At 46.6% G+C, this 143,824-nt stretch overlaps 3 protein-coding genes and 1 pseudogene across 7 annotated transcripts; 2 read left to right on the top strand and 2 right to left on the bottom strand.

The window, feature by feature from the left end:
* Window positions 1-100: 100 nt before the first annotated feature.
* LOC136656516 (5S ribosomal RNA) lies at window positions 101-219 on the bottom strand (annotated as a pseudogene).
* A 5,898-nt stretch (window positions 220-6,117) lies between these two features.
* Window positions 6,118-7,959, top strand: SOWAHB (sosondowah ankyrin repeat domain family member B). The gene has a single exon (XM_066632275.1). The coding sequence runs from the start codon at window positions 6,118-6,120 to the stop codon at window positions 7,957-7,959; it is 1,842 nt and encodes a 613-aa protein (XP_066488372.1).
* Window positions 7,960-35,473: 27,514 nt separating this feature from the next.
* On the top strand, window positions 35,474-41,638 carry LOC136655866 (16 kDa beta-galactoside-binding lectin-like). Its single transcript, XM_066632560.1, has 4 exons — window positions 35,474-35,583; window positions 39,199-39,275; window positions 40,800-40,971; window positions 41,436-41,638. Exons 1-4 carry the CDS (start codon window positions 35,575-35,577, stop codon window positions 41,580-41,582), a joined length of 405 nt encoding a protein of 134 aa, XP_066488657.1. The 5' UTR covers window positions 35,474-35,574; the 3' UTR covers window positions 41,583-41,638.
* Window positions 41,639-43,075: 1,437 nt separating this feature from the next.
* Window positions 43,076-115,082, bottom strand: SHROOM3 (shroom family member 3). 5 transcript variants are annotated; one of them, XR_010794652.1, is made up of 11 exons: window positions 115,001-115,082; window positions 88,046-88,180; window positions 70,691-70,822; window positions 62,766-66,093; window positions 58,329-58,405; window positions 53,103-53,978; window positions 52,059-52,538; window positions 49,683-49,839; window positions 48,344-48,616; window positions 46,670-47,388; window positions 43,076-46,535 (listed from the first exon to the last, which is right to left on the bottom strand). XR_010794652.1 is itself a non-coding variant. In XM_066631808.1 (10 exons), the coding sequence occupies exons 1-10, from the start codon at window positions 115,030-115,032 to the stop codon at window positions 47,047-47,049; spliced, it is 5,832 nt and encodes a 1,943-aa protein (XP_066487905.1). In that variant the 5' UTR covers window positions 115,033-115,082; the 3' UTR covers window positions 43,076-47,046. The 5 variants fall into 5 exon arrangements, 4 of the variants coding, with proteins under 4 accessions (XP_066487905.1, XP_066487908.1, XP_066487907.1 ...); XM_066631808.1 differs by having other exon boundaries at window positions 43,076-47,388; XM_066631811.1 differs by lacking the exon at window positions 115,001-115,082 and adding an exon at window positions 114,325-114,453 and having other exon boundaries at window positions 43,076-47,388.
* Window positions 115,083-143,824: the final 28,742 nt, after the last annotated feature.

The raw sequence follows: 143,824 nt of genomic DNA, 5'->3' as shown, positions 1-143,824 counted from the left end.
CTTACAGCACCTGGTATTCCCAGGCGGTCTCCCATCCAAGTACGAACCAGGCCTGACCCTGCTTAGCTTCCGAGATCAGGCATGGAAATACTATGGTAGAAGCCTACAGCACCCGGTATTCCCAGGCGGTCTCCCATCCAAGTACTAACCAGGCCTGACCCTGCTTAGCTTCCGAGATCAGACAAGATCGGGCATGTGCAGGGTGAATAGGCAGGAAGGTGGGATGCTGGTAAGAGGGGAGAGCTGTGTGGTTGGAGAAGGAACCAACTCTGTACTGCGTTGACTTCTGAGCTGGAATGTTTGAATTCGGAGGCACGCAAAATAACAGCATGAGTACGCTGAGTAAAGGGACATTTGGCTGATCGTGGTTTAGGTTTGAAGTCCAAATTGATGTCACTTCCGGCCATGACGTCACTTCCAGGTTAGTGACATCACTTGTCATGGATCCCAAAAGATTGTCATTCTAAAGAGCGGGTACCAGGGCTAAAAAGTTTGAGAACCAATGACATAGTTTCTAGGATTCATAGCATAAAAGCATAAAGCATAAAAGATTGGATGGAATACGCTGAATGGACAAGTTGCATTCTCTTCTACTCCTGGCTCTCAGCAAGTCAGAAGAGGATCAGAGTGGAGGAGATGGTTGGAAAGGGCAATGGACAGGTGCTCTGGGGGCTCCTCTGTTCACTGCCCCCCTCCCTGATCATTTCAGCATGGCAAGGCCAGCACTGAATGAAGGTTAGAGATCTGGCAATCCAACAAGGCTGAATGATATGTAGTTCTAGCTACTGAGCTGTTTACCAAAGAGAAACATTCAGGATAAACCATGGGCTATACATGAAACAGCTGACAGTATCAGTGGTCAGAAAATGCGTGTGCTGTAGGGTTGACATCTACCCAGAAGAAGAAATGGCTCGGCTTGTTCCATGCCTTGAACATCCAAATAGCCTGTAGAAATCAACGGGTGACACTTCTTGGGGCATGGAGATAATCACAAGCACTTGCTAATGTCTGCAGAGTTGGCAACTGATGTTGGGGAAGACTAGAAGCAGGGTTTCCAACTTTTTAGATGGCCCTGTTTCTGCATATTTAAGCAGCTTGACCCAAAGAAATTGAGCAGTGAGCTGTCCACTGGATTTGCTCACTGGAGCAGTGAGCAAGCCAGTCAATAACATCTACCTGATTGTGCGAAAATCTCATAATAATAATTTCTTTTTAAAATTGTGACAAGTCTTTCTTTGCCACTGACAAATACCCAATTTTATATATAAACACACCATTCACAATTAATGGAGGGTTCCCATACTTGGGGACCTAAACTGGTTGACAAAACTAATTCATAAGCAGGTCAGCTGACTGACAACCAGTCTCACTGGCTGTTGTACATAAGAGCAGCTTAAATCAGTTAAGTGGCACTTAACACAGCACAGAGATAATCAGAGACACTGGTTAAAAAGTTGGAGCCCCAATGATCCGACTCTACAGTAATTAATGTTAGTGGGAAATGAATTCTACTGAAAGCACGAGGGCTTCTAAGTAATGTGTAAGACAAATTTGATTACTCTAGGAGAAACAAGAACCTACACCAGTAATTCCAGCAGGAAGCCAGTGGTCCAAATAAAGCAACAGACTTCCCTTTAAGGGCTGCTGGAGCAAACCAGGATTGTTTAAAAAAACACGCTTCAGCATTTCTGTGCTCCAATCTGCAGTGCATCCTACCTGGGTGAACACCTGCATGTCTGATGAACATCACCGACTTCCTGAGTCTTTGCAAAAGCTCAGCAGACTGTCTGCAATACATCATCAATTGCAGAACTTGAGACGCGGACAACAACATCTGTAGCCTCCGTTAAAGAGACAGCCTTCAAAGGGAGCATGCCATTTACAGGTAACCTCACTGGTCCATCTCTCCTTGTTTGTGCTGCCATAAGACTCTCGGGTGGCTCTCCACAAGTCACTTATGATGCAAACTCAGCAGTGGACTTAAATTTCAGCTGAGCACTATATACAAAGAAAGAAAATAGACAGGGCATATTCAGCTTTTCTGAACCAGGTGAGCAAAAATCAGCCATTTTCAACCACTGTGCCGCAAATGGTCCTCAAGTGTGCCACAGGAATTTGGGAGAGGGTCATTTATCAATAGGACCATTAGGAGATGTGAGTCCCCATTGATAGCACAGTGTGCCTTGTCAATTGTCAAAAAGTCGATGGTGTGCCTTGACCATTTTAGTGCCTTGCCAATGTGCCGCGAGATGAAAAAGATTGAAAATCACTGAGCTAGATCATGCTCTGCTGGTACATCTCTGGATGACTGGCAATAGTTTTGCCAGTTTTTCCAATTGCCAATGGTTTAAAAAGAGCAATAACAAAGGAATTCTGCTTTTTCATAAATTAGGCTGCTTAAATGAAGTTTGGAGGAAAACCAGGAGCGGATTTTGGTGTGAAAGGACAATGAGTTCTGGCACTAAAACAAATACCTGGGCTGAGCATATGCTGAAAGGTTTCCTAGTCCTTACTTCTATGTCTTCCTGGGCCACTACTTTGTACTAAGCCTGGGCTGTTAGACCTCAAGAATTGGAGCGGAAAACAAAGCAAAACTCACAATTTAGAAGACTTCTCTCCTCTAAAGAGTTAGGTAAATTAAATGCTCCTGATTATACACTCTTGCTTACCCCATTTTTGCCCAGTCACAGGTGTACACACTTGGTCCCTGTTGTGTACATGCAATGTTGGGCAGAACTGGCTTAAGAACGTAAGAGACTTGCTAGAACTGACCAAGTTCCACCTAGGTCACCAAGGTTCACCTATTTTTTTTGCAAGAAACTCAGTTACAGGTGATTCAGAAGAACCTGGGTAGTCCAGGAGGCTAAGATCTACCTCCTTCCCATTCCTGAGATAAATGGAGATGATGATGATAACAATACAGGTATTTCATACCGCCTTTCTTGGTCCTCAGATTTCTCCTCGGACTTTATTCAAGGCGGTTTACATAGGCAGGCAATTTTTAAATCCCTGTAGGGATTTTTACAATTTGAAAGGTTCTATCTTTCAAGAAACCACAACATTCAGATGTTTCTTTCATTGACCTGGTCGCACATTCTGGCCTCCATCCTCCCACGCTCAGAACAGATGGAATAGCTCGGCTCAGCTTGTCAGCTGCTTCAAGGTTGCACGGTGCCGGTGGGCTCGAACTGGCGACCTTCGGATGTTATCTTCAGGCAAATGGAGGCTCAACCCTCTAGACCAGACCTGCTGCCCATGATTCTCTGTGGAATCAACCTAGCAACCTTCCAGATACTCTGGGCTCTGGAAAGTCAGGTCGGTTCTATGCAGTGGCATAGCTAGATGGGTGCAAATCATTAAGCCATGGTGAGCCTCATGGCAGTGTGCAAGCTCCCCACAGAACTTAGTGCTTCGACCCCCTCCAGCTACACCACTGGTTCTATGCACCAGCTGCCATGTGCCGAGAGCAGTTTTTTGGCACCATATGGTTAACCTACCCCTGCAGATTGGTCCTAAGCAGTTTACCTAGAATTACCCCCACTGGATATCCATGGGGTTTGTTCTCATGTATGTATGCACAGGACAGCAGACACACAGCCAGTTCTATGCACATTTACTCAAGGGGCAAATTCCATTGCACTCCAGATAGTGTACTCTCAAATGTGCATAGGATTTCAGGTTTAGGGTCATTTGCACACCAGACAGTTAATCTAGCCTACAACACTGGCTGCATGTGACAGTTTTGCTATTGGCAGAAGCATCTGGAAGTCAAGAACAGCTAGCAATGAAGGCAAAGTCCAGCAGGCAAAGAGACAAAGGTAATAAAGGATAAGCCTACGTATGTTGAGCTGAGATGAGCAGAGCTACCTGGAGAGAAGGCAGAGGCTACAGATGTGACCAATGCTGGAACCCACAGCAGCTATTCTCCAGCAATCTCCCACCCATGCACTGACCAGGTTGACACAAGACACAGAACCACTGACTCCCACATTCCTAGAGCATGGAAGAGACGTCAGCTCAATGGCAGAGCACCTGCTTGGCACACAGATGGTCCCATGTTCAATCCCCCACATCTCCAAGTAGGACAGGCCCACTGCATGAAGTGACTCAGGAAAAGGCAGCTTCACTGGGTCCTCTGACATCATTGCTGGGGCCCCAGAATCCATTTGGATTCTCCCAAGAACCTCCCAGGATTTTGGAGTCCTCCCAGGCTGCAAATCGTTTTCATGCAGCCCCCATGTGCTGCGATCCCATACATGTTTATTCAGATGCAAGTCCGCCTGCTTTCATTGGAGCTTATCAGGAAAGCACGCATAGGCAGGGTGACCAGATACAATGGAGGACAAAGTGCTTGTACCTTTCACCATTACATAGAAGAGGGAATGTTGGCAGGTGCAGCTTTTTAAACCCTTCCATGTTGAGCTGCACCTGACAACATTCCCTCTTCTGTACAATGGTTAAAGGTACAGGAACTCTGTCCTCCATTGTATCTGGTCACCCTGTACACAGAACTGCAGCCTTAAACCCAGACAGCAGTTTCCTGCATGTGTTTACTCAGAAGTAGTGGGAATTAGCCTGACACCTGCATCTAAATCCCAAGTTACTTACCTAGGAGGGAGCCCCATTGAACACACAGTGGGACTACTGACTAAACACACTGAGGATCAGCACCAGGCTGTTAATGTGTAACTTCCCCTGCCAGCTTTGGCCAAGGACTTTCCTCTTTCAGCCTTTCTTTTGTCAACAGTTTCTTTACATTCCGTGCTCCTTCGCCTCTTTCCTCTGGAAGGGTGGAGGCAGTGGTGTAACTGGAAGCCCCAGCTCTCAGGGTAGTGATGTCATGACAGCACATGACATTATGATGTCACTTTTGGGTTTTCCCCAGAGGCTGGTGGCTTTGTGCCCCGTTCCCATTCTTTCTCCTGTGGAGACTCTCCTATGGGGAGGCAGAGGCTTAACTAGAAGCCCCAGCACCAGAGGCAGTGATGTCACATCCTCAGAGGAGGTGGTGCTGGCAGCTTCATGCCCCCATTCCATCTCCTGTGGAGGTAAAAAAGGTTAAAAAAAGGGAGAAGGAATGGGGGGGGGGTGAAGCCACCAGCACCTCCTTCTCTGGGGAGAGCCCAGAAGTGACTGCCTTGCACATTGTGCCTGCCTGGCCTAGAACCCAGGGCAGGTGCCCCTCAGGCTCCACCTCTGGGGGAGGGGAGAAAGGATCACCATTTCTCTCCAAAATATGGGTCACTAAGTAAAGGCATTTACTTTCCACAAGCAAAGCCATTCACACACACTTTACACAAGCCAAGCTGTTCACACACATGCTTTGCACAAGAAAGCCATTCATACACACTTTATGTAAGCCATTCTCTCACACACTTTGCACAGGAAAGCCATTCACACACACTTTATGTAAGCCTCACACACACTTTGCACAAGTAAAGGCATTCACACACTTTACACAAGTCATTCACACACACGCTTTGCGCAAGCCAAGCCATTCACACTTTGCACAAGCCAAGCTGTTCACACACACGCTTTGCACAAGAAAGCCATTCACACACACTTTATGTAAGCCATTCTCACACACACTTTGCACAAGTAAAGGCATTCACACACTTTACACAAGTCATTCATGCACACACTTTGCGCAAGCCAAGCCATTCACACTTTGCACAAGCCAAGCTGTTCACACACACGCTTTGCACAAGAAAGCCATTCACACACACTTTATGTAAGCCATTCTCACACACACTTTGCACAAGTAAAGGCATTCACACACTTTACACAAGTCATTCACGCACACGCTTTGCACAAGCCAAGCCATTCACACTTTGCACAGGCCAAGCTGTTCACACACATGCTTTGCACAAGAAAGCCATTCACACACACTTTGCACCAGTAAAGGCATTCACATACGTTGCACGTAAAGCCACTCATGCACGCTCTGCACAAGCCGTCCTCTCTCTCGCACTCACACACTTTGCACAAGCGAAGGACGCTCTCCAGGAAGGCGGCGCGAGCGGCTGCCGGCGGAGGGCGTGTCGCTCTCACCTGGGGGCGGAGCCGGGGCGGCGCAGGTGAGCCGGAGCTGGCCGGGGCGCAGAGGAGCCGGGCGGGATGGCGCGCGAGCTGAGCCAGGCGGAGCTGCTGGACTTCCTGTGCGCGGCGGGCGGGCGCGTGAGCAACGCGGCGCTGCTGGGCCACTTCGCGCGCCTGCTGCGGGACCCCGCCGCGCCCCCCGCCGAGCTGCGGCGCCGCCGCGAGCGCTTCAAGGGCTTCGTCAACGCCGTGGCCACCGTGCGCCAGGACGCGCCCGCCGCGCCCAAGTTCGTGGTGCTCCGCAGGCGCTTCCGCGAGCTGGTGGGCGAGGACGCCGCCCCGGGGCCGCCCCCGGAGCCCCGGCCCCGGCAGCAGGGCGCGCCCAGGGGGGGCGGGCGCGCCACCTGCCCGGCCGACGCCCCTGCTGGCCCCAGGCCAAGCAGCTGCCCGCCCCGGGAGCCCACATGGGGGCTGGGCGCGCCGCCTCCGGCCAGGAGCTGCCACGCCCGCCCCTCGGAGGCATGCCTCCCGCGGGACCCTCGGCTGCCCCTCTGGGCACGGGCCCCGCCGCCCTCCAATGGGCCATGCTTCCTCTCCAGGGCGCCCCCCAGCCCCCACCAGAGGATCCACGAGTGGCTGGAGAAGGCGCACCCCAGCCTGGACCCCCCGGCCCCCCTCCCGGACCACGGCGACCAGGACCCCTGGCCAGGCCAGCCCCCGCCCCCCAGCTCCTCCTGGAGCACCTGCCTGTCGCCCTCCCTCGACTCCCACCTGGGACGCTTCCCTGCCCAGGTGTCCGTCTTCCGCAGCATCCGTTGCCAGCTCTCCCTGCAGGACCTGGAGGACTTCGTGGAGCAGGAGAGCCCCACCAGCGAGAGCAGCAGTGGCAGTGGGGGCAGCGACTCTTGCAGGGGACCCGGGGCCCCCCACCCCATATCCGTCCTACAGCACGGCCCCCATGGCAGGAACTCCGTCCAGGGCACCTGGTCCAGGCCCGAGGGGACCCGCCACAAACCCCGGGCGAATGGGCAGGTGGTACCGCCTGCCAGGAAGAGTGTGCCCCACAGGAATGGGGCAGCCCTGGAGTGCTTCGTCTTGCTCAGCCAGGAGGCTCGGGGGTCCTCGTCTTCAGAAGAGCAGTTGGACAAGGACTCCAGGAGCCAAAGAAGGCCGCTCAGGAAGGTGGCCAGGTTGCCTCCTCCCCGCATGGATGCCCCCTTAAGCCCAGGGCCAGTGCCAAGGCAAGGGCACCTGGCCACCGTCCCAGACGTTGAAGGGCTGGGCCCAGAGCACAGGGCTTCCTCAGTCCCCCTGGAGTCCCGAGAGCACACCTGGTTGGTCAAAGTGGCCATGGGGTCCTGGCTGCAGGTCCGGGCACTGCTCCACGAGGATCCCCATCTTGCCACACGTAAGGACTTTGTTTCTGGCTACACGGTGCTTCACTGGCTGGCCAAGCATGGGAATGCTCAGGTGCTTCTGGAGGTGGTCACCAGTGTCAGGAAAGCTGGGGTTGCCCTGGATGTGAACGCCAAGTCCGGCTGTGGATACACCCCACTTCACCTGGCCGCCATCCACGGGCACCAGCTGGTCATCAAGGTGCTAGTGCAGAAGCTGCGGTGTCTTATCCAGGTGAGGGACAGCAGTGGCAAGAAGCCTTGGCAGTACCTGAGCAGCGCCACCTCTGGGGAAGTGTGGCAGCTCTTGGGAGCACCCAGGGACAAAACCATCTTCCCAGCCCGTCCGATCACCAGGACTGCCTCAGCTTCCTCCAATCTTGCTAGAAATGGCAAGAGCCCTCAGCTGGCAAGGAAAATTAGCAGGAAAGCTTCCTTGGCAGCCTACTTGAAACCTCAGCACATTAAATGGAAAACGGCAAACAAGTACCCACCACTGCAGGAGAAAGAGGAGTACAGTGACTGAGGACTGCAGGAGTGGCCCTTGACCGGGTGGGATCCCTGACATGGTGGGGTTACTAAGGACTCTTTGCCCAGCCTGTCTCTGTGTCCTGTGGCTCTGATGTGGGACTAGGGGAGAAAGAACACTTTATATGCAGTGAACAGTATTTTCCCCCCCTGTATTTATTTAAATGGAAATCCTTTAATTCTGAATGCGTGTTTGTAAGGAGAATTCAGTCCATGGAGGCATCTCAGCTGTTTGATTCCCACCACAGGGGAGCTAAGTTGTTAGTATTCTCCCATAGCAATATCCAGGACCCTCTTGCTTGCCCAGTCTGTGTGCTGGTGAGGTCAGCCTTGGGGCTTCTGCAGAGGAGAGTGCTTCTGTTAGGTGCTTGGGAAAGAGGGTAGCAGCTCATCACCAAAGAGAGAGCAGTATTCAAAATTTAGGGGGAAAGATGGCCAAGTTTCTGTAGCAGAATGTCATTTGCACTACCAGTTTTCAAGTACGATTCATTTGTCTTTGGAAACATGGGGGAGGGGAGACTTTCTGACTGGGATATTTTAATTAGGAGGAGTTTTTAACCCCAAGATAAAGAGTGAAATAACTTGAGAGAATGAAATGTATCCATCTGCCTCTTCCCAACAAAAGGCTGAAAAACTATCAGCAGAACTTGATCTTACGTACTACTGATAATAAAGGTCTATATATTTCTGTACATATTAGATGTATTTTCTTTACAATTATTCAAGTAGTAGGTACCTTCTGGGGGGGTCTTTGGACACGCTTCTAATGAATGATAAAGTGAGCTTTTGGTTGAAGATTTGGCAAAGTGGTTTTGAAACCTGGGGAGCCGATTCTGCATGAGCCTCTTCTATTTGAATTGTCTGTGTACTGCAGAGGACTCAGAGTGAGGGAAATTCTGAATTACTCAAATGGTGCTGTTTGCTAATCCTCTTTGATTCTATCTTTTTAGAACTAACTCAGATCTAAAAGTTAAGGGTAGTAGGAGACAGAGGGCCCAATCCTATCCAATTTGCCAGTGCCAGTGCAGCCATTCCAATGGGGCGTGCACTGTATCTTGTGGTGAGGCAGCAGTCACAGAGGCCTACTTAAGGTATGGGAACATTTGTTCCTTTACCTTGAGGCTGCATTGTGGCTGCACAGGTGCTGGAAAATTGGATAGGATTGGGCCCAAAGTGTCTTGTGACTAACTTGTCAAAAGCATGTTTGTTCACCTGGATTAGTTTCAAGCTTGATTTGAAGACTAAACTTGGTACAAGGCTCTGCTCCCAACCCTGCACACCTGAAGCACTTGCCCACCTCCTGCCTTGTTAGCTTTCAAGCAATAATCTGTTCCTGAAATGTGAGTTTACTGCTGTCATGCCTAATTTGGGACTTAGGTTGGCTTATGTTCTCTCAGGCTTTCTGCAATATAGGCAGAAATATTGGCTTCCCTTACAGATTGTGCTAAAGATAAATGAGTGTGTGTAAAGCACCCAGAATGCTAAGAAAGTGCCTTTTAAGGGCCCCCATTTATGTGAATGATTCGGTTACAGCTGTCCATGACACTCTCCTGTCTTTCTCCCTACGGTCATGGATTTGATCCGGTCCAGCCTGCTTTGCACATCAGAGTAATGTCTTGTACAACCCAGTACAATCTACCATAATTTACTGGCTCACAGGAAGGAGGAAGGGTGCCTACTAAGAAGTTACTCTCATCAACCTATTTTTATCCTTCATGATTGTGTTTTGAGCAAAGAGCTAGGCTGTATATGGATGCCTGGAATTTCTTTTCCTTCTCAGTCTTCTGAGGTTTGGTTGCTTGCCGCCTTAAGGGCTAGAAACTTGTGTGTGTGTATACACAGCATGGTTTATATTTTCCAACCCAGCAATCAAGCACCTGTTCTGGGCTTGGAACTATTTATGCTGGGAGGGGCTCAAATCTTTTTCTTCCCCCAGGGTTGCTCACTGTGGCAAAACTTGCTCTAAAAACAAGTTCTGCTGACTTCTGCAAGGCTTCCTAGAAGAAGGTGACTTTACGATTGCAGCCTCACCTGCCCCTTTGCACCTGTTTTGCACTCTTTTGTTCCTTTTTGAGGTGAAAGATTTTTGCAATCAGTGCTAGTGTAGAGTCTTACTATTTGCATGCACAGATGATGTAGTTGTAGATGTCCGAACAGCCTATTGCTAGCATAACAAGTGACTTTTTAACTCTATAAGGTCTCCCACTAGCTTTGCTGATTTCCAAGATTGTTATAGGGAGCTGTTCCAAAATACAACTGCAGGTGTGAAATTGGGTATTGCTTTTGGGGGGGGGGGAAATCTCTTTTACAGTGAATCCACATCTGTTAAAATCAGTGCAGTATTTGCCACTGACTTAAACTGAATGTAAAACTGCACCTATAACCACTCAAAAATTCAGGCTGCGCATGTGACTGGGTGGAAGGGTGGAAATGCAGGTAATTGCACAGAACCATACCTGCATCTACTGAGATGTGAATGCATGCTGGGCCTGGGTGAATGGCTTGAGGGGGAGATGCTTAACCCCTCCCATGCTTGGTAGTTCTGCTAATGCTCCTAGTCAGGTTTACTTCTGGTTTCAGAGCATAGCTGGGAAAAATAAGCCTTTGAAGATGAATAGAGAAGGGATTTACCCAGGAAAATCAGTGGTGGGCAATAGTTTTGTTTTGCTCTGCCCTAGGGCCCACAGGACGCAATGGAACTAATTTCATTGTAAACAAATAGAACTGAGCTGCAATTGGGGATGTGGGGAGAGATAGTGAGTACTAATACTGTATGTAAAACTCAGTGATATACGTAACACCTAAACTGTGCTTGGCTGCGTGCTCTGTTTTTTTCCTTGTTGTTTGCATTTCTTGCTGGGGAAACAAGCAAGGATAATCAGTTTCTGGATTGGACTTCATTGTGTTCTTCTTTGATGTCAGCTGTTAACTGCGTGGAAGACTTTATGGCATGGAATTGAATCAGGCTTCCTCACGTCAAAATATTTTTAAAAGACAAGATCCCGTGAGCCCTTGAACTTGGTGAATAAAGGTGTGTGCTCTAAGATGCTGATTAATTACTCCTTTGGCTCAGTTCAGCACCCAGCAGTATACATGGGATATAGTAAGAGATCTAACACTATTTTCCTGGAATGTGGATGTTTTTACTGGGCTTGTTCAACAGGTGCCTGCAGATAACTTCAAAGAGTCTGGGTTCAAGTGTGTGAGCTTGTCATGTTTAGTAATGGCCCTCTTGGATCATGGAGGATTTTAATGTAATGTAGCTCAGCATTTCTCCAGAGGCATCAACGCTGCCAAGGGCAGAAGCTGGCAGAATGGCTTTGCATGTGCTTGAGGGGTGCACAAATGAATGCTTCAGCGAGTAACACAGTCACACATGCTCGTTTCCAGGCTGCCATGTGATTCTCTCCAACCTACGCATCTGTTTGCTGCTAATGTTGAGACTGGAACTGTTACTAGTGGATAGCCTGTTAGCCTTTTGGATCAGATAGAAATGAGTACATGACCCTTCTTTCCTGAAACTGTGGGCCAAGTGTCTGTTGATACAGGTAGAAATCTGGGAGGGCATTTGCAACATGTCTGGAGTGGTTAGCACAACACTGAAAGTTCTTCCGGCAAAATAAAAAAATAAACAGCCTAACAAGCAGGGACTGGTATCACAAACTATAACTAAGAATTATTAAAACCAAGGCTTGGGGGGTGCCAGAAGTCCTGCCTACTGGACAATTTAGATTAGAGACGTAAAGCATATCGCAAAAGCCCTATAGGGCTATTTATAGGCTTCTCTGTGATCCAATCACACTAGAGGTTTAAATCATCTGAGCATGAGGTGTCAATAGCTATAAGGCTTGGGCAGTTGTGGGAATTCTGAACCTGCGATGGGGTTGACCTCCTACTATGTACTATTCAGAGCCAACTGAAGGGTCCTGGCCAAATCTGTAGGCAACCTTCAGTCCCGAAAGACTCTGGTATCGTGCTCTGAATGGTGGTTCTGGAACAGCGTCTAGTGTGGCTGAAAAGGCCAATTCAGGAGTGACAATCCCTTCCACACTGGGAGCAAGTGCAGTCTGTCCCTGGTCTGTCTCCCTGGCTATGGGCCTTCCTTCTTTGCCTCTTAGCCTCAGACTGTTGGCCAAGTGTCTCTTCAAACTGGGAAAGGCCATGCTGCACAGCCTGCCTCCAAGCGGGACGCTCAGGCCAGGGTTTCCCACCTGTTGAGGTCCACTCCTAAGGCCTTCAGATCCCTCTTGCAGATGTCCTTGTATCGCAGCTGTGGTCTACCTGTAGGGCGCTTTCCTTGCACGAGTTCTCTGTAGAGGAGATCCTTTGGGATCCGGCCATCATCCATTCTCACGACATGACCGAGCCAACGCAGGCGTCTCTGTTTCAGCAGTGCATACATGCTAGGGATTCCAGCACGTTCCAGGACTGTGTTGTTTGGAACTTTGTCCTGCCAGGTGATGCCGAGAATGTGTCGGAGGCAGTGCATGTGGAAAGCGTTCAGTTTCCTCTCCTGTTGTGAGCAAAGAGTCCATGACTGCTGGCCAAATGAAATCTTGAAATCCTGGACATGAGCACAGTTAGTTCAGCCTGCAGTCAGACAGGATTCTTTGTGTCTTCTCTTTCTGTGGTACCACTTTGGCAGAGATCAACAGCCCTTATCTATGTCCCTTTCTATTTCAGACTGCTGATTTAAGCCATTTCTGCCCAACGTTGTATATACGCAACAGGAACCAAATGTGTACACCTGTGGGCCAGGCAGAAATGGGTCAATTCTATGTCTGTTCCTCCAGGTCATAAATCTACTTTGCAACTCCACACCTGGAACACACAATGCTTTTTGATATGACGCTTGGAATTGTTTGACCAAATGTTTGCATCCCTCCATGCTCCCCTATCAGTACCAACTGGTTGATAACCAAACTGATCAGTGGCAGCAGGAACATTTAGTGGACTTGGAAGAGGACTCGCAAGACCATCTGGCTCCAGGACACTGTGTTGCTGCCGCCACCACCTTCAAGGTGCCACATAGTACCACTGTCTAATACCACCCACAACATCTGCTATTCAGTCATTATGTGCCCAGGTCAGTCATTTCCCTATTAATTTGATTTTATTATTGGAACCGTTATGGCTGAAAAGCTGTAAGGAAATATTGTAAGATAACTATTATGGGAGGATAAATATTACTGTAATATTGTAAGATAAATATTACAGGGTAGGAGGTCTGGTCTAGAGGGTAGAGCCTCCATTTGCCCGAAGATAACATCAGAAGGTCGCCAGTTCAAGACTACCAGCAGCTCCCTGAATGGTGAGACCTTGAAGCAGCTGACATTCCATCTACTCTGAGCGAAGAAGCGTCTTGGCTGCCCTCCATGTGAGAGATGAAGGAGCTGCTTGTCAGCCTGCATGGGAGGCACTGGAGGCCAGAGGTGAGATCAGACCAGGAAGATCCATCTGAAATGTTGTGTGGTTCTTGAAAGAGAGAACCATCTATGATTGAAAAAATCCCCCTTGAGGGATTTAGAAACGCCTGCCTATGTAAACCGCCTTGAATAAAGTCAGAGGAGTAATCCGATGACCAGAAAGGCAGTATATAAATACCTAGTTATTATTAGTTGTTATAAAGCAGGGGTGCCCAAACCCCGGCCCTGGGGCCACTCGTGGCCCTCAAGTTCTCTCAATGTGGCCCTCAGGGAGCCCCCAGTCTCCAATGAGCCTCTGGCCCTCCAGAGATTTGTTGGAGCCCGCACTGGCCTGATGCAACTGCTGTCAGCATAAGGGCAACTGTTTGACCTCTTGCTTGAGCTGTGGGATGAGGGCTTCCTCCACGGCTTGCTATTTCACGTCTGTGATGCAGTAGCAGCAGCAGCAAAGGAAAGGCCAGCCTTAATTTGTGCAAGGCCTTTTATAGGACTTGAGCTATTGCAAGACCTTCATTCATTCATATAAGTTCATCTTTAATATATTCATTTGTTTACTTATGTAAATTTATTCAAATTTTAAATGTAAATTAATCCCCCCCCCCGACACAGTGTCAGAGAGACAATGTGGCCCTCCTGCCAAAAACTTTGGACACCCCTGTTATAAAGACAAAATAACTAGACACTCATAAATCAGTAGCCTAAGTTCTTGTTCTAAATATAAAAAAAGCAGCCCATCCATTCTCATTACTCAAACTGAACTGAAACCTAAAACCAAGTGGTCAAGAGAGGCATATTCGTCTTTACACATTCTTTCACTTTGCATTAATGTAAGATTTTCTCGGTGAAAGGGGGAACAGTGATTGATTTTTTGCTTGGTCTCCTCCAGTGCCTTAGGACCAGGAGTTTAAACTAGGAGAAGTGGAGGAGTACATCAGTTTACTTCTGATAAAATCAAGCAGGATACAGACAGTCGTGCACATTAAACTTCAAGCACCGATTCAAGGAAAGTCTCACAACAACTGTACATGGTAATATCAAAGCTGTACAATGTAATTCACATCCCACTGATGCGGAAGGAAGACCATCCATTTATTTTAATGACGGAATAGCAGCTTTTAGATGTTAAGAAACAGTACTCCAAATGATCTAGAAGTAATTTTACTGGGACATCTGTATTGTATTAGAGGTTGTTCCAAGACTGAAGTTATTTTTTATTTACTGCAAATGGCAAAAGTAGATCATTATTACTGGAAGAAAGACTCTGTCCTGATTACTGATATATAGCTTCCCAATAAAAGGTGAAAAGACACACATAACATTTGTAGAGCAATTTAATAAGCACTTTTCCCCCAGTGTCTATGGTGGGGTGGGGGTGGGGTGAGAAGCTCTGCCCATGATTCTCCTTAATGTTAATAAAATCATGGGCCCATACAACCTTTTAAGGACAGTAGCTAAGGAGGTTGCTTCCTCCTCCTCCATTAATTAAGGGACCAATCCTATCCAACTTTCCAGCATTGATGCAGCTGCAGTTCCCTAAGGTAAGGGAAGCCTCTGTTACTGCCCCCCCCCACTGCATGGTGCAATGCATTGGCACAGCTGCATCAGTGCTGGAAATGGATATAGGATTGGGCCCTAAAGCTCTGCTCTCTAGTGTTGAACTCTGGGAAAAAATGTAGTTCTACAAAGGTTGACCATGGATAAGACCAATTGGCCCATCCCTATGATGTCACAGGCACATGACCTCCTAATCCCCAGAGGTTGCTACTGTTCTTAAAAAATCTTGCTTTCTATTATAAAATATAAAAGGATGGATTTATAAGTGAGAAATGATGCGGCACTGATATTTTTCTTTAATGTGGGTAGCCTGCCTGGTGCATGGGAAGATACCTGACACATCAATGTTTGTTTTGCTGGTATGAATATCTGTCGTGCAGATGTCCCAGCTGTCCTCAGGTGTCTGAAGGCACCTTGTTGTGGCTAAGTAGGTCTGGATCTGATCAGCACCTGGTCAGGTTACTGAGTCATAGTCTCAATCAAGCTGAATGTTTAGGATTTCAGAGAAAATGATATTGACCTAAGAAATACCTGGATGTACATATTCAAGCAGTAGCATACTACAATCACTGATAAAGAATTAGCCATCTTACCAGTCTGTGTACCACACACTAACTGTAATCTAGCTTTAGTTCCACAGGCTACATATTCTAGAGTTCACTCAGAAGCATCAGATTTATGCCTTTGGTTCCTGATCAAGTGAGTGACAAGTGCACAGAAGCCTATTTTCTTTTGCCAAATCAGGGCACCCGAGTATCTTCTCTGACTATTTGATCTGTTTAACCAAAACCTGATCATATAATCTGCTTCCATTGCAAATACTAACTCACAGCTATAATACTAACTCACAGCTATAATATAAATGCTTTACATAAGGTATTAAACATTGCAAAGCGCTTTGTAATCTTTAGTGGCTGGGTTACGATGAATGCTGTGTCTGCCCAAGTGCTTCTGTCTGTGTGCAGAGAAGTTCTTTGGAAGCGACCACTCCACTACTATTGTTTTCATTTTACAAATTTAACTGGATGGTTAAATTTAACTGGATGAATTAGATAGATTTGATGGATGATATTCTCAGGCCCACTGCTAGGCTGATGAAACCAGCTACAAAATTGAAAAAATGTTTCTAATTGTTTTATTATAAGAAAAGGACATATGGAGTAAAACAGGAAATGGAAGGAAAAGCAGGGAATTAGCATTCCATGAACAAAAATGCATTTTAAACCATTATTGCATCTAAGAGGCGTATTTTTCATCAGAATACCCTGTATTTTTCTGGTAAGAGTCTCAGTTTTGGGGGAGGTGTCTTGACATGGCTGGATTTTTGATCCACGGTTCTCTGCCGGCATCTAGGACAGCAATTTTCAACCAATGTGCTATCGCACACATTTGTGTGCCACAGACTGTCCACAGGAGTTTGGGGAGGGTTGTTTATTAGTAGGGCCATTGGGGAATAGAGCCCCCTGTCAGCAGCATGGTATTGTCAATGGTCAAAAAAACTGATGATATGCCTTGACAATTTTAGCACCTTCTCAGTGTGCTGTGAGATGAAAAAGGTTGAGAATGGCTGATCTAGGATGACATCCTGATATTACAATGCATTATTTCAATTTGACATCATTATACTCTAAACGTACTGCTTTGAGGCGGTACAGCAAATAGCTCATGTACCACTGGGCAGCTTTGATGCAAACTCATGACAATGGCAGTTGTTAACACAGTGTCCTTTTCCTTATTAAAATTTTCACAGGCAACCTTTTGACAGAAACACCTTCAAGGTGGCTTACATGCAGCCAGAAGAGAACAGAGAAATCCAAACAGGATAATAAAGTTATGAAAGGCAGTTTATGACAGCATCCCAGAGGCTCTCAGGAAGTGGGCTACATCAGCCTGCCCTTGGAAGACCTATGCTTTCAACTGGGGGTGCTGCTTTTTCATCAAAAACTACAGTAGGGGGGGGAATGAACCTAGTCAGGCATGGAGCACCTGAACCACCTACCAGGCATACTCTCCCTGTGCCCATTTTTGTGCCAAAAATATTCCTTTAAATGTTGGAAGCATCCTGCACCTGAAGTGAAGAACAGACAGTAACTAGCGAGCAAGCCAGGTGGGATGTGAGATTTACCCTCTTACTTTTCCAGTAAGGCAGATTTGATACATAGATTTCTAATTTCCTGCCTTCCTTCTCCTTCCCAGAATCCCTTTTCCAGATAGCAAACAACATGGTCCCTCTCTGTCCCCCTACCCAGTATGGAGTTCTCATAAATAAGAATCTCCATTTTCCTATTACTACACACCTTGCAGAGATCTTCCAATGAGAAGCCTCCCAAACCCCGCTGGGTAAACCAGCTATGCTAACAATGAAGATGTGATGTGCTCCAACATGGCAATTTGAGGAAATTGCTGCTTCGGGACAAATTGCTGCTCCCAGCATTACCAGTGCATCAGAATCTGACTGCAAGCTCTTCCTCCCAACTGACCTTGGCAGAGTTTATTCAGGGATTGAACCTTGCACAGTGGAGGCTCATTAACAAGACAAACAGCTGCTTCTTCCAGACAACCTACCTCAGTCCAGGAGCCTCCCATGCATAGATGGCTTCTCTGCCACTAAGGGTGCAATCCTAACCAACTTTCCAGCACTGACTTAGCTCCAATGCAGCCCCCAAGGTAAGGTAACAAGCATGTCCTTAACTTGAGCAGGCCCCCTTGACTGCCTCCCCACTGCAGGATGCAGCGCACACCACATTGGCACAGCTATGTCAGTGCTGGAAAGTTGGTTAGGCTTGCGCCCAAAGCCTTCTCCCACTGAATAGATCTTTCAAGAAGCTGAACTTTCCATAATATCTGGGATATGCGTGTCAGACACTGTGAACTTCTGATTTTATCAGAGAATGTTTGTGAGAAGCATGCGTTCCGTTTCAGCACCCAGGCATCTGTTAGGGATTTTGCTTAACAGCCGATTACAAGACAAACGGCTACCTGTCTAGTTCGTAAGTTGTCGCTACAAGCATTATTACAAAATAAAGAGATGCTATCCCAGCTTGTTCAAAGACTAGCACATAATCTGCAAAGAAGGAGTAATAGAAAGTTCAACTGATGTCATTTCAATCCTGATGGGCACTTGGCAGCATGAGAGTGCAGCACCTATTTTGCAGCAGGTCCACTGCTGGTCACTGGTTAATTTCCAGGCCCAAGCTAAGGTTTTGGTATTAATCTCTGAAGCAGCGATTTCCAGTCTTTTTTCACCTCACTGAGAAGGTGCTAAAATAGTCAAGGCATACCATCCATTTTTGGACAATAGACAAGGCGCATGGGCAGGGAGCTCACATCCCCCAATGGCCCTACGAATGACCCTCCCCCAAACTCCCACAGCACACAGACCAGGGACAGACTGCACTTGCTCCCGGTGTGGAAGGGATTGTCACTCCCGAATCGGCCTTTTCAGCCACACTAGACGCTGTTCCAGAACCACCTTTCAGAGCGTGATACCAGAGTCTTTCGAGACTGAAGGTTGCCAACATGACCTGTGGACTATTCACAGCACTCCAATGTGCATGGCACACTGATCAATCATTGCTGCTTTAAACTGTTTAGGCCCACATGACCGAGCTTTCATCTATATGAGCCTGTTCAGAGACTGATCAGTCTCACAGTGTCGTCCCCCCACCCCCGGCAACTGATATAAGTTCAAAACAATAGCACAGCTTAAAACAGAGAACATTTAAAAAGAAAATACTTTAAAGCAGTTTAAAAGAGTCAAAACACAAGCAAGATAAAGCTACAAACAGGAGTAGCAAATTATAAGGCAAAAGTTTCTGGATCGGTTTTCACTAAACTTTTAAAAGACCCCAATATCTGGGCCATTTGGGCCTCCCAGGAGAGGGAATCCCACTACATCTTCCAACTGCAATAAAATCAAATGATGTCTGCCAGTACAGAGGATGTGAAATCTAAACCACTTTCAGACCTATTTAACTTTTCTTTTTAAGTCAAAAACAGTGGCTAAAAATTATACTTCCAGCTGAAAACTTGTATTGTTTCCAAAAGCATTTGTGGGTGCTGGCTAATTATGCATGATTTATTATGGTTATTCTGAAGCTAAATCATGGTTTTTATTGAATTGTGGTGATTTTTTTAATTGTGTGGCTTTTTTCTTCATTTGTTTTAATATTGCTGTACACCGCCTTAAGCGCTCGTGGTTTTGTCTTGCTTTGTTGCTGGGAAGGTGACTCAGAAATGTTTTAGGCAAATAAAAAAAAAATTAAAACAGTGAGCAGGCAAGTTGACAACCTTAATCCAACCCACTTCTGTTAAGAGAAAACTGGTAATCTTACAGCAGTGTTGTTCAAAACCCTGTGTTATTTGGGGATTCCGAAACCGCCAGCGGCTTATATATGGCTGTTCCACGACCAGGGCTATTACACATGCCAAATGAACATGTGCAATGTAATGTTCTTGCCTCTGGCTCATCTCTGTAACATTTTTCAAATCCTGACAAAAGAGATTATGAAGCACGTAGAGGCAGAATTTTAATCTTCTGCCCAGCCAAGTTACAACATCAGGGGAGCTGCATACCAGGAACGAGAAAGTCTCTATGGCAGTGGTTGGTTTCCAGCATTTTATTGCAGAGAACCCCAACTCTCAGAATTCCTGTCTTTTGGGGGGGTTTATTTCCAGGGACCGAGAAGGCAGGCACATGATGCAATTTCCTGAAGCTAAGCAAGTCTGGCACTAGCCAGTGCTTGGATGGGAGGATGGCTGGACACCCTACAGCATGCTGCCTTGAGGTCCACCAGAGGAGAGAAGCTGAACCGACATGAAATTCACAACCACTAACTATGGCCAACTAGTTTCAGGAGACTTTAGAAAGTGACGAGACAAATTCTTACAGGACAGACTTGTCACTGATGCCTATGTGGAACCTCCATGCACAGGAGCAGTGTACCACTTATTGAGCAGCAAGCAACAACAGGGAGGATGACTGCTTTCACACCTTACTTGTGGGTTTCTGGTTGGCCAGCATAGGAAAAACATCTTCCCCATATTCCCTGGCACTACACCCCCTTCTCCTGTTGCTTCCTTAGATTGTGAGCCCTTTGGGGCAAACGCCTTCTGTTGTAAACTTCTATGCACAAGGACAACGCTATATATAGTATATAAAGTAAACGCCACTCCTGCTGGGCTACGAGTCTCTGTGTAAGTCCCTTTAGCAGAATCTCGGTGATGCAATCAGTTAGTGCATTCATCTGTCAACCAACAGGTTGGTGGGTTGAGCCTACTCGGGGTAGGTGTCAGCTTTTACTTTCTTCACTACAAAACTTTCATTCACAGTGGAGAGAGGTGAAGGGTGTTGGAGGAAATTAAAAATAGTTTCCTCTTTGGGGGGAAAGCAGAGTAGCTTAAGCAGTGGACCTCCCCTTTGGGTATCACCCCAGGGAACCTCCCTCACCCAGCTGACTGCTATTCAATAAAAAGACAAAAAGGCAATGGCTTGTTAAAGTTGCAAAAAGAAGTTATTGACTTACAGTTCCATTGAGTGTATATTTACAGCATCTGATTAGGATCGGAGGTTCAGCTAACACTTAGAGATAGCAAGGCCCTGGAGCTGCCTCGCCCTGCATGCCTTGTGCTCAAGGGCCTGGGCATCAGAGCCCTGGTGTGCATATCTTAACAGGTCGGTGGTCAGAGGACAAGAGGGAGTGCTCAGAGGAGAAGGGAAGAATTAAGGGTTAGGGCCTTTTCTTCTCTCAAATTTTTCCTTCTCACACAACACCAGAACCAGGGGACACCCATTGAATTGAGTGGCAAGAGAGTTAGAACGGACAAAAGAAAATATTTCTTTACTCAGTGTGTTATTAATCTGTGGAACCTCCTGCCACAGGAGGTTGTGCTAGCACCGGGATGTCTTTAAAAGGCGATTGGACAGATTTCTGGAGGAAAAGTCCCTCCCATGTTACAAGCCATGATGGGCATGAGCAACCTCCTGATTTCAGAAGTAGGCTAACCCAGAAGGCCAGATGCAAGTGAGCGGCAATGAGATGCAGGTGTCTTTTGTAGGCTCCATAAGGCATCAGGTGGGCCACTAAAATACAGGACTATATAGACCCTTGACCTGATCCAGCAGGGCTCTTCTGATGTTCTTATGACAAAAGTTCCATAACACATGGAGCTAAAAGAACCCACGTTTGGGACAGAACATAACTTGCTTCAGTTTTCCTCCCCAACATTAGTCTCTACCCAGGTCTTCTCTCTTTACCAGCATGATTCCCTGCAGTCTCCAGCTGCCATTCATACTACCCTGAAATATTGCATTTTGAGGTCACTGAGCCTCTCAGCTTTCGAAGGATCATCCTCTAGCGACAAGCTCATGCCAGAGATGTGAGACTGGCACAAAGAGCCTGTTCGGGGCAAACCTCAGGACTTCCTGGGCTCTAAGCCGCCTCTGCAGGAGTCAAGGTCCTCCTGTCAGCTCTGGTGCTGGTCAGAGGCAAAGATGCTTCCAGGGGCTTGGCAGCACAGTGTGAAGAAGCTGGGAGGAGGCAGCGCTTTGCTCTCCAGAGCTGCCAGCTCTTATCACCTTTCAGCAGCGCTAAATGCACAGACGCAAAATACTAAATAATAAAACAGGGCAGAACAGAGCAGCAGAAGGTCAAGGGAAAGGAATGGGAGAAAACCCCTCTCTGTTCACTGCTGTGGCATCAAGCATAGTGAGGGAATGGATCTCTTCCTGCGCTGCTGCTTGTAGACAAAACAGAATACTGGGTAGGCCTCACGTTGAGAGGGAGGATGTGCTTTATCTCATTTCTCTTTGAGAAGGAAACAGATTCCTCTAAATGAGGATTTTTTTGCATGACCAAATCCAAATTGCTCCTCCTCCCTCACGCAGAAAAGTCTTGTCCCTCTCACACTGGACCTTGCTAAGGCCAGGCCGAGACTGGCAGCGCCACTGGTAAGCGCCACTGGTAAGTGCCACTTAGGACTGGAAGGGCTTTTTCAGGACACAGCAGTTTTCAGTTTGAAGACCTCTGATGTAGGGCAAGAGCCAGGTGAGCAACCCTGGGGTCATATCACAGAGGAGAAGGCTCTCTGCCCAGTTGACGTCCACCTCACCTCCAAAGGCAGGGCCACCTAGAGCAAGGGTCTCCAAACCGCAGTCCTCTGCGTTCTGAATCAGCTGTCCAGGTATGGTGCTTTCCATTCCGTATCACAGCCACCTTTCTTCTCGCCTGATCATCTCACAGCCATGCTCTGGGCCGTCGCCGCTCCTGGGAAATCAGGACACAGAGGTGTCTGGGACAATAGACATGAGAAGTGGCTGGTCGCCATGAGGCTGTTGGATAATCAGGCAAGAACAAATGTGGCTGTGGCATGGAATGGAAAGCTCGATGCCTGGATGGATTTGGTCCATGGGCCAGGGTTTGAAGATCCCTGACCTAGAGGAACACCACTCAGAAGATGACTCAGGGCAAGGGTAGGGACATGTGGGAGCCCTCTTTGTTCCTTCAGACTCTAAAGATAAGAAGCCAATACTCTGAATTTTGCTCCGAAACAGACTGGCAGCCAATGCACCATTTTCTCAAACTTCCGTAGTCACGGTGGCATTTTTATACTTGTTCTTTATAATGTTTTGTGGAGATTTTAGTTGCGGTGTATTTTATTCAGATAAATAAAGCACATGGACTTGATTGATTGGGAAGCTGCTCAGGGAGGGTGTCTTGTAGCTGGAAAGATAAATAAACTGCAAGAAAGGAACAACTGCCCAATAGAAGCCCATCCATAGGGAGGCCAACATAGAATCCAGCTCTAAGTGGAATGATGGTGCATGGTTTCATTCTGGCTACACAATGCTCTGTTTATTCAGTTTTAGGAAAGCAAGGGTTGTCCTACTTGCACTGGGGGAATGTATTAAATCTCAATAGACTTGGCTCGAAGGCTCTTTATTATCAAATATCATTACCCAGTACATTAAGGAGAGAACATGCATAGCAGAAAAGGGAAAGGGTATTTTATGTTGTGGATTCCCTTTATGGTTTGCCTTGATGAGAATTACCTTGGCAGGCTGCAAACCCACCAGATCCTTGTGGAGCAGAATTATTGCTTGTGAGGAATGCTCTTAGTCAGCAAAACATGCAAAGAATGCTGGTTTTGAGAACTGGGACTACCCAGCAGTATCGGATAGCATCCAGGGAAAGGTCTCCCCTTCCAATGATTCATGACAGAGGCGCGCGCGATGACAGGAATTGCAAGTTCTTTCAGTGTTCAACCTCATTTTGGCCTAGGCATTTTGCCAAATAGACTCCGTTTTCCACCCACTGCTATGCAAAAGGCATCGCATTGGGGAAAAAATTGCTAGACATGTTCTGTAGGCCTGATGCAAGCTTCTGCAACCAACAATAAAGTTATTCCTTATATTCTTTCATTGAAAGCGACCAAGTCACAAATAAAAAAAGCCCAATTTATCAGAGTTTTCTGAGTGGGATAAAGCAGCGCTATAGGAGGAACAGGGCAGTGGCATAGCTAGAGGGGGTGCAAAGTACTAAGTTTTGCAGGGATCCTCACAGTAGCATGCAAGTGGCTCTCCCTTCCCAAGAGATGCCTGAGGGGGGACATGATTGAGACATACAAAATTATGCAGGGGATGGACAGAGTGGATAGGGAGATGCTCTTTACACTCTCACATAATACCAGAACCAGGGGACATCCACTAAAATTGAGTGTTGGGCGGGTTAGGACAGACAAACTGGTTGCTCTGTGGAACTCTTCGCCACAGGATGTGGTGATGGTGACTGGCCTGGGTGCCTTTAAAAGGGGATTGGACAAGTTTCTGGAGGAAAAATCCATTATGGGGTACAAGCCATGATGTGTATGCGCAACCTCCTGATTTTAGAAATGGGCTATGTCAGAACGCCAGATGCAAGGGAGGGCACCAGGATGAGGTCTCTTGTTATCTGGTGTGCTCCCTGGGGCATTTGGTGGGCCGCTGTGAGATACAGAAAGCTGGACTAGATGGGCCTATGGCCTGATCCAGTGGGGCTGTTCTTATGTTCTTAACTACAATTCCCAGGAGGCCTTGCAGGTCTCTTGTTATCTGGTGTGCTCCCTGGGGCATTTGGTGGGCCGCTGTGAGATACAGGAAGCTGGACTAGATGGGCCTATGGCCTGATCCAGTGGGGCTGTTCTTATGTTCTTAACTACAATTCCCAGGAGGCCTTGCAGGTCTCTTGTTATCTGGTGTGCTCCCTGGGGCATTTGGTGGGCCGCTGTGAGATACAGGAAGCTGGACTAGATGGGCCTATGGCCTGATCCAGTGGGGCTGTTCTTATGTTCTTAACTACAATTCCCAGGAGGCCTTGCAGGTCTCTTGTTATCTGGTGTGCTCCCTGGGGCATTTGGTGGGCCGCTGTGAGATACAGGAAGCTGGACTAGATGGGCCTATGGCCTGATCCAGTGGGGCTGTTCTTAGGTTCTTAACTACAATGCCCAGGAAGCCTTGCAGGTCTCTTGTTATCTGGTCTGCTCCCTGGGGCATTTGTTGGGCCGCTGTGAGATACAGGAAGCTGGACTAGATGGGCCTATGGCCTGATCCAGTGGGGCTGTTCTTATGTTCTTGTGTTCTTATGTTCCTTTTGGAGCCATTCCAGCAGGGAAACAAATCAGACGCCTGGGTGCAAAATGGAAGCCTCCATTTTCCTCCCATCACCTGGAATGGCTCCGAAAAGGAGGGACCCTTGCACATCATGGTGAGGCTCCCTGCAAAACTTAGTACTTTGCACTCCCTCTAGCTATGCCACTGGGACAGGGCACTCGCTAGCCCCATCTTACAACAGCCCTTCTTCCATTATCCCTTCTGGGGACATACTTTGAACTGATGGTGGCATTGATGACATTCTTGCCTGGTGGGGCAAAGAGAAAAACTTGGAGGAAGGAGGAGGCAGGAGAGGCAGTAGCAGAAGCTGGCTGGCGCGACCAACCATTTTAACTCTCCCTGGGCTGGGCAGAGGTGGAGGAGAAGGAAAGGAGCTTCCATGGCACCACTCCGCCAACCAATCAGGTCATCACAGCAACAAAAGCAAATGCACTTTTGCAGATTTAAAGATTACAGCAAGAGTCCTCTGCCACCATGAGACCACCCATGTCATGCCAACACTCCAAGCCGTACTTTCATTCTTGCTCCAAAGTAAGGCCCACTGATTTTTCATGGCTCTCACTTCCTTGGACTTGCTAAGACTGCAGCCAAAAACTATCTGTGCATGTTGCACAGTTGTAACCAGCTCCTCCTGCTGCCACAACACTCTTCCCAACAACACAGCTTGGGATCGAGTCACAGCCTCAATGAAGAGATTCAAAGTGACAACCAGCAAGCTCGTAAATGGCCACCAGCCAGACAAGAAAGCAAGAACCTTCATTCTGCCATAAGTATTTCTTCCATAAGTTCAGCACACATCTTGTGCAATTAAGAAAACTAAATGAATAAACACAAAGGATGTGCGAGCACCATGCACCTCACCTTCAAGTGGAAGGCTTGCCCCTTGCCACACAGCCTGGGGTTGAAGGCTTATCAATCTTTCTAGACTGATTCACAGGCATTTTGCCTCCGTTTTGCTCCCAAGGGCTCCGAAGGGGAGAGGGAGGGGCCGCTTGCACAGTGTGGTGAAGTGCCCTGCAAAACTCAGCGCTTTGCACCCCCTCTAGCTACGCCACTAGCAAGCACCCTTCCGTACGGGGGGATTCAGTAATCATGCATAGGACTGCACTGCATATGGCCCAGTGCTGCACAAAGTGCTCTAAGCTAGGGGTGCCCAAACCCTGGCCCTGGGGCCACTTGTGGCCCTCAAGGCCTCTCAGTGCGGCCCTCAGGGAGCCCCCAGTCTCCAATGAGCCTCTGGCTCTCTGGAGATTTGTTGGAGCCCACACTGGCCCGACACAACTGCTCTCAGCATGAGGGCGACTGTTTGACCTCTCGCGTGAGCTGTGGGATGAGGGCTCCCTCCACTGCTTGCTGTTTCACGTCTGTGATGCAGCAGTGGCAGCAAAGGAAAGGCCGGCCTTGCTTTGTGCAAGGCCTTTTACAGGCCATGAGCTATGGCAAGACCTTCATTCATTCATATAAGTTCATCTTTAATATATTCATTTATGCTTGCTTATGTAAATTTATTCAAATTTTAAATGTAAATTCTTTTTTCCCCCCTGGCCCCTGACACAGTGTCAGAGAGACAGTGTGGCCCTCCTGCCAAAAACTTTGGACACCCCTGCTCTAAGCCAACTGGGGAAAGAGCACCCCCCCAACAAAAGCAAACATGAAAATACTCTCTAAGAGCTGCATCTTGACCAGACTGCACAGTTTCCTTATGCCTTCTGCAGTTTGCCCACACTTTGCTGCCTCCTGGATTCCAGTCATGCTAACAGTGCCACCTGCTGGTCAACACAAGGAGCAGGCCTCATTAAAGGGGTGCATCTGCCCATCATTTTAGCCTTGAGTCAACCTATATTCTTTCTTCAATGGCGCAGGGTAGGGTGGGGTGGGATAGGGGGATAGGCAGACCCCAACATGAGGGTTGAGCTCAGAAAAAGTAAGTGAAGATACAACACCGGATCAGTTAGCAAAGTGTGTAAAAACACTTTGAACAAATGTTGGAAATGCAAACATCAAGAAGGAACATTCTACCACCACATCAGCGAGGATACTCTACACTACTGGTTCCCAAACTGTGGGACAGGTCCTGAATTTTGGTGGGTCCCACAGCAGCCAAGCAGAGCTTCCAACAAAACACAGGTGATGAAAGGATCAGATAACTAACCGCCTCAAGGCTTTCCAAAAATCAGATAGCTGCTAACTGCCCTCTGAACAGCTCCTGCAGTTTGCACGCATTTGTAACTATAGGGAGATCAATGTTGGAGTATTTTCTTTCTGGTTATTATTATGTGTAATTACTATGTAAATAAAAAAGATTTTGTCCCCCTGGGGGCTGGAGGATAAGAATAGGCCCTCGGTTTGGTTGTACTTGTCGTAAGAGGCGACTAAACAGCCACCGGGTAGATGGGACTCATCAGCCTGGGAAGGCAGCTCATCTGAGAGAAGGAAAACTCTGATCCGAAACCTCCACTGCCTTTTGGCTACATCCAGTTACGGAAAAGGCTTCAGGAGTCAACCTCGAGGCAAAATCCGGAGCCGGAGTCCCTGAGGCAGTTCTTGGCTGAACACAGTCACGTTCTGGCAACTCCTGCAACACCGCTGGTTCCAACCGTATTGGCTTCTGCCTTTCCAGTGGACCATTTCAGCGACATGGAGAGGGGGGATTTGCTGCATGGGAAACAGTCTATCCTCCATATCTACTCTACCCAGGCTTTGCGCACTGGAGAGGACGCTGTTCCAGAACCACATTCAGAGCGCAATACCATAGTCTTCTGAAACTGAAGGATGTCAACTAAGAAAAAAGATTATTTCTTTATAGATTTTTTTTAAGTCTCGTAAACCTAGGTGGGTCCCGATGGAATGTAAAAAGTGGGTCCTGCTGTGAAAAATTTGAGAACCAGTTCTCTACACGCAGAACTGGAAAACTTTGAAAACACCTACAGCAGAAGAATGGTGGCTAAAGATGTTGGAAGCACAAATGGACAACCTTACTTCTCTTATTAAAAAGATGACATCATTTTTATTGGTCACTGGAAACCCTTAATTGACTTTCTGCACATAAAAGAAAAGCATGAGTTAATGATCTGTGGATTTGAGGAATAAGGAACAAGGATAACTTCAAGTGAATGAGAAAGTTGCTTGGTGAAATGGTGATGATGAAGATGAAGTTTGGGGTGTCACCGCACTTTGGTTAAATGGTTAAGATATGTGTTCTGATGTGTTTTCTTCTTGTTGTGTTGATTGCATATGTTTAAAATTTTTAAAAAGTAAGCAAAGATAAAGCTGGAGTTTGCTATTCAGGGTTGCCGGGGCCAGTCTCTCAGATTTCTCTTGTACTTTTTAGTTTGCGCTTTGTATGCCTACTTTCTTGGGAACAAATGGGGTTACCAAATGCCTTGCAGAAACCAGTCCAGCCTGCTCTCGTGCCCTTAATACCTGGATTTGCAGGCAGTCAACCTGCTAATGTCTGCAGCAGAAGAGGTTGTTAAGCCCAACCAGGAGCACAGGCTGGCCAAAATGTCAAGTAGGCCCCATTCATGTTGATGGGATTTGTCTCTGTCTCAACATGACCAGGGTGAAAGAGTTGCAGAAAAAAATCTCACCAGCTGCTATTTCTTCCATCCCTGGACAAGCCACACCTATTGAAATTCTCATCATTAGTGAACAGGTGTGATGCAAAGACACTGAGCTACCAATTGCTAACTTGCTTGATTTGAATTGTGCCTCTGCCATCAACTTGCAAGCCACTCCTGCTGGCCTCAGTCTTCCCCAACTGAAAAATGGGGTTCATCATACTTACTTTGCAAGGTTGCTGAAGTGTCCCCATTCTAAGACCCTGTGCATGCCCAATCTTGGAAGCTAAGCAGGGTCAGGCCTGGTTAGTCCTTGGATGGGAGACCGCCTGGGAATACCCGGTGCTGTAGGCTTATACCATAGTATTTTGAGACTGAAGGTTGCCAACCATGTAAGTGAAGTGCTTTGCATCATCAGAAGGTGCAATACCAAGGTTAAATAGTATTATCAGGCATCTCATAAAGGTACAGGAGCGTACTGACAGACAGGAATTGACAGCCTTACTATTATCCTTGTACAAAGCCCATCAAGTGTTGGCAACTTTCATCTAGCCTTGCTACTGTGTGTTTAACAGCAGATAATGCACAGAAATTCAGCAGGTGAAGTTTTTCAGCCATGGAAATGAAGTGCATGCCAAGAATAACTTTGGTTGCAATCCTAACCACACTTTCCTGAGAGTTAACCCCATTGAACAAAATAGGACTTACTTGTGAGCAGACCTGGTTAGGGTTGTGTCCTTAGTCTTATGATATTTTTGTGTGTCAGGCCAGTGTAAAACACAGAAGCATGGCCAGTAGAAAAGACTGGCAATCCACAGACTGCGTGTTGAGAGGGGTCTGAAGTGCTCAATAATAAAATGTCACAGATTTAAATCGATGTGGGGTGCACCGAGCTTCCCCAAGTTCCTTTCTCTATAACAAGGCTCTGAAGTCCAGTTGCGAATACGTTGTGATTTTAGAATCAAGCGTTTCAAGCAGTCAAATGCTTTGCACACATCGTCCCACTAACAACCCTTAGACCAGCCCTGTATGGTAGGCCAGTATTTAATATCCCTATATTGCAAATGGAGAGAATGGGAGAGGGATAGCAGTGGCTTGCTAATGACCGGAAGGCTACACTGCAAAAATATTTCCCAGTTTGCATTGGTGCATGCACTGCCTAGCCCCATGTGTGTTTTCCCAGAAGTGTGTCCCATTGTGATCAGTGGAACATTTTTTAAGCCCTCTACTGAGTTCCACTAAACCTTTTTCCCTCCCATGTATCACTGAAGGAAGATCATTTATTTACACATGTCCCACTGTTCTCTTGAGACTCGGTGCCGATGACATTTCCCTCTCCTCTGCACCGCAAGCTTTTGACACAGGCCACTATTATTCCCATTTTACAGAAGAATAACTCAGGCTGAGAGACAGTGAGCAGGCCTGCGCTTCCCAGGAACAGAAGGCAGAGCTGGAATCTAAGCTCCAAAGGTCAAAGCCTACCAACTGATTGGGCCGGATCTCAGTCCCTGCCATATCTGTGATCAGAGCCAGGAAGAACATTCCTTGCTTGTTTCTGCTGGTCACAAGTCTGAGCCGCAAGGCTGGCTCCAAACAGAGTGATTAAATAAACAAAAGAGCAAATGGAAGCTGGTTTTCAAGTGTATTTCTCCTGCTTGGTGAACTCCGGAGGGGACCACAATGTTCCTGTCCTGCCAAAAGATTCCAGTAAAGGCAGCAGGGGGAAGATGCTTGGTTGGAAAATAATCCTTTCCCTCTCTGAAGGCACTTTGTACTGCCAGATATTTTCTTCAGCAAGGAACAATGGGGTGTTTCTTTCACTCCCCCCTGGACTAATCTGCATTCAGAAATAGCAGGACTCCTGCTCTTCCTTTGATGGTTATTGACAAGGGCAGGATCCTAGCACTACACTCTTTAGGGCTATAACATTCAGTCAATCCATCAATCAATCACAGTGTTGGCATCCTTCAGTCTTGGAAGACTATGGTATTGCGCTCTGAATGGTGGCTCTGGAACAGAGTGTCCTCTCCAGTGCGCAAAGCCTGGGTAGAGTAGATATGGAGGATAGACTGTTACCCATGCAGCAAATCCCCCCTCTCCACGTCGCTGAAATGGTCCAATGGAAAGGCAGAGGCCAATACTGTTGGTTCCAGCAGCGTCGCAGGAGTTGCCAGAACGTGACTGTGTTCAGCCAAGAACTGCCTCAGGGACTCCGGCTCCGGATTTTGCCTCGAGGTTGACTCCTGAAGCCTTTTCCATAACTGGATGTAGCCACAAGACAGTGGAGGTTTGGGATCAGAGTTTTCCTTCTCTATTTGGCTAAAAGGTGCCCTTGATTAATTGAACAGCTGATGTGATTTTAAGAGACTAACTTATAAAAAGTACAGATGGCAAGCACAGTTTGCAAAGAGGCAGGGAGTCTTCTTTCTAAGATGTCTCCTGTGCCACACCTGTGCAACATTTAAACACAAAGAAAACATGCTTTTTGCTTCCTAAGTATTTTATTTACTCAGTTGCAAATTTAATGAGCTTAGCTGCATGCAATTAACAGATTACAATGTCTTTGAGTAACAGCCCTAAGAATAATGAGACTTAAGAATATAAGAAGGGTGTTCCTGGATCAGGCCCAGGGCCCAACTAGTCCAGCTTCCTGCATCTCACAGAGGCCCACCAGATGCCTCAGGGAGCACAAAGAACCTGTGTAACCTGTTGCCACTCAGTTTCACCTGGCATTCAGAGATAGATTACCTCTAAAATCTACGGGCTGCATACTTGTAACCTGGGATGGATTTGACATCCATAAATCTATCCAATCGCCCTTTAAGGAGTACCATCTCAACCTCCTGTGGCAAGGAGTTCCACAGATTAATTACATGCTGGGTAAAGAAGTATTTCCTTTGTTCTAATTCTCCCTCCACTCAATGTAATGGATGTCCCCCGATTCTGTCGTGCAAGAGGAAAAACAACATCTTTCTATTAACTCTGCCCATCCCTTGTCCCCCCTCAGGCGCCTTTTTTCTAGACTGAAAAGTCCCAAACGTTGTCATTTTTCCTCATAAGGCACCTCATAAAGCCTTTCCTCTGAATTTGCTCTTCCTGCTGGTTTTACGTTCTAGTTGCCCGTGTGTATATCAGTCTGGAACTCTGTGAGAGTAAAAACCGTTCCAGGGGCTTAGAAAGAGAAAAAGCAACTACCAGGGGAAGAGTTAGCTGCCTTCCCTTTTGCCCTTTCTCTGATCCAAAATGCCCCCCCTCTCAAGGGTTGGTTGGCAACCTTCAGTCTCGAGAGACTATGGTATAAGCCTACAGCACCCGGTATTCCCAGGTGGTCTCCCATCCAAGTACTAACCAGGCCTGACCCTGCTTAGCTTCCGAGATCATGGTATAAGCCTACGGCACCCGGTATTCCCAGGTGGTCTCCCATCCAAGTACTAACCAGGCCTGACCCTGCTTAGCTTCCGAGATCATGGTATAAGCCTACGGCACCCGGTATTCCCAGGCGGTCTCCCATCCAAGTACTAACCAGGCCCGACCCTGCTTAGCTTCCGAGATCATGGTATAAGCCTACAGCACCCGGTATTCCCAGGCGGTCTCCCATCCAAGTACTAACCAGGCCTGACCCTGCTTAGCTTCCGAGATCATGGTATAAGCCTACAGCACCCGGTATTCCCAGGCGGTCTCCCATCCAAGTACTAACCAGGCCTGACCCTGCTTAGCTTCCGAGATCATGGTATAAGCCTACGGCACCCGGTATTCCCTGGTGGTCTCCCATCCAAGTACTAACCAGGCCTGACCCTGCTTAGCTTCCGAGATCATGGTATAAGCCTACAGCACCCGGTATTCCCAGGCGGTCTCCCATCCAAGTACTAACCAGGCCTGACCCTGCTTAGCTTCCGAGATCATGGTATAAGCCTACAGCACCCGGTATTCCCTGGTGGTCTCCCATCCAAGTACTAACCAGGCCTGACCCTGCTTAGCTTCCGAGATCATGGTATAAGCCTACAGCACCCGGTATTCCCAGGTGGTCTCCCATCCAAGTACTAACCAGGCCTGACCCTGCTTAGCTTCCGAGATCATGGTATAAGCCTACGGCACCCGGTATTCCCAGGCGGTCTCCCATCCAAGTACTAACCAGGCCTGACCCTGCTTAGCTTCCGAGATCATGGTATAAGCCTACAGTACCCGGTATTCCCAGGCGGTCTCCCATCCAAGTACTAACCAGGCCTGACCCTGCTTAGCTTCCGAGATCATGGTATAAGCCTACGGCACCCGGTATTCCCTGGTGGTCTCCCATCCAAGTACTAACCAGGCCTGACCCTGCTTAGCTTCCGAGATCATGGTATAAGCCTACAGCACCCGGTATTCCCAGGCGGTCTCCCATCCAAGTACTAACCAGGCCTGACCCTGCTTAGCTTCCGAGATCATGGTATAAGCCTACGGCACCCGGTATTCCCAGGCGGTCTCCCATCCAAGTACTAACCAGGCCTGACCCTGCTTAGCTTCCAAGATCAGATGAGGTCCAGTATGTGCAGGGTTTGCAGTGAAGAAGAGGCCAGTGCGACTTGTTACATGCAATGGATGTGTAACATGCAGTTTGCCCTTTGGCCAGTTTTTGGCCTCCTCGGGCCAGTTCAACCATAGAGGCATCTCTGAGTGCCAGGCTTCTAGGGCCATTTGCCACTGCCATCCCAGTGTCTTGAGAGAGGAGACACTTCCTACAGTTCATCAAGCATACAATATTCCTGCTTTCCAGGTGACCCACCCCAGGAATCTTCTGATCTCTGGCAGCCACTCAAAGAACCAAACCAGTTATGCAGGGGAAGAAATAAAGAAATGACAAGCATTAAAAAGAAATAAAATAAAATCCCAGCTGACTCTTGATCATTCAGGGTGCTGACATGTGCCAGGCAATTTAAAAATAAGACACAAGAGTGGGGTGAGGACAGGGGCAACACTTAAACTCTGATTCTGTAATCTGCGATAGATGGGAAAAAGTAGGTTCACACAGGAATCCCATGCAGTTTAACTCAGACCAAAGCCCCAATGAGGGGAGTAATATCTAGTGGTTAGTACTCAATGCACCTCTTCCTGCTCTCCATTTCCTAGATTTATTGAGTCAGCAACTGAATGTGGGGGTGGGGGACACCAGTAGATCTATCTGCAGCCACCATCCCAGGATAAGGCAACCAGGCAGAGAAGTGGGCCATCTGGGAACCCCCCCCCCCCAAGACAACACAGAACACCACAATTGCTTCAAATCAAGCCACAGTAGTTAGTCCCTGAGAGCAATCAGATGAGACAATCCACTGAATTACTAATGACTATGGACAAGGCAAGTCAAGTTATGGCCACTTTATTAAAAAGCCCAAAAGGAGGAGGAAGCAAACAAAATGGGGGAAGGGATGGAGACAAACACAATAAGAAGGCTAGTGAAAAATGCCTGAACTGGGCTACATGAGCACAGAGCCAGCTTGAATGAATTGGGTGTAGAAACCAGTAATCCCAACAGGAGTCATGGCGCACATCAGTGAGTTTGCAGGTTGGCTTGGAATGAAAAGAGCAAACAAAACAACATTCATTTCCTTAACACTTCCAGCTAGAAATTCAGTTCCAGCTATTACCTACTTATGTTGTCCTGGGAATGCAGGTCTTCTGCATTTTCTGGAGTAGGTGCACAAACCAGCAGCTGGGACCAACAGCAGACTGACAAAACACACCTGAGCGTCCTTGTGCTTGATCCTGAGAAACAGCAGTTTGATGATGTCATGGCTACCTGGTGAGATAGGAGGAGACCACCCGGCCACTTCATCCCACCCCCTTATCTAAACAGGTAGGCTTGCCTACCCAATTGGTGGGCAGGTATCCACCTCAGCGCAAGGCTTGGGGCCCAATCCTACTCAAAAGTAAGTCCCATTATAGTCCATTGGTCTTACTCCCAGGTAAGTGTGTTTAGGATTGCAGCCTTGGTGTGGTTCTCTTGTCTCTGGGGGAAGTCATAAGATCAGCCCTGCTGGATCAGGCCATAGACCCATCTAGTTCAACTTCCTGTATCTCACAATGGCCCACCAAATGCCCCAGGGAGCACACAAGACAACAAGAGCCCTGCATCCTGCTGCATCTGGCATTCTGAGGTAACCCACGTCTAAAATCAGGAGGTTGCACATACACATCATGGCTTGGAACCCGTGATGGACTTTTCCTCCAGAAATTTGTCCCCTTTTAAGGGCATCTAGGCCAGATGACATCACCACATCCTGTGGCAAGGAGTTCCACAGACTAACTACATGCTGAGTAAAGAAATATTTTCTTTTGTCTGTCCTAACTCTCCCAACACATAATTTTAGCTGATGTCCCCTGGTTCTGGACTTATGTGACACACAGACAATAGACATCCAGCCACGTGGCTGTTTGGGAATGGAATTTTAAACCAAGGACAAACTACTGGGGGAGGATGTTCCCACAGCTTTTAGGATGCTGAACCAGCACAGAAGCCTCTGGGAGACTGGAACCGTCAAAAGATAAGTAAAAAAACACAAAGATGGGGGGTGGGACAAGGCAGTCATCACAGGTTTATGCCCAGGCAAGTGTATATATAAGATTGCACCTGTCAATCAGGTGCATGGGCAACTGCAAGCAGAAAAACACCCAGAAATAGAACAGCTGCATCAAAGAAGGCATTGTGCAAGCTAGATGGGGGGAGGGGCTGCAGCTCAGTGCAAGAATGCATCCTTTGCAGGCAAAAAGACCCTGCTATTTCTATGCATGACAGGGCAAGACTCCTCCCTAAAAGCCCTGAGAACCGCTGACAATCCTGAACTAGATTGGCCTGGCACAAAAGATGGCAGTTTTATCAGGGATGGTGGTGCGAGCATAGGTGCTCCTTTGGGATGCCCCTGTGGGAGGGGATGCAACCGCCCCTTCCCCATACACAAAGCAGGACGGTCAGAGCCTTGACTTGGAGATGCCCAAATCTGAGTGAGGGCAGCATGAGTGCGCAGCAGATGCTCTGCCTCTTGGCTCCAGCCATTCCCCACCAAAGGCGACAGAAAGCGATTTCCTTCACTGGTGAGCCTGGCAGCCTGCCTGCTGTTCAAACTCTGCTGGCAACCAGTGTCCCTATCAAAGCCACACTGAACAAATGTTTCAATGAATGCCAGCCAGGAGACTGCTGATATCGGGTGCAAAAACTGGAGCAGCAGCTGCTTGGGCTCATGTGTCCCCATTCATCTGAAACAAGCCTGCTTTGTGATTCTCTCCTTGCCTTCCTGGAGATCTGAGCCCACCCTCCACTCACAGCACACCTCTGTGGTCAGCTGGTCAGCACTTTTCCCGGCTATTTAAGGCAGCTGCTGGGGGCTCTCTGCTGAGTCATTGCTGAGGTTGGCAAGGAGGGAGTCTAGCCTGCTGGGCAGGAGCAGGGCTACAGTATGGAGCATGTGAGTCTTGGGTACCCATTTGTTCTTGTGAATGGGCAAATACTGGTGCTGAATTGGTAAGCAAGCAGTATGGTAGTGGAGTAGGCTACAAACTCCAGAAGCAAGTTAATAGGCTACTTGACCATGTGGGGGAAGAAGGTTTCCTCTGTTCCCTTTACTTGATCATGTTGCTTGTTTGGCTTCTAGTCTCTTATATGTTTTTGTAATGGTGGCTCTTGAAGCTTGGAGGTGGTTCCATTTTCTTAAGACCATGCAGTACCATTCACATGCATGGTGGTGTGTAGTCTCAGTGTCAGCTTATGTCACAAAACTGGAGCATTCTAATGGAAAGTCGGTCTCAAAGTGGGACAGGTCTCTGTCCCAAGGTGCCTGCATGGGAGGGGAGTAAAATGATATCAGCATGTTCAAATGGAGCTTCATATGCTTGGGCTTCAATGGGAATGAAGACTGGTGGCTAACCTAACAACTTCACAGGAGGTGAGTTTGGAGGAGGGCTTTAGCTTGTGTAGTTAAAGTGTGACATGCAAACATTGGCTGGCTAGTGTGCTGTTTAGTTTGAGAACACTACTAAGAACTACTTTTCTGTACTGTACCTTGGTGGCACCTTGCCTAGGTACCTGTAAAAGGGGGATTGGACAGACTTTTGGAGGTAAAGTCCAGCACAGGTTACAAGCTATGATGACTGTATGCAGTCTCTGAGTGTAACAGGCAGCCAATCTTGGAATGGTAGGTGTAAGGGAGTGGCTACAGGTTGTGGGTATTTTGTTGTCTTGTGGGCTGCTGTGAGACACAGGACGTTGGATTAGATAGTCCTTTAGCCTGATCCAGCAGGGCTCTTCTTATTTCTGCTTTTCTTGGAAACTGCTGCTTCTCAATCTCATTGGTCTTCAGAGCCCACTACTAAAAATGATCTTGGGGAGCCTTGGGGCTCAAAGGAGCATACATTGATGCTGCTGTAGGGGACATAATGGCAGAAAAAGTAAGCCTAACAGGAAGTAGACCCTAACAGGAAGAGCTCTTGCCCAGGGGGCTGAACTGAGAGCGGTGGTGCTACATGAGGAGATGTCACAGGACTCCTTTCTGCCTGCAGTGTAACCCTCGGAAGCATAGAGCTACTGGCCATAAGGATCTTTGGGGTCAAAGCTTATCTCATGCACGTGCATGAAATCTCGGCTATCAGCATGATGGTGAACTCCAGGGAAGAAAATGATAGGTGGATACCGGAAAGCCAGAGTGTGGGTTTAAGGTAACTACAAACTTGTCCAACCTGTTGAGGGGTCCCTTACCTGGCTTGGCTTGGATGCTTCCTTGCTCTCTTGCTTGTTCTCGGACTGCCTGCAGGCTCCTGTGCAGCTGATGGAAAGTGCCTCTGTGTGAGGTACCAGTGGACAGAGTTTCGCTACCATAGTGATAAGCACCTTAGCATTACTAGGGATAGTAGTTGGACCTGATCTCCTTGTATGGGTGGGAGACAATGCTAGAAAGGTCTGTTCCAACTGCATGTAGCCAAGGTCATCTTGGCTTGGGTTGCGTTAAGTAGCTTGACTTGTGCCTGGCGTATTGCTGAACTAGAAGTGGGAGGTGCTAAATCTTTGTCTGGTTGTACCATGTCAGTTTGCAGGTAGTTACACAGACAAGATCTTGTACAAAAGAGCCCCTGAAGTGGTACAGCTCCAATTTGAGTTGATCACTGTACAGTGAAGAAGTCTTTCTGTGGGGTTTGACCCCATAATACCTACTTTGACAGCCACCCCACTTGTATTTAGCAGGGCTGCTTTCTGTGCTAGGGATACCTGGAAGGTGAAGCTTTTTCAAACTAGCACCTCCGTGCCAGGCGGGTAGTAGAAGGGGAAGCTTCATCTTCTGTTTATTGCTGTTTAGGGTCAACTTAAAAAATGGGAATTCTTAACCCACCCCCATTTGCCTCTGTAGACAAGCAGCCATCTATCCAGTGTGGTTGGTGGGTGCTTGATGCTCGAACTCTATGGAAGCATGTTGCTGAAACAAGGCTGTTTGGTTTGTTACCAGCTGTTTGTCTTGATGACCATATGGTATGTCAATTGGCAGAACAGGATACTTCAATACACCAGTTGTTGTTGTTGGGGGGGGAACAGCCGGGGAGGGGTCTTGCCTGCTTTCCTGCTATTGACTTTCTGGAGGCACCTCACTAGTCCTTGTAGGGAATTGACTGCTGAGCCAAAGAACAGCCCTGCTGGATCGGGCCATAGGCCTATCTAGTTCAGCTTCCTGCGTCTCACGGTGGCCCACCAAATGCCCCAGGGAGCACACAAGACAACAAGAGACCTGCATCCTGGTGCCCTCCCTTGCATCTGGCATTCTGACGTAGCCCCATTTCTAGAATCAGAATGCCAGATGCAAGGGAGGGCACCAGGATGCAGGTCTCTTGTTGTCTTGATGGACCTGTGGCCTGAAGGACTGTTTTCATGTTAAGGAATGGCAGATCAAGGCAGTTCTTGTGAACTCTGGCAAAGCCGGTTGCTTCCTCCTAGGGATGGACAACCCTATAGGGAACATAGTGGGTGCATGAGACAGGAGTCCCCCAGAAGCTTGGGATGGGGGGAGATGATTAGTTGTCCTATTGTCCTATTGGAGCGTTCTTTAACCAACCCCCCCCCCCCCAGAAAGACAGTGTTTGGAGACTTCTTTACCCTGGCTACTGAAGTGATTAACCCTCTGGGGGCTAGTGGCATTTATCTGCAAGACTGCAAAGCAGCTAGCGACATCTTTAAAACTGTTATGACCTGAGCTCTCGCCCAATAATGAACATGGCTACTAGCTTTCCCCCTGGTGTGTTGGCAACCTTCAGTCTCGAAAGACTATGGTATCGCGCACTGAAAGGTGGTTCTGGAACAGCGTCTAGTGTGGCTGAAAAGGCCAATTTGGGAGTGACAATCCCTTCCACACCGGGAGCAAGTGCAGTCTGTCCCTGGTCTGTCTCCCTGGCTGTGGGCCTTCCTTCTTTGCCTCTTTGCCTCAGACTGTTGGCCAAGTGTCTCTTCCAACTGGGAAAGGCCATGCTGCACAGCCTGCCTCCAAGCGGGCCGCTCAGAGGCCAGGGTTTCCCACCTGTTGAGGTCCACTCCTAAGGCCTTCAGATCCCTCTTGCAGATGTCCTCGTATTGCAGCTGTGGTCTACCTGTAGGGCGCTATCCTTGCATGCTTTCCCCCTGGTATGGGAACAGTAAATAAAGCTTGAATTAAGACACTTGTGGCATTGTAAGGAAAAGTGCTATTTAGATCTGCCCCACCTTGCTAAAGGGAAGTAATGAAATGGTCAGTGTGAGTTTTCACCTGTGAGTAGATGCTCTCTATATGGCTCCATCATGATCAGCTAAAGTTCTTGCCCGCCCTACGTTCTCTTTGCAGCCTGGCTACTGCCTCTAATTTTACTTAGTTGACCCAGGAATGACTGAGACCAAGACCAATGGGCTCTTCCCCCCCACTCAATAGGAATGTAGCAATAGGACTCTGCTGTGCCCAGGGGCTATAAGGGCACTGAAGGTGTGGAAACTTCCCTCCTTCCAAAAATCCCATCATGCCCACCTTGACTGACACTGGCAGACTAACGTGTTTGGTTTGGCTTCCTTTCTCTAGGCACTGATCGCTAAACTGAAAGTTCAGCCTGGTGAATGTATTGAAGTGAAGGGAAAGATCTTTCCAGATGCCAAAGGGTAAGCCGAGATGGGGGTCAAAGAGTGGTCTACAGCAGCTGAACCGGGCCTCCCCATCTCAAATTGCAACAGGTGGCTTCCCGACATTGAATTCATAGTACTTTGAATGGCTGTAGAGTACTATATCGGGGGAACTGGTAGCTTTTCTTCTGGGCCTGTGCTGTCTCTGCTTACATATCTTGCTAGCTGACAAAACTCAATGTCACAATTAAGGACTAGACAAATTGATGCCTAGAGCTCCATAGTTGGTGGTCCCAGTATCTTTTCTTCTTGGTTTAAAAAGCACATGAGAGAAAGGGGCGCAACCCTCTGCCCCAAAACCAATTCCCTGACTTAGATCTCTCTTCTCCCTTCCTTGAACTGTTGGTTATGGGGGAGGTAGAGTTATGGGCACAACTTTTAACTACTTAAATACACATAATCAAATATACTCTTTACCTCCCCCAAAGGGGGGGGGCATTTTCATACCTAGAAGTGAAAGAAAAGTGGGTTGGGTAGGAATGGGCTGGCCCCACTTTGCATGTGCTCCTACAATGGCCAGAACCTTGCACTGCTGTGCCATTTGGAGAACTTCTGATGCAAGGATTTGGTGATGTAGAAACTGGCTCTTTGAGTTGGAGCAAGTGACGCAGAGGAGGTACTCTGATATCCAGCCTTTAAGAGGAGGCAACTTCAACCCCATTGAGATGTTAAGGATATCTAAGGCAGGAAGAAAAGAACACTCGGCAAGTTGGGCCCTGCCCCACTTGTGGTTTGATGTTCTGCCTTTCTAAATGTGTGGTAGCAGAGGCTGCAAGGTGGCTTCTGGTCAAAGGTTGTGAGTGTTAATGGGTCTGGAAGGTTCTTTGGAAAAAAAAACTTGCATGCTGTATGTCCCAATGTTGATTGTGAGTTTGACTGTTGCCACCTCCATTAATGCACACAGATGCCCAGCAGATCCAGTTCAGGCTACCTCCTTGTATATGCAGGCTATTATGTTGCTTTCCTTGTCTGGAACTCATGCTGTGCAAATGTGCACGAAACAAGTAATTTTGGTTGCTGTACTACATAAAAATGCAGAAGTAGTATAGAGGCTGAGTTGAGTAGGAAAGCTCCTGGCTCAAACTTCGCATTTCCAATGAACTTGCAAGGTGCCTTTGAACAAGTTACTATCTCACTGCTCCGACATATGGAGGTAGGTGTGCATTGTGAACTTACAAGCCTGTTGTAAGGACTACTAGGAACACATGCTAAGTGTTTCTTAAAGAACAGGAGGTGGGATGTGCGTTGGGCAACTCAAGAGCCATGGGAGAAGATGTTGCGCAAGGCAGATCTTGGCTTTGATGCCACCCCACCAGTTATCATGCAGTTCAAGGCAGATAATGTCTGCCAGATTATCTACAAGCATGACAGCTTGTTCCTGGCTCTTGAAAATGGGCTCTCCCAAATGGAATGTCTTTGGGCATAGCGCAGAGGTTGCATAGCTGCTCTTGCTGAAGTCCAGTAAAGCTTTGCCATTGTGTATACCTATGGCATTCCTTGCAGTTTTATTGTGAATTTGGGCAAAGACCGTGACAACCTCGTGCTCCATTTCAATCCGCGCTTTGACCATGAAGGAGATGTGAATACCATTGTCTGCAACTCCAAGCAAGATGGAATATGGGGGGAAGAGGAGCGAGACACCTACTTCCCTTTCCAGCAAGGCGAAAAATTTCAGGTAAGTGCCTAGCAGTGAACCAAATGGCCTCTCTGAGTTTCTTGTCTAGCTTGTGGAGGTAGACAAAGCCCTCTTGCATTATACAAGGAAACACTGCAGTTAGTTACTGTTCAGAAGAAATTTTGGTATAGAGGAGAGGGTCTTGATGATGGTTCCAGTGTCATACTTGCTGCCTGTGGATAGCTAGCATATGTGCGTTCTACTCTAGCTGCCTTCCTGAAACATCAGTTTTCTAGTACAGTGTTAGTACACCAGGAACTCTCATGGCTATGACTATTTTGCTCCATATTCTGGAGTACAGCACCCAACTATAGTAGCTGACAAAGTTCCTCTGGCTTTGCCCACTATACTTGGGTCTCATGGCTCATAGGAAGAACTCAAATACAACCTGCTAAAGTTTGTCAAATGATGTTGGGCATGCGGGTGAGTGCTCTTCATCCCATTTCTGTGATTGCTTTTGGCAGGTCTCCTTCACTTTCGATACGTCTGAGCTGAAGGTGAAGCTGGCAGAAGACCATGAGATTTCGTTCCCCAACAGATTGGGCATGGAGACAGTGGAGTTCCTCTCGGTAGAGGGAGATGTCAAAATGAAAGTGCTCAAATTCGCCTGATCTTGACCCTGTGATCTTGCTACGTGGTTTGAATAAACTCAGAAGTGTTATTGAAAGTGGCCTCTTAGCATGTTCCTTAAACCTGCACATTTCTGATAACAAAGGGAAGGTGACCTTTCTCCCTCAAAGGGACCATCTGCGAAGTTTCCAGGGATTTTAATAGGGCGACTTCTCCTTGAGCATGGTTTTGTGATAATAGATATGACCTTTCTATGGATGCCATCCCAAACTCTCTGCTGGTCAGATGGAACAGGGCTAGACAGAGGTATGACTAACCTGGTATACCTTCACAATAGAATGGGAGACAGTTGCTGTTTGGAGAGATTTCTTTACATATATAGTAATGTGAACCAGTGTTTTGGGCAATCTTGCCTTGTTGGTACCACAGGTTAGTAGTAGGTGGTGGAGCAGGACTTGTTAATATTCTCCTGAATACAGTTCCAGGCCCTCAATACATACAGTCACCATGTTGCCTCAGGGTCTGACAAAACTCCAAGTTGCATTAGTTGAAATTCTCTCTCCTAGGAACCAGTAGGATTTAAAAGTGCTTAAGTAGGTCATGCAGCTAATGCTTTTGGCTGCTATTGTCAAAGAGCATCAGGCTCTTATGCGCACTTAAATCTTGGAGAGAGATGCTAGCAGAGATTTTCAGTTCAGATTTTGTGAGCTTTGGACAAGAAGTGGCCAAATCAGTGGGCTTTCCTGTTCCTGGTTTCTCTAGGCAGGGGGTCCAAAACCCTTGAGAACGTACAAAGTGCCAATGCTTGCTCTCAGACAGCCTCCAAGCACCTGACATTAGAGGGATCTTCCAGGCTGAAGACAGACTCTTCTAGGAAGTACCTTTTCATACACATATAAAATCTATGCATGTGGATTGCAGTAGAGTTCTCTGTTCCTGGCACAAAGGAGAGATCAAAGCCCATGTAGATGCTCCAGCAGGGAATCGGTGGCAGGGATCCAAAATTGCTGGGTCCTAGCAAATGGATGGCCTGGCATATGCTGGCATAATCTCATGGATTAGTAATGGGAAGTGGGATACTGTGGGGAAATAATATGGGGGCAGCAGCGAACTTGGTATTGCATCCAGGAGTTGTTTAAGCTACAAGTACAGCAAGTCTTGTTGAGTCCTTGTCATTCCAGCCACAACCACCACTGGTGTTCTACTAATGGAGGGACTAGGAAGGGAAGGAGCCAAAAAAAGACTCTCCAGTAGCATAGCTAGAGGTGGGGCAAAATGGTAAGTATTGCAGGTGCTGCAATGTGCCATGTAAGCAGCCCCCTCCCCACTTGCTGTCAGAGCGCTGCCTGTGTTTCTCAGAATGGCTCCAACAATGGGGAGGGCCTGCTTACTTTCAGTGCCTGCAGTACTTATTGCTTTGCCCTCCCTTCTAGCTATGCTACTGGGACTTCCTCCTCTTCCTTGTAGCACGACCTCTGATGAGCTTCAGGCCTGCTGATGGCAAAATGCCCGGAAGAAAAGCCGAAAGCAACACTTGCACAGAAAATGATTAACCTTTAATGGTTTCCAAGTACACGTTGCCATCCTCTTTCTCAACATTGATCATTCACAAAACTAAACAAACCAAAGCTTCCAAAGCAGGACAATCTTTAGATGAGGCAGTGCAAAAACAAACCACAACATTCCCCCCCCCCCTTTCATTCTTTAGGCAGGTGGTAGCAAGCAATTTATGTAGAAAAGGAGTAAGGGAAGAATAAATTCTCTCCAGAAAGGCTATCCCTTGACTGTCAAACACAGGCTTTTTTTTTTTTTAAAGGCAGCAAAACTGTTACATGATTCTTGCCTGGTCACCTGCAATGTGTCTGAATTACCTCCGGATAACCAGGCTGGCACCAGTTTGCATGCTTGTTCAGGGTTTTTCTCTTCCATGTAGGTGTACCACAAATCATTAATGGTGATATATGTGGGCAAGTATGTTTAATGGGCTGGTGGATTGAGTGTCAAAACTGACCTTTTTTGCCATGAACTGTGAGTTTCATTCTCATTTATACAGGAACACACTCAAGAAGCACCAGCAGCATTTACCAAGTAGCCATTCTTCCCACTGAAGGGAGGAGAACCTCAAGGGAGAAGCACTGACTAGTGCAGCAGTTTTGTACTAGCCCTAATAAGTGCTAACTCCCAGAATGCTGTTTAGACTAGCCGTGGGCAAATGAGTAGCTGTGAGGCTTGCACTTCTCTAGCATACTGACCTTACCAACCAGAAATGCCCTAGAAGGATCATCGTTTAACTAGAAATGCTGCTTTTAGTCTTCAACTGATCAAGCGACATCATTTCAACACTGGTAACTCACAGCCTGCCTATACAACCTAATGTAGCGTATATGGTCCAATACAAACTACTGGATAATTTCTCTTAGGCTACAATCCTATCCATACTTTCCTGGGAGTAAGCCCCATTGACTATAATGAGACTTCTGAGTAGACATGTATAGGATTGGGCTCTAAGGTGCACAGCTTTCAAGGGTAGAGTCTGTTTTTCATTTAAAAAAAGAATCTTAGCACAATTTGATGTATGCTTAATCAGAAGCAAGTCCTACTGAAATCAGTGGGGCTTACTCCCAGGAAAATGTGCCTAGGATTGCAGCTTCAGTCTTTTGTTGTACATGGAAAGCTAACATAGGAAGAGTGTAGACTTTTGTAAAAAAAAAAAAAAATGGTGTATTTCATCTAATGCTGAAATAGATTTCCCTAACGCTGGACTGTGATCTGCAAAGCCTTGGGCTGTTACATGCATGCAGGACCTTGATCATATTTTCAACATAGGGGAGAGCCCAATCATCACACAGGCCACCCTTTCAGCAGGACCATTTCTGCCAGGGTGTAACTTTCTGCAGCTCAGCGGTGGGCTGCGAAGTAACACCTCAGCAGAAGCGGCACTGCTGAAAGGGCGGCCTGTGTGATAATTAGGCTCTCCAAGTGCCTCTGCAGCGTCTCCCCCTCTCATTCCTTTTGGTGTGCCCCTTCCGCCATAGCACCCCTGGTCTTCTGAGGTCTCCGTCCATCTCTCCCTCCCAGAGCCTCAGCAGACATGATGCTGCTGAAAGGGTTGTGCTAAGAGAGCCCAATCATCACATGGGCTAGATAAAGAGTTTCTGTTGGCCGTATTTGGCCCATGGCCTTATGTTTGACTCTGTATGTTCTGAGTTAAGTCACCAGCTCTCAGAGCTATTTTGATCCCACCAACTACAGCTCTTACAACACAACGGGAGGTGTGTGTATACAAAAATCAGCTCCATTCAGGTCATTGGGGCTTCCTCCCCAGTAAGTGTGTACAGGGTTTCAGCCTTAGTGACATCCAAGGTGATGAAATCTGGCTATTGCCTTGGACCAGGGCAGCAATTAGAGACAGCCAGGAGGGAAGAGGCTCTCACAGACTGTCACCCTCACTGTGTTTTAAGCCACAAGTGAATATACCTGGACAGCACTGACATCTTCGGCCAATTCACTTGCCCTTCCCCCTTTAGGGGTCCAAGTGACCATTGTTAGAAATGAATGAAGAGGTGTACTGGAGATGCATTTAAAAAAACTACAGACACAACATTCCTTTGCTTAAAGGAGAGAGAGAGAGAGAGAGAGAGAGAGTTGTTGGTAACATTGCTGTACAGTATGCAAAAGAAAACTGTCCTAAGAAATGTAATTTAAGGGTGGGCAGAACTACATGGCCTAAGGAACAGGCAGGTTAACCATGCATTTCCTTCATAATGCTCTCCAAGGGCAGAGACTTCAACCAAAGATTTGGAGGGTGCTTAACCAACCCTGCCTTTAAAAGACACACCTTCACTAATATAATGTGCAGTTCCACCTTTCGAATGAATGCAGAAGCAGGTGGGGGCTTTCAAACTCGGCTGAGTCCTGCTCCTGCCCACCAACCTCAATTCGAAATAAGAAATCAAGCTTCTTACTAATTGACGGAGAAACCCTACAGATGTCAAGCAGAGCCATGGCAGCAGAATCCTGTCTTAGGAGCAGTACATTTAGTTGCAAGGCTTAAGAGAGACTGTGGGGAGTCAACTCCATTTGCACCAACAGAGAGCTAAGTATCTTGGTTTTGGTGACGGTTTGGTTGGGGAGGATCCGATTCGACGGGATTAGCAAAACAAAGTACCATTGCGTTTACGAGGATAAACCAAGGCGAAAGTGTACAGTCCCGCTGGGAAATTTTACGGTTGCAATCTATAAATAAGGAAATTCAAAGAACCACCTCAAGAAGTCATTCAGATCTGTTCAGGCCGCATGCAGGTCCATGCTTTCTGTTTTCAAATTGTCAGTGAGAGAGGCAAGGGGACATTTCTTTGCTTCGGTTTCGACTCCTGAGTTGTTTGGTTCACACAAGTGCTTGTTCACATTGCAGGTCTGGAAGACGTTACTTTGCTGTACAAACTTTTCTTGGGAAGGTCACTTGCGGGTACATTCAGTGGGGAACTGAAAGAGATAAATGGCCCCATCCAGTGACTGCCTGGTGCACAGCGATTAGGAGCATTAAGTGCACGCAGCCATGCCCACAAATGTGTATTGGATACTGCTGTGCAGAAAAGGAAGGGCAGAGATGGGTCTTCTGTGCGTATAGATCTGCACTGGATGTCACTGAGCACGTGACTCTCCGTCGCGGGAAAGCAGATCCCATGGGATTATAGGCGCACAGCTGTGTTTGTGTGAACACGATCCATAGCACCATGACAGGAGATCCCTGCCCAGGAAAAATGAGGCTGTGCTTTCCATCAGTCTCCTGCTGTATACCCATCTGATGTCTGGGCTGAAGCGCACAACGTGCAAGCTGCACGCAACATCTTTGTATGTGCGAACATCCCTGGATTGGGGCCCAATCTTTTCCTGCTCGTCCTTTGTTAGGCATCAGTATAGCTGCTCCAAGCTATATGATGTGTGACTATCTTTGGGGGGTGGGAGTAGGTGGCTTTCCCCTTTGTTTCCCTCTGTTAGGTACAAAAAGAAAAAAAAATTTAAACATTTTTTTCTACCTACTTATTGAAGTAGAATCAAATAACTGGTTAGCATATGTACAAAATCTTACAGAGTCCTATCATGTAGCTTTAAAAAATATAAATACCGATATTGTTCAGGTCAGCAGGTCTCATTCATACTTTAATTAAGGCTTCATTATTGTATATCCTTCATTATTTAATGCCGGCCAGTGCTCAGAGAGGCCTGAGACACCTTGCGTGGGAACAGCCCAAGTCTGTCTTTGATGAGCCAACCACGTTTGCTCCCAGAAAACGTGGCCTCCTCTGTCTCTCTGGTCGCCCCAAGAATGCAGTCCTTTCTTGAGTGATCCAGGCAGGCTTAACTTGTCATCCCAGGGAGAAAAAACAAAAAGCTTTGCTGCTGTTCCATTTTCTGTATCAATTAAAACTTTTTTTTTTAAACCCACCACGAATTTGAAAGGTAAAAAGTGGTCTCTGATTAAATAAATCCAAGCAGAAAAGGTCAGAGTGAAGATGCTGAGGGTGGCAGTCTGTCCTTGCCGCTGGTCCCTGTGGGTGGCTCTGGTGCCTTTTGGCTCGGAAGGGCAAAGTCCGAGGGGAGGCTCTCCAAAAGGCACTTGTGCTGTTCCTGCCCCAGTTTGATCTTGTCATCCAGTTTGCGCTGTTCTATGAGCAGTGCGGATTTCATCTTCACAAAATGCTGGTAGTCCCGAAGCTGCTCCTCCGAGAGGTAATTGCACAAGATGTCCAAGACCACGCGCTCCCGCCGGTCCAGGTTCTCCTTCAGCTCGCGGGCGTCCTCGTGCTGGCCGGCCAGCATCTTCTGCTTCTCATTCAGGGAGCTCTGTCCAAAGTCGGTAGAGAGGGACAAGGCAGGGGGAAAGAAGAGAGATTTAGCATCACAGCTCTAGAACGTGTGCTTCCAGGTCTGCTCAGCCCCCCCCCCTTGCAATTTTCACACTCTGGAGACGGATCGATTCTTCCAAATCAACATGCATTAAAAAGGCATAAAAAGTCACTTCCGCTTTCCGGGAGCAGCATTTTTTGGGGGCCAAAACGGCCACTCTAAAGCCCACAGAGGCAGCAGTCAGTTGCGCACTGTCTCTGTGGGCTTCAAAAAAAATCCTCTGGATCTGGCTGGAACTTAGCTCCGGTTCAGGTTTGGAGGGTGGGGGACCCCTGAAAACCATGGGTGTCAATACCAGCCATTTTCCTTATCCACAGGGGTTCCGGGATGGAGCCCCCACAGGTAACACGGGACGACTGCATTTCACTGTTAAAATTACTGCTAAAGCAGAGGTTCCCAATCTGTGCATTGCAACACCCTGGAGCATCCAGCGCAACCACTCGCCAGGGTATCGCAGGCCTCCAACTGCCCAGCAGGAAGACCACAGCATAAGCCTTTAGACCACGGCAGGAGGCTCCGCGTAGTGGGCAGGGCTGCAGCGTGTGAAACCTGCACACTGCAAAAATACCTCCTTCCCACCCCGATTCTCTTACTGCTGTTTAGAGGCTCACGTCACACCTTAGAACCAGGAAGTGAACGGCACTGACAGTGACAGGGCTACTGTGGGATACAGGAAGCTGGACTAGATGGGCCTTTGGCCTGATCCAGCGCGGCTCTTTTTACGTTCTTATGTTCACTGTGTGACACATTTTGCATCGTCGTCATTCACTTCCTGATTCCAAAGGGTGTCACAAACCCAGTAAGTTTGGGAACCACTGTGCTAAAGTACGGTCCTTGCAGAGTGAAGGAGAACAAGCCTCAGATTAGACACCAGCTCTTTGACTCTACATACCCGTTCTTGATTATCAGCATCTTCGCCAAGGCTGTTGAGAACGTTCTCTACCCGGGCCAGGCGTCCCGAGAGTGAGAGCAATAGGCTGACCACCTTATCCAGGTCTCCAATGAACATCCTGTATTTTTCAAACTCATTGGGCTTGCACAGGCCACTGATCAAAGCTTCAACTTCCTCTCCTAAGGCGTTGTTGAGCTTGATATCTGCCAGCAGGCTTTCCTTGGCTTCTTTCAGCATCTCCAGCTTGTGGGACAAGCTCTCAATAAGTTCTGCCTGGTGGAACAGAGGTGAGCAGAAATCAGTCTCTGATATGGCCAACAGGATAAAACATGTGCCCAGAGGTTACTTAGGAATTCCTCTCAGGGGATACTAGATATACAGATAAGGTAAGCAGGAAGAGAGGTGATTAGTTCAGCTGCTGATTCTATTGCTATTACAAGCAGTTCTCAGATGTTTGGTTTTCCATCTCATGGTGTCCTCATCAAGATGGAGACAACAATTTACTGGGCACAGCAAGATAAAGCAAAGTTGGTTTTGGCAGAGAGAGAGAGGCAGAGAGAGAGGCAGAGAGAGAGAGAGAGAGAGAGAGAGAGAGAGAGAGGTTGTGTTCTTCATATTGCAGTGCAAGCATCTTGCACCAAAAAACTAGAAGGTACATTTGAATGCAAGCAGGAGAATTTGACCAGTGGTGTAGCTAGAGTGGATGCAAAGCACTATGTTTTGCAGGGAGCCTCACTGCAGCGTGTAAGCGGACCTTCCCCTTCGGAGCCATTCCAGGCAGTGGGAGCAAAACGGAAGCAGGATCTATGGGATGGGAATGATAGGAGAAGGAACCGGGGGGGGGAGGGGAGTGGCAGGTAGTGGGTGAGAGGGGGCAGGGCAGCAGGTGCAATCACACTGCCCACCACCCCTGGTTCCTTCTCCTCTGGAAGGCACAGGGGGCAGTGGGCAGCAAGACTGTGAAGAAACACTTAAGAGGCGGAAGTGGGTGTGAGCTCACTGCGGCCACCACCTTGGGTGGCCTCACGTCTGCACCCCTCATGTGAGGCTTCGAGGTAGAACCTATGGCAGTCTGCCCCCCACCCATCCTGCTTGCCATGCCACTGCCTGAATATCCCTCTCATTAACCTCTCTGCCTTTTGATTTCACCGGTCATTGTGCTTCTGTGTTCAAGTCTCCCTTCATCATCTCAAGGACAAGAGAACTTGTATTTGTATCTTGTTAAAATCTTCATGCAAGCTTGTTCAGCCTGACCCACAGAATCCCGGGATGCCCCTAGCCCTGCCTGCCATCATGGCTGACCTTGGTCCCCTCTGTGCCAGGGATGCTCGGAACTCACCTTCTTCTGATTGATGTCTGCCTGCTCTTCCACCCCTCCCACTTCCTCTGGCAAGTCTTTGATCTTGTTCAGGAGCTCCGCTTTGGGTGCAGACACACTGTAATACGCTGGGCACGGGATCAAACCGGCGGCGGCAGCAGCTTCCCTCTCTTCTCTCCTAAACCATGACACAGAACACAGATTTACATGGCAGTCTGAGAAGAAACGGTCTTGGCATTCTTCCTCCAACCAAGAAACCCACAAAAATTGATGGCAATGTGAAGGAAAGAGTTTTCATTGCTGCTGAGCTCACACTTCCCTTTTAGAGTCAGCCCCCTGGACTATGTGACACTTTTCCTGGGGAACCTGGCCAGGCGCATGAATTGGGGAACGCCACCAGGTGGCGCAAGTCAACTGCTTTAAAAATTGTCCACATTCAACCAGCATCCTCATGATTAGCACATAATATCCTGTCTTCAAGGAGTCCTTTCCACCAACTCATGCTGCACCAATTGCTTCTTAGATATTACACAACCTCTTGCGAGCAAGGCTCCAGCAGCAGCATGGTATCCTGTTTCCACTCACAAGAGAAGAAAACATAAATAGATTTAGTCTGCCCCCCAGGGCAAATGAAGGGATGGGTCATAAGAACATAAGAACAGTCCCACTGGATCAGGCCATAGGCCCATCTAGTCCAGCTTCCTGCATCTCACAGCCCCAGGGAGCACACCAGATAACAAGAGACCTCATTCTGGTGCCCTCTCTTGAGGGTCAGCTTGGATGCAGCTTGCCTCTATACATAAGGAAGAATTGTTGTTGTTGTTGTTGTTGTTATTTTATTAATTTATACCCCGCCTTTTTGCCCAACGGGCACACAAGGCGGTTTACAATTTAAAAGTGCAACATGAAAAACAATTAAAAACAATTTACAATAATTAAAAAATCTAAAAACAAACAAACCCCGTGGATTTTCATATAAAAAGCAAGAACGCCAGCCAGCCTGTCAACAATTAAAAGCTTTTTGAAATAAAAAGGTCTTCAGTCCACACCAAAATGTTAGCAACGAGGGAGCAGTTCTCAGTTCTAAGGGGAGGGTATTCCACAGTTCGGGGGCCACCACCGAGAAGGCCCTCTTCCTGGCCGCCCCCCCTCTCACATCACTTAGTGGCAGCACAGTCAAAAGGGCCCCCCCAGATGATCTAAGAGCACGGGCAGGATTGTAGGAGGTCCCTCAAATACCCCGGAGTTATGGCCCTCATGACATACAGCCCAATCCTCTGCTTGTTTACTCAGAAGAAAGTCACACTGTAGTCAATGGAGCTTACTCCCAGGAAAGTGTGCATAGGATTGAAGCCTTAGGGTCTAATCCTACCCAGTTCCCCATAACCAATGCAGCCGCAATGTAGCTCCAAGGTAAGGAAACAAATGTTCTCTGGTTTGAGGAGGCCTCTGTGACTGCCACTGCAATACATTCTGTAGTAGCAGCTTGAAAGCCAGCTTGGCTTTCCAGCATGGCTGTATCAGCACTGGAAAGTTGGATAGGATTGGGCCCTGAATCTCCCAAAGTTGGGGGATCTCTAACATTAAAATAATTACAGAAATTTCTGCCTGGGCATTTGTTGTCTCCATAGCAAAAGCATCACAGAAGAGCGCGCATAAGCCCAAGGAACATAGTGCAGGGTCCCCAGGATCGTGAACCAGCAGGGTGACCAGATACAGAATGCCTGTACCTTTAACCATTGTATAGAAGAGGGAATTTTGACAGGTGCAGCCTTTTAAACCTTTCCATGCTGAGCTACACCCCCCAAAATTCCCTCTTCCATAAAGGTTAAAGGTACAGGCACTCTGTCTTCCACTGTATCTGGTCACCCTGGGACCCTCTCAGCAAGGCTTAAGCAGCCAACTTCCTGTATCACCACAGCAGCTTCCAGAGAGAGAGAGAGAGAGAGAGAGAGGGTAGCCTCAGTTTGGCAGCAGCAAGGCCTTGCTTAGCTTTCCATACCCTGGTGCTTGGCCACCTGCATACTCTCAATCCTGTTTTCCGCCCCTGTTTTCTTTGTCTACCTGATCCAGCACTCCCCAGCCTGTCTGGACCACTTGTGGCCATTTGGCTTTCATTTGCTTTCATTTCCAACTGCTTTCATTTCCAACTGCTTTCATTGCAGTTGGACCCTGGCTTCAGCCTACCTCTCAGCCAGATCAAGTTCCGACATGCTGCTTCTGATCTCTGGGATTGGGGAAGATATAACATTTAGAGGGGGGGATATAACATCTGGAAAATCTCAAGGTCTCTGAGTTGCTCAGTAACCGGCAGAAGCATCTTGCCCTGTCCTACCCTGCAAGCGGACAGCCAACATATCCACCCTGCTACAGCAAGGAGATGAAAATGGTTCTTACTTATCATCCAGAACAGAACTGCTGGTTCTTTTTTGCATTATCTTCCTCTTCCCTTCAAGCACCCTGGCCCCAGTGGGAAATATTCCTTCCATCAAGTCCATGGTGGTCTTCATCTTGGAGTCAGGATCCAAAATATCAGCCAGAGATTTATCCTTGTGGATAATCTCCTTTGCCAAGGCCTCCTCCTTGATATCCTCTGGAGTCTTGTTCTTGCCTGTGTAACTCTTGGGGCTGACTCTTCCGTTTTCAAGTTCCCAATCTGCAGTGACCGGTTCATTGGGCTGACTGGCAGGAGCTTTGTCTACTGGCCCTTGAACAGCCAATGGCTGCTGTTGTACTAAAGAAGGTGCAGACCCATTCAGTTTGAATCCTGATGCCTCCATGGGTGGAGATGGAGGAGTCCAGCTGCCCTTGGTGACAGTGGTGTTTGATCCCACTTTCTCCCTCTCACTGAAGTTCCAGGGATAACTTTTAAAATTCCTGTAAACAGGCAGAAAAAAACAGCCATTTAAAACCAGGGAGTCTGAACTATTGTCATAGTGCATCTCCCTAAGAAAACAACTTTTAGTGCATCTTATCCCTAAGATAAGAAAACAACTTTTAACCCTCCCTTAGATGTAATCTTACACCCTGGTCTTAACCATCTTTATTTGGAAGCCATCTCACTGATTTCTATGGTAGAGTGTGCAGGATCACAGCTGATGACAAAAGAGAATGCAGACATCTCTGCAGGTAGTGTGCACTCTTGCATTTACATTGGGATACAACTAGAATGTATATTCACTAGTATAGGTGGACCCTTTTAATCTGTGGATTCAGAGCCACTGATTTGATTCACCGTGGGTTCCAAACCAGCAGTGAAGGGCCCACCTGACCTTCTGGATGCATACTCGAAGCACATTCTGGTTGCATTCAGGAGGCTTTCTGAGACCCAGGGAGGCCATGCTCTTCCTTTAGAGTTGTTGTTGGAATCCTAAGAAAAAGTATTTACTAAAAGAGATGCATGTGCAAGGAGAAGGGAACGGCGCCATAGATGTTCCTCACCTTGCTGCAAACCTCTCATCTCCAAGGCTTGTCAGTTTCTCTGCTGTTGGCTGATCGACTTCCAGTATAGCAGGAGGAGGTGGAGGAGGAGGTGGTGGTGGTGGAGGAAGCTCCTCTCTAGAATTAGAATTCCTCAGTGTTGGAGGTGGCAGTGAATGCTGGGGTACAGCACCTGCAGCATGAGGCTGCGTCTCTTTGAAGAAAACGTCATCGTCCTCCTCTTCTCGATGGAAGGGTGGAGGAGTCATCTGTAGGCAGGACTCCGAGATGTGGAGTGAGGGCTTCCCTTGACCAGAAGGAGCCTCAGGCTCAGAAGAAGAGCTGCTCTGAGATGGAAAGGTTTGCCACCTTTGGAAGACCTTCTGCCCAGCAAGAGACATGGAGCTCTTTGGAAGGTTGTCATCCTTGACGGAAGGAACCCATTTCATTTTAGCTGGGAAATGTCTTTGAGGTGGAGTTGCCTTCCATCTCCAAGATGCTTCTTCTGTTGGATCTTTGGGTGGACAGTCACCAGTGTCCAGAACCTGGGTCTGGATGTTATGACTGTCATCTTTGTCAGGTCTTGGCTGCCATTTCATTGCTGGGCCTTCTTCCGCAGTCAGAGAATCAGAGGGAGCTGGTGTGGAGTCAGCAACATTTGATGAAGGCCAGGCAGGTCTTGTGCCTTGCTTAGAATCAGGACGATGACCCTTCGTCTCTGTCGCTGGTGGGGTAAATGCTGATGCTCTGCCGAGATGCCTGAGGAGATCTGGGGCTTTCTGACCCTCGCTCAGAATACAGGAAGTACTGGCACGCTCATTGCTTTGCTGAGGGTGGGGATAACAGTGCTTGAATGCTGGTTTCTCCATCCGATATCGTTCCTTGCAGCCAAACGATCTAGGACAGGGTTAAATGGAAACAGTGAGAATTTTTGAGAAGACAATCAAGATGGTGCACCAGTTTCATGTAAATACAAGATCAAGACTTCTACACATTTAAAAAAAAAAAAAACCTCTTGGAACACAAATGCTACAGATTCAACAATGAAAAAAATCAATGCAAAGAAAGAACATTTGCATACACATAATGTTCTCACTGGATTCCAGCTGCAGTACTGATACCTTGCTAAATTTGGAACTTTTATTTTTATCAGGATTTTGGAGGAGACAAACTGAACATGTTGGGAGGGAAGGGTAGGGGTGTGCGTGAAGGGAAGAGACAGAAGAAGGCATGTACCAGTCTTCTGTGCCAAGTCCAAACTGTGGGAACGCCACATAGGGTCCTCCTGGCCTCAAGAGTTCCTAATCAACATTGCTTATGTTTCAAGCCACTTTGTCCGCTGCAATGAGGACTAGAAGCTTGCTCACTTTAAAAAAAACAAATCTCTGAGAATGCATGGAAAACTCAGCATGGCACTGTAATGATAGCAACTGCAGATGTTGTCACCTCACAACTCACTTTTTTTTTTAACCAGATAACAATAGCCTTCCATTTGCTTCCTTTTAAATAATCCACATTCATTAATACCCTCTCTGTTCCTTGCCCTTCTTCTAGTTTTCTTCCCTAAAAAGACATTTTCTCTTATACCATAACCATTAGCAGTTCTTAGAGCCACTGATGGGGATTTTATCACCAGCATCTTCAATGTCTGTGAACATGCCGTGCACTGATAATTTCATGCACTTCCGAACATGAAGTGACCTGACAGCGAAGAAGTTTCTCTGCATTACCTTCAGCATTCAGACAGTGTTGTGAGCCAGGGCTCCTCTTTAAAAGATCGGTGTTGACTCTCCTTTAATATGTTCTGCTCATTTGCATACTTAACTAACTTGCTGCTAAATATAGTCATTCCAACTCCATCAGTTCCATTTTGGGGAGAAGAAAAAAAAAATTCTGTTCAGTGTTTCCTGAATCAAGAAACTGTCCACCAGAGGAATGTGCTAAAAAAACAGATAAATTTGCAGACACAGTAAAAGTGTCCCAAAGGTTTTAAGACAGTCATAAGCACTCAGGGATGTCAGCCTCAGTAGAAACATACATTACTTAATAACCCATTTCCTGCTCCTGTTGGCTCAATACTATGCAAGTTACTTAAGAAGCTATATGGAAAGGGGGGGGGAATGGCCATGAATAAGGAGTTATGGAGCCCTGATGACTGGGAAAAATGAGAAGAGGGCATTTTCCTGCAATGCCACTGAAAGACTGCTTAGGAACCGTCTGCAAGATTCTCATGCAGGGGTGGCATGATTTCAAAGCTTTTTTTTTTATTTTCAGAAGACTCTCTTGTTAGAAATCAAGCACTGGTTCCAAGGCTGGCTCAGCAGCTGTAACCCCCAGCTACAGTACAATCCGATGCAGTTCTATTCAGAAGTAAGCCCCACTTAACTCCAAGCTAAGAGTGTACAGGCTGGTCCTAGTCCAACAGCAGACAATGCAGTTAGAATCACACCGCCTCCCAGCTGACTGCGAATGAATCAAAAACTAATACGGTTGCGGCTGCTTCTTCCTCCTCCTCCTCTTGGCTCCCACACTGCTCCCAGAAATGTAAATATTTTCTGTCCAACATGCTGATGTTGGAAACGCTCATCGCTAGAAGTTCCGTCACCTGCGTGGTATGTAACCACACAGTCTGTTCTGGTCATGTGGGTGGAAAGAATGCAGTTATCAGGAGCAATTGTGGGAGTAGACATGGAGGGGATGGCAACAATCATGGTTCAAGGCCATGCATGACTTGGACTCTCCATAATTAGTGGGAGCAACCATTTATGCCTCTGCATGCTGACTCATAGCACAGCACCAACTCACACCTCCAGAGTTCATTGTTGGAAGCATATCCAAATGTAAGCTAGATTCCCCTAGGATGCTTCATTGTTAAGAGGTGTAGAGTAGTAGAAGCCAATTCTGGATCTTTAATGCCAGCTAAAATGTAGTTTCTGATTTCAGTCTTGGCTGCCACCTATGGTTGGCAACCTTCAGTCTCGAAAGACTATGGTATAAGCCTACAGCACCAGGTATTCCCAGGCGGTCTCCCGTCCAAGTACTAACCAGGCCTGACCCTGCTTAGCTTCCGAGATCAGGCATCACCACTAGAAACAAATAGCCATGGTTATGGAAACCTGATGAGCAAATTGTCCTGGTGCCATCAACAAAATTGGTTGCAACCCGGCTCTATTTGAGCCAGGTTGCAGGGGCACAGTGTCAACACGTGTGTTTATACATAGATACATCCTCAGCATCACCTGGCAGGACAAAGTTTCAAACAACACAGTCCTGGAACGAGCTGGAATCCCTAGCATGTATGCACTGCTGAAACAGAGACGCCTGCGTTGGCTCGGTCATGTCGTGAGAATGGATGATGGCCGGATCCCAAAGGATCTCCTCTATGGAGAACTCGTGCAAGGAAAGCGCCCTACAGGTAGACCACAGCTGCGATACAAGGACATCTGCAAGAGGGATCTGAAGGCCTTAGGAGTGGACCTCAACAGGTGGGAAACCCTGGCCTCTGAGCGGCCTGCTTGGAGGCAGGCTGTGCAGCATGGCCTTTCCCAGTTTGAAGAGACACTTGGCCAACAGTCTGAGGCTAAGAGGCAAAGAAGGAAGGCCCACAGCCAGGGAGACAGACCAGGGACTGACTGCACTTGCTCCCAGTGTGGAAGGGATTGTCACTCCCGGATTGGCCTTTTCAGCCACACTAGACGCTGTTCCAGAACCACCATTCAGAGCGCGATACCATAGTCTTTCGAGACTGAAGGTTGCCAACTTACTATACATAGATACATCAAATGCTGATAATGGTTAAGAGACTGAGCTGTGAACCAGGATTTCTCAAACTAAAATCTCATCTCTGCCATGAAGCAATCAGCGGAGATATCCGGAAAAACAGTTATTATACTAATGTTAAGATTATAGTATATAAATAGTCAAACGTTTTCAAATAGTTTTAAGGTTGTTTTTATTCTTAGTTATTGTATTCAGAAATATCCTTGTAAGCCACTCTGGACTCTGGGAGTCCTTTCTTGGGACTAAATAACAGATTTAGATTGTGAGCCCTTTTGGGACAGGTAGCCATTAGATATTTGATTTTCTCTGTAAACCGCTTTGTGAATTTTTTTGTTGAAAAGCGGTATATAAATACTGTTGTTGTTGTTGTTATCAAATTTTCTAAACAAAGAAGCAAAAATAAATAAGATTATTCTATCGCCCAAGAGTGAGCAGTAGCTAGATCAGGATCTAATGGTAGATCTCTGGCTGGTTTGCAGGAGATCAGCAAATGTTGCTCAACTTCTAGTTTTTAATAACAAGCTCCCTCCCCCTTTAAGTCAGGCTGCTGAAATGAAGAAAACTTGAGGAAAATGAAGAGAACCCAGAAGTCTGTCTTTGTGTGTGAGGACTGTGAATTCAATCTTGGAACTAAAGGCCAATTCCTAGGTTGAGCATGGGATCAGATACATTCTTTGGATGTCCACCCACAGCCCCAGTTTTGTACCTGAACTTTGGCTGATGGATATTGGGGTTCTAGTAAAACCTAAAGGAGTACTTGCAAGTCTGGTCTATTCGCCAAGAATGGATCTTAAAGCCAGTGGCATAGCTAAGAGAGGGCAGTAGGGATACATTGGCACGGTACCACACCTTGAGGTGGTGTGGCCTCCCCACACCTCAGACCACCTCCTCGATGCCCCTGGAGGATGTTCTGGGCATCTGGCCTGGGGGGTTGGTAGAATTTTTTGTGCCCCTGAGTGCCAGATCTCTTAGCTATGCTACTGCTCAACGCTGCTAAATTTCAGCAGAAATGAAATCTTTTAAGGTTCTAATGATTACATTCTTTTTTTACTCACTCCACAGGCTGCACCTCCAAAGCGATTACAGAGAAATTGCCAATTTGGATTTGATTTAAAGATTTCTGCTTAGTTTCTGACCATCTTTGCAGGTTTACTATCCTATGAACCTGTTTAGCAATCCTCTTGCCCAGGCATGTGCACTGATTATACAACGAAATGAACTGCCAATGATGAACTAAAGAGAAAAATTTTAAAAAATTATTTTCTTCAGTCAGTTTCTGTTGCTGCAAACATATGCAACTTTTCTTGTGCTACACTAAACACTTCAATCAAAAGAGCTGAAAATTTACTACTGGTAATATTCTGCTAGGTTCAGCACAAACTTGCATTTTACTTTAAATGCAAGCTTTGCCAACAGAGAGCGACCAGATCCCGAAATTTTTAGCATATAAAACAAGTATATACTTACCTGGTGCCAGCACCTAATACGTAGAAAGGATCTTTCACAAAATGGCTGAGTTCAGCTTTGTCTCCCATCAGCAGGTCCTTAAAGCAGAAAGAAAAGAAGAATTAAAGGCAAACAGAAAAATAAACATCTACAGAACTTTTGAGAAGAGGTGCTTGTGTGTCCATGTGCATTCAAGATGCGTGAGCTGCCCTGGTGATTCTTTTATTGGAGTAAAAAGGTGGCCTATACACTTTTTAAATCAATAAAACACATTCTGGCACGGCTAGTACTGTATAAATATTTGATCATGATAATGGTGGCGTGTGCGTGTCCTCCTGTCATGATGGCAATCATATACAGAGATTCCCACAATTACTTTTTCCCATACAGTCTCAGCATTTGTCTTATAGCTTAGACCAGCAGTTCCTAAAATGTGGATCTGGGTCCCACCAGTGGGTCGTGACCCAGTTTTGGGTGGTTCGTGAAACTGACATGGCACAATAGGCTATGTGCCTCAAGGGTTAAACAAGCTGCCGGGGGGGGGAAGGGGGAAGCCACACCCCTTATATTATAGCCACACCCCTTGGCATTCATAAATTAGGCAGCAGCTGCTAGGGCCTCTAAAAGTTTGGGAACTTAGAACTTTATGCATAGGAGCAAGACCTAAGAACATAAGATATATAGATACATATCTAGATATTTAGGTACATAAGATACAGATCTATATAGATACCTATCTTATATAATATTATTATTATTATTATTATTAACAGTATTTATATACCGCTTTTCAACTAAAAGTTCACAAAGCGGTTTACAGAGAAAAATCAAATAACTAAATGGCTCCCTGTTCCAAAAGGGCTCACAATCTAAAAAGATGCAAAGGAATACCAGCAGACAGCCATTAGAACAGACAGTGCTGGGGTGAGGTGGGCCAGTTACTCTCCCCCTGCTAAAAAAAAGGAGCACCCACTTGAAAAAGTGCCTCTTACCCAATTAGCAGGGGTATAATATAAGATATATAGACCTATAGATAAATAGGCTTTTATTTGTTCTGTTTATAATTTAAATTGACAAGACATGAAAATGAGTTCAAGTAGTGTCCAGATAAGATTACGTTTGGTTGTCATGGATGCAATCCATTTAGGCTTGCTCAGGTCCCACTGATTTCAATGGGACGTGTGTGCATAGCTGGTTGTGGAGCTCCAGCCTAGACTCACAGCCATTGGGGACTGAATGTTGGACTAGCCTGAACTCAGCCTGGGGACTGCAGTTCTCACAAACCCACTTACAATCCTTCCTGCCAAAGATTTATTTCTACTGCAATTTGCCTTGGTTTGTTGTTAGATTGGGGGGGGGGGACTAGCTGAAGTGCTTCCCCCTATAAGCCAGAGAGCTACAAGGCATGCGGGCTGAGACAAGCTAAAAGGAGACACAGAGGAAGATGGAGAATGTGTGGTTGAAGACAAATGGGCTCGCAATTCCACACCGCTATCAATTTCCTCAGATCTTTAAACAAATTCCTTCAGTGACACTGCACTGTAATTTATAGCCAGTCTGCAGGGAACAGTATATACCTCAAGCAAAGTCGTGAAAAATATATAGTGAGCCAAAGGGCTGGGCATGTCTGTCGCTGAAACAGAAATAAAACGTTTGCAGACCAGATTTTATTTTAATTTTTAAAGTCGGCGATTGTCCTGATTCGCTTTGTCTGTTCTGCTTTCTCTCTCCCTTTTAAAAGTACATTGGGGTTTCTGTTAAAAGCATCGATTTAACTGATTGAACCATGCAACTAACTGACTAGTGCTTGGAGAACCAGTGTACCCCAAGGGACTTTCACTCCCTCCAACCATACCTGGTTTTGTTTATCAGCTACTCGTGCATATTGGATTTTTATGTTTAACAGGGTGGCCAATTTTTCTACTTGGTCCTGTTGTTGTATCTTTAACAACAGTCTGGTAACAGAAATGAAGCTGTGCAAGATTTTCCATGGCTGGAAAGTTTCTGAAATTCTGAAATTCGTACATGCCAAACTGCTGTCTCAAGCACAGAAGCTGGGCCAGTAAAAAGGATGGGGCCCACACAGGGCTCCTTTAGATATATTTTACTGATTCAGCTTAAATCCCCACTGCAACACCCATGTGCAAGTTGACCCTGGGAGTGATTAGAACTGTAAGGGACTGGGAGAATCATGTGATAGGGATGATCAGAGGTAAAGTTCTTTTCTAGCATTTGTGCAATTCCCATAAAAGATGAGATGTCCTGATAGCTCCAAAGCAGAAGCATATGAAACTTTTTGTAAAAAAACCCTGCTAAACTGGCCCTGGAGTGTGGCTTTTCACCCATAATTTGATCCCTGAGCAGGAATGCATGCTGGGAACTGAGACTGGCCACAGCTTTCTAGAATGGTGCCATTTTGGTTGATCAGGGACATTCAGGAATGACATTATCTATGGAGAGACTATTTTAGGAGGTAACCTGTGTGCTCCCACTTTTTCTTCACTCTGTCATGGCTGATTCTGCTACTGGAAGGAACTTCTGATGGACAGTTTTCTGTACAGTGAAGGGAAAGTGAAAACATCCAAGATGGGGCTGTGCATACTGCATAGGTTTAACAGGTTTGGAGATCCTCTTGGGCAAAAATTAAGAGGACATGATATCGATCCCCTATGTATTGTTCCACTCTGCATCCTAACATCCACCCCCAGATTCTAACTGACGAAGAATTTGTTTAAAAGGCATCACAATGAACTCTGCCAGTCTTCAATCACAGAAATAAGAAAAGGCAAGAGTAACACACCATCTGAAGAGCTAGTATTAAAGCTGAAAGCTGCCATTGACTATGATTTTCTATATACAAATAGGGGGTGTATTCTGCCAATGAGGACTACTTAGGACTATACCCCTTGTTATCAACATATGTCTGCAGACAAATCAAAGGAGATGACACAATTATCAGTGATACCACCCAGATAATGCAAGACTGAGGGGCAGCTTAAACGTTTACCTCCAAACCATGAAAGCCAAGCAAGAGATCTGGTGGACTGTTGAAAAATCTGGCAAAGTATTTTGCCTCCCTAATTATCTGCTCTGTTATTTATCCTATCCTGTTCTCAAAACACAGATTCTGCAGCTTCCATCCTGGGGGTGCTTTACACCCTGACTAATTCACCCATGCAAGACCATAAAGAAGCCAACCAGGAAAAGAAAACAAATGAGGGTTCTCGTGGCAGTTCACAGTTTGGGCTCCCGACAAGCTCGACCAAAAGAAATTTAGAACAAATGGTCTTCCAGGTCACCAGCATAAAATGCCTTTGAGCGGTTGTGATGGTGGTTCTTTCTTGGTGTGTTAACTAAGCCCCATTTTCAGACTGCAAGTTTTTTCCAGGAAACAGAAGGGGACCTGCTTCTAAACAGTGTTTTATGAAAAATACCACACAGTTAAAACTGAAATATTTTGAGCAAAGCCCTTTTAGTTCTATTGATACCAGGAGGGCAATTTGAGAGCTGGTGTAGAGGATACAGTCTTGAATTTAAAACTGGGAGACCCAGAATCAAAGTCCTAGAAACAGTCCTGAGAGTGATCTTGGCCAAATATAATATCTCGGCCTCACTTTCTTTACAGGCCTGTTTTGAGATAAACCATATGACTCCTTGACTCGCTGTAAAAGAAGAGTACAATATGTGTGATAAATAATAAAGCCAGGAAGCACAAGATATTTGATTTAAAAAAATCGCTCCAAAGGAACCCTAGACACAATCCACCTTTACTGATCATTTTATGCAAGGCTGGTGGCTAGTTCCTTCATATCTGGACAATAAACCCCTGAATAGAGATAAGTCAGGCAAATATAAAGGCACTTGTCTATGTTTTAAATAATTGTAACAATAGAATAGGCTGCTAGAACCATTTCTTGCTTATTAACTCTTAAGTGAGTGAGCAACTGGGTGGAAAACTGGGGGGTTGTTATGTACGTTTTATTTTGGGATAAGGGGGAATTTCTCTTTTGTAGCTTATGTTTTTTATCATTTCTTTAAAAATTGATAAATGTTAATTTCAAAAATTATTAATGAAAAAAGCAAACAAAATAGAGATATTCAGCAACGTAAAGACGGTCTTGCACAACTGCCCTCGTGGAAATAGGCTTTGGACTGGAAATGCTCACTGTGAAAAGGGCTCATTACAGCAGTGTCTCAAAACCCCTTGCAGGCAGACTGAGGCTTCAAATCCCCTTCTGTGAAAAAAAAATGGCCCAGGCACATATGGGCTTTCCCCAGCACACAGAAGAGAACAGTGTGCTCTTTCTATTCCTATCTTCCTGTGTTGGAGCCCTACGTGCACTTGTCTGTACTCCAGGTACAACCTCAAATAATGGAGGGACTGACCAACAGTCAACAGATTGCAAGGAGGTTATTGCAAGAAGGTATAATCAAAGAGGTTCTATATTTTGAACGTACCTGGCACTTCTTATCTGCTGTGGGAGATGACCTGGATCGGATATGCACAGCGACTGCCTGGTTGTCTGATCGGTCAAGCAAGTCGTCCGTAGATGCTGACTTCCCTGGCTTTTTGGAGGGTGCTGGTTTCCTCCTCAAGGCTTGGCTGTCCTGGTACGGCTGGGTGCGTGTGTCAAACTGTTCCGTCTGAGTGCTTTTAGTGAGCTCTGGATGGGCTCTGGGATCCTGATTCCGATCTGTTTTCAACCAGTTGGGAAAAACGCTGCTGATGTTTGGGTGGGGCTTCTGATTCTCAAAGCCACTGAGATCAAAGAAGCCTGTAAGCCCAGGAGGGAGGGTAGCAAAGCCGCGCCCTTTCCTAGAGACCTGCTCTAGGGATTCTCGACGATGGGACAGGCTTTGATCCTGGAGGGAAATCATGCTGGAAGCGGATGAGAGAGAGTGGTCACCGGGTCCGCTTGCCTGCAGGTACGAGGTCTGACAGCCCTCGTTGAGGAAACCGGAATCTTGCAAAGCAGAAGGACGCTTCCCAGTTTTGCGTTCAATGTAATCCGCTAGCGCTGTTTGTTGCAGCTGCTTCAGCTCCGGCTTGGAAAGATTGACGGTGGAGCAAGCCTTGCTCTCCTTCTCAAAGATCTTGCGGCGGTCAGCCACTGAGTTCTCTGGGAAAACAAAATGGAGGACTTTCTTCTGGAGGGAAAAGGGGGAGAGCTCACTGTCAGACACCCCCACTTCATTCATCTTTTCTGGCTCAGAGTAGGACCTCTTCTTCTGCTCGGCAGTCAGGCGCTTCCTGCCCCTGATACGGGGTACATGCAGGGCCCCGGAAAGGCTCTCCTTATTGAGGTAATTCAGATGGGTTTCTGTAGGTGTGATGCTATGCCTCTCCTTTGGGGTGTGCGGAGATGCTGCTACGCTCCTCATCCCGACATGTGCTGAAGCTGGTCTCTGGACACGCCTACTGTGCTCCTTTTCAAAGGGAGGGCTGATGTTGAGGTCCTTGCGGCTGAAGGAGGTTGCCCTCAAAACCCGTGACTGGGCATCTTTGATGCTGTTCCTGTAAGCCCTGTTGAAGGGGATGTCCAGCTGTGACCCATTCAAGTCCTGGCTAGTACCCTGCCACAAGATTTCCTTCTCGGGCTCCTCAATCAACTGGAAAGCACTTCTGCTGCGTTGTAGCTGCCCCGCCTGTTGCTGTGGTTCGTTTTCAGAGGGCCTACCAAGATAGATGCTCTGCTGTAAAGGCCCTGCTGCTATGGAAGTTGTTGCTGCCTTCTCCGTAGGGTGCCAATCAGCCCTCTCTGGTTTGCCAGCTCCTCTCGCACTTGCTTGCTGCATATAAGGGGTTGATTCTGAACTGTTTGTGCTGGCTAGCCTACCGCGCTCGCCCAGCAACTGGCCGTGCTCTTGAGAGTTACGTCTGTTTTGAACATCCTCCATGTTGTTAAGGCAAGGCTTGTTCGGCCCATAATCCTGGCCAAAACTGCTGGCGCTCAAACTCTGAGGCCTCTGACTTCCTTGTTCACGCTGCTCTATCTTGCTGACCTTCTCCAGAACAGAACATCTGGCCTTTCTAGATTCTAGTTTGCCGTGTGGAGAGTTCTGGACGTTCTGGGTGCTGCTAGAACTCAGTCGGCGAATGACAAAATCCGATATCTTTGGGGGCAACGGAGAAGCCTGGGGTTCCTTGAGCTTTGGCTCTGCAGCAGAGGCCTGTTCCATGCCAGCAATACCATCAGGGTGTCCTTCCAAGGCTTTCCATTCTCTTTCCTGCCAGTGCTCAGGAACTTGCTCACGACAATCCTTCTCTGCTTGGCTGGTGTTATTCATAAAATGCCACTTGGAACCAGAGCAGTTCTTACACTGTGGCATCTCCTGTAGATCCAAGCTACTTTGCAGTTTGGTGCTCTCTGGGATGTTCTGCAAGGAGGAAAAGCTGTACTGCCTGGTCTTAGAGGAACCCCACTGGATGGGTGCTGCAGAATCTCTTTCACGTCTCTGCAGGTTAGCATTCTGGTCCTCCTGGTGCGCTCCTGCCACCTGCTCCTTTGTCTGGCTGTAGACATTGCCATTACTCACATCCCGCGGGTAAGAAGGTCGTGGCTGAGAGCTGTGACTGAAGTGCTGTGCGTTCCTTGCACTTTCTTGGGTTGTGGGCACTGCCATATACGCAGGCCCAGATTCATCCTGTCTTGGAGAGGGCGCGTAGGCTTGAGGATGAGTCCTGTACAAGACAAATTTTGCAGCCGGGTCTCCCACCTCCTTCTTTCCTGCTGCATGCGGCACATTGTTCGGCTGGTAGAAGAACGCAGTCTTGTAAGGAATGCTTTGGTTTCCATTTTCATCCAAGCCAGAATGTGGACCACAGGCGGCGACCTTTTCGTAAGAGTCTGGAGAGGAAGAGGGAGATGGTGTATACCCGCTCTCTTTGGCAAGCGCTGGATAAAGCATCCCAGAATTGCTTGCAGACGGATGGGGAACCTGGGCAAAATGTGGCTCAGGAGAAGGTACAGGGTAAACCCCGGTTGGAAGCAACGGCTGCCCCGGCTGAGCTGCCTGTGCGTAAACCTGCTTGGCCTTCAGGGTTGGACTGCTCTCTGGACTCTTCTCCATCACAGTGTGGAGTTGTCCTTCGAGGAATGCCGGTTTCTGGAGATGCCCCGGATGTGGAGACGGGCCTTGGCCCAGGTGAGGCCAAGCACTTTTGGAAAGAGTCCGACACGACTTCCTGGGTTCAAGACTAGACCAGGAGCTGGGCCTCTCGTGGTGCCTTATTGCTGCGTAACTATCACTACGGGCTGGTGGCAGGGGAGCACTCTTCGTATACTGGTTCTCGCTGTCAGACGAACTCCGGGTTTGTGGGCCTTTATGGTAGCCAAACGACCTGCTGGAGCCATAACTTTTCACCTGGGCCTCACAGCTCGTCAAGAGAGCAGGAGATTTCACCTCGTATTCCTCTGAAACCCCTCGCTGGGCATTGTAGACAGTCTTAATGTACCTGATGTCTGCCTGCCGCATTCCCCCTTCCTGTGGCCTGCCCCGGGAATGCACATTCTCCATGGAGTAGGATCGTTCCTTACAGAACGCAGGGTACTCAGGGATGCTGGAACTGGTCGAGAAAGAGCTGTAGGCAGAATCCCTCTTGCTGTGGAGATGGGCAAGCTGGTCAATACTGTTGGTGGACTTGGCTGGTGACAGGCGGCAGGGGTGATGGGAAAACCCTGAAGGCGTGTGGTCTAAACTTTCCATACTCCCCCTGGAGCTGTACTGGTCAGGGCTTCTTCTCAAATAGCCATGCTCGTAGCTGGAGAGATCACTTGTGGAAGAACTGCAGATGGGATCCAGAGAGAAGGAAAAACTTGTTAGTGTTCACACGCAAGCAAGAGAGTTGTACTGGTTTATAAAGGGACTCAGAGGGATATGTTTAGTTTTGAGAGGAACAGACTAAAACCCTTATTTGGGCCTTGTTCTGTTCTTAGCCTACAGTCATCCTGGTTTGCGAGAAAGAACCGCTTGACATTGCAACAACACATGTCTCTTATTTATCACTGTGAAGGAAGGGAAAAAATAGAGGCAAAGTGAGCGAGCAATGGGGGCTTTGCAAGGAAGTCCAAGCGTGTCTACTCCACCCAAGCAATTCATCAAAAGCATCTTAAACATCACCAAAATATCCAGACATCAGGAGAGAGGGACAGAGAGCCAGGGAGTGAGGGAAGCTTGAGGAAGTGAAGGAATTTGCTCTCCCTCTCTACTTTTTTTCCCCCCCAATTCTTTTCTTTTTATGGAGGTAAAGGCTATACCCTGGCAGCCTTCCTGGAAACTCCAACTGGACTGGAGACATTTTGTTTGCTGTGAGAAAACTAAACAGACATGACAGGAAAGAAGGCAATGAAGTATGGGAAGAGGGGAAACTGCAACTGTTCCAGTAAGGCCCCAGCTGAGTTTCTCTAAGACCTACCTCATCAGGGACAGAGTCCCACTCTGGTGGGGCTCAAAGATGGTTAGAGAACAGAGAAGACAATGCGACTTATCCAGGCGGCTCGGATCCAGGATGGGGCAAATGAGCAAGAATCAGCCTGCTGTCATTGCTATTGGCAACAGGGGAGGAAGGAAGGTGTTTCAGGGGCTTTGATCCCCCCCTTCTATGAAATGCTAAAGCGAACCAGCCCTAAAACTAGTCTGTGAAGCAGCCCTAATACTAGTCTGGTTTGCTGCTAGACACTGATCAGAGAAGGTTTCACATTCAAGTCTGAGTTCAACGTTCTGTTGACTACATGGCAATCTTGATTACTTGGCTTTATTCCATCCCCTATAAAATGGAAACAGTGGAATCATTTACCTCGCAGGGAGGTAAGACATTTAAACTAAGGTTGTCACAGGTCCTTCCCTCGGTTTAGAAAAGGGCCTCAGGGATGGCAAAACTCAGGCACATTCCAAATCGTGCCCACACTCCAGAGAGAGCTAGGTCCAATTTGGAATGGAGAGCAGGATCTGTGAATTCAATGCCTGAGCCTCGTTAAATTGAACTCTGGTGCCATTCTCAGCTGACTAGTGCTTTCACATGAGTGCAAGAGGTAAAAAAAATATGGCATTTCTTCAGCTTTCAGAAGAAGGATGCTGAGGCAGACTGGTGTGTCAGGACAAAACTGCGAACATGTCTAGCATGAATAATGAATTAAAACATCTGGTGGTGCTCAAAGCACTCATTCATCAGATAAGGTGTTTTGCTATGTTTCTTCCTGATTTGTGCTCTGGTCCTATTTTATATAATTAAGGAATTTCTGGCCTATGGTTCCATTCCAAAAGAATGTCCAGAGCAGTGTACACAATAAACAAATCTGCTGTGTCTCTACATCAGATTCAACCAGATCTTTCCGTAACTCTGAATGCAGAGATGCAACATAATTATTCACCCTCTTAAGAGGCTGCCTTACTGCACATGCCTGGTCTTGCTTCCTTCCAATAGAAGGAATCCCCACTACAATGATTTATGCAGGAACGCAGGAGGGTGGGCTTCAGGTCCTTCTTATTCTTACACCCCCTAAAATGAAACCTTTTCGGCATAAGTGGGAAGAGGCCTCCAACTTTCATTCAGAAATTTGTGCCTTTGCTATTAGAAGTTTGAGAAATGCTGCTTTAAAATTTAATAACAAGCCCAGGATGCAGTGTGAAGGTATGTAACTCAACTAACCAGGTTAAACTAAACAGATCGAGTCCTGCTCAGCGACCGGATGGAAGATCGCCAACAATAAAAGAAGACTCAAAATGAGTTGAAAAAAAGGCACACGTTTAATCAGTGCCTTGGCTCTCTGGCCCTCCACTCCTTCCTAAAGATCTATTGACTGGGGCAGGGCCGGCCTTGGGGCAATTTGACCACTTTGGATAAATCGGGCCATGCGCCTGGAGAGGCCCCGGACTGGGGTGGTGGTGAGCAGAGCGCCCACGGCCACAGCCAGCACCTAGTTCCGTAGCTGACTCTCCAGCATGGAATCTTCCACGTTGGGGCGTCACAAGGGGAACATGGTGAGCAGACATTGCTACTGGATGGCCCTCCCTCCCACCTGCCCCTGGGTGAAACTGGCTTGAAATCAGCCTCCCTGGAAGCAGCTGGCATTGAGGCTGCATTTGTAGCACAGGGAGGCTCTGCTGACCAAAGAAGAATAGGAAGCGCTGAACTAGGGTGGTGTTTTGCTGGAATCCCTAGCATGTATGCACTGCTGAAACAGAGACGCCTGTGTTGGCTCGGTCATGTCGTGAGAATGGATGATGGCCGGATCCCAAAGGATCTCTTCTATGAAGAACTCGTGCAAGGAAAGCGCCCTGCAGGTAGACCACAGCTGCGATACAAGGACATCTGCAAGAGGGATCTGAAGGCCTTAGGAGTGGACCTCAACAAGTGGGAAACCCTGGCCTCTGAGCGGCCTGCTTGGAGGCAGGCTGTGCAGCATGGCCTTTCCCAGTTTAAAGAGACACTTGGCCAACAGACTGAGGCAAAGAGGCAAAGAAGGAAGGCCCGCAGCCAGGGAGACAGACTGCACTTGCTCCCAGTGCGGAAGGGATTGTCACTCCCGAATCAGCCTTTTCAGCCACACTAGACGCTGTTCCAGAACCACCATTCAGAGCGCGATACCATAGTCTTTCGAGACTGAAGGCTGCCAACAGTATATTGAGAAGACACAAATCTCCAATCCTATCGTGCAGACCATCAGGGATTCCAGAGCCTAAACAAGCAACTCATGGATTGAAGCTGATACCTGTCCTAGTGAGTTAGCTGGGACAGTGTATGGTGCAGAATCAGCTTTCGGCACACAAAGGCATAAAGACATGCAATGGTATATGACTGGCAGGCAGCTCGAGGCCTCTGGACTAGCCACTCCTGGTATAAATATTAGATTGCTGATCTTTGCACTTTCTTGAGCAGCACCTTCCAACTGTCCCACTGCAGACTCCCAATTCACACCCTCATTCCAATCATAGCTCCAGCCCAGCAACTGACTTCCAGGACATTCCCACTCTGGATTCGAATGCGGCTGCTCACAGCCCTGGTCTAACATTGGCCCAGAAATTATTTTCTTCCATGGCAATGTAATCTTGGTTTCCTCCTAAGTCAAACAACCTTAGCCAAACCCTTTCTGACAGGCCACTGAGAAATTACCTGCTCCCTTATCAGCCCTCTGCGCCTGACCTAGACTTCCTGGTCTAGGGCTTGATGGGGCTTGAGAACCCCTTCTCTTTCTTGCTCTTTGCTGCTGTTGCCAAGTATCTGCTGTCTTCCTGCTCTACGGCTTCCTTCCTGAACAACTCCCAGCCCGACTGCCCCACATCTAGGTCTAGACAAAATGGGGAAAAGGAAGGGGCAGTCGTCTAATTAGCCACAGACTAAACAGTTTCACACGTGAAATAGGAAGACAACAGAAAGCAAGAAAGAGAGGAAGAACAGGTTCAGCAAAGTCTGAACTTTTAACAATTGAACTTTTTGCATTTTCTCAGCTGATTTTGCCATTTGTTACCTTTTTAAATAAACGGATATTTTCAAACCCTGACAACCTGATCTCTCCGTTAGCCTCAAACCCAGATCCATTATCAGCCGATCCCAATACATGAGGCTGGCAATCTGACCACTAGGTGCCACTGTGTTCTTCCATGTCGGCATACCTGGAACAGTGGTATCTTTGCCAGCAGTCAAGAGCATATTCTGGGGGTTGTAGCTGTCTGCCAAGCCTGCAGCCCTGCTGTGGCAAAGCTCCACGGGATGGAATGAATGTCTGTGCCTGATGATTTGTGCTGGGTGTCAGGCAAAGAGAACACACATCTCTGCTGGAATGGATGTTCTTTTTTTCCTTTGTGTAATCCTAGAGTTTCTTCCTGCTTTCCCATCCCATGGCTCCTTTAATCTCCATAAATTACTAGTGGTGCCAGTATTTAGGTTTCACAGGGGGCTTGAAATTCCAGTGGCTAAATTGGGGAGGAGGGGAGTTGCAATTCTAGTGCTGAGAGATTCAGAAACTGCTGGAAAGAGAAGATGTGCTGGGAGATGAAAAGAGTGAGGATTTGTCTACAAAAGAAGTCAGAAATATCATTAAGACATTCCAGATGTATTACGTTATATCTCTCAACCATCTACATATACAGCAAATTGGAAATAGGGGGTGGGGAACAGTTGATTTTTTTATTTTTCCATTTAGCATGAATATAGTCATTCATTTTTTTTTTAAAAGCACATTCCTATGTCAAAGCAAGCTGAATCCTGCAACCGATATGAATTTTGCAAATTTTCAAGGACTTACAGAAGGGAGAGTGAATGATGCAAAAGAAATAGATATAGTACAGTATATGATATTTGCATACAACCTAAGTTCCAGAGGCACAGGCTGAAGGTACACAGTTCAAAGGTAGGTTTGTGGCAAAGGTGCAGTGAGGCTTACCTGGAATGGTAGGCTTGATGCCAAGGAGTGCCAATCATGCCCTGAGATATTTGCATCATACTGAGACTGGATGGGTTTTCTATGAATTTGGCTGAATGCCAGGAATGTGATCGGCCCACAGGGTCACTCTGTCTGAAACGAAAGAGAATGGACGAAATTGTTAGAGACAGCCACAGATTCAGTTATCCACCTCTGACAGGTGGAACGCGATCCAGAGGATTATTTAATATTGTGCCAACTAAAAAATACTTTTAAAGTACTATTTAAGATTGTGCACTGCCCAGCACAGAGAAACAAGTTAAGGTCTCCGCCTGATTTATAACTTTCTACTGTGCCAATATTCATAGGCAAAGTCCACCAGGATGATCTCCTGCACAAATCCTATCGAAATGATTAGTTACAAGGAGCTGGTGGATGTTGTTAAAAGTTTACCCTGAATCTTGGTGACTGTCATTTAGTAACCTTAAGGACAATGTAGTCTTCAATTGTAAATTTAGCACCAGTAGCGCTGTGGCCATTTTGTTTAGGACTTTGATTTGTTCTGTTTATGGTTTTGTTTTCTAAGAGATGGACAGACAGCTCAATCCCTATGCTTCTCAGCACCCGCTTGGAGCAGACGCTGGGAAGATGCCAGAAGTCTCCTTGGGGGAAGGGGACCTTCATCCCCTTCTCCCAAGGAAAGCCCTGGCAATGGGTCACGTCTGTGCTGGCTATTTTGCCAGGGCAGACATGAGAGCCTCCGTTTCAGGTCTTCAGGCCCAACACGGAGTTCAGGATCCGTCAGAGGAAGAGGTGGGGAAGAAAACCAACTACATACACCGCCTTGAGCTTCTTGGAAGAAGGTCAGGATAGAAATGTATTAACCCTTTAAAGCTCCTGCACCCCAAAGTATTCACCTAAAGAGGAGGCTGCTTGCTGCACCTCTGAATGATTCACTGCTCTTGTCCTGCCCCCTCACAATCAGCCTCTTTTGGAGGGTGGGCAATTCTGCATAAGGCATGATTGTGTCATGCAGTTGCTTTTGATACAGAAATGCTACAGAGTTACCACCCTACCAAGGAAGCAGGTCCAGAACAGGGAGGCACAGAGAAACAGGGCGTGTGGGCTGTTCTGAGAATGGGTGGCTTTTATTTTTACACATAGAAAATGTCTCCATGCCTTCAAATTCAGTTAGGAAGAAAAAGAATAAGTCTTGGTGATCAGACCTATCAAAAACAGATTTATTTTATTTGCCTGTTTGAACACCTGTAAAAGAATAAGATTCACTTACCACCCCAGTCTGTTGACAGAATCATATAAATAAGCGCTGAAGGTTTTAAGAGAAGAAGTTGTACAAATCAAATATTGTACGCAGATGTCTTTAAACCAGGCTCTTTTGTTACCTCCTTTGCCAACAAAACAAGGAAATGGAATGCCGTAGGCTAGGAGGAGGTAGACAGAATGGGATTTAACTCAACAACTTGTAGCCTCATTTTCGGAGAGACCCTCAAGATGTCTCCTCATAGCACACAGAGGCTTGAGGGATTTACAGGATTTCTTTGTAGTTCTCGCTGAATCAAAACCTAGGACGTTCTCATTTCTTGCTTGAGAAAACACATTGTTTGACAGAAATAAAGCATGCTCTCCCTCGAAGCCTTCAGGAACCGACTGTTAAGGGCTGTGCCAGGTTTTTTTTTTTCCAAGTCAGTCCTGTTTTAGCATTTCAGCCAAAGAGTCTCAGAACAAAGTAATGAGTAAATAATGAAGCTGTGGATCTGAACCAAAGGACAAGCGTAAACAGCTGTAAGAAAAAGCCCTGCATTGTGTCTCTACCCTACCTCTGCTGGGAAAATGTGACTTAAGTGTCATGCAATTAAAGCAGGGATTTAGAACAATTTGTAACCTACTCTAGTGCAAATGAATGTTGTACTGAGTTAGTCTGGAGTTTTTTTTTTTCTCCCTGGGGGAAAGATGACCCCCTAGGCATGTGAATCCACACCCATGCCCTTCATTTCCAAGAATGTCAATGGACAGATTTCTATTGCCTTCAGAAAGGTAGGTCTGTTTTAACAGTACAGTACTAGTTAATGGTCATTCTATTTGACAGGTGAAAGAGACGAGAATGTTCCCCAGAAGGTCAGTTGGAACCAAGCCACTAAAGCATGCTCATGGGTGCAGAATCTCACTCTGGGTGCCATCTCTTGGTCATAGACTCTGATAGTCACAGTGTGACCAAGTCAGAGGTTTAAAAGTGATGTGGACACAGATCTCACTGAACACAGAGCAAGTAAACATGCAAAAAACCGAGCTCCATCTGAGAACTGGTGTCAATTTATATGATACACAAAATGTGCATCAGTACAGTGGGAGGCGTGTGAGTGGAGGATGGTGTTTATACGACAAAGATGCACAGGGTGGGGTGGGGGACCCCTGAAATGGATCTCAGGGTTTGGTGCACAAATACACTGCAGTGAGATCGCATTCTTCATTCACCCTGGAGCAGTTAATTCAAATTATTCTCTCAACTGAATGAAGAAAAACTATTATGAAGACAAGTTTAAGGTGCTTATAATAAACAGACTTCATTCTCTAATGGAGTACACGTCCTTTAGGATAAAAGAAGGACACAAATGTCAACAAACAAAGGCCCTGGGCCAACTGACTACTATGCACTTTATACAGGAGAGGGGACTATAGCAGGTGTGTATATGCTTTGCATGCTGAAGATTCAGGCCCCCTCCCTGGTATCTCTGGGAGGGATGGGAAAGACCCCTGTGGAGTTGTTGCCACTCAGCCCAGATCAGTGGTTTGCAAACTTTTTAGAACCGAGACCCACTTTTTAGAATGGCAATCTGTTGGAACCCACCAGAAGTGGTATCATTAACCTGGAAGTGATGTCATGGCTGGAAGTGATGACATCAACAAGCAGGAAAAATTTTTACACTCCCATACCACAAAATCAAATTAAGTAAGTAAGTAAATTTATGTTGGCAACCTTCAGTCTCGAAAGACTATGGTATCGCACTCTGAATGGTGGTTCTGGAACAGCGTCCAGTGTGGCTGAAAAGGCCGATTCAGGAGTGACAATCTCTTCCACACTGGGAGCAAGTGCAGTCTGTCCCTGGTCTGTCTCCCTGGCTATGGGCCTTCCTTCTTTGCCTCTTTGCCTCAGTCTGTTGACCAAGTGTCTCTTCAAACTGGGAAAGGCCATGCTGCACAGCCTGCCTCCAAGTGGGCCGCTCAGAGGCCAGGGTTTCCCACTTGTTGAGGTCCACTCCCAAGGCCTTCAGAAGCTTAAAAATGTATTTAAAATAAAGAAGAACCCTCATAATTTTTACAAGCAGTTGCTGATCTGTTTAAAAAAATCTCAAAGCCTGCAGTCCTATCCAGACTTACTCCATTATTAAAGCATATTCATAGTAGCCTATTAAAAGTACAGATCTGTCACATTTTTCCAAATGCAGTCACGTAGTACGGTAACATCAAGTCTAATATATTAAAAATAAAATGTACTTTGAAATGAATGGGAATCCACCAGAAATTGGCTTGCGACCCACCTAGTGGGTCCTGACCCACAGTTTGAGGAACAGTGGCATAGATAGTACTGAGCGAGAAGGAATGAAATGGTCTGGCTCAGAGTAATGCTCATGCATTCCAGCCCAATTGCACTCAAATTACAGCTACAACAAATGGAAACCTTGAGCATGGTCTTATAGCTGAGTCCTAAATGTGCCTACTCCTAAATGTGCCTAAGTAAAGTAAGCTTACTGAGTTCAGCAAAACTAGGAAGCCAATCTTTCGGAGCTTAGGGAGTTTACTTCTGAGTAAACACATTTACAGTTCGTTCTGTAAGTCCTCTACACATGACTGCAGCCTGTACCTCCCCATTCTGGATTTCAAGTCGTCAGCTATGAAGTTGTTTTATGGTGTTCATCAGCATTTTTGACAGCAAACCTCTGGCCAAAAGGATATCAAATGGGTTGGTATTTGGCCCAAGGCAGTTTCCTCCTCTAGGACTAGTGCTCCCAAAAGCAAGCCTTCCTAGAAGCTCCGTTTCTTGCTTTGCTTGGAAGTCGAGCGATTAATTTCCATAACCTGCCAACTCCATGGCCTTGGAAGAGCTGGTAGCCGATGAGTGGAGAGGCCACAACTACACACCTGCAACCAATTATCTGCTGAGTCTAGAAGTGCAACAGAACGGAAAGGGGATTGGTAAACCTGCTGAGCGCTTTTGGTGTGGTGGGGAGTGCACATGAAAAGAAAGTTGGAACGGCAAAATCTATGATGCAACCTAGACTCCTTTCAGATGATTTAGCAGGCTACAACAGCAGCCTCCTCTGCACACAAAAATGAAAAATTGCTGCAAATATTAACTACAATCTCTCGGCGCACTTTTTCATCCGGGATTTCATCAACAAGAGAATGCGGCAAATGCATGGGAAACAGGGAAGGGCAGAAACCAGCCAAAATCTCACTGATTGCAATGGGAGACAGTTAAGCATTTGCCCATCTCTCTGATTGAAGTCCATGCCACTTAAAATGCTTACCTGCAGGGTGCTGCCCCAGGTTATTTGGCACAGGGCGCAATCCTAACCAACGTTCCAGCACTGATCTAGCTGCAACGCAGCCCCAAAGTAAGGTAACAAACATGCCGTTACTTAGGGGAGGCCCCCTTGACTGCCTCCCCACTGCAGGATGCAGTGCACATAAGAACATAAGAACAGCCCCACTGGATCAGGCCATAGGCCCATCTAGTCCAGCTTCCTCTATCTCACAGCGGCCCACCAAATGCCCCAGGGAGCACACCAGATAACAAGAGACCTCATCCTGGTGCCCTCCCTTGCATCTGGCATTTTGACATAACCCATTTCTAAAATCAGGAGGTTACACATCATGGCTTGTACCCCGTAATGGATTTTTCCTCCAGAAACTTGTCCAATCCCCTTTTAAAGGCGTCCAGGCTAGACGCCAGCACCACATCCTGTGGCAAGGAGTTCCACAGACCAACCACACGCTGAGTAAAGAAATATTTTCTTTTGTCTGTCCTTATCCGCCCAACACTCAATTTTAGTGGATGTCCCCTGATTCTGGTATTATGTGAGAGTGTAAAGAGCATCTCCCTATCCACTCTGTCCATCCCCTGCATAATTTTGTATGTCTCAATCATGTCCCCCCTCAGGCGTCTCTTTTCTAGGCTGAAGAGGCCCAAACGCCGTAGCCTTTCCTCATAAGGAAGGTGTCCCAGCCCCGTAATCATCTTAGTCACTCTCTTTTGCACCTTTTCCATTTCCACTATGTCTTTTTTGAGATGCGGCGACCAGAACTGGACACAATACTCCAGGTATGGCCTTACCATCGATTTGTACAAAGGCATTATAATACTAGCCGTTTTGTTCTCAATACCCTTCCTAATGATCCCAACCATAGAATTGGCCTTCTTCACTGCCGCCGCACATTGGGTCGACACTTTCATCGACCTGTCCACCACCACCCCAAGATCTCTCTCCTGATCTGTCACAGACAGCTCAGAACCCATCAGCCTATATCTAAAGTTTTGATTTTTTGCCCCAATGTGCATGACTTTACACTTACTGACATTGAAGCGCATCTGCCATTTTGCTGCCCATTCTGCCAGTCTGGAGAGATCCTTCTGGAGCTCCTCACAATCACTTCTGGTCTTCACCACTCGGAAAAGTTTGGTGTCGTCTGCAAACTTCACTGCTCAACCCTGTCTCCAGGTCATTTATGAAGAGGTTGAAAAGCACCGGTCCCAGGACAGATCCTTGGGGCACACCGCTTTTCACCTCTCTCCATTGTGAAAATTGCCCATTGACACCCACTCTCTGCTTCCTGGCCTCCAACCAGTTCTCAATCCATGAGAGGACCTGTCCTCTAATTCCCTGACTGTGGAGTTTTTTCAGTAGCCTTTGGTGAGGGACCGTGTCAAACGCCTTCTGAAAGTCCAGATATATAATGTCCACAGGTTCTCCCAAATCCACATGCCTACTGACCTTTTCAAAGAATTCTATAAGGTTCGTGAGGCAAGACTTACCCTTACAGAAGCCATGCTGACTCTCCCTCTTCCAGCACTGATCTAGCCGCAACGCAGCCCCAAAGTAAGGTAACAAACATGCCGTTACCTTAGGGAGGCCCCCTTGACTGCCTCCCCACTGCAGGTTGCAGTGCACAGCACATTGGTACAGCTAAGTCAGTGCTGGAAAGTTGGTTAGGATTGGATCCATTTCTTTGTGAGCAGGGGATGTCTCTTGGGATGTATGTGGAACTCAAACCCATTTTTTAACAGGTATAAATAGTAAAAGTTGGTTGGGGCTAACTTCTGATGAATCAAAATTGAATACTGAACATCCTTTAAGATCTTGACTGCCCAATCCTGTGAATCTGGTATGACCCGGACATGTCTGAAAATTCAGTGGGGTTTTTTTTTTTTTGCACAGTGAGGATTTGCTTGCTCTTGAGAAACAGTGAGATGCACAGGTTCGGTTTGTGGTTTTTGTCTTAATACAAACTGTAAGCTGTGGCTCTCTGGGGAGCCACAAAAACCTTGCAAACACCCTGCACTCCATACAACGTAAAGGATTGTAGCCCTAATAGGAGCCGCAGCCAATGGCCCAGAAGGACAAGGGAGTCATCAGTTGAAAATGTTTGGGAATCACTGCTTTAACATAAAGGGAAGGGATCAAGCTCGGTGGTAGAGCTCCCAATTTGTATGCATCCCAGGTAGAATTTCCAGCATCTCCAGGTGGAGCAGAGGAAGACCCCTACCTGAAGCCCTGGAAAACTGCTGCAGAGTCAACGTCAACAGTATTGAGCTAGATCAGGGCTATCCTGATTTGAGCTGTCCAAAGTTTTTGGCAGGAGGGCCACATCATCTCTCTGACACTGTGTTGGGGGCCAGGGGGAAAAAGAATTAATTTACATTGCAAATTTGAATAAATTTACATAAACAACAACAACAAGAAGAACAACAACAGTATTTATATACCGCTTTTCAACTAAAAGTTCACAAAGCAGTTTACAGAGAGTTTACATAAATGAATATATTAAAGATGAACTTATATGAATGAATGAAGGTCTTGCAGTAGCTCAAGGCCTATAAAGGGCCTGGCACAAAGCAAGGCCAGCCTTTCCTTCACTGCCACTGCTGTGTCACAGACGTGAAACAGCAAGCAGTGGAGGGAACCCTCATCCCACAGCTCAAGCGAGAGGTCAAACAGTCGCCCTCACGCTGAAAGCAGTTGCGTTGGGCCAGTGTGGGCTCCAACGAATCTCTGGAGGGCCAGAGGCTCATTGGAGACTGGGGGCTCTCTGAGGGCCGCATTAGGATTCCTCGAGGGCCACAAGTGGCCCCAGGGCCGGGGTTTGGGCACCCCTGAGCTAGATGGACAATGGACTGACTCAGTACAAGGCAAAGTCATACGTTTCTAGGTTTCTGGAAGCCAAGTACTAAAGAATAAAAGTCTATATTGTATTAATGGTACTAACATCAAATTCAACAAATAAGATGCATGCGTGCAACAAATGTGCTTGCTGGTGATGCCCTTTGCTTGCAGCAATTGTACCTGTGTGTGTAGTGGACATGTTGTGTTCCATGGTATTTTGGATCAAGATTTCTGCCTCAGTGGCACAGTGACATAGTCAGAGGGGTCCAAAGCACTAAGTTTTGCAGATAGCCTAACCGCAGTGTGCAAGCAGTCCCCCCCTTTGTGGGGCCATTCCGGGAGGTGGGAGCAAAACAGCCCCCCAGAATGGCACTGAAGGGGAGGGGCCACTTGCACACTGCGGTGAGGCTCCCTGCAAAATGTAGTGCTTTGCACCCCACTAGCTACAGTACTGCTCAGTGGGGAAGGGGAGGTGTAAATGGGGAAGGGGAGCTGTAAATGGATGGCCTCCGTTTAGTCTGCCACATTTTAGTCTGGCTGTACATATTTCTTCCCAACCCCACACCAGTGAGCTGGTGCATTGCTGCAATTTCGAGGGGCAAGTAGAAACCAAAGCACTCAGAAGCCTATTAGGATTTCAGCTGTACTAAGCTTTAATTCTCCAAAAGGGGGGGGGGGAATCATTGCTTGTAATTAAGATGAAGTCATGTTACTAAAAATAGTATGTTGGAGATGAGGCCAAGCACCAGCCAAGCAACAGCAGCTTGACTCCTCCTTCCTGAGTTCTATATTCTAAGAATCCCAGCGCTCTGCTACCATGTGCTAGGACTCATCTGGAACTTTTAAAAGCATAGATTTCTTCTGTCAAAATAGCACCACTTGCAGAAGCGCCCTTTCAGATGTCCGGGATGCTGGAATAATTATACTGCGAGATTTAAATGCTTGCTATTGCTTATATTCAAGACTGAGTTGCAAAAGCCTGTGCATTATAGTAACCCTGTTATCAATACAAGTCATCGTGTTTGAAGCACAGGAGGTGCACCTTGGGCAAGAGTAACTAGTACACAGACACATTAAATTGTTTATAACTATAGTCAGTGGAGGTATCTCTTGCAGACTCAGTGGCTTTAAGTGTTCACCCCTGAGAAATAACTGCAACTTGGTCTTGAGAAGGGCAAGAAGGACTGAGTGACCAGCCCCTAACCGCCCTAGATTTGGTAGGGACCTTATTCTAACACAGGGGTGCCCAAACCCCAGCCCGGGGGCTACTTGCGGCCCTCAGGGGCTCCCAATCAGACCCTCTGGGAACCCCCAGTCTCCAGTGAGCATCTGACCCTCCATGCTGGCCCGATGCAATTGCTCTCAGCATGAGGACAACTGTTCGACCTCTCACCTGAGCTGTGGGACGAGGGCTCCCTCCATTACTTGCTGTTTCACACCTGTGATACAGCAGTGGCAGAGAAGGAAAGGCTGGCCTTGCTTTGTATGAGGCCTTTTATAGGCCTTGAGCTACTGCAAGACCTTCATTCGTTCATATAAGTTACATCTCTAATAAATTCATTTATGTAAATTTATTCAAATTTTAAATGTAAATTAATTCTTTTTTCCCCCCGGCCCCCAACACAGTGTCAGAGAGATGATGTGGCCCTCCTGCCAAAATGTTTGGACACCCCTGTTCTAACACATAGTTCTACCCTAAGACTGCTGGATGCCGACAGCAAAATGCACATCCACTCAGTCTTGGAATAAAATAGTTGCTTTTCCAAGGCTCTGCTTAGAAATAACTGTGTACCGCCTTACATACCAAAAGAATCAAACTATATTTGCAGGCTCCCCAAAAAAGAGATGAGAATGCATTTTGGGGGGGAGGGGATCTCCAGAAAATGTGCTGCAATTCTGTGCTTAAGAAAAATCCCAACTACTCCAGCGAGAAAGGACGTGCCCTGTTATTGGAATGAATAGTGTCAAGCTTGCCTTATTCCAGTGGCGGCAGTAGACGGCATGATGCAAGGTTTAAATGCCTGCTGTTTAAATGCCGGAGGTGGAACCAATTTGTACTACAATGTTCATGTTTCACTGAAAGCCACATAGGGGTCAACCATTTTCTCACATACATTACCTATCCTGGTCCAGAAGCATTCCACAGGTGGGCCCTCAGCATCCGCAAAAGATCCGTTCCTGGAACCCCTCACGGATACCAAAACACACAGATAACTGAATCTGCTGGTTCCGACCCACAGGGGCTCTGAACGCAACAGGGGCCTTGAGACATACTGAGGCTCGCAGAGGCCACCTGCAAATTTTTTTGTTCCCAGGTAGTTCCACACGTTGCTATACCTCATTATTAACCTCTCTGTGTTTACACAAGTAAAGGTGGGGCATGTCTGAAGTCAACAGCATGGCCATTGTCACGGCTGCACCGCCTGGCATTCCCTCCTACTCAAACAACATTCTTCTCTAAGTAAAGCTACTTCCTGTTGGCAAACTACGATCCCAGCAACCGAACAGTTATGCACATTGCAGATAAAGGGTGGATTTCTGGCAAACAACTACTAGGGCCACAATCCAGAGAGTTACTTCAGACATGCCCAAAGGCTACTTACACATTCTTTCTCTCCCCTTCCCCCACCGCGCACAGACACGCAAGAGAGCACACGCACATAGAGATAATTCTGAAAACTTCCCTGTCCTGCTTTTGAAACTCCGCAAGTGTAAAAAGAAGCACCAGCGAACAGAGAGCTTCCTCTCCCCTCTACCTGCAGGTTGGTTGGTTGGTTGGTTGGCAACCTTCAGTCTCAAAAGACTATGGTATAAGCCTACAGCACCCGGTATTCCCAGGCGGTCTCCCATCCAAGTACTAACCAGGCCTGACCCTGCTTAGCTTCCAACATCAGACAAGATCAGGCATGTGCACGTGCAGCCAGTGTTGTGTAATGGTTAGATCATCAGACTAGAACCAGGAAGATCCCAGTTCAAATTTCTACACAGCCATGAAGATCACAGGGTGATCACAGGAGGTCTGGTCTAGAGGGTAGAGCCTCCATTTGCCTGAAGATTAACATCCACAAGGTCGCCAGTTTGAGGCCACCGGCACCGTGCGACCTTGAAGCAGCTGGCAAGCTGCAGCTGAGCTGTTCCATCTGCTCGGAGCGTGGGAGGATGGAGGCCAGAATGTTAAACCAGATCGGAGTCTAACATCTTGAATGTGGTGGTTCTTGAAAGAGAGAACCTTCTTTCAATTTGTAAAAATCCCTGCGTGGATTTAATAAGCCTGCCTGTGTAAACCGCCTTGAATAAAGTCTTGAATAAAGACCAAGAAAGGCGGTATATAAATACTGTATATTATATTATTATATATTAAGCCTACTCTACCCTACAGGGTTATTCTGAGGGATAATTATGTGTAATGCGCGCTGAGCACCTTGGTGGAATACAACATAATAAATATATTTCTCTGGGCTATAGACAAATTTCCTCCTATCATGTCCTCCTATCAGGGTGAGAAACTGCCTCCTCGATGGTGAGATGCGCAAGGCCAACTATATATGTCCACAGCAGTGACTGAGTTAATGAATCCACAATGAATTTCCACACTTTAGACAACTTTAGAAGGCCACCCTCCAACAGCCTTCTAAAAACAGTACCTATATAAGGCCCAATCCTATCACTGACCTGCATCATCACCCTGCCCAATGCACATCTAAAGCATCTCAGATGAGCATATGACCTGTGTCATCTCACACTAAAATAATCAGGGAATAGTCATTTACAAAACCTGGTCATTTATTTCTGTAGGTATTTTTGTCTTCCTTAATGATGGCACCACATGTTCAGTACTTTAATTTGCCTAGGTTTGGATGGCATGCTAGCTGAGATTGTACCTCAGAAAGTCAGAACGCCAGATGCAAGGGAGGGCACCAGGATGAGGTCTCTTGTTATCTGGTGTGCTCCCTGGGGCATTTGGTGGGCCGCTGTGAAATACAGGAAGCTGGACTAGATGGGCCTATGGCCTGACCCAGTGGGGCTGTTCTTATGTTCTTAACTACAATTCCCAGGAAGCCTTGCAGGTCTCTTTTTATCTGGTGTGCTCCCTGGGGCATTTGGTGGACCGCTGTGAGATACAGGAAGCTAGACTAGATGGGCCTATGGCCTGATTCAGTGGGGCTGTGCTTATGTTCTTATGTACCTGAATCAGTTGCATCTGATGCCCTAATGACATCTTGCTTAGAATACTGTAAGGCAATCTGCACGGGCTACCCTTGAAAATGGTTCGGGAGCAGCAGTTGGTGCAGAATGAGGCTGCTCGGCAAGCTGAATCCGCCATGCTGCTGCTCCGTTGGCTACACTAGCAGCCCATTCCTTCGGAGTCCAACTCAAGGTGTTGCTGACGACCTTTGAAGCATAAGTTTCCTACAGGGAGGATGTAGGAGTCAGCTCTTTAGATATCCAAGACCCAAGCCATGTAGAGTTTTAAAGTTAGTAACCAACAGTTTGAGGTGCTCCTGGAAATTGACCAGCACCCAATTAAAACAATTTAACAGCAGAATAAGATGCTCCAGAACAACCCCAGAAAAACCAGTCATAAGTCTTGTCACAGCATTTGCCCTGGCGTTTCTGACAGTCTTCAAAGAAAACTCTGCATATAGTAAATATACAGTACAATGCAGACCCAGATCATTGTTGCGCCCTGTATATATAGGATTAGCCACAGTAGGCTTAATTATCATCATGTATGATGTATGGGCTCCAGCGTGTCACTTCAGGAACACCCAAGGGCTTCTGCATGCCCACTGGAAATGTTGTCTCATTTTGTATGATGAGCTAATCCTGTCATGTCATATCACAAGCCACAGGGTGGATGCTGTTTGGGAAACACAAGACCAACGACCCCTTGGGCATATGGGACCAGTCACATGGTTCTTGAGATCCTAGCCCTTTTTATCCCTATCCAGAAAGAAAGATCTTTCTCTAAGCAAGTCTGAACCATAGCTATGTACTGCACACAAAATTGGTTTATGGCACAATTCTATCCTGGCCTCCCCACCAGTGGAACGTGTGTTTTGCTAGTGGTGACAGATGTGAAGTGACTGTAAAGCGCACTTTGACAGTGCATCAAGCTGCTGGAGCACTCCAGAGGATCCCCAGCCACCCGCTGGTGATGGTAAGATAGCGAGAGAGGCAGGAGGGTGGAATGAGGTTGGGGGGGGGAAACTAGGAGGGGAGGGGGGAGGAATGAGGGCAGGGAGGCTGCGGAGGGTGGATCCGGCAGCAATGGTGTGCCCCAGATCATATGGCCGTTTCTCATAGCCTCCCTTTCTCGCCTCTCACTTGTGCTAGTGAAATCGCTAGCACAAATCCGAGGAGACCCACTACAGAGCAGGAGCACAACTTATGGAGATGTGAGGATTTCGCCTCCCAATCCACCAACCCCCTGTTGGGTAGAGGGCACCCATATTTGGCGCAGCTGCACCAGCAGGGTGGGGAGAGGATGGGATTGGGCTGTTAACTGAACAATCACAGTGGGCACCCAGTTGCGGCTTCCCCATCCCCCTTGCCAAGCCATACACCTGTAAACAATATTCCTCAAACACGCCACCTGTCCAGGGCACTTATCACTAAAGCAAATATGGGCTTTGTTTTTGTTCTGGGAAGACAGTCATTTGTATTGGTGGCATCTGTGCAATTATTTTGTTTGTTTTAAAAAAAAACAACAACAAGCTTGTGCTGCTCTAGTGCTCTGGAGGTGTACAACTGCTTGAAAAAAACAGCCACAATAATGAAGAGAGATGAAACGGTGTGATTACAAGAATACTCCACCCAGAAATCCTGACAGCTCAGTACTCCTAGCATCTGACAACACAACACTCAAGAAAATGTGTGGGAGTACAGTACTAGAAAGAAAAAACACACATCAGAAGAGAACCAGGATATCCTGCAGTGGAGAGGAAGCACAGGGACAAAGTAGGTAAGGCAATTCCTTTTATTTACCTTTTGGTTTTAGAGATTGCTCACAACAAAACACGCTCTTAGTATTTAAAGGCCTCACCATTCTGCCTCTGTGTCATTCTCTGGAACCAACAGAATAAGGACAGAGCACCACATATTAAGTGCAACAACATCTACATCACAGGCAGTCCAATCCTAACTAACTTCCTGTGTTGTAATGCAGCGGCCTCTGCTGTGTCCAGCGCAGGAAAAGAGCCCACGTGTGGAGGCCTGGGACAGAGGGATAGGATTCGGTGGTAGCCACTGCTGCTGGACCCAATCCACCCTCTCCCTGCCATTTCACATGCCCTCCCTGCTCTGCCCTCTCACAGAGCTACCAGTGTGCACTGGCCCTCCACTGGCGCTGGCAGGCCGGCGCAGGCCCTCCCACCGATGCCACGATCAACTACACTGTCGCATCATGCGTTGCAGCACAACTGTGACACCATAGGCCAGTGGAGCTTGCACTCCCCACTCTATTAAGGTCTCAATAGGATTGTGCCATAAGGTACAATATATATACAATATAAGGTAAAATAGAATATAGGGACTAAGGGCTGTAATCCAAACAAATAATTCTGGCAGGCACCACTGGAGGGCCTCCCCAGCTCCCTCTACCGATTCTCCCCCCAGCTCCCTCTACCACAAAGAAAAGCTATTGTTCAGCTTAAAAGCTGCTTGCCTCCTCAGCAGTGAAAGAAAATCAAAGACACCTTGGGCAACAGCCGCAGTGCCCTCACTTACACATAAAACACTTCTTTGAATCATGGTCTTAGATCTGCAGGGCTGCCAAGACTTGAGTGTCTTCTAGCAGAATCCTTGGCAGTAATGCAGACACCTGCATTGCCAGCCCCACCTACTACATTAGCCCATATCTCTCTAGTCAATGCTGTCCAAAAAAGAAAATGAGACAAGAGAAGAAGAATTTTTACAAGGAGACTCAAGAGGACTGGAAATGAATGAATAACCAAGCCACACCTGTTCCTCCTTCTCTCAGCTGCAGTTTCTTAGAAGCATCAGCAACCTGGTTCCCACCGGTTCCTTCCAGCTGTTTCTCTATCAAGGCAGTTCCAAAGAAGCATCTAGAAAAGGCTGTGCTTTGTCCAGGGCAAAATATTTGACTTTGGCTCCTTCTCTTCTGCCTGGCACTGCTGGATGAGTGCAGGTTGTTGGGAAGGGCCTGTCGACAAGTGGCATAATTGAGCTGACACAATCATTGTCTCGCTGATTATCTTTTCCTCTTCCGGAAGAGATGGAACTTGATAAGCACACTGGTGGTTTACATTAACACCGCATGGCAGGCTCTCCTTTTAATAGGCATGGCCAGTCTCAAACGTGAAAATATTTCTTTACTCAGCGTGTGGTTGGTCTGTGGAACTCCTTGCCACAGGATGTGGTGATGGCGTCTGGCCTGGACGCCTTTAAAAGGGGATTGGACAAGTTTCTAGAGGAAAAATCCATTACGCATTACAAGCCATGATGTGCATGTGGCAACCTCCTGATTTTAGAAATTGGCTATGTCAGAATGCCAGTGCAAGGGAGGGCACCAGAATGAGGTCTCTTGTTATCTGGTGTGCTCCCTGGGACATTTGGTGGGCCACTGTGAGATAGAGGAAGCTGGACTAGGTGGGCCTATGGCCTGATCCACTGGGGCTGTTCTTATGTTCTTATGTTCTTAAATGGTATAGAACAGTGGATCCCAAACCTTTCAGAATAGAAGTTCTCAAACTGTGGGTCCAGGACCCACCAGTTAGTCATGACCCAATTGTTGGTGGTTTGTGAAACCAACAGGGCAGGTTAGGCTATGTGCATAAAGGGTTAAACTAGCTGCTACTTGGGGAGGGAGTACTGCTGCCCAAACACCTTTATAGCCACATCCCTTGGCATCTATAAATCAGGCAGCAGCCTCCAGGGCCTTTAAACAGCAGTTCCCAAACTCTCCAGGAGTTTGGAATCTGCTCTAAGTCTTTCAGGGGTCAGGGTAGTGGCAGAGATGTGATCACCACGATCACACTACCGCCAGGGACAAAAGTGTTGTTTTTTTTTAAAAACCACAGCCAGCACCAGCCTCAGGGTCGAGGGGAACCCAAAGGACCTTTTGCCAGGCTCCCTGTGCCTCAGAAAAGCAAAAAATAGTGACCATGTCCCATTTCTGGTTTTGCAATCACAAGCCAGAAGTAGATCGGGATTGCGATTTTTAGCTTTTTTGTGGCGTGGGAGCTGTGCAGAAGGTCCACTGGACTCCCCACAACCCCAGAGGCTGGAGCTGGCTATGCTAAGTTTAAAAAAAAAACCTCCTGCTCCTGGCAGTAGCACAATTTGCAGCGCCGCCATCCCCTCACCTTGCCTCTAGAGGGCTTCCCTGGCTGGGGCATCACAACACCCCAGTTTGGGAAGCCCTGATTTACTGGAAGTCCTGGTCACTTTCTCATAGCGGCTTCTTTGCCTGGCAGAGATTACTATGCAGTTCTTTTTTACCACGTGGAGTGTTTCCATTCCAGACGGGCGTCCCAACTGGGGTACCTAAGTGCTGGCAAGGAATTTTTCCATGCAGTAGGAAGGAGCTGTATGATAACCAGTGCTAGGTACTATAGATGATAGGAAATCACCATAAGGAGGTGGTCAGGACGCAGTTAAAGGGATATGTAGACTAGTCCTAAGCGGCTATCCATAAGAAGGACATATGACACTCATGAAGGGCCCAAGGTTCATGAGAGAAAGTCCCACTGGGATGTATTACTAATATTATTACTACTGCTACCACTGTTATGTTGGCAACCTTCAGTCTCGAAAGACTATGGTATCGCGCTCTGAATGGTGGTTCTGGAACAGCCTCTAGTGTGGCTGAAAAGGCCAATTCGGGAGTGACAATCCCTTCCACACTGGGAGCAAGTGCAATCTGTCCCTGGTCTGTCTCCCTGGCTATGGGCCTTCCTTCTTTGCCTCTTTGCCTCAGTCTGTTGGCCAAGTGTCTCTTCAAACTGGGAAAGGCCATGCTGCACAGCCTGCCCCCAAGCGGGCCGCTCAGAGGCCAGGGTTTCCCACTTGTTGAGGTCCACTCCTAAGGCCTTCAGATCCCTCTTGCAGATGTCCTTGTATTGCAGCTGTGGTCTACCTGTAGGGCGCTTTCCTTGCACGAGTTCTCCATAGAGGAGATCCTTTGGGATCCGGCCATCATCCATTCTCAAGACATGACCGAGCCAATGCAGGCGTCTCTGTTTCAGCAGTGCATACATGCTACCCTGCACATGCCCAATCTTGTCTGATCCCGGAAGCTAAGCAGGGTCAGGCCTGGTTAGTACTTGGATGGGAGTCTGCTTGGGAATACTGGGTGCTGTAGGCTTATACCATAGTCTTTCGAGACTTAAGGTTGCCAACCTTTACATGCTAGGGATTCCAGTACGTTCCAGGACTGTGTTGTTTGGAACTTTGTCCTGCCAGGTGATGCCGAGGATGCGTCGGAGGCAGCGCATGTGGAAAGTGTTCAGTTTCCTCTCCTGTTGTGAGCAAAGAGTCCACGACTCTCTGCAGTACAGAAGTGTACTTAGGATGCAAGCTCTGTAGACCTGGATCTTGGTATGTTCTGTCAGCTTCTTGTTGGACCACTAATTATTAAACTATCAACGTACATGATGCTTTGCACAACTCAAGAGATCAGGGCTACATTCTGAGTTGCTGAAAATCTAATATACAATACGAGGAAGAGAAGGGAGAAGGTGGCAGGGAAGACGCTTGAAGAGTATGTATTTATTCTACTGACATACTTCTGAATAAACTTGCATAAGATCAGGTTCACATTCTGTTACTGGATGCTCTCCTCATTCTGGACTGATTGATACCTCCCACATTTCTCTTACACTGTACTATCCAGACACCTATCTAACACAGACAAAATAAAAAAAAGACTGGGGAGGGTGGGAGTCTAAGCTTATTAAAAAAATCCAGATTGATACAGTAGGTTTTGTGTTGGCAGAAATATCCCCATCCTCACCTGTTATTCAACGGCAGCTTAACTCCACCCGGCCATGCTGCTTTGCTGAACAGCAAGTCAGATCCAAGACAGTGTGAACTGAGGGGATGCTGGGCAACTGCAATGTCAGTTTCTCCCTTTGCTGCAAAGGTATCCCTGGGAAAAGAAACCAAAGCAAAGATGTTAGAGTGCAAATTCACACATCCACAGTAACTTTCCCCTTTTTAATAAGATGCATTAGAGAACGCAATTACAGTTGAATATTGGTTTGAAGATGCTCAAGGCAGCTAACAACACAGTAATAAAACAGCCATAAAAACACAACAGTACAGCCACAGCAAGACTATAAATCACAGAATATAAAACCAGGAAGAAGGTGACTTCATTTTAAAACTGTATCATTGAAGAGCTTTGTATCTTACATGTAAATTTACACTTCCTGATTTTTTAGGTTGCAATCACGCTTAAATTGGGTTGCTTCAAAACCAACTGAAGTCATCCAAATGGGTGCAGGTTTGAAACCATATAGCCTGACCCAATGCATGTTAACTCAGAAGAAGTCCTACCTAATCCAAAGGGGCTTATTTCCAAGTAAAGAAACAATTGCAGCTCTAATATTACAGAATGAGAATCTGACAGACACATGAATGTTTGTCTATGACAGTCAGTCGTCAAAAAATAAGCTGCAAGATTGGCCCATGGTATAAACATTAATATAATTCAAGGAAGTGGAGTCAGGTTTGCATATGAACATATGAAGCTGCTTTTGCTGAGTCAGATCATTGGTTCATCCAGCTCAGCATTGTCAACCCTAACTAGAAGCCGCTTCCCACCACTCACAGATTTTCATCAGCCCTGCCTGGAGATCATCTGAGGCTTGCAAAGCAGGTGCTGGATTGACCAAAAGTCGCAAGAATTCTGACTGCTATTTTGAAAACAGTAAGTGAACTTCCCTACCTCTATTATATGCCATGGCTACTATAGCTTGGTTAGGAAGTGAAGGTTTATTTTTTTCCAAGCATCTACTATTGGTATGAGGGTAAAATAAAGCTCATGCCAGCATTGTTTGGTTAGACAAGAATACACATATTTTTCCAACAGTACCTGCATCTGTAATACGTACGGTATCAGTATAGTACTATGAGTAACTATTGATGTTGTATCCTGATGTTATTTCCAATATGGGAAAGCTTATCTCTCAAATGCACTTTTAAGAACATAAGAAGAACCCTGCCGGATCAGGCCAAAAGCCCATCTAGTTTAGCTTCCTGTATCTCACAGTGGCCCACCAGATGCTTCTGGAAGCAACCATGACAATAAGATGCTTGCATCCTGTTGCCATTCCCTTGTATGTAGAAAGGGACCATTTCTGGCTAGCATAACAACCTCACAAAGAACACAGCTTACACTAGCTAGATAGCAGGGGAGGAAATGACCAGAAACATTATAAATCATTCTTTCCTCCTGAAAATATGATATATGGGTAAAAAAAAAATTAAATAAGCATTTGCTTCTGCTTTATGAGAAGCCAAGATTTACATTGCAAGCAAGAATTTTTCACCAAATTTTGCAGTGTATTTGTACATGAGACTCAGAAAGCCAACATTACTTAAATTGAAGAATAAAACATAACTATATATTAATATTTATTGCGTGTATATTGGCCACAAGTGACACAGTAGCCCCACTCACCATATTACATACATAAGACCTGTATTGGCATAGATAGATATACTAGGAGTGGTAGCCTCACACATCCCATTGCTATAAACAAAGGGGTTAAGCAGGGATGCATTTTGGCTCCCATGCTATTTAACCTGTTCCTGAATGATTTAGCCCCAGCCTTGAAGACAGTGGATGGTCACTGCCCGATACTTGGGTCCCATCCAGTGCCGCTATTACTGTATGCGGATGATGCGGCTCTTATTTCTCGAACAAGAATTGGCTTAAAACGTCTACTTAATCAATCTATAGAGTATTTTACATCCAACAAGTTACAGATTAACTACTCTAAATCTAAAATCATGGTGTTTGCCAATAATTGGAAACCATTAAAATGATCATTTATGGGCAACAAAATGGAACAGGTAAAGACATTCAGATATTTAGGCATTAATTTCCACTATAAGCATTCGTGGGTTTCTCATCGTAATGCAGTCCTAAATGCATCAAAAATCTCACCCCTTGCAATTTCCCGGGTTTTTTTTAGCCAAGATAACAGATATGTCCCGGCTGCTTTAGAGGTATTCAAGGCTAAGGTACTCTTGCAAGTTCTTTATGGCTGTCCAATCTGGCATAAGGCCTTGAATCATTCAACTGAGAGCATACAGGCCTCCTTCCTGCGGTGGATCTTGGGTTTTCCCAGATGTGTTCCATACTCTGCTATGCGTCTTGAAGTGGTTTTTATTAGACTCAAAACATTGGCTTGGTTGAGATCAGTAAAATTTTGGCTTGCAATCCTCTTCAGTGTTGCCCCGTATGGGCTAATGTACCAGCTTCTGGCTGATCCAGTACTGCCTGTGGAGGTTGCGGATTTACTCTCCAAGCTTAAATCGATAGGACTAGACACAGCGAGCTAGCCCGCGGCCAGCCTCTTGTCTCCTAAAAGCCTCTGGCCCACTGGACTGAACATGACCAGAGCTTTGCTCTGATTGCATCTGGAGGGTGTTCTGAGGGCCAGAGAGGCGGAGTGAATGAGCCCACTCATTCATTTACTCATTCATCTAAGTTCCATCTCTAATTTATTTATTTAAATTTTATATTTAAAGTTTTTTTCCGGCCGTCAGCACTGTGCCAGATATTTCATGCAGCCCTCTGGCCAAAAAGTTTGGAGACCCCTGCAGCGGCCCAGAATGGCCCCGAAGGGGAGGGGCCGCTTGCACAGAGTGGTGAGGCTCCCTGCAAAACTTAGTGCTTTGCACCCCCTCTAGCTATGCCACTGGTCCACACAAATACTGGCCAGGCTCACAGACTTCACAGCAGTGCCCTGTAAACTGAGATTACCTCCTAGAGCACACCCAGCACTGGTGCAGGGTAGTCCAGGGCAAATTCTTTCAGGGCAGTCCATCTGCCATGAATGCTTTCCTGACTGAGGACCACTAGATAAGCTTCCTAGGAGCCAGCACCCACACCCTGAGTTCCCTGAAAGCCACTTTCCTACAGTAATAGGAAGACATTTTGTCTTCTAGTCGAGGAAGAAGAGACCAAATTTCTGCTCTTTACGGTGGGACAAAGTGAATAAAGAAAGGGATAAACGGTGCAGATCTGTGTGAGAGGGAAACAGTCCCTGCCCCGTCAAGAAGGGGGCTTGCTGGCTGAGTCCTGAGGTGATTGTGCTCCTGTTCTATGTTTAGTGGGCTTAGGGCACAGTCTGTGTGCCATCCCATGAGGCTTTGGGATGTTTCAGATAGCTGAGATGCCATTGTGGTGAGGGAAAGAAGGGTGGCTGTCTTCGTGGGCATCAAAACCCTCCTCTTGCACTCACTCCCCACCAGCGAGCCTTCACGTGCCAAGCAAGAATGTTAAGCCACTGAGCACCACAGCTGAGACAAGAGGGAAGGACCAGTAACACCAGTAGCAGTACCTTTGCCTACGAGAGGAAAGAACATCTGAAAGGTCTGAAAGGCACCCTGGCTCAAGCCTCCCACTGTGTCACTGGGCACTCCAAATCCTCTCTCGGCTGCTTGCCCTTCCCTCTAAATCCCATTCCAGTTGGCTTTGCACTCTATAGGTGCCACTTCCCTGCACTGAGTGACTTTGCACTAGATCCCAAAAGTTTTCACCTAGAGGCTCCCTTGACCGGCTGGGCCATTGGCTGCAGCTTCCCATATGGGCTACGATCCTATACATTGTATAGGGTGGCAGGTTTTTCGTGAGGATTCCGCGGCTCCCCTGGCTGGTTTCTGCTGCTACCCAGGGAGTCACGGCTCATAGTTTAGGAACCCCTGTTCTAAAGAAACCAAAACATACGTCAGAAAGAGTGGGACCTTGTCAGTCATGGCCCCAAGTCTTTGAGACGGCCATTCAATAAAGGTCTGCCAATTTCGTTTATGGAGAAAGTGCAAAGTTTGTCAGCTTACATAACGGGCAACGGGTAGCCCAATCCTATGTAGCTCACTGCAAGGAAATGCAGGGATGCCAATGCAGCTTCTGTTGTACCCTGTGGGGGAGTTTTGGCATGTTGAGGCCTCTTTGGGGTAGGGAACATTTCCCTAGCCCCAAGGTAAGCCCCAACAGCTGCCATGGGGCAAGTTGAGCTTGTGCCAGCTCTATAGCTGGTGCAAGTCCATGTTGACCTGTGAGGGTGAATCGGACCGAAAATGAAGATTTATAAGATAGGGCATTTAGATGAATATATTGTATACATGATATATTATACAGGATATCGTCATGTTGGCAACCTTCAGTCTTGAAAGACTATGGTATTGCGCTCTCGAGTGGTGGTTCTGGAACAGCGTCTAGTGTGGCTGAAAAGGCCAATCCGGGAGTGACAATCCCTTCCACACTGGGAGCAAGTGCAGTCTGTCCCTGGTCTGTCTCCCTGGCTATGGGCCTTCCTTCTTTGCCTCTTTCCTCAGTCTGTTGGCCAAGTGTCTCTTCAAACTGGGAAAGGCCATGCTGCACAGCCTGCCTCCAAGCGGGCTGCTCAGAGGCCAGGGTTTCCCACCTGTTGAGGTCCACTCCTAAGGCCTTCAGATCCCTCTTGCAGATGTCCTTGTATCGCAGCTGTGGTCTACCTGTAGGGCGCTTTCCTTGCACGAGTTCTCCATAGAGGAGATCCATTGGGATCCAGCCATCATCCATACAGGATATGATATGATAGATAAATGATATTAAGAGGTTATAGAAGAGGAACAAGATTAGAAGATATGTATTGACTGATTGATTAGATATATTGATATATGATTGCCTGCACCCTTCAACGGTATGTTTTTGTGTTTTTTGTGTGTGTTGTGTATTGAGTTTGTGTTTGTTATGTGTTTGTTTATATTTGTTTTATTTTGGAAAATAATTAAAAAATTATTTTTTTTTAAAAAAAACGGTGAATCAGGCCTAGGAAGGGGGTTAGGATTTGCTGCCACTGAACCTGCCCCCTTCCTGGGCACAAACCGGTCTCCTCCCCATTCCACCCACCGCCCTTTTCCACCCCTCCATGCTTCCCTCCTTACCCAGCGTGAACTTAGTGGCGGGTCTCTGCTGTCCCTCATTGGGCAGACTTGGCTGCTTGCCACTTGCAGTAGTGGCCAGGCCACTCTCACATTTCCAGCAGCCGTAAAGCTGCTTACACCGCCAGAACGCGCATTCCTGCAGCGTAAACGGCCCTAAAGATTGGGCCATAAGCTAAGAACAGCATGCTGCGTCGGCTGCTTTATCCATTATATTTTAGTGGATGTGCTGTTTTTAGAAAAATTTGAATTGTTGCCTTATGGGTGTTTTGGCTGCTGCAAGTCATATGACAAGAACGACACAGTGTCACTGTTTTAAGTAGATAAAGTGCTCTGAGCACTTATGTAAAGCACTATATTAATGCTAATTATTATTATACTGATGCAATCATAAATCAGGCAGTACTTGTTAATTTTATTAATATCCCTCCTTCAAGGATATCAGAACACATACATGTGGGTTATATGGAAAATGCACAAAATATCACAGTAGGATAAAAAAATTGGGTGTTGTGTTTTGTTTTTTTGCCACAGTACAAGGCTATTCTGTATCTCACAGAGCCAAGAGATCATCACCAAGTTCTCAGGCAAGATTTAAGATGGATGATGTTCTTGATAAGCAGCACTGGAAAGGAGTCTTTATTTTAATTTTTTTAAAATGCTAGTTTTGTTCTCTGCCTGGCATTATGAAGGAGATGGAATGTTGAATAATAGGCAGCCTTCATGCCAAGACTACAAGCAATTAGACCAACATTAAGTGTGATTAGAGAATAGGTAATTAGAACTCGCATTCTTTAGCATGAACTAACTAAAAGGCCGAGGAAGGCCCATTTCAAAATAAGATGGCAATCTTTGGTATGTGTCACAAAATAATTGCTTACTGGGTACTGTGTGACATCTTAGGGTAGGGTTACTCAGCTCATCATTTTGTGCCTTGATGTGCTCCCCCCCCCCCCCAAGCCCACTCTTTCTGTAGAATTCTGGCATGCCAAACTGCTCACAGTGTTTAGGAACATTCCCACTGTGTGTAATCAAGGACATTTGGCGCTCTGGGGCACCATTCCACCACATTTGCTTCTGTGTGGTTATACGAGGTGCAGAAAGGCTCCCCATGATAAAAGAGCCTTGGGTGGCCCAGGAGAGAAAGGTCAGCTCTTTGGAAAGGAAATGCTGGGTGTGGCTGTTAAAATGACAGGAGAGTTGGAGAAGAATTGAAGAGGATGGAGAGAGTGAGAGTAAAGGAAAAAAGGAGAAGAGTGGGAAAAGCTTAGAGGCACAAGAGTGGGAGAAGGAACTAGCAAATAGCCCCACTCAGGTGTTCATTTCCTTATGAAAACAAAAACATGAGAGCTTCCTGGGAGTACAAGGAGGTTGGGCACACTGGATCCCTGCCTCCCCCATCAGCAATTCTTTGTAGCTACAAACACTGAAAATGGGCAGAGATCATCCTTATGATGGCCACTCCCGGGGAAAGATCTCTCCCTGCCTTGCATATTTGTGGCAGCAGACAAACCAAGGATCACGGAGTGGGGACGGAGGCAAGCCAAGGTTTGCATGACATTAGTGTGCTCTGAGAAAGTGCTCACACAGTCATCTTCACAGGAGGTCCATGCCTGAACAGGGCTGAAGACTAATCACCATTCACGTGTACATCACCAGAGAGTAAAATAAACTCTATGCCAGTAAAGGTCTTATGTATGTAGGTATGTATGTAAAATAAACACTGTGGGACAGAATGACCATGTAGAGCAGGAGATCTTGGGGCTTGCAGTGCTGGTTCATCCCAGGAGCAGCCTAATGAAGTTTCACAAGGGCAACAACAAGTTCAAATAAGAATATTTATATATTGCTTTTCAATGAAAAAAGTTCACAAAGTGGTTTACAGGGAAAAATCAAAAAATTAAATGGATCCCTGTCCTAAAGGGCTCACAATTTAAAAGGAAGAACATCAACAAACAGCCACTAGAAAAGACACTGTGCTGACAGGGAAGAGGGTCAGTTACTCTTCCCCTGATATATATCAGAGGAGCACCACTAAAAACAGTGCTTCTTTGCCCAGTTTGCAGGAATTCTGTATTACTACTAAATCCATTGGACTGAACATTTTAGCCATAGACCCACTCATCTGGTCCATGGTCCAAAAAAGGTGGGACCATCGCTCAGTGGTACAGCATGTTCTGTGTATGCAGCAGGGCCATGATGGCCGGATCCCAAAGGATCTCTTCTATGGAGAACTCGTGCAAGGAAAGCGCCCTTACAGGTAGACCACAGCTGCAATACAAGGACATCTGCAAGAGGGATCTGAAGGCCTTAGGAGTGGACCTCAACAAGTGGGAAACCCTGGCCTCTGAGCGGCCCGCTTGGAGGCAGGCTGTGCAGCATGGCCTTTCCCAGTTTGAAGAGACACTTGGCCAACAGTCTGAGGCAAAGAGGCAAAGAAGGAAGGCCCGCAGCCAGGGAGACAGACCAGGGACAGACTGCACTTGCTCCCGGTGTGGAAGGGATTGTCACTCCCAAATTGGCCTTTTCAGCCACACTAGACGCTGTGCCAGAACCACCATTCAGAGCGCGATACCATAGTCTTTTGAGACTGAAGGTTGCCTACTATCACTATCATCTCTGGGTAAGGGTTGAGCGAGACCACTGCCTGAGATCTTGGAGAGCAACAGCCACATTCTGTAGAAGGCCACTTCAACTGACAGATATCAGTGACATTTGAAAGACTTCGGAGCTTCAGCAGCCCACTTCCAGAGCAGAAGCTATGTTAGTCTTTTGCAGCAAAAACAAGCGCTTGGGAGCACATTAAAGACTAGGGGCGCAATCCTAACATGCTGGAACAAGCAGGCCGAGTTGCTGTGCTGTAACAAGCACAAGGCAGGTGTGAGTTGAAGTGCAACTCAGAGTTGCACTGAGATTTTTGTTCCCTTACCCTGTGTCACACGCCAGCCACCCGTGTGGAGCTACTCAGGTGTATGCCAGAAAAACAGCTGGTGTAGATCCTAGCAGCCTGGTGTAATGCCGGACTGGCCAGGAGGGGGGTTGCCCAGGTCAGTCCCACCCCTCTCCAGGGCCTGTCCACCCACTGGTTCATGCTCCCCTGCCTTAAAACACCCCCACTGTGCCCTCCAGCCCCCTCTCCCACCCCCCCACCCCATACTGGTCTGCTTGAACCAGCACAAACTCAGCATCTCTGGGACTGGATTCAGCTCTGGTAAGCCAGTACACACCTGTGCGCTAGCCTAACCGCAAGTATGGTCGCCTCACTCAGGAGCCAGCGCAAGGGACTTGTGCTGGTTCAACGGGACAATTGAATTGCCCTATAGCACATTTATTTCAGCATTCACTATCATGGACCTGAAAGCTTCTGTGGAAATAAACTGACTAGTTTTTGAGGTGTTACAAGACAACCTTCGAGGAGCTTCTCATGAGCAAACTCCCAGTCAGGGCTGGATCGAGGTGCTTTGCTGTCAGAGGGCATAACCCAAAGATTGCTGACAGAGCCATCTTGGTGAATCGAAGCAGGTGCAGGTCTGGTCAGTGCTCGGCTGGGTAGCCACTTGGGAACCCAAAGTATGCTTTCTTGAATTTCATGATGGAAGGGACGTGGCATGTCATGTTAAAATAATTCTTCCCCTTCTTAGATATGCCTGGTGAGCAGCTATGCTTCCTTCTTAAGTATTTTCCCAACAGCAGCACCTTTTTGCTGCTCCATCCAAGTGAATGGAACAAAGGCAAGAAGCTTTTATGGAATGAAGGGACAGGGAGTCTGGAGAATGGGGAATTCTGTGGCCCCCCCCCCCCAGCAGCTGCCTGTACTGCCTACTGAGTGATCCTGTCCTGTTGGACTAAAAGGGATTTGTGTCAGCACATATGTTCTTGATCAAATCCCATTCATTCCAGTTGGACTTGCTCAGGAGTTGTTCCCAATGGCCCAATGCCTGAAATATTTTGACTGAGCAACTCTATTCATAGCTGGGATTGCAAGTGTTCATCCCTGAAAAGAACAGACGAGCATTTGTCCTTCCTTTTAACACATAAATAAGAACTTTCAGGAGTTATTTCAGCCAGTTATATTTCAGCCGACGGACATTTCGCACCCCCCTCAGTGCTGGCCACAGCATCCGAAATGTTTTCTTTCTCTAGAAAGATCCCGTCTAGCTGTTCACTGTTATTTATACCAGTTGCCCCTATTGTGCCTGTGGAATTTCATGCCACACACATTTACCACATGCTGTACAAGCACATTCTGTGCATACCTTATTGGGCTTAACTATATGGGACGCAATCCAGTGAAAGCCTGCAAAATCCTACAGAAATCGGGTAATGGCTTATGCCCCATTCATTTTGTCACTTGGTCCTATGCATGGGTACACAGAAGCAAGTTTCTCCAAGTTCAGTGGTGCTTACTCCCAAGTAAGTGGAATTGCAACTTTGCTTTCTCTGGATTACATCTGATGGGCATTCTGTTCTTTACCAACAGGTAAATTATGGGTGCACATCTGGACTTCAGCACTCAGGAGCAATTTCTAGATCAAAGCAAGAATGCATTACAATGGAAAAGAGGCCCGCGTTGCATCCTTTCATGCTGGGGAGTGGGTGTACGTTGGTTATTTTAAAGTAAGTCCCAATGAGTTCAACAGGAATATAGGCACTCCCCAATTTATGTAAGACACTGGTTCCCAACCTGTGGTCTGTGAACCGCAGGTGGTCTGCGAGACCCTGAGAAGTGGTTCACAAGGTCTTGGGGGGGGGGGGAATCACCTTTGATCACTTCCATTCTCACTGAGCAAGCAATCTTCCATGGACCACCAATGAGGACAGAGAATGAGCGGCCTACAACCACAACCACTGAAGTGTCAGGTGTGGCTGTGGGCGGTCTATTTGTGGGGGAGCCCTTGGGGACAGATCACCAGAGAGGGCAGAGACCAGACCCCTCTCAGTCACATGTGGTCCACAACGATTCCAATTTTTGCCCTTTGCTGATTCCTAAAGATTGGGAACCACTGATGTAAGGCTACCGTTCAATCCACCCAGACATAAATTGATTTTTTTGTGTCGGTTGCACTGGGCTGCACAAGAGAAGCTACCCAAGCTCGTTGTCAAGTTCACCACTAAAGCCGGGAGTGCCTATATAGGCACTCCCCAATTTATGTCATCATCATTGGCATCCTTCAGTCTCGGAAGACTATGGTGTCACGCTCTGAATGGTGGTTCTGGAACAGAATGTCCTCTCCAGAGCACGAAGCCTGGGTAAAGTAGATATGGAGGATAGACTGTTCCCCATGCAGCAAATCCCCCCTCTCCATGTCGCTGGAATGGTCCAATGGAAAGGCAGAAGCCAATACGGTTGGTTCCAGCGGCATCGCAGGAGTTGCCAGAACGTGACTGTGTTCAGCCATGAACTGCCTCAGGGACTCCGGCTCCGGATTTTGCCTCGAGGTTGACTCCTGAAGCCTTTTCCATAACTGGATGTAGCCACAAGGCAGTGGAGGTTTGGGATCAGAGTTTTCCTTCTCTCAGATGAGCTGCCTTCCCAGGCTGACGAGACCCATCTACCCGGTGGCTGTTTAGTCACCTCTTACGACAAGTACAGCCAAACTGAGGGCCGATTCTTATCCCCAGCCCCCAGGGGTGATTTATGTAAGCCAATTTATGTAAGGCATTAATAAAATATGCTCAGGATTGAAGTTTCACAGCCCAAACCTAAGCAAGTTAAAAAATGTCATGCAGGTGGTTCCCCCCCACATTGCTGGAAGTGGCTGGATTCCCTGAAGAGTGTTTCAAAACTAATTAATAATACAATCCAGGAATCTTGCTGCTCAGGGATCACCTATTTGGGAGAGGCTTGTGCCTGCAGTTGCTGCAACCCCTTCAACCAACATCCTTCAGAGTTTGCACCTGGCCCAAATGAGATCTGGAAAACAACTGAGCGGCCAGCTCTGTCCTATGGGTTCCCCTTCCCTGCTCTACCACTTGGTGTCCAAGAATGTGGTGTCACTAGTTGGGCCATCTTGATCACTGGGAATGAAAGGGAAGGGAGAGATTTTAACAAAATAATCTTAATGGTTCTGGTCTTGTGTTTCCTGATAGACAGGAATTCAGCCTATAGAAGGTAAGACTACCTCAGATCTAGGTAAAAGACCAGAGGCACCATTTGGGCCCAGTTTCTCATTTGAATTAGAGAGAGAGAGAGAGAGAGAGAGAGAGAGTGTTGCTGGGTGGCTGAAGCATTCTTGATGTGTAATTGTTCTCTGTGAAGACCTGATGCAAGCAGTGGCGTAGCCAGACGGGGTGCAAGGCATTAAGTTTTGCAGGGACTCACCCCAGTGTACAAACACCCCCTTCCCTTTGAAGCCATTCTGGGCGGTGGGAGCAAAACAGAGGCATATGCGTCCTTTTTGCTCCCACCGTCCAGAATGGCTCTGAAGGGGAGGGGCCGTTTGAACACCGCGGTGAGGTTCCCTGCAAAACATAGTGCTTTGCACCCCCTCTAGCTATGCCCCTGGATGCAAGATTAACTACCATGCTCCCTGCTGAGTGAGTCCATTTGCTTCCACCAGGCTTCAATATCAGTAGAGATTTTTTCATTCATTTCATTGGGCAGGTCATTCACTGCACGTTTAAAAAACGGCCATGTCACATGAACACAAAGGGGTGATTGCACTTTACATTTTATAGCTGGTAGGAAGTAAAAAGGTTAAAGCTTCCATCTTTTTCTTTTTTTTTAATCTTGCTCTGCCTTGCTAGGGTTTGTGTTATACAATGTCACATGCTGTCCTGAAATCCCTGCCCAATCACTCTTGGGCTCAAGCAAGTGAGATAAGGACAGCACTTTGGCTTTATCTCTCAATATCCTCATGTGTCAAGGTTAAGGCAAGCTCTTAAAGGGACAGTGACCAAGAACTGCTCTCTCTGCTCCAGTTTTCAAGGAATGCTCAATATTCCCTGAAAGGAGAATAGTCACCATATTCCCTCTACCACCAATGGAATTACTGGTTTATGGTTTTGATTGTGTGGTCTCCCCATCACTTTGCAGCCACTGGGTGTGCAAAAGAAGTTTCACACCTGCTGAAAGTCTGTCTGGCAGCACAAGAGTAAAGCATTTGTACAACAAAAAGAAACTGGGAGCCCTCAAATCTCTGACGCTCACTGGTTCTTTTTCCGACGGGTCTTTAAGCCTTCTTTAAGCCAGGAGTTTAAATTCTCTAGACAAGTTCTGTTGCTTAAATGTGGGGACAATTTCAGATAAATGCCTCTTCACGTGAAACTGAAGTGATACGGTCCATGTGGCAAGCCTATAACATCTCAAAAAATGCTCATTAGAACAGACTATTCACACATCAGGAATTTATCAAGCAACTATCACATTTTCTACCCCAACCACTCAGTACACTTGATCCAATGTCTGTAAGAACGCTATTCATTAACTGAGGGCCCAATCCTATCATTTTTCAGTGCTGGTGTAGTTGTGCCAGTGAGGTGTGCACTGCATCATGCAGTGGAAGGGCAGTCACTGGGACTTCCTCAAGGCATGGGAACATGTGTCCCCTTACCACGGGGCTACATTGTGGCTATAGCGGAGCTGGAAAGTTGGATAGGATTGGGCCCTGAAAATCAAAATGTTCTCCAAAAAGAAAATCAGAGTAGATCCTTGCTTGCAGGTTTATAATATAGTGTAGTTTTTCTCACACTTTTAGCACCGCTTTTTAGAATGAGAATCTGTCGAGACCCACCAGAAGTGATGTCATGACAGGAAGTGACATCATCAAGCAGGAAAATTTTCAACAATTCTAGGCTGCAATCCTACCCACACTTATCCAGGACTAAAAGCATAAACATAGTAGCCTGTTAAAAGTACAGATCTGTCACATTTCCCCAAATGGAATCACATACCAGTCTAATATACGTATTAAAAATAACATATTGAAATGAATGGGGACCCACCTGAAATCGGCTTGCGACCCACCTAGTGCGTCCCGACCTACAGTTTGAGAAACACTGATCTACTGCATATGATGCAAAATACAGAAAAACAAGAAGGACATGAAAAGATGGGGAGAGGAGACCAGATGCTGTTGTGTGGGTGTAGAGAGAGTGAGCGCTAAACTGGAGATCTTTTAGCTTTGTGCAAGCGTGGGTGTTTTACATGGACACTCTGCTTGATTAGATCCGATGCCATTCCCTCATTTTCACATGCACACACAAAGATACCTTCGTGGGTTCTTGCACATGTAGAAGAGCTTCTTTGCTTCTGTGCCCAATTGCAAGCAGTAAACAGGGCATTTTTGTTAAGTGTGGGGGAAGGAGAAAGTAAGTGGGAAAGGGTTCTTCACTAATTTGGCTCTGCGGACAGATCTTTGAGAAAATAAACTCCTCTGTTTTTGCGGGAGACCTAATAATCCTTCCTCTGCACTTGAGGATTATCGGGGACTTAGAGAGATACTCACATGCACATTTTTAACTTGTGCCAAGTGTGTTTTGTGTCCACAGGAGCCAGGCTTCATTCTGCTCTTTAGTTTAAGAGAATAGACATTCCAGGGCATTTAAATTCAGTCACCAACCTTCTACCCCAAGCTACCAGGCTGTCTATTCCATGGTACAGTGGAACCAAAACGGCCACTGCTATATCCCGCAGGGCTAGGGAAGCAGCCAGATCTGGGAGCATTAGTTTTCTTACCATATGTTGAGCTTCAGCCTGCCCAGTGGGGCTACTCGGATCTGGACCAGCTCAAATGTTGGGGCAGAAATTAGTAGAGCTCTTTAGGGATTTCAGACTCAGGATGGGGGTTAGGATAAATATTTTCTTTTGTCTGTTCTAACTCTCCTGACACTCAGTTTTAGTGGGCGCCTCCTGGTTCCGGTGTTGTGTGAGAAGGAAAAGAACATCCCTCTATCCATCCCCTGTATAATTTTGTATGTCTCAACCATGTCCCTCTCAGGCACCTTTTTCCCCCTAGACTGAGCAGTCCCATACACTGTAGCCTTTCCCCATAAGAGAGATGCCCCAGCCCACTGACCATTTTGGTTACTCCCTTCTGCACCTTTTCCAGTTTGATGGTGACCAGAACTGTACACAGTGCAGTCATGTTGAAGTCTATAAAATGACCAAAGTACTTAACCCAAATGTTATTTGTGCATCATGCAACCAAGCCAATAGGTTATTTTATTTTATTTTCATGTAATCCTTGTCGATTCCTCCTCCAGAGTTTTGTATTTGCATAATCTCTAGTTGCAATAAAATTGTAAGTAATGAGGATTTTACTGGGTGGAAGGCAGGATGGACAGATTTATCAGCCCTCTCCAGTTAACGGCCTTCGGTGTCTCCTCCCAGAAAATAGCGAATCCTTGGGATGAAAACGGAACCTCAATCATGCTAATTCCAATCCCACCACCTACATATTCTTGCACCACATCTTGCAATCTTCACTCAGCAAAAGTGAATCATCTCTCTTGATTTTGACATTCATGCTGTGCTTTTGTTTGCCCAGAAGACTAATCTTATATGTTTGCTCAGAAGTAAGTCACAATTTGTTCAGTGAAGCTTACTCTCAGGCCTGTTTAGGATTGCAATCTAGGGCTGTAGCTTTGCACAGTTGCCTGAGAGTATAACCCACTGAACATGGTACAAGTTATTTCAGAGCAAACATGCACAGGATTGTGCTGTCAATAAAATTTTGGTGTAGTCACAGTTCTAAGAATCCTCCACTGTCAAGCTGTCCCAGAAGTTAATAAAGTGATAGGAAATAGCCTTGTAATCTCCTGGGTCTTCACAGTCTTTAGCTAATTGCCACACCTGACTTTTATAGGTCTCTGGCAAGCTTGCCTACTTCCTGCTTCCCTACTTACAAAGTGATTATCACCAGCCATAGTCACAGAATCTTCTTGTAACTACTGGATTGGGGGTGTGGAGCAGGATGTATATTAGAGCAAACAGACAAAAGAGATGTGATTGGCTGATGTGCCTTTGATTTATCTACACTTTGTAAGATCTGCTGATTCCGGTATTGTACTTTCATTTTTGAAAAAAAGAACAAGACATGCTTAACTACAATTAACCAGGAAATTATATATATAATATAATAATTTCCACAATAGCATCATTAACTCAATGAGTCAAAATCCATATTTATAGTGATTTCTAATATATTTAACAAAGTGGGGGGACAGGACACAGCACAACAATTGGGTATGTTGGGTACAATCTAGAGGGGCATGCACGTTTTTTCTTGCACACAACTCCAACACAATTCAGCAGCTTACCAGTTCCGGCCAAACTACATATCACATTTTAAGTGAGACAAAAAGGACATAGCATTTAGGGCACAATCCTAACCAGATTTCCAGCACCAAGGTAAGGGCAATGCAGCTCAGAGGTAAGGGAACAAACATTCCCTTACCTTGAGGAGGCCTCCGTGACTGTCACCCAAAGCAGGATGCAGCACATGTCCCATGGGCACAGCTAAGCCAGTGCTGGAAAGTTGATTAGGATTTGGACCTCAGTTAATAATTTCTCATTGCACTTTTATTCACCTAATTTCAAGAAGTCCTGTTTAGATGGTGCACAAAACTCACAGGTGGAATTCCATTCTCACATGTGAGCTGATTCATGGAAATGAAGACAGCTTGGCACAAAAAGAGTTTTTTAATCACTGAAAAGCTTTGTTAGGCACAAAGAGCTTGAAATATCATAAGAACAAAGATACTGTTAAGAATACATAAATGGCCACTCCTATAAATGCAACTCTTGAGAGGGGATTTTTCAAAAGCATGGTGGATTTCAGAATGCCAAGATCAGGATTTGGAAGTAAGGGATTGATATTCAACTCAAATTCCATAAAGTCTAGACTCAAAGATTACCTACTTATTATTAGCATTAAAATTACTATCCATCCATTCCACATCACTTGCTATGTGACCATGTAGCAAACAGATGTGACCAACATATCTCCTCTCCATGTAGTGTGACGTTAAGAGACTAGGGGCCCAATCCTATCCAATTTTCCAGCGCTGGTGCTGCTGTGCCTATTGGGTTTGCACTGCTTCCTCTGTGTTGGGGATGCAGTCACAGAGGCCTCCTCAAGGTAAGGTAATTGTTCCCTTACCTTGGGGTTGCATTTTGGTTGAACCGGTGCTGGAAAGTTGGATAGGATTGGACCCTGAGCTATGAATCATTTGCTAATCTTCTCTCTACCTTCCCCTCTCTGTTTTCCTCATTGCCTCTTTTAGATCGTAAGCTGATTGGGAGCAGGGATCTGTCTGTAAAACACAGTAAGGCATCATGTATGTATTTATTATCCTTTTATTTTATGCTGTTACCCTGCACATGCCTGATCTTGTCTGATCTTGGAAGCTAAGCAAGGTCAAGCCTGGTTTAGTACTTGGATGGGAGACCACCTGGGAATACCGGGTGCTATAGGCTTATACCATGATCTCGGAAGCTAAGCAGGGTCAGGCCTGGTTAGTACTTGGATGGGAGACCACCAGGGAATACCGGGTGCCGTAGGCTTATACCATGATCTTGCTGAGGGAGAGTCAGCATGGCTTCTGTAAGGGTAAGTCTTGCCTCACGAACCTTATAGAATTCTTTGAAAAGGTCAACAGGCATGTGGATGCGGGAGAACCCGTGGACATTATATATCTGGACTTTCAGAAGGCGTTTGACACGGTCCCTCACCAAAGGCTACTGAAAAAACTCCACAGTCAGGGAATTAGAGGACAGGTCCTCTCGTGGATTGAGAACTGGTTGGAGGCCAGGAAGCAGAGAGTGGGTGTCAATGGGCAATTTTCACAATGGAGAGAGGTGAAAAGCGGTGTGCCCCAAGGATCTGTCCTGGGACCGGTGCTTTTCAACCTCTTCATAAATGACCTGAAGACAGGGTTGAGCAGTGAAGTGGCTAAGTTTGCAGACGACACCAAACTTTTCCGAGTGGTAAAGACCAGAAGTGATTGTGAGGAGCTCCAGAAGGATCTCTCCAGACTGGCAGAATGGGCAGCAAAATGGCAGATGCGCTTCAATGTCAGTAAGTGTAAAGTCATGCACATTGGGGCAAAAAATCAAAACTTTAGATCTAGGCTGATGGGTTCTGAGCTGTCTGTGACAGATCAGGAGAGAGATCTTGGGGTGGTGGTGGACAGGTCGATGAAAGTGTCGACCCAATGTGCGGTGGCAGTGAAGAAGGCCAATTCTATGCTTGGGATCATTAGAAAGGGTATTGAGAACAAAACGGTTAGTATTATAATGCCGTTGTACAAATCGATGGTAAGGCCACACCTGGAGTATTGTGCCCAGTTCTGGTCGCCGCATCTCAAAAAAGACATAGTGGAAATGGAAAAGGTGCAAAAGAGAGCGACTAAGATGATTATGGGGCTGGGGCACCTTCCTTATGAGGAAAGGCTACGGCGTTTGGGCCTCTTCAGCCTAGAAAAGCGACGCTTGAGGGGGGACATGATTGAGACATACAAAATTATGCAGGGGATGGACAGAGTGGATAGGGAGATGCTCTTTACACTCTCACATAATACCAGAACCAGGGGACATCCACTAAAATTGAGTGTTGGGCGGGTTAGGACAGACAAAAGAAAATATTTCTTTACTCAGCGCGTGGTCGGTCTGTGGAACTCCTTGCCACAGGATGTGGTGCTGGCGTCTAGCCTAGACGCCTTTAAAAGGGGATTGGACGAGTTTCTGGAGGAAAAATCCATTATGGGGTACAAGCCATGATGTGTATGCGCAACCTCCTGATTTTAGGAATGGGTTAAGTCAGAATGCCAGATGTAGGGGAGAGCACCAGGATGAGGTCTGTTGTTATCTGGTGTGCTCCCTGGGGCATTTGGTGGGCCGCTGTGAGATACAGGAAGCTGGACTAGATGGGCCTATGGCCTGATCCAGTGGGGCTGTTCTTATGTTCTTATGATCTCGGAAGCTAAGCAGGGTCAGGCCTGGTTAGTACTTGGATGGGAGACCACCTGGGAATACCGGGTGCTATAGGCTTATACCATAGTCTTTCGAGACTGAAGGTTGCCAACCATCCCTCTTCCCCCAAAGAGCTCAGAGTGGCATATGTGGGTCCTTCCCTAATATATCCTCACAACAACCATGTATAGTAGGTTAGGCTGAGAGATGGTGGTTGGTCTGAGGTTGTGCAGTGAGCCTCTGTGGTTGAGCAGGGATCTGAGTCTGGGATAGGGTTGGGTCTGAACCCTAGTCTTATACTCTTGCCACTATCATCAATACCACCACCAGCAGCACCGCCACCTTTCAACCACTTTTGCAAACCATTCAGTAACACAGGCAAGCGCAACGGAAGTGTTAAAAACCGAACTACCAATTCCCAAAAGAACAGCTGCTTGGATAGCGTTTTGTCTTGTGAACAGGTTCAGTCCCTCTCTGTAAACAATTCAAGCAATTGCCTGGCATGCTGATAATTTTAGGAACACAATAAACAGCCTATGCTTGGCACGGCAAGCCACCGGGGATCCTCTGCAACGCTGCAAATGATGGGGTGCAGTTCTTGAATTGTACCCCATAAAAGTATACACTTTTATGGGTATTCATAATCACCCCTTGTTGACAAGTAGCCTTGAAAATTAGATTGGTTGTTTTTGAGACTGATTAGCTCAGGGCCGGCCCACACACGAGGCCAACTGAAATAGCTGCCTTAGCAGCAGATTCATGTGGGAAGGCACCCTTCTCTGTCCATCTACTTACCTCCACTGCTTCTCCTCCTGCTCCCAGTCCCTGGATTGGGAAAGGAAGAGAAGGGCAGGGAGGAAAAGGAAATGTGGAGAGGAGGGGTGTTGACAGAATAATGGACAGCGGGAGAAGCAGATCATCAGGTAAGGGGACGACAACATCTGGCATGCTGTTTCAGGTGTAAGGAGGTCTTGAGCCAGCACTGGGCAAGCTATGAAGTAGGGATGTGACTGGAGACAGGTAGCAGGAACATCTCCCATTTGGGTGGCTTAGACTCAAACTTTATTCTCCAAGACAACAGCATTATGACCTGGAGTATCAAAACCTCCCTCCCCCCCCCCCCCCGCATCAGCAACCTGCCAGCCAAATCCTATTAAGCACCCATCACTGTCAATGCTTATTTCCAGCAAAGGAGAAAGGCTGTTGCTTAATAAACACTGAGAGGCAGAGCTTGCAAAGACAGGGGAACGGCAGGATGGGCAAGATGGAGAGGATGCAACTCATTAATTAGCACCTATTCTGTGAAACTGCAGCAGGAACAAGGCCCTAAACTCATTAACCACTTAAAAACTAAAACTCTTTGGGAATGCCCGAGGGCTTTGGCATGCCTTGGCTGCTCTAGTGTCAGCTTGGATCTGGAGATTTTATCTTCAAGATCAGAGCTCCCAAAAGTAGGGATAACTCCAGGCAGAACGCAGATAAGGAGAGGAGTCTAGGCAGGTCAAGGGCCAAAGTCCAGCCCTTGTACATTGTCCAGTTCAAAGTATATTGATCAATGTAGTTCAAAGATTCTAACCAGCAGGAGCAAACCCAATGTCAAGCATAAGTGAAAGCGCACAGTAAGGTGAACAAGGAAGACAAGCAAAGAAACAAGCCAAAAGCACAGAGCTACAAGCCACAGCTGTGTGGTCCCCCAGCAGCCCTCCATATATTTCTTGATTCTAAGAGATGCTGAAGGCAAAAATTAGATCCAGGGCTCTGCCATATGTTCTACTTGTTATACGTCCCATTTATTGAGATCTGACGAGCACATCCAAAAGAGAGTTCACACCCAATTGATTTTTGTGTGCTTTCCAAGCACCGTTTTCCATCTGCACAAGGGGGTGTTTCTCGGTTTATGCTCCTCCTCCTCATCTCTGTATAGGTCAATGGTATTGATAGTGCCAGTGGTGTAGCTAGAGGGGGTGCAAAGCACTAAGTTTTGCAGGGAGCCACACCATGGTGTGCAAGTGGCACCTCTCCCTCTCCTTAGGAACCATTCCCGGCAAATGGGAGCAAAACAGAGGCATACGCAATATTACCATTCCGGGTAGTGGAGGCAAAAAGGAGGGAGCAATACTATGGCGTCTCATCAGCTCCATTACCCTTCCATTAAAGCTGCTACAGGCATGAGAGAGGCAATATTAAATGATACCCTTTCCTTCTACCAACAAGCATTTGCAGAATGCTTTCTGAGTGTGCACATTTATTAGGCTGTGATCCTATACCAGTCAGTGGCAATAAGTCCCACTGAATTCAATGAGGTTTACTTCTGAGCAGAGATACATAGGATTGCACTGTTAATGTTGTCCTTATAACAACCCAGTAAGAAGATTTCAGCTGCCACCTCTGCCAGGGGCATGCTCCCCTCCCAGGAGTAGCCCCTTACCTCCTCACCATGCTCCTTCCTCACTGGCTTCTTTTCCAAAACAGGAAGTGCAGGACTTCCTGCTTTATTTGTAAAAGGATTGTACATGGAAAGAGCAAGGCAAGGGGAGAGGGAAGTGTTCAAATGGTAAACTCTGTGAGCAAGGTGTGCTTCCCTGACACTTCACTCCTTCCTCGTGCAGGGCCTTTAACTAAAACAGGGAGTACTGCACTTCCCGTTTTCACAAGGAACCCTACAACAAGGAGCGAGGTAAGGAAGTGGATGATTTGCTTCCCACTAAAGTGAGCAGGAAGCAGATGAATGTGAATTTGTCTGTGGTGGGCTGGAGGTTCAGGATGGTTCAGGATGTGGACTCACCTCCCTGCATTACAATCTCTGAGCATGAACTGGAGGTTGTCCATGACTTTGTGTACCTTGGCTCAACGATCTCCGACACTCTTTCTCTCGATACCGAGCTAAACAAGCGCATCGGTAAAGCAGCTACCACGTTTTCCTGGTCCAACAAGAAGCTGACAGAACATACCAAGATCCAGGTCTACAGAGCTTGCGTCCTGAGTGCACTTCTGTACTGCAGCGAGTCATGGACACAACAGGAGAGGAAACTGAACGCTTTCCACATGCGCTGCCTCCGACGCATCCTCGGCATCACCTAGCAGGACAAAGTTCCAAACAACACAGTCCTGGAACGTGCTGGAATCCCTAGCATGTATGCACTGCTGAAACAGAGACGCCTGCGTTGGCTCAGTCATGTTGTGAGAATGGATGATGGCCAGATCCCAAAGGATCTCCTCTATGGAGAACTCGTGCAAGGAAAGCGCCCTACAGGTAGACCACAGCTGCGATACAAGGACATCTGCAAGAGGGATCTGAAGGCCTTAGGAGTGGACCTCAACAGGTGGGAAACCCTGGCCTCTGAGCGGCCCGCTTGGAGGCAGGCTGTGCAGCATGGCCTTTCCCAGTTTGAAGAGGCACTTGGCCAACAGACTGAGGCAAAGAGGCAAAGAAGGAAGGCCCATAGCCAGGGAGACAGACCAGGGGCAGACCGCACTTGCTCCTGGTGTAGAAGGGACTGTCACTCCCAAATTGGCCTTTTCAGCCACACTAGACGCTGTTCCAGAACCACCTTTCAGAGCGCGATACCATAGTCTTTCGAGACTGAAGGTTGCCAACATGTATGTACGGGCTGGAGGTAGGCAGTGGCAGACTTCGAGTGAAAGGCACCCCAAATCTGTTGCTCCTCTGCCCCTTGACTTAAGCCGGATCATCTACTTCACAGATGGGCCGGCCTGACTGGTAAAGTATTATCATCTGCACACTGCAGCAGGGGAACCGAGGCTAAGAGGGAGTAGACTGTCTAGTGAGGCCACCTAGTGAGATTCAAACCAAGGAGGTCTCAATTCACAGTTCAGCCTGTTAGCTACTATGCGACAACAGTTCATTTATTAAATTGTGAGTTATCTCACACTTCCTCCAGACTGCTCAAAAAATGCCTAGACTGAGCTTTTGGCAAAACACAAATAGATTTAAATGCTAACGTACATTAAATTGATTAATCAGTTAAAAGGCAGACCATTAATTAACTACACATACTTTGTTGACTGCTCCTGCTTTAATTAGCACAAAGGGAAAGGGGAGACAAACTGGTGCTTTTAGGAGACGAACATCAAAAGAAAAAAGTGAACTAAAAAGTTACTAAAATGAAAAATTGTGCTTTATTTTTGCATGGAATAATCTCAAGTCGGTTGCACAAATTATGAGCACCACACAAAATGTGGGTCTTTATTCAATCACCTTAGGTAAATGAGTGTGCTCGGACTGCATAAACCTACCTGAATGAAGAGAAGCAAATTAACTTATAAATCCACACACAGAACAACACCCAACATGAATTCTATATGCACCACGGAGACATCCTGTCTCTTTTTTCTTTCTCTGTCTGTTCTAGAACTCATGCCAACTTCTTTTTCCTGTGAACTGCCCCATCTTCCTCCTCCTCCTCCTATCTGTCTTCCAGTCTTTGTGCTCTAAGAACCATGCCACATCCTAGTACCTCTTTCCAAAATTCTTTTCTTTTTCCCCCCAAATTGGTTGGCAACCTTTAGTCTCGAAAGACTATGGTATAAGCCTACAGCACCTGGTATTCCCAGGCGGTCTCCCATCCAAGAATTAACCAGGCCTGACCCTGCTTAGCTTCTGAGATCACACAAGATCGGGCATGTGCAGGGTAACAGTTGCCCCAACTGTTAGCTGTTTGGCACCCTCTGCAGGCTTGGTGCCTGAGACAAACATCCCTTCTGTCAACGAGCTGCAATGCACCACTTTGACGCTCACTGTGTTCATATTCTACACTTGAGATGTGAAATATCAGAATGTGCCAACAGTGTTTGCCATTATCACAATGGAGACATGTACAACTACCCAAACCATTAGATGAATGGAAAGATGAAAATGTCAGGGAAACAAATGGAAAGGTGTTCAATAGCATCTGAAAAAAAAAACTGTCCCACTAGCCACCTTTTCATATATAAGTCCATTGGAAAGTACACTTTAACTAAAGTTTCGCCTTGATGGTCTTCCCTTTCCCTACTCTCGTTAAAAAGCTGTGAGCAGTTGTTGTATACACATACACAAAATGTCTGCCAAGAAAATCCAAAACCCATGTTAACATTTATACAAACTGAACTAATTTGCCTAAACGGCATTAATTTGTCCTGCTAGTCAGATCTGAGTTTGGACAAAACCTGGAATATGTGGCACTGTTTGGCACAGTAGGGGAAAGAAGAGGAGGGGCTACAGCTCAATGGCAAGTTCATGCTTTGCATGTGGGAGGCCTCGGCTTCTGTCCTAGTAGTTCAAAGGATCTCAGACAGCAAAGCAGGGGAAGGCCTGGCACTCCGGGGAGCTGCTGCCAGTCTGAGAAGCCAATACAGAGATATGTGGACCAAAAAGGTGTTTTGTACATTAATATCTGTGAGATTAAAAAAATCTAAAAGAATTTGGACAAAGACTCAAAGACAAAGATTTGTGAAATAGTATAAAAGGAACAATAGATTTCCACTGGAAACTTAGTGAATCACGACTAAAAGAAATGAGTTAATTTTTTTTTTTAAGACATCCACATTAAATTTAAGGATATGAAACTAGTTTCCAGTCAACCATTCAGTTTCCATCCAACCATTCTGAGATACTATCCCATTTACTAGCACTTTGCTATCACCGCAAATGAGGTTTGTTTCCCAGTTACATGGTTTGACGCAGCCCAATACGGATTTTACGATCTGGCCAAATGGCAGAATAATACACCCACAAAACAACATTGCTTATGTCTGGATCCAAAATCCTGGGGGAGCGAAGATGCCCTAGGTTTCCAAAAACAGCCCATGCCATAGCAGGCAGACTTGGGGGATATGGTCCAATATGGTCCAAGCCCTGAAGTTTTGTAGTCATGTGCTGTCATCACACCAGCCAGCACTTTCAGCCCGTGTTTCAGCCCAGCTATGTCCATCCTCAAAGAAGGATGTTGCAATTGTGGGATTATGCAGACCTCACAGTTGGAACAGCATACCCACATGGGCTTCCCCTGCCATTCAAAGCCAAATCAAGAGCACCAGGAGCTGTTATCTGGATGCACTTGACTCTGAAACTACAAATGTATGGTAGTACTGCTTGTCCTATTTTCAGAACCAGTCCAAGGCACTCCAGTGATGGACCTGACTTGGAGGTTAGGTGTAATAATTTGGAACTGACACAATGGCACAAGCAGTTTTGCAAATAAATGCATGCTTTAAAAGTTGCTAGTCCAGTGATTTTCAACCACTTTTTTTTTTCTTAAGGCACTAAAATTGCTAAGGCACACCATCAGTTTTTTTTTTACAATTGACAAGGCACGCTCATTGATAGCAGGAGCTTGCATCCCCCGGTGGCCCTACTAAAAAATGATTCTCCTCCAAACCCCCGCCGCACACCTGCAGACCACACACGGCACGCCAGTGTGCCATGGCACAGTGGTTGAAAATGGCTGTGCTAGCCCTTAAGAAATGTTACTAGCTCATCTACCCACACTGTCCTGTGCAGTGGCATAGCTAGAGGGGGTGCAAAGCACTAAGTTTTGCAGGGATCCTCTCCATGGCGTGCAAGCAGCCCCTCCCCTTGAAAGCCATTCTGGGCAGTGGGAGCAAAACGGAGGCCTAGAAGTGATTCTTAACTTTCCACAGACAACATGATGAGGGTTACGTTCGCACAAGTTACATATGATGTCAGGACCCTTGGAATCTAGTCTCCGAGCACTTAAGAACAGGGCTAGGCATCTCATTTAGAATGCATTTGCTCGCATTTGGAAGTATTATCTTAATATCAAACCTAGCATACTTCAAAAAAAAAAAAAACCTATTGCAAACTACCAGCTTGATGCACTTGGGATCAAGTGGTGCAATTGCAAATTATGTTTTTAACCCACTAATTAGCTAGATGGCAGTGACCACGTCAGCATTACTTAGCCTCAGTTTCCCAACTGTTAAATGTTAAACAAGTTACCTACTGCAAAGGAATGTCATGAGAATGACTGAAATAAGGATAATAAAGCACTCTGCTCATAAGAGCACTATAGAAATACAGTAATAAGCACATTCTAGCAAATTGTTCTGTGGGTGATTTAAGTGATTTTTTTGTGTGTAGGAAAGGTAGGTGTTAAACTGTGCTTAAATATCTCCAATATAAAGCCAGGGAATTTCAAAGCACTTGTCTCTGTCTGGACTGCTCCAGATATTTGCCCCATACCATGCCTTTCCTCTGAAGAGTTCAGAGTGGGACTTTTGTCCTTACGACAATCTTGTGAAGTAGGTCAGGCTAAGAGCCAGCAATTTGCTAAAGGTAGCTCAGTGGGCCTCAAAGCTGATTGGAGATGAACCCATCTCCCACATCAAGCCCAGCACTCTAACACTGTGGCCAGGCTTTGGGACAAATGTGCCACAAGTCAAGGCCAGAGGACAAGGCCTCTGGTCCTCTATTCTAGAAGGACCTGCTGTGCTGTACTTTTGCCTCTAGTTTATTGAGCTGGGGAAGCAGAGAGCAGGCAAAAAACCTCTCTTTATGTCACAGTCAATCCCACATGCCCTCTTGTTCCTAGCCAGGTGTGCCCCAAACCTATCCCAGGGCACATGACACAGCTATGCAAGCTTTGCTCTGGATCGTCCCTGGATGGATGACTGCTTAGAAACCTTGCATAGAAGTTCCAAGAATGGAGGAAAAGTGGGCTATCAGTGAAACACTGCACAGAAGCCCTTGCCACTTGTGGCATGCATACCCATGCTCCAACAACTGTGCCCCACTCTAAGGGATGCCAACCATCCTCCTTCCTGATCTTGGTTGTTCCCCCTCGCCATGACACAGCCCCACCACTGCCCTTCCAGCAGCAGCCAGGGGACTCCTGCAGCTAATTAAATGCATTCCTTCTGCCTCCTTTTTGTCAGGCTGTCATTGTTACACTTGGCTGGAATTCGAAAGTTGTATTTGCTCAGCTAAAAGGAGGATCTGCGGGGATACATTTTGCCTTCTCCTCTCCTTAAAGAGACACAATTTTAAAAGATCTTTAAAAAATTTTTTAACAGTTGCCTGTCAATCAGACTCATATTTACACCAGTAAAGTGCAGTCTGCTGGGCTTTCAGGAAAGGGGTGCTTCAAGACCTCTCCCCGAGCAACCTTGCAGGGATCAAGGGGCTTTGCTCTGGCTCCAGTGACTTTTATGGGCTTGTTCCTGATTTAGTGTCACTGTACACGAAAGGGAAAAAGTCATACCCCAAAGATGCGCCGGCATATGATGAATGGCTGGACAGAGCATGGCGCTCGCTGAACGACAAATAGTCATGCCTGGGCTCCAAACCACAAGGACCCCCTGAATTCACACACAGAAACCCTTCTGCATCCAAGCCTGGCTGTTACTGACCTGGGAGGGAGGGAGGGGGGGAAAGAAAGAAAGAAAGAAAGAAAGAAAGAAAAGAGGAGTGAACTGAAAGTAAAAACAGAACAAAGGAGGGGGAAAGAAGAGGTGGAGGGGGGAGAGAGGCTGCAATTCTATCCACCCTTTCCTGGGAGTAAGCCCCACTGAACACATTGGACTTCCTACTGAGTAGACATGCCTAGTTTTGTGCCCAGAGTTCGAAAGAGGCAGGAAGGGCCCAATCCTGTGCATGTCTACTCAAAAGTAAGCCCCATCATGGTCAGCGGAGCTTACTCCCGGGTAAATGCGGATCGGACTGTAGTCTAAGAGCCCACTGCTGTGCACGCCTACTCAGAAGTCCCATGATGGTCAGTGGGCTTACTCTCAGGAAAGGGTGGGTAGGATGGCAGCCTGAGAGCCCAGCCCTGCGCAAGTCAGTGGGGCTTACTCCCAGGGAAGTGAGGCTCAGACCGCAGCCTGCGAGCCCACCCTAGGCGTGTCTACTCAGAAGTAAGTCCCCTGCCGGTCACTCACCCGCCTTCCTGCGCGCCCGGCCCGGGGCACATGGGCGGCCCCGCTCCGCAGCGCCCGCAGCCCGGGTCCCAGCGCAGCAGCCCCGCCGGCGCGCCCGGGCAGCGGCATCGCCTGCTCCAGCCCGGCGCGGGCACGATCCGCCAGCCCTCCCTCCCAGGTAATCCCTCCCGGCAGCCCCTCCGGATTGGCTCCCGCCGGCGGCCGTATTTGCATCTCAATGGCTGGCGCGCTCTCCCAGCCATCGCCCCCCAGCCTCCCCCGGCCACGCTGCTGCGGGGACGCGCTCCACGCGGGGGGGGGGCTGGGGAGCCCGCGTCCGGGGGGGGGCACACGCGTGCCAGCGCATCAGAGCCGCCAGCGCAGCTGCCCTGCCTTGCACATGGCATCGGTGGCGTAGCTAGAGGGGGGGCAAAGCACTCAGTCTTGCAGGGAGCCCACGCCTCCCTTTGGCACCCACTGCCCAGAATGGCTCCGCTGCACACCACGCTGAGGCTCCCGGCAAGGCTGAGTGCTTTGCCCCCCCTCTAACTACGCCACTGCCCCGGGAGGGGGCACACATGTGTAAATGCATCAGTGGCGTAGCTAGAGGGGGGGCAAAGCACAGTCTTGCAGGGAGGCTCAGCGCGGCATGCAAGCGGCCCCTCCACCCCCCCTTCAGAGACAGGCGTACTCCTCGGTTTTGCACCCACCACCAGAATGGCTCCGCTGGCACCCCACCATGCTGAGGCTCCCTGCAGACTTAGTGTTTTGCCCCCCTCTAGCTATGCCACTGCCCAGGGGGCACACATGTCTAAACGTATCAGAGGCTGTCCATTGCACAAGGCATCAGTATTGTAGCTGGGGGGGGCAAAGCACTAGGTCTCGCCGGAAGCTTCAGTGTGGCATGCAAGCGACCCCTCCTCTGCGGGGCCAGGCGTACACCGCCATTTTGCGCCCACCACCCAGAATGGCTCCGCAGGGAAGGGGCCGGTTTGGACGCCATGCTGCGGCCCCCTGCAAGACTTAGTACTTTGCCCTCCTCTAGCTATGCCCTGCCCGGGGGGGGGTACCCACCTATAAACACATCAGAGACCATGCATTTCACATGACATTTTTTCCCCATCCACATGGAAATGGGCCACTCATAGACAGTATACACAACAGCGAACAGGTGTTGGGGCAGCATTTGCAAGCAGCAAGGAGCCACAATCAATCTCGCCTCCCTAAGGACCGGAACTGTGTGTGATTACTTTCAAACGTGTGTGAAAGCTGCTGTGTGTGAGCTGCTTTCAAACATGTTTCTGGCATTAATGCTTTATGTTTTAGGCAAAATTTAAAACCACCGTAGGTGCACATCTATAAAGTGCAATGTGCAAAGTATCTCCTGAGCACATAACTCACCTAGGCAAATGTAATATGTCAATTCACCTTAGCAAAGATATCCTTGCAAGCGCTTGAGAGAGAGAACCTCCAGAGAGATTAAGCACAGACTGCCCAGATCAGTCAACCCCCTCCATGAAGGAACAAACATCTGACCTATCATGTCCCTGACTATGCTCTTGCTTCTCCAGGGTGATTTTGCAAAACATGAGAATAATGGCACATCACTGTACCCTGCGTTGGCTCGGTCATGTTGTGAGAATGGACGATGGCGGGATCCCAAAGGATCTCCTCTATGGAGAACTCGTGCAAGGAAAGCGCCCTACAGGCAGACCACAGCTGCAATACATCTGCAAGAGGGATCTGAGGGCCTTAGGAGTGGACCTCAACAGGTGGGAAACCCTGGCCTCTGAGCGGCCCGCTTGGAGGCAGGCCGTGCAGCATAGCCTTTCCCAGTTTGAAGAGACACTTGGCCAACAGTCTGAGGCAAAGAGGCAAAGAAGGAAGGCCCACAGCCAGGGAGACAGACCAGGGACAGACTGCACTTGCTCCCAGTGTGGAAGGGATTGTCACTCCCGAATTGGCCTTTTCAACCACACTAGATGCTGTTCCAGAACCACCATTCAGAGCGTGATACCAGAGTCTTTCGAGACTGAAGGTTGCCAACATAACATTACTGTACCCTGGTACTCATGCAGTTGGCCATCCTAATGAGACAGTTTAGATAAGGTGCGATAATCAACCATCAGTCGAAGAGCAAATCCAAGAATGGAGACTGCAATGGTTTGGCTGCGTTTGCAAAACGCATACTAGTCGGCTGCCACACAAGTTCCTCTGGCAGAAGCGACTTCCCAACTGGACAGTTCAACGGGCAGCACCAAAGAAAACATGGATCAAATACACTGAGGAAGCTCTAAGGATCCAGCGATTGACCATCGACAAGGCTAGAAGTATCGCCAACAATCACAAAGAGTGGAAGCGCATCATCATAAATGATACATGGATCCCAGCAGCACCTACAGCAGAGTATTGACTGAGAGGACAACCTGCTCTCCAAGTGCCAGCTGGGAACTGAAGAAGAAGAAGACTTATGCAGTTCAATGGGGATGCACCAGGGGAGATGTTCTTCCACATGGGCCAATCAGGCTGTTCCATGTGGTGCAATCTGGAAACATCTGAGCAGGGCAGTGGACCAGTAGTATCATCCACAATATTAGGTTGAATTCAACCTCACTCACTCAACCTGAGCCGAGATTTGAATCAGGAACTTCCAGTTTGCAGTCCTAACCCCCTAACATTTTGAATGCTGTTATGGTTTCATTTTAATCCTTGGGAAGCCGAAAGGGAAAGGACAGCTTATGAGCCTGACTGTCAGGGAATCTAAACCAACCATGGTTAAGTAAGGCTGCAATCCTATACACACTTTCCTGGGAGTAAATCCCACTGAACACAAGGGAACTTACTTCTAAGTAGACATGCATAAGATTGTGCTGTAAGTTCTTTCTAGATGTGTGACAACAGAGATAAGACCAGTCAGACGGGTTTATGGTGAATTCTCAAATGTGGTTTGTATGTGCAAGAACTCTTGGATCTGGTCCGCCATACACACATGAGTGAGGCCTTATAGGACACAATGGCAAGTTCCCCAACATCACACCTGCCCCCCTTTCCCCATAAACCCTCTGGGCAGCCCTGCTTGTTATAAAAAAGCTTCCTCAAGCCTGTGTAAAATGTCAGACCCTGGGGGCATGCCCCTTTCCTCTTACACTTTGTAAAGCCACTATTACCAGCTCAAGAGCATTCCAACAGGGTCATTTTATTGTCTGAAACATGCAGGTGCCCCAAGGTTCCTTACATACTTTATGGGTGCTCCTCAAAATAAGGAGTTAAATAGAGTTGGCCTGAACAAAGTCCTTGTGTAGTGCAGAAAGAGAAGCAACAGGTAAAGCTGTCCTTGTATGATGAAGTCAGACAAATGCCATAGATAATGCTTTGTAAAACTGGTTTTAACCAGCAGGTATTTGCTGAAGCATATTCTAGCAGCGGCCAAATAGCTACCAAACCTCCAGGCAGTTGCCTCAGTGCATCATATCCAGAATTATCTGGTAATGGTGAGAAACAAGCGGCTTGTCTCTAAGAAGGAGCTAACTGCAGGGAAGATATGGGTCTTGGCATTCCCTATAGGCATTGTTCAATTCCAGAAATCCCAAGGCATGTGTGTAGCATTCATTTGAAAAAGAGCATTTGCAGAGTTTGTTTGCTACACATGCGGCTTGCAGCCCAACCCAGGTATGGGCTCCTCATGGGTGTAGTTCTGAGTCTGACCATCTGTTCAGAAAGGGATGCAGAGGGCTGGATTTATCATGCCCCCACCTCTCTTTTCCCAGTAGCTGTTTGCTCAGTGCTATTGAAGATTATTTGTCCAGAGCTCTGTAGGTGCAACCCAAAAGTTCAGGGCTCTGGATGGGTGTCTTAAGGTGTTTTGACATTATTATCAGTGGTGTCACAGCCCATCAGATGTTTGGACTGGGATTTTTGGGTGCTCACTAATTTGAAAGGCCTCTGCCTTTCCATTGGACCATATCAGCGACGTGGAGAGGGGGAATTTGCTGCATGGGTAACAGCCTATCCTCCATACCTACTTTACCCAGGCTTCACGCACTGGAGAGGACACTCTGTTCCAGAACCACCATTCAGAGCGTGACACCATAGTCTTCCGAGACTGAAGGATGCCAACAACTAATTTGAACTCTACCCGAGTTTAAGAGCTGGTGAGATATCTCTGTATAATGTTCGATGGTCCTAGTAGTGTAACTTGTTCAACTGTTATCTTGTTAGTACCTATATTGTTCAGATATTATTGGCCAGATATTATTATTATTATTATTTAGTAGTAGTAATAGTAGTAGTAGTAGTAGTAGTAGTAGTAGTAGTAGTAGTAGTAGAGTGATTTTCAACAACAACAAAAGTTTACAAAGAGTTTCGTGCAGCAGAATGAATAAAAACATATTTATTCAAGGTTCTCTGACCCCCAGGGGCTTACAATCTAGGAGATATCAGCAAACAGCCACTGGAAAAGGTGCTGTGCTGGTGGGGTAGATGGGACAACTGCCCATCCCCCTGCTAAACGCAAGAGAAATGTCATTTAACATATAATCTGAAAAATTACTTTGAGCGTGGGTCATGTTATGTGTCAACATTGTTAGCAAAAGGGAAGGATGGAAGACAGGCATTTTAAAATGGATTGTACACTCTAGCCAAAGTAGGTTTACAGTCAGATTATAAGCTTATAAGAAGTACACACAGAGGGCTGCCAACTTTCTTTTCTGGCAAGGCTTTGATGACTATTGCTGTGCAACATGTAGATATTCAACAGGTGATGCCTTTTACTCATATGCAATGCTTTTATTCTGGCCAGCTGCCTTTATTCTGCTCTGTTTTGACTTTGTAGTAATTTCTGTTGCCAATTAAAGTGAACTGTCTAAGAGATGAACTGATGAAAACAAACTTCCCAACAATCTCTGCAGGATTTCAAGTGCTAGTTAAGATATCTGTACCAAATGTGAGCTGTTTATTCTGCTCAATTCTAATGTCTTGCAAACAGACCTTGTGCAATAATTAGATTTCACCTGCCAGCTTTCTTGGGTTTAGCAAAGTTGCTTAACTAAACTTTACTTCTGTTTTTATCCCATGCTTCCTCCAAAGAGCTCAAGGTGGTGCACATGGTATAATCCTCTCCCCTGCTCATCATCAAAACAATGCTATGAGGGCGGTAAGGATGAGAGCAAGTGACTTGCTCTGGGTCAACATGTGAGCTTCATGGCTCACCAGAATTTGAACCTGGGTCTTTTTGAACTAGGTATGTTCAATATTTAACTTTTACACCACACTGACTCTAAACCAGGGGTGTCCAAAGTTTTTGGCAGGAGGGCCATACTGTCTCTCTGACACTGTGTCAGGGGCCTGGGGAAAAAAAAAGAATTAATTTACATTTAAAATTTGAATAAATTTACATAAGTTTACATAAATGAATATATTAAAGATGAACTTATATGAATGAATGACAGTCTTGCAATAGCTCATGGCCTGTAAAAGGCCTTGCACAAAGCAAGGCCGGCCTTTCCTTTGCTGCCACTGCTGCATCACAGACGTGAAACAGCAAGCAGTGGAGGGAGCCCTCATCCCATAGCTAACGCGAGAGGTTAAACAGTCACCCTCATGCTGAGAGCAGTTGCGTCGGGCCAGTGCGGGCTCCAACAAATCTCCAGAGGGCCAGAGGCTCATTGGAGAGTGGGGGCTCCCTGAGGGCCGCACAGAGAGGCCTTGAGGGCCGCAAGTGGCCCCAGGGCCGGGGTTTGGGCACCCCTGCTCTAAATTATGCTAAGCAGAAGATCCATGCTAGATCAGGTTGCACAGGGTAGCATAATACTCCAATCTACTGTTCCGATTTAAAACAAAATTTGCATTTATAACGTTAGAAGCAATCATGAGGTCTCTTCTTTGCAGTCATTAGTACTTTGCCTCAATTTGTCCTCTACCTTCGAAAATGTGTCTTGACATAACATTGAAACAGAAGATGAGGAAACTGGAGCTGGTCATTTCTCTTCCCAGTAGCACTGTGGTATGTTTGCTTGAAGTCAAATGGCAAGCTGTCTGAGTGAGATATTGCAGAGAAATATTTATCTATTGCTTGCGGGTCAGGGGAAGCGGGTTCCTACAGAATCAATTTGCTGAAGGTATCTTGTGCCCCTGAACTCCAGTCAGACTCATAAGCTACATTTGCGCTCACTGGAATCCAACCTCTCACCCTGCCAACTTTTTTTTCCTGCCACAGCTCCTATGCTTCTGGCTTGCTGCTTTTTGGTAGCAGCCCAGGGGTTTTGGAACCGGCTCTAGTAGTGCTCATACACTCTAACAGTTCCTAGAGATGTTCCCTGCATAAATGTTTATGAAGGTGCTTTGTACCAAGCCAAGTCATTGAGCCATCTAGCCCAGAATGGCCAATTCTGATAGGCAGCAGCTCTCCAGCATTTGAGGTAGAGGTATTTCCCATCAAGGGCCACTTGATCCTGGAGATGCCAACAGTTAGACCTGGGACTTCCTGCATGCAAAAGAGATGCTTTATTACAGAGCTATTCTGCCCGTGGGTCCTTCCTTCTTTCCCCTCTCCACTTTTGAAATGGCAGGGAAAGAAAACAGGAATTGGGACCAGGGCCACCATGTATTTGGTATCTGGTATCAGAACCAGAACCAGGGGACATCCACTAAAATTGAGTGTTGGGAGAATTAGAACAGGAAAAAAAAAATTTCTTTACTCAGCGTGTGGTTGGTCTGTGGAACTCCTTGCCACAGGATGTGGTGATGGCATCTGTCCTGGATGCCTTTAAAAGGGGATTGGACAAGTTTCTGGAGGAAAAATCCATTATGGGGTACAAGCCATGATGTGTATGTGCAACCTCCTGATTTTAGAAATGGGCTATGTCGGAATGCCAGATGCAAGGGAGGGCACCAGGATGAGGTCTCTTGTTATCTGGTGTGCTCCCTGGGGCATTTGGTGGGCTGCTGTGAGATACAGGAAGCTGGACTAGATGGGCCTATGGCCTGATCCAGTGGGGCTGTTCTTATGTTCTTAACTACAATTCCCAGGAGGCCTTGCAGGTCTCTTGTTATCTGGTGTGCTCCCTGGGGCATTTGGTGGGCCGCTGTGAGATACAGGAAGCTGGACTAGATGGGCCTATGGCCTGATCCAGTTGGCTGTTCTTATGTTATGTTCTTATGTATGAACTGCACAAAGGCACCTTTTGGGCTAGTGGCAGCTCTAGACAGAATGCTGCCAATGGTGACATTTTTGATAACTGCATTATTGTATCTCTGTTTTTTGCTGATGTGATATACTTTGGGGGCAGAAAAGCAAAGTAAAAATTGTTGAATAAAAACAGAATAATTTATTTTAAAAGGCAGAGAGCTGGAGGAAGGTGACACAGCAATAACAGAGGCAGCACCTCTGCAGGTAAGGAAGAGGCAGATGAAGCGGTCGGGGGACTTCCAATCACCAACTGATGTGGTCGTCGCCTCACTGTACCTCCTTAGTGGCTGACTGCAAAAATGCTGCCATAAATTAGGTTCCTTTTGGACAGCTGAAGACCTGGGACAGCCATGTTCTGGCCTGATTTTGCCCAGTAAACCTTGATGTTGGCTCTCATCAACAGGAACAACTTCTTGTTCAGGCTGGGGCTTTGGTGGGTTTTCCCAGCTTTAGCTCTTGGTCTCTGATCCTTGATTGCTACTTGATAGCTGCTGCTGGCTCCATTCTGACAAGTCCATCTAGCCTAGGGCAATTAGCCTTGACTGCTAGTAGCAGCCCACGGCACAAGTAGGTGTCTTTCTCAACAGTACCCCCCCCCCCGCCAAGATCATTCTTTATAGAAGATGCACTTTATGATTGCAAAGTCTATACTCACTGAGCTATGCCTGCTCTGTGACAACAGCCTGAACCTGTGAACGGTCAATACATTGACTCCTGGTCCATGTGGCCCAGTACTGTCAGCCTGGACTGAAGACGTCCGCAACCTGTTTATCTAAAGCCCTCTGAGCTGGAAATGAAGCCCGAGACCTTTCGTATGCAAAGCATGCTCTCTTTCACTGAGCTATGGCTCTCCCTGGCGCAAGGTATAAATTTAACTAAATAAATTGAAAGCACGCAGGAGGACGTGCAATTCCCCTGTCCCTGCACATGCCGCATTGAAATAAATCAGGCAGCCGTGCTTGGTGGATTGCAGCCAAGGTGTTCACAGCAAATCATTACTGGAATGGACTGAGTCGGCAACCAAAGCAGGGGATCTAGGGGGATATTTTGCTTTTCAGCGTTGTCATTTATCACCAGTCACCAAACAGAGGGAGACGGGTTATTCTCAGTTCACAGTGATGAAGGCAACAACAAAAAAAATTTTTTGATCTATGCTACAAAGACAATGTCAAATCCTTGTGAAAGGAAAACTGCCTTACAGCGGTTATTTATATCACTGTTGGCTTTCTTGATGGCAAAGCTGCCGGGCGACCATAAATTTGGGCCGATCCATGCAATGGCTCCTGGCAGCTGAAGCAAAATGCAAGGCTTGGCATGAAGTAGAAATGGCTGGGTTTGAGAAGGAAATGAGGAAATTGCTTTTGGAATAAGATAGAAGCTGCTTTAATAAGGATGATTTCCTTAGAGGAAGGTTGTTTCTAACAGTAACTCTTCCACTGGCTTAAGCACAAAAAGAAAGAGAGAGAGAGAGAGGGAAAAAAGGAGATGAGTCGTTAATGCCAAGGATATCAATTCAGGGGTGGTAGAATTAAAGGCAGACTTTGGCTTTTCTGCTAAAAATAAAAGACTGAGCCAAGATTGTGTTTGTTCAAAGCCTAGAGAACTTAGGTGCATTCAGATAAAGAGTTCCAGTTCTGGTTAGTACAGCAGCATCATACCTAAGCCCAAATCAGCATTCAATACACCACACTGGCAAGAGCGTTCCAAGATCCAGGGATGGACAAGATCCTGAGGCTTGTGTTGTCTATATCTATCCTGAGGCTTGGGTTGTGTTGTCACCTATAGATAGAGGTGTTTGTTGCCAGTGAGTAAGATAGGACTACAGCCTCTTACTGAACACAATGGGCATACTTCTAAGTAAATAACATTGTTTTCAAACTCGTCTACCTATAGACTAGCACCCCAAGCCTAACCAACTTTCCGGTGCCAATGCAGCCATGCCAAAGGGGCTCACACTGCATTCTGATGTCAGTATGGGAATGCTTATCTCTTACTGCATTGAAGATTCATCAGTGCTGGAAAGTTGGTTAGGATTGGGCTGAAAATCTTGATGGGATGAATGATCCCTTGCAAAGTGTTCTCCTTGATCCGCCCTGGATTTGTTGGGCACCCAAACTGTACCTCCCAATGTGATTAGGGAAGACAGGAGTTCAGAAAGAGGTGCTGCTTGTTCTTACATTCTCAGAGTGGGGATTTAGGTGCAGATTGGGGATACCATCTCACATTCCTCTCCAAATGCTAGCGTAAACGCAACAATCCAAAATCCCTTACCTTCAGGAGCAAGCTATAGGCACTCAACAGTATGAAAAGACCTCTCTGTATTCACCTATGAGTAAAGGTGATCGTAAACATTTTGGGGTTTTTTTTTGTAGATTTCGTTTTTTCTCAGGGAAAAAGTGCAGAAAGCTGTGCTGTGTGTTTTTATTTCTATATCACTGAAAAATCACTCCCTATGAGATAGGAGATGAGTACCAAGTTGGAGAATTCCATAAGGTACATTTTAAAATAAAATACTTGTGTGTGTGACTAATTTTTTTTCGGGGGGGGGGGGGATAATTTAAACTGGTCTAAAACAAAATCCAGCCAAGGACACAATCCAGCCAAAATTTAAGCATGTGCTTAACTCTCTAAATGAAATCAATGGAACTTCAAAGTGCTGGATCACGACCTTTATTTGTACAATAAAAAGAGAGGGAGGGATGCAGCTTTTGAAGTCCTAATTAATAGACTAAAGTCCAGCATCAGAGAAGTTTGATGCACAGAACTTCAGAAATGGAAGGGAACAATACAGAAGGACTACAATTCTGCAAACTCAACCTAAAAAAAAGTTGTGAGGCGGCACTGGCACCGTTAAGGGGGTGTGGGCCGCACCGGGTGATGCGCCAGGGGGGTTACGCACCCTGGGGGGGGTGATGCACTAAAATTGCGACTTTAGGAGCTGCCCCATAATGCCATATACCGTTGGATGCGGAATGTCCAGCAGAGTGCAATGCAAAAAACCAGAACTGAAACCTCTCCTTTCCTTCAAACGTTATGGCCAAAAAACCGGGAAGAAAAAAATGCATAGATCCCTATGGAAAGTGAAAGTGAGCCATATCACGCGTTTACTCGTGAGTAGGCGTACTTGTCATAGTCCGTTGGAAAGGGCAGGCTGAGAGGAATCCAACACCACCAGAATGGTCCCGATCCAATGAGTGCAGCCCCCCAAAAACACCCAAGGATGTCCCTGCGTCCCTCCCAGCTGCGTCTATTGAGCCAGAAACGAAGCCACATGGCCGCGTTTACTCGCGAGTAGGCAAACTTGCCTTAGTCCGTCAGAAAGGGCAGGCAGAGAGGACTCCAAGGACATCAGAATGGTCCTGATCCAATGAATGCAGCCCCCAAAACACCTGAGAAGGAAGTCCCTCCCTCCCTCCATCTGTTGAGCTCTATGGAAAGCAAACAGCCACATGGTCGTGTTTACTCACGAGTAGGCAGGTGTGCCTTGCCTTTTGGTCAGGTCAGGCAAAGGGGAATGTGAGGCTACCAGAGGGTCCCGATCCGATGGAACTGGAGCACAACAAATGCTCCAGAAGGCAACCTCCCCCCCCCCCCCCCCCACTAAGAAGGACAAAGGAAAGAGGCTTCAACTGATAAGGGGAAAGTTTTCCATTTTGCACTTGCAAAGCCAGGTGGGTCCTTATCTTGATGTGCTTCAAACAGAAGAACTTTAAACTGGGCACTGGGGAGGGCTGGAAATCTCCATTGACCACTATGGGACTTACTTCAGAGTAGACATGCATAGGACTGGGCTCACAGGCTGCAATTCTACCCACACTTTCCTGAGAGTAAGCCCCATTGACCACAATAGGACTTACTTCAGAGTAGACTCACTTGGTGGAACAGGACTGGCTCCCCCTTATTTAATTATTTCTTTTCTTTTAATTTAATTATTTATAATTATTTATTTTAATGACATCACTTCCAATGGGTCCTGGACAGATTGCCATTCTAAAAAATGGGTCGCAGTGCTAAAAGATTGAGAACTGCTGCAATAAGGTGTTAGCAAGTTCACGTGGGTGTGTGTGTGACTCTACAAGTTTTCAAAATCACTAAAATCAGAGTTTGGAGGAATAATCCCTTCGTGTTATGTATCAATCAATGCGTAATTTCATGCAGAATGCAATGAAACAAACCACATTGAAATATCTGTGTTATAACAAAAGGTACAGCCAAAAAACTGGGGGGGAGGCGGTTTTTTTATATCACCACGCCCACCACCTGGGGCGTTGCCCCGCCCACTGCATGGGGTGATGCGCAGGCCTCCAGCACCGGGTGACACGAATCCTAGTGATGCCACTGGGGGCAGAGTCATGTGTAATTAGGCTGCCAAGACTTTGGCATTCCCTAATAAATGTAATTTATAGTACTGTTTATGGCCCTTTTTCAAGAAATGCTGTTTGTTAATTCAATCTGCGAACAGCAAAGATTTCTCTTCACTGATGCATCTTTGTAAAGTTTTAGGGTTAGGGGTCTGGGACGGGGTGCAGGAGGGGCGCAAATGCTTTTTACAAGAGTTAATGAGGCAGAATAGTTTGCCTTGATGGGAAAAGATATTTTCTCACCAAATTAAAGCTTGTGCCAAAAGAAGAAGAAAAAAGAAAAAGCATACGATGAATGTGGCTCCATTTCTGAGTGGAAAGCATGGAAGAAACTTTTCACTTATTCCAGGGATGTTATTGCAGGGATCTGAGAACAGCAGGTTTGCTGAATTATGTGTTTTAATTGGCTGCCATTGTTCTGCATACCTGATACAGTCATCAAGCTGGCCCTTGCTTGGAAACAAACTCGGATCACAAGTAAAGCACAGTTCATTGCCTGATTGCAGACTTGCCCGAAGATCCAACTGGACGAGGAGCTAAAGCTCGATATACTGAAAGCATCTCCTGTGCAAGCCCCCTAGAAATGACTGGCTATGCTGCAAGAGCACAGGAGTGGCAAACTTTGGGTTGAAACTGGAACCTTCCATTCTACCCATTGAGCTACAGTCCCCCCCCCCCCCCCGAATATATGGTGGCCTGAAGATATATTTATACTGCGGAAAAATTTATGTAATAAAGACAAGCAATTAAGGGTGCAGTCCTAGTCTGTGCTGGAACAGGCAGTCTGCACTGTATCCAGAACAGGTTTGGTGCCGGCTGGAGTGCAACTGGAGATTTCATTCCCTGTATTCCGAAGTACACCCCCTCCCTGGCAGCACTATGGGGCTACTCAGATCTGCGCCTGTAATTTTCCGTGCAAATCTAAGTGGCCCGAATAATGCTGCTCGGGCCAGGGACAGGGGTTAGAATCCGGCCTGCGACATCAAAGCCAGCCCCATCCCAGGCCCGATCCTTTCCCCCAGGCCACCCTATCCCTGACCTGAAATGCCCCCTCCCCATCTCAATTCCTTCCTCCCTCCATCCTCTCCCACCCCCTGTGCTGGCTTGCCCCAGACTGGCACAAACCTATCCTGTCCCGGCACCATTCCAGTTCCGCTAGGCCAGCACATGTCCATGCGCTGGCCCAGCCTGCTTCCAAGAAGCCATGACACTTAAGAGCTGGCAAAAGGGACTTATGCTGGCTCAGGGCAGCAGCAGGATTGCGCTGTTAGATAATTACCAATTGTGCTATTTCATTTAATCCTGTTAAAATTTGGTTGACGTACACCGATGTAGCACTGAATCTCAACTTTGAATCTTTTAATGGCAGCAACCCTTTCCACAGCTTCCAAATGGCAATGACAACCCTCTAAATGCGAGAAAGTGTAGTTACATTCTGTAAAATGGCCAAGAGGACAAAACTAACAGAGGTTATACAACCACAGGCGGAGAAGGGGAAAAAACAGAACAATTTTTAGAAATATTGAATGCCAGGTAGAAAAACTTCATTATAGAGAAAAATCTATCTAGCGATTCATCTAGGGCAGGAGGTCTGGTCTAGAGGGTAGAGCCTCCGTCTGCCTGAAGATAACATCCACAAGGTCGCCAGTTCGAGGCCACCGGCACCGTGTGACCTTGAAGCAGCTGACAAGCTGAAGCCGAGCTTTTCCATCTGCTCTGAGCATGGGAGGATGGAGGCCAGAATGTGCGACCAGAACAAGAAAGAAACATCTGAATGTAGTGGTTCTTGAAAGAAAGAACCTTCTTTCAAATTGTAAAAATCCCTATTTAATAAGGGATTTAAATAAAGCCTGCCTATGTAAACCGCCTTGAATAAAGTCTTGAATAAAGACCAAGAAAGGCGGTATATAAATACCTGTTGTTGTTGTTGTTGTTATCATCATCATCATCATCATCTCTGTGTGTGATTTAGGCCCAAGTCCTAACCCACTTTCCAGCACTGGTATAGCAGTGCCAATGGGATATGTGGAGCATCCTACAGTTGGGGGGCACTCACTGAGGCCTCCTCAAGGTAAGGGAATGTTTATTTCATTACCTAAGAGCTGAATTGCCCTTATGTCGGTGCTGGAAAGTGGGTTAGGATCGCACCCTTAGATTATTTGTTTCAATGTATGCTTTGTGTGTTCATTTACCATTAATGGTTTTCAGTCTTATGGCTAGCACATACTGAAGAAGTAAATAAAAGCAACTGTACAAGCTTATCTCTGTTGGAACTGATATTGGCAGTAGCAGTTCTATGGCAGAGTCATGTGTTTGTGTACATCATGCTACTTTATGAAACATCATATGGGTTATTTTTAACTCATGTTATTATTACAGACAAGTGCTGTTTTTGAGATTCTATAGGTTACTTTCCATATGTTGGTTACTTTCCAAAACTGACTTTAAAAAAAAAAATCAGTTTTGTTAGCAGAGCCAAGGGAATCAGTCCAACACACAGCAAAGCTGAGTTTTGTTAAGAACTTTACCGCAACCAGGAAAGAACTGCAGCCATCGTTACATAGGCAGAACAAGAAGGCAGGAAAAAGATGGTGAAAAGTGTGAGAGAAGCAAGCCTTTAACCAAGCCTTTAACCTACACGCTTTTAACCAAGTAACAAGATAGATTACAGCTCCCCCTACTGATGGAGACCAACATTTATATCCTTTTTAGCCACCTATTGGGTAGCTCTGCTCTCATGGATGGCTGAAAATTATATCACCTCTCTCTCTCTCTCTCTCTCACACACACACACACACTCACTCACATACAGGTGATTGTTATTATCTTAACTCATGTATATGTAATGAAAATATTAGGGTGGAAAGACAGTCAATTGTGCTTGTGTTCAATTGAAATACAAGAAAATTAAGTTAGTTATGAGTGCAATTAACTGATTAATTTTAACAGCTCAAACATGTCTACCATTCTTTGGACTGGGGTCATTGACCTGATTGCTATTTTGCTCTCCTTCTTTGATGTTTTCTCATATGCCCCGACAAATAACTCTGAGCAATCTGAAAGTGAGAAAACATGATGATGGAGAGTGAATCAATAAAGATGATCACTGTATCTTTACAGTTTTTGTTCTCTGAGACTAGGAAGTCCACAATTTTCTATGCCAAACGACTAAAGATGTAGATGAGGAAGTTGCAACCAACAAACAGCCACTCCCTATGAAATCAAACAGTACAAGAACAAGAAACGAAAGCAACCAAACCGACACCAAGTGAGTAAACAGCTTGTTGAAATTCCAGCAGTTAATGAGGGTTGATTATAGTGCTGGATTCCTGCACATCAATAAAACTCTAAGTAGCTGATCAGTAAAGCAATAGGATCATACAGGAGAGATAAAATTTTGAAAAAAAACTATTCTCTTTCTTGGAATAAAAGACTATTATGCATCTAGTAGCAACACCAGCAAGAGATAACAAAGGCTGAGGAAGGGTGTGTAACAAACTATGTGGGGTCAAGATGAAAAGCTAGAGGAACTGAGTGGCTCTTGGAGAAACCTCTGAGAGAGAACAAAATAAATTGAACAAGTGTCAGAAACAATGAAGGCCAAGATTCGGCATGCAGATGCCACACACATTTCTGGATCACAGGCCAAGTTACAGAAGTGGATTGTTCTGACAGCCCAACAATACTCGAAAAGCCCTAGCCCAGTGGTTCCCAAACTGTGAGCCGTGGCTCCCTCGGGAGCCGTGAAACCAGCCGGGGGAGTCCCGGAATCCTCACGAAAAACCCACCACCCTATACAAAGTATAGGAGTCTAGCCCTAGTGGGGAGCTGTGGCCAATGGCCCAGTAAGCCATCAATGTTTTTTAGGTGCCACCCAAGACCCTTCCTTGGTTCCGGTAACAAACCATCACATCTACCCTTCTGGAAGTTGAAGTGCATATTGTTAGCAGAGCTGTGGAAAAGACAAACTCATTCACAGCAGAGCTAAGATACACAAAGTGTTTTTATATACTGCAAAATAATGGAGGAGCTACTGGTCACGGCAACATAAAACAAGTCAGGACAAGACAATAATGAAAAGTCTAATCAAAGTCAGAGAAAGCAACCCACAAGCGCCTTTAATCAGGAACTAAATTGGCAACAACTCCCACAACTGGTGGGGGTGAACACATCTACACACACCCACTGTTATTGTACAGGTCTCGCCCCCATGCCAACACTCTTCCCCTACATACAGCCTTTTTCGGGAAGAAAGTGGAAATAGACACATTCACAGAGGACAAATCCATCAGTGGCCATTGGCTGCAAATGCTACCTGCTCCCATTCATGATGATTACATGATACCTAACTATGATTGAAAGATTGTGCACCACAGAGGTTAGGAAGCATCTATGCTTTCCAGTTAAAGCCATCGTACAAGATAAGTATCATGGGACTAGCACCTATAAACTCTTGGTAATTTGCACAGCAAATGTGCTTCATTTGAAAGTAAAAACCATTTCACTGTAGGCCAAAAGACTCACCCTCCGTTCTGAGAGTGAAGCTGCTGCTCTCAGAGCATAAAAAATAATATTCTATATCCTCACATCCACAAAGGCTCTACTATCAAAACAAAACAAACAAAACAACCAATGATCACTATTTGTTTCTCCCCACTCCTGGGTTTTATTTTTGCTTTAGGAATTTAGGCTTCGGGTGCAGTACAGCACTGCCCAGGGTCACCTGTCATGTCAGCATCTTGGTGGGGGAGAGAGAATAAGACTGGACTCTGAAATATCTATATCCAGTACATTTTGGCCTTAGTATCTCCTCTCGGGTCCAGAGGAAAATAGCCTAACTTCTCGCCAGTCCCCTGCACTAGGACTGGACTGTTGAGTCCTGCACTCAACTGCCTCTTAGACATACAGTACGTAATATAGGCTGCTGAGGAGGGAGGAGAAAGTGCCCTGGTATAGCCTCCATCCTCCCCTCTCCAGTGGCCGATAGCACCCAGGTGGGAAAGAGAGGAGTACCAGTGCTTCTGAGCAAGGGCATGGTGTTCAGACCCATTCATCTTTGCAGCTCATTTCAGTCTTAAAGTGCAATTAAAGGAAAGACGGTACAATTTGCCCATTAAATTCACTACAGATAGTAAATTGTAATGACAGTAGAGCTGGACTCAGTTGGCTATTTAAAAAAGCAGCCAGGATTTTAGAAAGTGAGGTTATGACCTGACTTAGCAGAAGGCAGCTTCCCATGTATGCAATGAATAGCGATCGTCTATGCCACGGATGTCCAAAGTTTTTGGCAGGAGGGCCACACTGTCTCTCTGACACTGTGTCAGGGGCCGGGGAAAAAAAAGAATTAATTTACATTTAAAATTTGAATAAATTTACAGAAGTTTACATAAACGAATATATTAAAGATGAACTTATATCAGGGGTGTCCAAAGTTTTAGGCAGGAGGGCCACATCATCTCTCTGACACTGTGCCGGGGGCCGGGGGGGGGAAAGAATTAATTTACATTTGAAATTTGAATAAATTTACATAAGTTACATAAATTAATATACTAGAGGTAGAACTTATATGAATGAATGAAGGTCTTGCAATAGCTCAAGGCCTATAAAAAGCCTTGCACAAAGCAAGGCTGGCCTTTCCTTTGCTGCTGCTGCAGCATCACACACATGAAACAGCAAGCAGTGGAGGGAGCCCTCATCCCACAGCTAATGCGAGAGGTCAAACAGTCACCCTCACGCTGAGAGCAGTTGTGTCAGGCCATTGTGGGCTCCAGCAAGTTTCCGGAGGGCCAGAGGTTCATTGGAGACTGGGGTCTCCCTGAGGGCTGCATTGGGAGTCCTCAAGGGCCGCAAGTGGCCCCAGGGCCGGGGTTTGGGCACCCCTGACTTATATGAATGAATGAAGGTCTTGCAATAGCTCATGGCCTATAAAAGGCCTTGCATAAAGCAAGGCTGGCCTTTCCTTTGCTGCTGCTACTGCATCACTGACGTGAAACAACAAGCAGTGGAGGGAGCCCTCATCCCATAGCTAACGTGAGAGGTTAAACAGTCGCCCTCATGCTGAGAGCGTCAGGCCAGTGTGGGCTCCAACAAATCTCGGGAGGGCCAGAGGCTCATTGGAGACTGGGAGCTCCCTGAGGGCCACATTGAGAGGTGTTGAGGGCCACAAGCGGCCCCAGGGCCGGGGTTTGGGCACCCCTGGTCTATGCCAATAAAGGTCTTATGTATGTATGTATATTGTATGTATGAATGAATAGCGATCAGTATCTTCTGGGTGCACCAAGGAAAAGCTGTCCTTGCTTTAAACTCAGACCCTGCTAAGCTAGTAAAAATAAATCCTAACAATCCAAATGGATGTTAATAAACTCAGTGAGTGTGATGAGTTCTTTGGGTTTGCCCTGGTTGTTGCCTGTTGAGTTTAATGACCATATCCTTTCAGGGGGTTTTTTTAATTACCACCTCTGCTTCACATAAACAAGGCATCTACATGCAGAGAAAGCAGATTTCTATCAGGCTGCAATTTGCATCAAGAGTGGCTTAGCTGTTGCGGAACTGAGCACAAGGTCTCTAGCTTTGCATCTCTCATGGGGAGTGCTGGCAATACAGCTCTTAGGTAATTCGCTTGTTTACAACGCAGCTCAAAGCATGCTCAAAATTCACTGCCCTGCTTTTCTTCAACTGGCTGCCTGATAATCAAGGACAGAATCGCACAGTTTGAAGTGGAAGTGGGAATCCAAGCCCAGGGGTGGCCCAGCCACGAGACAAGTGATGTGGGTTGCATCAACGGCAGATTGGGGTGTGTGTGTGTGTGTGTGTGAAAGGACAACAGATCTGTGTTGCCCTTCATCCTGAGTCTGTTGTGGCTGCTGCCTCCCTCCAGCCTGGTGCAGATGCAATCTTCATTGATCAATTTTCTCCCTTACTACGAACGGAAAGTGGATTGTCCACCTCCTTACCATGCTCCTTGCACAGTTTCTTCAAATGCAGAAGTTCAGGACTTCCAGTTTGATTTACAGGAACTGCACAAATGAAGGAGCCCCTTCATCCCTTTAAATAAAAACACAGTGCACAAAAGGCAGCGGCAGACCTAGGGCAGTGTTTCAGATCATGCCACCCCTGTTTCCCTTGTAACTTGAATGCTGGAACTGAGATCTTTGCAGCAGAGAACCTGTGGATGGAAGAGGAGTTTTAAACTGCTCCCTCTACACAATCCTTTTCTTGTGGTGGTGGCAGAGCAACTCTCTCCAGAATCATCCAGGTGGAAGGTCCATGAGCCCTACGGCTGCCCTGCTCTGGAGGAAGGGGTTGTGGAGGAGAATTGTTCAATGGGTGCGGGGATGGTTAAATACCCTCCTGCCCACCAATCTTCCTCTATAAATAAATGCCCCTACCCTTGTCATTGAACAGCCAGTAAATGTTTGGGAAACCCTTTTGTTGGGGTGTAAGCACTTTCACCTCCTGATCTGGAATGCGGATGTCCCCAATAAAAGTTAGACCCAAGCCACACTTTTCATTTTGACCTCAGTTACAAACAGTGCCTGAATTTACATGGCAAAACAGAACGTCACGTACAGGATGTGTTCAATTAGCCAGGTTTCCTTACAATGAATGGAAAAAGTTTGCATGTGTGTTTTGTTCGTGTGTGACCCTTTTGCAGTAAAATGTGACACCCAAGAGCAGGAGCTGCAAAGTCTCCAGTTCAAATCTTACATCAGTCATAATTTACCGAGCGGCCTCAGGTAAGCCAAGACTCTCGCGGCCTCACCCTACTTTGTCTACAGTACGAAAATCATGACAACGTTGGCCCACCTTCAAAAAAATTCACATGAGGATTACTGAGACAATGCATTATGTGTTTGCGCACTTTCTGAATTTTCAGTCGCTAAAGGAAATAGAAACTTGCTGAAGAAGAAAGAGGAGGAGCTTTGATTCTTAGGATGTGGAACTTGGCACTAAACTCCACACTTTTGCAGTGCTACTATGGAATACATACAACTGTGGTGGTAAAACTTTGATGGCATCACTTATGGACAGAAGTGGGAGAAAACAGTTGATAATGAAATAAAGACACATAACACCACCTTCTGCACTTCTCATTTTGGGGGAAACATTTTTTCTCCCAACTCTACAGATGGATGCTTTGGAAAATATATAGATAGCAATGATGGTATGTGCTAGTAGCACGCAAAACCGTTGTGGTGTATCATCAGATCTCTCTGTGGTACTCATATAATCCATGGCACTCCCACTAGATGTAGCATCACTGATCATATGCACCACAAACATATATACCAGTGGTTCCCAGACTTTTTTTGACTTGCTGCCCCCTTGATCTGTTGGGCCCCTGGTTGCAGCTCCCCATTAGGGCAGCGGGCTTTTCGTGAGGATTCTGCAGCTCCCCTGGTTGGTTTCCACAGCTTCAAGGGGAGCCACAGCTCTCAGTTTGGTAACCAATGATATACACAATTGGAAAGAATTAATTCCTGTAGCATGCCCACAGTCAATGCATAAAAGTACGGTGGTGGTGATCGAATCAGTGTGTGAACTGATGAGAGAAGCGAATTGGACTGTACACATTGGATCGGATCTTACTGCCACGTTTCAGTCTTGCATCTTGATTTTCCAGACCTCTCGAAGTCCCTGCTGGAATTGTTGTTAGGGGGAACGCCTGAACATTATTTTGTTCCTCAAATACTCTTTTTAAATAGCTGAAACCTGCTGTTACTATGACTTTGTTTCTGTTGTGAACACTCCCTCTGGTTTTATGCTTTCCACCCTCTTGCATTTGTGTGACAATCCTTGGAGATCTGGCAGCAGCAAGGGAACTCTGGAGAAAATCGTCAAGTGTAATTGCTAGGGAAGGAACTGCAATCACAAAGGATTAATCTTCTAAACAGCTTATAAAGTTTCTTGAAGGAGATCTCCAAGCGTCTTTCAATGAGCTGATTAAAACATCACTCATCTTTTTGATATTTTAGACTGTGTTGGCTGACTGCTTTACTGGAAGAAAAAAACCTTTAAAGTTCTTATTGAAACAGGTTACAAAGGATGGAAATGGGCATCCCCCCATGCACAGAGCTGACCTGTTTCCCTGCAACTCCAACACCATTCCTAGTTGCCTGCAGCAAAGATGTAGGGCTTTCCTCTCTGTTGATTGTTGCTCAGTTGTAGTGGCCAAGTACTGCCCTATTTTACTAGCTTCACTGGCTGATTTAAGGGCAAAGGATCCTCTGGGCTGCCAGCAACACTGGGAAGTCCTCTGGCTCAAGTCCCACTAAAATGAATGGAAGCTGCAAAAGGATACCATAGGGCTTATACAGGAGGCCTTCCTGATGGATTGTTCTTCATTCTCATACCCAACCTTGCATTCATATCTTGTTTCCCTTCTCTTTGGGGCATTTTATTTATCCTGGTCCTTCCTCCCTGTCCTGTCTCTATTGTCCCACCATTGAGCAAATTTTGATTGCAAGTTGCTGGGGGCAGGGAACTGTTTTATGCTACTCTTTGTCAGGGCAAGCAGTCTGGAGACAAATAGGTACCAAACAGGCAAGTCACTGAACTGGGAAAAACAAGTCATCAAGCAGGCAGCCCATTATGCCAGTAAGCAGGTAAATGGGGAAAGGCCCAGTGGCGTCACTAGGGTTTGTGTCATCCAGTGCCGGATGCCAGCACGTCACCCCCCATGCAGTGGGCGGGGCAACACCCCAGGTGGTGGGCGTGGTGATGTACCATCACTCCACCCCCACTGGTTTTTTGGCTGCACCTTTTGATAGAACAAAGATAGAACACATTCTGCATGAAATTACGCATTGATTGATCTATGACATGATGGTATTATTCTTCCAAATTATGATTTTAGTGATTTTGGTCACTAGTGGTGTCACACACACACACCCCGGTGTCAACTTACTAACACCTTATTGAAGCAGTTCTCAAACTTTTAGTACTGGGACCCACTTTTTAGAAGGACAATCTGCCCAAGACCCACCAGAAGTGATGTCATGGTGAAAGTGACATCATCAGGCAAATTAAAATAAATAAGTATAAATAATTAAAGTAAAACAAATAATTAAATAAGCAGAATCCAGCCCTGTTCCACCAAGTGAATTTCCTCTGTAGCCTGCCTGCAATAACACCCCCCCCCAATCAGTAAGGTTTTCAGCCCTACCCAGTGCCCAGCTCAATTGAAGAACTTCTGTTGAAACCAGATCACTGTCAGGATCCACCTGGCTTTGCAAGTCTTGAAAAAGTTCACTTATCAGCTGAAGCCTCCATTTTGATCCTTTTTGTGGGGGAGGGGGGCTGCCTTCTGGAGTACTTGTTTAGCTCCAGGTGCATAGGATCAGGACCATTCTGGTAGTCTTGCACTCTTGTTCACCTGATCTTCCACACCAGCCAAGGCACATTTGCTTACTTGCAAGTAAATTCGACCGTAAGGCTTAGTTTCGCTTTCCATAGGGCTCAATACATTCATCTGCTTGGAGGCAGGGACTTCCTTCTCAGGTGTTTTTGGGGGTTGCATTCATTGGATCAGGACCATTCTGGTGTCGCTGGATTCCTCTCAGCCTGCCCTTTCTGACACACTAAGGCAAGTTTGCCTACTTGTGAGTAAACTTGCGAAACGGCTCACTTTCACTTTCCATAGAGATCCATGCATTTTTTGTTCTCTGGTTTTTTGACTATAACTTTTGATGGAAAGGAGATATTCCACTCTGGTTTTTTGCATTGCATTCCGCTCGAAATTCTGCATCCGACAGTATATAATATGATGGGGTTACTCCTAAGCACCGCAATTTTAGCATGTCACCCCCCTGTGCGCGTCACCCGGTGTGGACTGCACCCCCGCACCCCCTAGCGACACCACTGGAAAGGCCAACTGAGGATGCCTCAGATTAGATCCAAGCGATGATAAATTGCTCAATCTAAGAGGTGAATCTAAGACGATCAGAAGCTTTCTAGGGCCAGGTCATATCCTACTGGCCTCTACTGATACCTAACCTCCCCCCCCCCCCCCGGTAGCTGTGCATTTGGTTATCTGAAGTAGTGGTACTAAAGTGCATCAGAGCATAAGCCATCAGCTCCCTCCTCTGGGACGCTACCATGGTGGCACAGACAGCATGTGCTGGATTCTGTGACCAGAGTCTCCAGACTGAAACAGCTGGCCCACTGTACTGTGGCACAGTGCCTTGTGCACAAATGTCACTGTGGAACATTACAGCTGGACAACTGTTCCCCCTACAACCAATGCCAATGCAAGGCAATGCAGACATAGCACAATGGCCTGTGAGCATGGGGGAGGCCTGTCCCCATTTACATGTGCAGCAGCAGGTACAGCATCACCCTAAGGAAATATTGAGTCAGGTCATCTTCTGTGACTGGTGGTGACTCTCTTGGGACTAGGGGCCCTTGTCATCTTTCCCAGACTTGCTTCAGCAGATTTAGTTGGAGGTGCTGAGGATTGAATCTGGGACTTCCACGTGCAAAGCCGCTGCTCTCTACCACCTAGTTATGCCTTGACCCCAGCATATAAACCAGCAAGTCTTCATGGTTTAAGAACAGGCTTTTTTTTTAAAAGGAAATCTTCACAGTGCTTAACCAACCCAGGAATTGAAACACCATGTAAACCATTCCAATAAGAGCTTGTTCTCTTTCACTGGAAAAAAGAGATCAAATCCAGTTACCACCTGACCTCATTTGTCATTAATGTATCATTTATTAAAGCAAGTTTGTTTTGGCCTCCTTGAGCGCCCTTGCTTCCTCCTTCCTCCTCGACCAGCCCTTTCCCCCCATGGATGCACGTTTTGGTAGACTGTCAAGCAGAAACATTCCCATTCATTACTTCCTGATTAGGGCAGGAGGTCTGGTCTAGAGGGTAAAGCCTCCATTTGCCTGAAGATAACATCCACAAGGTCACCAGTTGCCTGAAGGTCGCCTGAAGATAACATCCACAAGGTCGCCAGTTCGAGGCCACCGGCACCGTGCGACCTTGAAGCAGCTAACAAGCTGAAGCTGAGCTATTCCATCTGCTCTGAGCGTGGGAGGATGGAGGCCAGAATGTGAAACCAGATCAGAATGAAATATCTGAATGTTGTGGTTCTTGACAGATAGAACCTTCTTTCAATTGTAAAAATCCCTATGGGGATTTAAATAAGCCTGCCTATGTAAACCGCCTTGAATAAAGTCTTGAATAAAGACCAAGAAAGGCGGTATATAAATACCTGTAGTATCATCATCATCATCATCATCATCATCATCATCCCAGGGTGGCACACAAGGATTCACTGATTCACATACACAAGGTGAACGGAACCATGAAAAAAACCAGCACTAAGAACTGGCAGACCACAGGCTCACCCCAGCAACGAATGCAATTTCCCTGAACCTGTGGGGGCTGCTGTGTTTTTGAATCTATTCTGTTCTTCTGTTCTTCTCTCACACACATTTGTTCAGCTGATCACCAGATGATTTTAAATAAATCCTGTTTGTTGACTGAAATCAGTAGGATTTAATTCAAATCAGGGCACTATTCAACTATGCTGGGTTTACTAGTTTATTATAATCATAAACAGAATATAAATAAAATTATAAATGGAAAGTAATGGGGCTTCCCTCTTAAATCTTAAACAGTCTGGATAGTGACACAACAAAGCCAATGGAGAAAAAGAAGGGGATGAAGGCAGGAAGTGACTTTAAGATTAGGGGGAAGTCCCATCGCTTTTCAGCAGCCAATGGGATTTAAGGTCCTTCTTCCCAATAGAACAAAGCCAAAAGGAATGAAACAAGGACTTCCTAGCTGAGCAGAGAAGCTTCAATTACAAGACAGAAACAACCAAAGAACCTTACTCTTGAAACCTTGCATGAAACGTGAAGGACCTTTTAAAACAACCTCTCTCTCTCTCTCTCTCTCTCTCTCTCTCTCTCACACACACACACACACACACACACACACACACACACACTTTGTGCATTGCCTGGAAATCAAACTTATCAGATTCCATGGGAGCTGGATTCCAATTTACTGTAACATACTGACAGTAACTTTCCACTTGTTTTTTTTTTCCTCCCTAGTAATTCATTCATCACAAGGCATAAAAGTGGCTTGCAAATTATTACTTAATTTGCCATTTTTAAAGCTGCTGTTCTAATTGTTTGTATTATTTAATGGATGCATTTTCATTATGATGCTTTTTCTCTTGTTCCATTTGTAGCTATAACCCCCTGCATCACTTAGGTGGAGAAAGAAGGTTATAAGTTCAAATATAAAGGCATACATTTTGTAGGCTGCAAGCTAGTAATTTTTCTGTGGTCATTCAATGAAATTCAAGGCAGGATAGAGACATGGACCGGTGTTCTCTAGATAAATCCAACATGCTATGTGCTATACCACACTCGCCTCAACATACTAACTGGAGTGTCAATGAATGGGGCTGCAATAGGACAACTCCAGAGTAAGCGAGCTATGGATCGTGTCCTCTACCAATATTCTTGTTAAGCCAACCAACACCATGCATATACCAAGACTCCCATCAGTCTACAGACCTTGACTTCACTGTCCAGCAGGCCAGAAACTTCAGGACATTGTGCATGTTGGAAGGCATGGTGAACTTCCCCAGGAGCCCAAACAACTATCCTGGGCTGTATTAGCATCAGAGTTGCAGCCAACAGCAGAGAGATTAAAAGATTCTTTGGGAAGATGAAGAACAAAAAGGAGCATGGATCTAGATTGTGTGCTGGGTTGCTGTTTCCTTTCCTACTGATGCCAGCGCTGTCTCACAGCATATTGCTACATACACATGCCACAACTGTCAGCAGTGCTCCAGGCACTCAGGAGATGCAAGGCCAAGACTGTAGAAGAAAAAGGCAATTAGAGTGACTAAGAGAGGGGAGGAAAAAGCTTATTAAGAAAGCTTGTGATCAGCATCAACATGTGGATATTCAACACTGTCAAAAAAAAAGCTCAGAATCTTTTAGACCTGTGTGTTTACACATCTGGGCATTTGTTCTGCAGCAATCCTGTTGTTCAGAGGACAATATTCAGGATTATCCAATTTATCACTGGAAATCTAGACTGTTGCTTTAAATGATGGGTAGTGTGCATGTGTTAAAGGCATGGTGCATCAGTGAGCCGAGGCTTAGCATAAGTTGCATCTGTCAAAGAGGACTGTAGCCCAGAAGCTCTTGCCACAATATATGCGTTAATCTTTAAGGCATCACATTTAGGTTTCTGTTTGCTACAGAGTGTCTAACACAGGTGACTGCTACATAAGAACAGCCCCACTGGATCAGGCCATAGGCCCATCTAGTCCAGCTTCCTGTATCTCACAGCGGCCCACCAAATGCCCCAGGGAGCACACCAGATAACAAGAGACCTGCATCCTGGTGCCCTCCCTTGCATCTGGCATTCTGACATAGCCCATTTCTAAAATCAGGAGGTTGCGCATACACCTCATGGCTTGTACCCTGTAATGGATTTTTCCTCCAGAAACTTATCCAATCCCCTTTTAAAGGCATCGAGGCCAGATGCCGTCATCACATCCTGTGGCAAGGAGTTCCACCACACGCTGAGTAAAGAAATATTTTCTTTTCTCTGTCTTAACTCTCCCAACACTCAATTTTAGTGGATGTCCCCTGGTTCTGGTGTTATGTGAGATTGTGAAGAGCATCTCCCTATCCACTCTGTCCATCCCCTGCATAATTTTGTATGTCTCAATCATGTCCCCCCTCAGGTGTCTCCTTTCTAGACTGAAGAGGCCCAAACGCCGTAGCCTTTCCTCATAAGGAAGGTGCCCCAGCCAAGTAATCATCTTAGTCGCTCTCTTTTGCATCTTTTCCATTTCCACTATATCCTTTTTGAGATGTGGCAACCAGAACTGGACGCAATACTCCAGGTGTGGCCTTACCATAGATTTGTACAATGGCATTATAACATTAGCCGTTTTGTTCTCAATACCTTTTCTAATGATCCCAAGCATTGAATTGGCCTTCTTTACTGCCGCTGCACATTGGGTCGACACTTTCATCGACTTGTCCACCACCACCCCAAGATCTCTCTCCTGATCTGTCACAGACAGCTCAGAACCCATCAGCCTATATCTAAAGTTTTGATTTTTTGCCCCAATGTGCATGACTTTACACTTACTGACATTGAAACGCATCTGCCATTTTGCTGCCCATTCTGCCAGTTTGAAGAGATCCTACTGGAGCTCCTCACAATCACTTCTGGTCTTCACCACTCGGAAAAGTTTGGTGTTGTCCGCAAACTTAGCTACCTCATTGCTCACCCCTGTCTCCAGGTCATTTATGAACAGGTTGAAGCGCACTGGCCCCAGGACAGATCCTTGGGGCACACTGCTTTTCAGCTCTCTCTATTGTGAAAATTGCCCAGACACCCACTCTCTGTTTCCTGGTCTTCAACCAGGTCTCAATCCATGAGAGGACCTGCCCTCTAATTCCCTGACTGTGGAGTTTTTTCAGTAGCCTTTGGTGAGGGAATGTGTCAAACGCCTTCTGAAAGTCCAGATATATAATGTCCACGGGTTCTCCTGCATCCACATGCCTGCTGACCTTTTCAAAGAATTCTAAAATGTTCGTGAGGCAAGACTATAGAAGCCATGCTGATTCTCTCTCAGTAAGGCTTGTTCATCTATGTGTTTTGAGATTCTATCTTTGATGAGGCATTCCACCATCTTACCTGGTATAGATGTTAGACTGACCAGCCTATAGTTTTCTGGGTCCCCCCTCTTTCCCTTTTTAAAGATCGGTGTGACATTAGCTATCCTCCAATCTTCTGGCACCGTGGCCGTTTTGAGGGCAAGTTGCATATTTTAGTCAAGAATTAGGAGCTAGAATTAGGAGCCAAGCTTGATGCAACAGCAGGAGCTCATGGGGTCTGCCCCATCTCATATAAACCAGGCATGTGTGGATGCTCCCGTGTGTAGAATGAAAGTGAAATATCAGAGGATGTACTCTCTTTCCAATTTACTTCCTTTATAAAAGCTGGTTAATCTCCAAAACCCCTTCACCAGGCAAAGCTCTCTAACAATAACAAAAACTACATATAGAGTGTGACCATACAGTTAGAAGCTCATGGTCATACAGAGTGAACATATATCTTATTAGCAGGAGATCATCTTCCTCCTTCTCTAGTCTCTCCCAGGAAAATCAACATGATGCTGAAATCTTCTGAAACCCAATATTTCTCTCCATTACATAAGAATGGCTCCTTTATGTTGCCTTCTTTGGACAGCTTCCTTTCATCCTTATGCGGATCAAACTACTTGCTACCTACCTGCCTTCTTCTCACAGACTATGACATGTTACATTTTCTCGGGGACCGCTGAACATCCATGGTGCCACTGAACAAGTGGTGGTCTTAGCTAGTGAAGTTCTGCTCTGCCTGAACAATAATGCAATGCAAAAACAAGAGTATTGGCCCACCCTGCAGCTATCATTAGAGCTCCAGAAGGAATCACACATCTCATGTTCAAGAAGGAGGGAAGGATTTTAATTATATTGGGTGCTGCTCTGTCAAACTTGTTCTACCCTCCACATAATGGACATTTCTGTTGCTACTCTTGGGGCCACAGCTACACCCTTGCTGACGCGGAGGTGAAACACAGCCATGCTGCAGACATTACAAACTGGTTATTTACTTCCTTCATGTCCTTAGTAATGAATCTTATAGAAAGCAATTTTGACTCAATGAGGCCAAATTCAATTTCCTATGCAATGCGACCCCTCTCAGTCCCGCAATGTTATGCAGTGGCCTGACTACAAATGTACACATTTTGAGTGCACCTATTATCAGAAGCATCACCTGTTCAGTCCAGGAAATTATCCTGAAGACATCAAAGCAGAACTCTGGCTCCCTGTTGCATTCTGCACCCAGCAAAAGCTCCTTGTCTTCCCTCCAAGGCAGTGGTTGCCAAATATTTTAGCATCAGGACTCACCTTAGCATCATTTATCACCTGCTCAACCCTCAGTGGCTACAATGGTGATTGGACAGCAGTGCCCTCCCCAAGTAGCAGCTAGTTTAACCCTTGATGGACACAGCTTAATCTGCCTTGTCAGTTTCACAACCCATCAAAAATTGAGTCATGACGCACTGGTGGGTCCTGAATCCAGTTTGGGAACAGCTGCTCTAAGGCTTTTCTGCGGCTTTGCCCCGCCTTCTCAAACTGCTCATCACATTCTGTCAACAGGTGACACCTCCTGGGCACCTGAAAAAATCCTGCTCTGCCCAGTCTCTCTTGCTGCTCTATGTATGGAACCATCTTCCAAGATTGTTACCTGTGGCTATT

This window comes from Tiliqua scincoides, chromosome 6 (assembly GCF_035046505.1).
Source record: "Tiliqua scincoides isolate rTilSci1 chromosome 6, rTilSci1.hap2, whole genome shotgun sequence".
In the NCBI taxonomy this organism is placed as follows: Eukaryota; Metazoa; Chordata; class Lepidosauria; order Squamata; family Scincidae; genus Tiliqua; species Tiliqua scincoides.
The sequence above is the reverse complement of the archived record's forward strand: the minus strand, read 5'-3'. Positions and strand labels throughout refer to the sequence as shown.

Coding starts and splice junctions, on each gene's coding strand:
- SOWAHB (XM_066632275.1), top strand. CDS start 6,118: ATGGCGCGCGAGCTGAGCCAGGCGGAGCTGCTGGACTTCCTGTGCGCG.
- LOC136655866 (XM_066632560.1), top strand. Junction 39,276..40,799: donor ATCTTTCCAGATGCCAAAGG/GTAAGCCGAGAT, acceptor CATTCCTTGCAG/TTTTATTGTGAATTTGGGCA. Junction 40,972..41,435: donor AGCAAGGCGAAAAATTTCAG/GTAAGTGCCTAG, acceptor TGCTTTTGGCAG/GTCTCCTTCACTTTCGATAC.
- SHROOM3 (XM_066631808.1), bottom strand. CDS start 115,032: ATGTGCCCCGGGCCGGGCGCGCAGGAAGGCGG. Junction 70,823..88,045: donor AAGCTGCCGTTGAATAACAG/GTGAGGATGGGG, acceptor CTTTCGTTTCAG/ACAGAGTGACCCTGTGGGCC. Junction 53,979..58,328: donor GTATTAGGTGCTGGCACCAG/GTAAGTATATAC, acceptor ACCCTGTCCTAG/ATCGTTTGGCTGCAAGGAAC.